The sequence below is a fragment of the Pinus tabuliformis genome, chromosome 3_1, assembly GCF_031772625.1.
Source record: "Pinus tabuliformis cultivar Carrire ecotype Pingquan chromosome 3_1, CPIR1, whole genome shotgun sequence".
NCBI lineage: Eukaryota > Viridiplantae > Streptophyta > Pinopsida > Pinales > Pinaceae > Pinus > Pinus tabuliformis.
Genome location: NC_142301.1, coordinates 689896675 through 690040853, shown reverse-complemented (window position 1 = coordinate 690040853; position 144179 = coordinate 689896675). Strand labels below are relative to the sequence as shown.

Below are 144179 nucleotides of genomic sequence, written 5' to 3'. Positions count from 1 at the left end.
TACTATCGCACAAATTCACCTCTCGTTCAATTATATGCACTTGTAGAAATAGTTCACACTTTTTAAAAAAACCTTTACACACTCCATGCATAATACAACATCGCGCTCCACAGACTCTACAATCACACGTGGCGTAACACCTGACCGCACTACTTTGGCACGAATTGTGTGGTATTGGAAAACAAATACCAAAAGTTTTCAATACTTTCGTATGAATCAAAAGTAAGGAACTAATATTATCCAACTCTTCAAAATCCTCACAAGAAACATAATAGATGCACCACCTCAACGTTGGTAAATATATGCAACAATTAGTATGTTCATGATCACACTATTTCACAAAGACTCCACGCAACAAATTTAGCGGCTTGATGCAAGCCTCCACACACAGATCTCCATGCAAATATCCACACGATTTTCCACGCACCACAACTCTTCCACCCTATCTCCACGCAAGCCCGCATGCTCAACAACCAATCAATGGTTTGACTATGCAAGACAACTCTGTGAGAAAGAATCAGAGGAGGAACCTCCTCCGAGGATCAACACAACCACAAAGCTTTTCACATTACAAGAAGTAGAGACAGGAATTAAGAAGTTGAAAATAGGAAAGGCAAAGGACTTGGTTGAACTTCAAGCAGAGTATCTAAAGGGGGGAATGAACATTCTTGCACCGCACATCATGGAAATATTCAATAGTGTCATTCGGCAAGGATTCCCAAGAGATTGGACAACTAGTCTAACAATATCCCTTTTTAAAAATGGAGACATTAATAATACTTCCAACTATAGAACCATTATGATCAATCTTTTGTTTGCAAAGCTCTTTAGCAGCATGGTGAAAAATAGAATTAGTAAGTGGGCGGAAGTCAAAGCAAAGAGGGCAAAAGGGAAAGCAGGTTTTAGGCGTAAACATTCTACAGTAGATCATGGTATCACGTTGAGACACATTATTGAAAAGGTTTGGGAGGGAAAAGAAGAAGTATTTTGTTGCTTTGTTGATTTCAAAAAGGCATTTGACACGATCCCTAGAGATAATTTGTGGAGTAGAATGGAAGAACTTGAAATTCCTTTGCATTATAAAGTTGTTGTCCATAGGCTTTATGAAGAGGTGAAAGTCAAAATTAGAACTTCAGCAAGAATTTCAAAAATCTTTAGAAGTGACATCGGAGTCGAACAAGATTTCCCGTTATCCCCTACTCTTTTTGGCTTATATATTGATAAATTGGAAGAGTGGCTAAATCTGAAAGGTGGGGATGGTGTTTAGTTGGGGGAGCTTGTGATAAAGCTTCTTTTATATGTGGATGACATTGTATTGATTGTTAAATCAACCTAGGGATTGTAGATAGACCTATATGCCCTTGAGCATTTTTGTAAAGAAATGGGGATGCAAGTCAATACCAACAAGACCAAAGTAATGATTTTCTCAAATAAAAAGAAGCAGAGACAACATACGTTCTTCTTTGAAGGCAACATTCTTGAAGAAGTAAATGAATACAAGTACCTTGGGATTGATTTCAACAAGAAGCTTAATTGAGAGCACTGCAAGAAGAAGAGAATCTTAGGAGGGTGGAAAGCATTATATGCTCTTCAAAACAGATGTAGAGAGGCAGAGTTATGGGATTGGAAAACAATTAAAGTACTTTTTGTTAGTTTTTGGTAGCATCAAAAGTGTTGTATCCTTGAAAATTGATGGAAAGGCTAAGGCACATAGTTCTAAAGAACCCAGAAACCATTTGGTGAAATTCCACCTGTATTGTATTTTATTAAAATAATTAATATTTTAATGGGGTTCCTAAGTCTAAACTTAGGGAAATTAAAATATTAATGGGTATTAATCAAAATATGGGTGAGAATGATCTAGAAGGCGGAGCAAGCCATGTTTTAATTTTAGTCGTTGATTAGAGACTTAATCTTGGTCGTTGAAGATTCAATAGGAAAAGTGTAAAATGGAGGCTTGGGGTTCATTTGGAAACACACACAGAGATTGAGGAAATCGATTTTCTGAGGTGAGAAGTTCTCACAAGGAAAATTGATTGGGGAGATCTTGCAGCTGAGGGGCAGAGAGAATACAAGAGAAAAAATTTCTGTAAAATACAGAACGGAGAGGCGGAGAGAGCTTGCAGAAAGGTAGCGTAGTGGTTGGGAGAATGCAAAATCCAGAACTGTTGGAACCGCTGGAAACTGTCAGGACAGCGCAAAATCCAGAACTGTTGGAACATTCGAAACTATCGGGAACTGTCGGAACAACTGGGAGAGCGCAGAATCCAAGACTGCCGAAACATCCAGGGGAGCGTAGAATCCAGAACTATTGGAATTGTCGGAATAGTCAGAACTGTTGAGAACTACTGAAACTGCCTAGAGAGCGCAAAATCCAAAACTGTTGGATTTTCTGAAACAATTTGGAGAGCGCAGAATCCATAACTGTCGAAATAGCTAGGAGAGCGCAGAATCCAAAATTGTCGGAACAATCAGAATTGCGGGGAACTGGCGGAAATGTCGAGAGAGCGCAGAATCCAGAACTGTTGGAACTGTCGAAATAGCCGAGAGAGTTGATGCATAGGGCAGAGAAGGTGACACAGGGCTGACGCAGAGCCAACGCAGAAATAGCTGGGGTTAGCCAGTCTTGTACCGGATAAGCCGGAATTCTACCGGGTTAAATGAGGTAAAACTCACTCAGATTTTCCGCTAGTATTTTCTCTACAAAGGATTGTTAAATGAGCATCCTAGATTGTATTCAGATATTTACTACCAATAATAAGAATCCTCAGATATGTTGCACCGGTTTTTCCACACTAGGTTTTTCCAGGGACGATTGTCCAAAAACACGTGTGTCAATGTGATTGTTCATATGCTTATGTTTCTCTTGCTGTTTAATTTTTAGTTCTAGTTTGTGAAGTCTGCAACTGAATTTATTTTAGTATTTACTGAAGTATTAACTTATCATTAATGAGTAGGATAAATAAATCAATTATTGCAGCGAATTTTCACATGGTATCAGAGCAAGGTTTAGGCAAGATGGAAGCAAAGAAAAAGGGCATAGGGAACAGGAGGGATCAGAATATTTCCGTATTAGCTTCTAGGTTGGAAGAGGAGTTTGCTTGCTTATCAAGTTTTGCATTAGCCGGGGACTGGTACATTGATAGCGGGCTTCAACTCATATGATTGGAGAAAGAGAATATTTCTCGAGCTATCAGGAGGAAGAGATGAACTTTCAAATCACAATGGGTAATAGGGCGAAGTGCACCCTAGTAGGAAAAGGAACCATTATATTTCAAACAACAGCAGGATATAGTCTTTGGGCCACGAATGTATAGTATGTGCCAGGTATGGGAATGAATTTGATTTTTGTCTCTCAATTACAAGATAAGGGATATGATGTATATTTCATTGGTAATAGAGTATATTTCAAGCATCCAAGATGGAAAAAGAGGGTCCAGATTGGAACTCGAAGCAACAGATTATACACGCTGCAACTCGAGTCTCCTATGGCACTCATAAGGAGTAATGTCGATGGAAAAAAGGAATTAAAAGAGTTTTGGCATAGGAGGATGGGACACTTACATCATGGGGCGTTACAAATGCTCAAGGAAATTGTTATGGGGGTTTCAGTGTTTACTACCAAGCATGGTGATACATGCAGAGGCTATGTGCTAGGTAAGTACGCCAAAGTAGCATATTCTAGAAGCAACAATAGAGCTAAGAGTGTATTGGCGTTAATACACTCAGACATTTGTAGTACGATGTCTACAAGGGCCATCAATGGCACTGAGTATTTTGTTACCTTCATAGATGAACATTCCAGGAAAACTTGGATCTATTTTTTGAGAACCAAGGATGAGGTCTTTGATCGGTTTAAAGAGTTTAAGGCTCTAGTGGAAAATCTGATAGGAAGGAAGATCAAGATATTGTGTTCAGAAAATGGTGGAGAATACACGGATAAGAACTTCATTGATTTATGTGCAAGAGAAAGGATCCGAAGAGAATGGAAAACACCCTATAATCCAAAACAAAATGGAGTCGCAGAAAGAAAGAACAGAACCATTGTTGGAGCAGCAAAGGCGATGTTATACGATCAGAATCTACCCAAATTTTTATGGGTAGAAGCATGCAGCATGGTTGTACACATTCAGAACAAGACTCCTCACAGGGCTTTAGGAAAGAAGACACCTGAGGGAGTTTTCACAGGCAAGAGGCTAGAAGTAAGTCACCTTAGGATATTCAAAAGTGTAGCTTATTGCCATATTCCAGAAGAGAAGCGGAGCAAGTTAGAGCAGATTGTCGAAGTTGGTATCTAGTAGGTTACAATGAGACTTCAAAGGCATATCAGATCTACATTCTGAGCAGTAGAAAGATTGTAGTAAGGTGGGATGCGAATTTCATGGAAGATAGAGCCTTCAATAAATCTCATGAGATACCATTTGAAGAACAGGATGAGGATGCTCCTCTAGTCCAGTAACAGGGATCATATATGGCAGGAAGACAAGTATTTGGTTAAAGCACTGTAACCAGTACTAGCAACTCCTCAAGAGAAGAGGAGCCAGGAGTGTCACAGCAGATATCGGAAGGTTAATAGATGGAACCTCCCACCACCAGTGAAAGAACTAGCCGAGAATTACGACAGACTTTGAGGGACGTAGAGGAATTCGTTGGAGCTCCTAGTGCCGAAAAAAGGCAGCGTAGACAAGCTGACAGGTACCAAGCATTGGTAGCTCAGGTCGAAGAACCCTCTAGTTTTCAAGAAGTCGTACAACACCAAGTAAGGGTGGATGCCATGGTAGAAGAGTATAGTTCTATCATGATAAATGATGTCTGGGAAATTGTACCAAGACCAGAGAACATATTAGTTGTATGTTCGAGATGGATCTACAAGATCAAGTATGCTGCAGATGGCAACGTAGATAAATACAAGGCTAGGTTTGTTGCAAAAGGATATGCGCAAAAGGAAGGAATAGACTATGAGGAAACCTTTGCCCCAGTAGCTCGATATACCCCTATCAAATCCATTATATCCCTTGCAGCACAGATGGGATGCGAGATTCACCAAATGGATGTCAAAACAACGTTTTTGAATGGGGTGATAGAAGAATAGGTATATGTTGATTTTGGATAGTATCGAATGTGATCTAGCCTTGAAATTTGGTGGAGAGGCTAAGGCACATGAGATCTCCAAGACCCAGAAATCGTTTGGGGAAATTCCACCCGGATGAGGCGTTATTAAAATAATTAATATTTTTAATGAGTTCATAAGTCTAAACTTAGGAAAATAAAAGTATTAATGGATATTAATAAAGATAAGGGTGAGAAGTTTCTAAGAGACAAGGATCAAGTTTGTTTTAATCTTAGCCGTTGATTAGAGACTTAATCTCGGTCGTTGATTCATCAACAGGAAAAGTGTAAGAAAAGACTTGAGGATCATTTGGAGATACACCGGCAAATACTTAGTATCTCAAGGAAAATCAATTCTCAAAGAGAAGGAGATCGATTTCAGAGGGAGAGTTGCAGGGTGGAGGAAGAGGAGGGCATCAGCAGCAGTCAGTGACTGAGGAGGAGGTGACACAAGGACATTGAGAGACAGTGCATAGGGAGACGTTGTCCAAGGGAGACGCAACCCTCATGCAGGCTAACGCGAAACCACGCAGAGTGAAGCAGAAGTGATGCAGAAGTGGGAGAAGGGTCTCCAAGGTGTCAGAGAGTTTCCAGGTGAAAGTCTCAGGTGTTTTCTCTCAATTTCTCTATAAAATCATTTTTTGTAAAGTGATTGTTGCTGAAGATTAATAAAACCCTCATCTGCTACACTGATTTACCCACATTGGGTTTTTCCGGGGACAATTGTCCAAAAACCACTGTGTTGATGTGATTGGATCTTGTGCATGTATTTTCTCTGTTGAAATAAATCAGTTGCTACAGTAGAATTTCAGGATAGAAATTTTCACATGCTATCAGAGCAAAGATCCGACAATAGGAGAGAAGAATCGGCTATGGGTCAGGGGCATGATGCAGAGGCATCAAATCAAAGGGACTCATGCATATTTCAAGAAGAAAGCACAAGGGACATGGATCACGATTATTCTATGTTAGCTTCCAGACTGGAAGAAGAAGTCGCTTGCCTAGCAAGCTCTGCCTCCTCTGAGGTTTGGTATATAGATAGTGGAGCTTCCTGGAATATGACAGGAATTCAAGAATGTTTTTCAAATTATCAGGAAGAAATGATGAATTTTCAGATCACCATGGGAAATAAGGCAAAGTGTACCCTCGTAGGAAGAGGTATTGTAGTCTTTCAAACCGAAGCAAGAGAGCGGTTTCGAGCAACCAATGTGTTGCATGTGCCAGGATTGGGGATGAACGTACTCTCCGTATCTCAGCTTCAAAACAAGGGCTATGATGTTTTATTCATTAAGGATAAAGTATATGTCAAACACCCGAGTTGGAAAAGGAAGGCCCAAATTGGTATCAGAAGTAACAGGCTGCATAGATTATAGCTAGAATCTCCAATGACATTGATAGGTAGCAATGGAGATAAAGATTTGAATGAACTATGGCACAAGAGGATGGGATACTTACACCATGGGGCTCTGAGAATTCTCAGGAAAACAGTATCAAGAGTTCCAGAATTAAGTATCAAACGAGATGATGTATGCAGAGGGTGCGCTTTAGGCAAGTATGCCAAAGCAGTATTTTCCAGAAGTAAAAATAGAGCTAAGAGTGTTCTAGGATTGATACACTCATACATCTGTGGACCTATGTCCACAAAAGCTCTTAGTGGTGTCGAATACTTCGTCACCTTCATCGATGACATTTTAGGAAGACTTGGATCTACTTTCTGAAAACCACGGATGAGGTTTTTGGTCGATTCAAAGAGTTCAAGGCTCTAGTGGAGAATATGACAGGAAAGAAGATAAAAGTGTTGCACTCAGACAATGGTGGAGAGTATGTTGATAAGGACTTCACCGATTTTTGTGCTAGGGAAGACATTAGAAGAGAGTGGACAACTCCCTACAATACAAAATAGAATGGAATAGCAGAAAGGAAAAACAACACTATTGTGGACGCAGCTAGGGCAATGATGTATGATCAGGATATGCCCAAATTCATGTGGGAAGAAGCATGCAGCATGGCAGTTGATGTCCAGAACAGGACTCCACATAGGGAATTGGGAAAAATCACTCCATAAAGGGTCTTCACCGAGAAGACACCTGAATTCAGTTATTTCATGATATTTGAGAGTCTGGTGTATTGTAGTATACCTAAAGAAAAGAGAAAGAAATTAGACCAAACTATTGAGAAAGGATATCTTGTGGGATATAGCGAGAATTCTAAGGCATATAGAGTCTATCTTCCAAGGGTAGGAAGGTAGTAGTTCGATGGGATGTAAAGTTCATGGAGGACAGAGCTTTCAGGAAATCCCGAGAAATACCTTCCAAGGAGCAGTCAAAGGACGATCCATTGGTCCAACCACTTCGACCAGCATAAACTAGTACCAACAATTCTCCTAAAGGCAAAGCTTCAGAACATTGGGAATCTCAGGAAGAAGAAGAGTTGATAGATGTACCCAATACTAATGGAAGAACGAGCCGAGAACTCCGATAGATTCTATGGGATGCAGAGGACTTCATTGGTGCACCCAAGAATTATAAAAGGAAGCAAAGACAACCAGATAGATAGCAGGCCCTAGTAGCTCATTTGGCAAACCCTCTAGTTTTTAGGAGGTTGTTCAACATCAAGTATAGGTAGATGCTATGGTGAATGAATACAGTTTTATAATGGTCAATGATGTCTGGAAAGTGTACCTAGGCCTCAGGACAGGTCAGTGGTAGGTTCGAGATGGATCTACAAAGTCAAGTATGTTGCAGATGGCAGTGTGGAGAAATGCAAAGCCAGGTTTCCTCAGGAAAAGGCTGAGTGGGTTCAGTGACGCAAATTGCGCTGGAAGTTCAGTATATCGGAAAAGTACAACTGGGTACTGTTTCAACATTGGATCAGGAATGACCCCATGGTGTAGTAGAAAACAGAAATTCGTGGTTCTGAGCTCAGCTGAAGCAGAATAGCTAGCACAACTTTGTGCGAAGCCATATAGCTTAGGAAATTGCTTGTGAATCTATCCAGAAGTAGGATGGAAGCGACCGGGATTTTGTTTGATAATCAGAGTTGCATCAAGCTCTCTGAGAATCGAGTATTTCATGATCGGTCAAACCACATTGATATCAGGTGTCACTTATGTCAGAGACTGTGTCCAACGAGGGGCAGTACAATTGAGGTACACTCCTACGAGAGAACAGGTGGTAGACATCCTCACCAAGGCTCTAGGAAGAACAAAGTTTGTTTATTTTAGGGAGAAGATGGGGATGGTGAAGAATCCATTCTAGTAACAGAAATGGATAAGTATCAGGAGTTGCAGTGCAACAGTTAGCAGTGGCAGTGCTATGGGCAACATGATGCAACATATTAAGAGGAGGCTGCAGTACAGATGTAGCAGTGGCAATGGCAGTGTCATGGGCAACAATACATGAAGCAACAGTGCAGTGGATGTGGGGTAGCAGGCCAAGCATCAGCACAGAGAACTAATGTGGAAGATCAGTGTGATGCTTATATGGTTAAGCATTGCTAGAGCACATTCCTCGCTAAGAGGGAGTGTTGATTTTGGATAACATCAGATGTGCTCTAGCCTTGAAATTTGGTGGAGAGGCTAAGGCAGATGAGATCTCCAAAGCCTATAAATCATTTGGAGAAATTCCACCCGGATGAGGAGGAATTAAAATAATTAATATTTTTAATGGGTTCCTAAGTCTAAACTTAGGAAAATAAAAATATTAATGGGTATTAATAAAGATAAGGGTGAAAAGCTTCTAAGAGATGATGATAAAGTCTGTTTTAATCTTAGCAGTTGATTAGAAACTTAATTTCGGCTGTTGATTCATCATCAGGAAAAGTATAAGAGAAGACTTGAGGATCATTTGGAGATACACTGGCAAATACTCAGTATCTCAAGGAAAATCGATTCTCGAAGAGAAGGAGATCGATTTCAAAGGGAGAGTTGTAGGGTGGAGGAAGATGAGGGCATCAGTAGCAGTGAATGACTGAGGAGGAGGTGACACAGGGACATTGAGAGACAGCGTAGAGGGAGACGCAGCCCTCACGCAAGCTGATGCAGAGAGACGCAGAACCACGCAAAGTGATGCAAAAGTGGGAGAAGGGTCTCCAAGGTGTTAGAGAGTTTCCAGGAGAAAGTCTCAGGTGTTTTCTCTCAATTTCTCTGTAAAATCATTCTTTGTAAAGCGATTGTTGTTGAAGATTAATAAAACCCTTATCTGCTGCACCAGTTTTTCCACATTAGGTTTTTCCGGGGACAATTGTCCAAAAACAATTGTATTGATGTCATTGGTTCTTGTACATGTATTTTCTGTGTAATTATGTGATAACTGCAGTAGAATTTATTTTAATGTTTGCTGAAGGGATTTCGTAAATAACTTATTGTGAAGAATAAGTAGGTGAAATAAATCAGTTGCTGCAATAAAATTTCGGGTTAGAAATTTTCACAGTATATATCGAACAACCAAAAGGTTTCGAAGCACATGAAAAGAGAACTCATGTGCAGATTGAAGAAAGCCTTGTACAAGTTAAAACAAGCACCCAGAGCTTGGTATGGTCGAATTGACAACTACTTACAACAGTTGAGATTCATTAAGAGCGATTTTGATCCCAATCTTTATTATCTGTTGGTAGAAGGTGAGCCGTTGATTTTGGTATTGTATGTGGATGATCTATTTTTGATAAGATCATCCAGACTCATAAAGGATTGTAAGAACCTGGAAACTGAGTTTGATATGAAGGATTTGGGGCTAATGCACTATTTTCTGGGATTGGAAGTTTGGCAGCAGGATGGTGAGATCTTCCTTGGCCAAGGAAGATATGCATCAGAAATTTTGAAAAGATTCAGAATGCAGGATTGTCGACCTATGGCTATGCCTATGATTACCAATTGGAAGAAAATAGATGCTTCGGGAGACAAGGAAGTGGACCCCACCTTATACAGACAACTCATTGGGTCACTTATGTATCTGGTCAACACCAGGCCAAACTTGTGTTATGCTGTCAACACCCTTAGTCAGTTCAAGGTGGAACCAAAAAGGGTGCACTGGGCAACAACAAAGCACATTCTCAAGTATGTGTGGGGAAAGGTAAATTTTGGATTAAGGTACACCCAGGGCAATGATATCGAATTGAGTGGATTCACTGATGTAGATTGGGCAGGAAGTTCATTGGATAAGAAAAGTACCACTGGGTGTTGCTTCGGTACTAGATCTGGGATGACCTCTTGGTGCAATAAGAAGCAGAAGTCTGTAGCTCTGAGCTCTGTTGAAGCTGAGTATATGGCAGCGAGCAAAGCAACATGTGAAGCGATATGGCTCAGGAAATTGCTTGTAATTCTATTCAGGAGAAGGATGGAAGCGACAAGGATCTTTTGTGATAATCAAAGTTGTATCAAGTTGTTTGAAAATCGAATATTTCATGATCGCTCCAAACACATCGATATTCAGTGTCACTTTATCAAAGGCTGTGTTCAGCCTGGAGCGGTACAATTGCAGTACACTCCCACAGGAAATCAGGTGGCAGAAATACTCACCAAGGCTCTAGGAAGAGCCAAGTTTGTTCAATTTTGGGAACAAATGGGTATGTTGGAAAATCTCTTTCAATAGAATGATGCAAAGTTTGAGAGGGAGTTGTAGTACAGATGCAGCAGTGGCAGTGGTAGTGTCATGGGCAACAATACAATAGCAGCAACAACACAATGTTGGTCGCAACAACAATGCATAAAAGAGTTGTAGTACAAAGCAGCGTGCAGTTGGACATTGTTGCAAGAGCACTTTCTTCGCTAAGAGAGAGTGTTAGTTTTTGGTAGCATTGGAAGTGCTCTAGCCTTGAAAATTGGTGGAGAGGCTAAGACACATGAGTTCTAAAGAACCCATAAACCGTTTGGTGAAATTCCATCCAGATTGTATTTTATTAAAATAAATAATATTTTAATGGGGTTCCTAAGTCTAAACTTAGCGAAATTAAAATATTAATGGGTATTAATCAAAATATGGGCGAGAATGATCTAGAAGATGGATCAAGTAATGTTTTAATCTTAGTCGTTGATTAGAGACTTAATCTCGGTCGTTGAAGACTCAATAGAAAAAAGTATAAAATTGATGCTTGGGGTTCATTTGGAAACACACAGAGATTGAAGAAATGGATTTTATGAGGTGCGAAGTTCTCATGAAGAAAATCGATTGGGGAGATCTTACAACTGAGGGGCAGAGAGAATCTGGGAGAAGGAATTTCCGGAAAATACAGAACAGAGAGGCGGAGAGAGCTTGCAGAGAGGCAGCACAGTAGTCGGGAGAGCACAAAATCCAAAACTGTCAGAACAACCGGAACTATTGGAACTGATGGGATCTGTCGGAACAGCTGGGAGAGCACAAAAACCATAACTGTCGGAACAGTTGGGAGAGCGCAGAATTCAGAACTGCTGAAACATCCGGGAGAGCGCAGAATCTAGCACTGTCAGAACCACCGAAATTTCCGAAACTACCAGAACAACCAGGAGAGTTGACACAGAGGGTAGAGAACTTGATGCAGGGCTGACGTAAAGCTAACACAACAATAACCGAGGTTAGCCAGTCTTGTGCCGGATTAGCCAGAATTCTGCCAGGTGAAGTGAGGTAAAACTCAAAATTTCTGCCGGTATTTTCTCTGTAAAGGATTGCTAAATGAGCATTCTAGATTGTATTCAGATATTTACTGCCAATAATAAGAATCCTCAGATCTACTGCACCGGTTTTCCTACATTGGGTTTTTCTAGAGATGATTGTCCAAAAACAAGTGTGTCAATGTGATTGTTCATAGGTTGATTGTTCTCTTGTTTAATTTTCAGTTCTAGTTTGTGAAGTCTGCAACTAAATTTATTTTGGTATTTACTGAAGTATTGGTAAATAACTTATCATATATAAGTAGGCGAAATAAATCAATTATTGCAGCAAATTTTAACATTTTTTGTGCTCCTAGTTTGTCCAATGATATTATATGGCTGTGAATTATGGGCTAGCAACATCCCTGTCTCAAAATGGAAGAAAATTGAGAAAATCCAAAAGCGCTTGATCATGAGCAAGTTTAAAATAAAAAGTTCAGTTTCTTATGAGATAACGCTGAGTGAAATGGGAGCAACTTCTGTCGAAGCAATTGCTATGGTGCGTCTCATAAGGTATCTTCAAAGAATTAAGCAAATGAGAGAAGGTTGATGCCCTAAAGTTATCTTCAATGAAGGAATGAGTGAAAGAAAGAAATCTTGGATGAGACAAAACAACAAATGGATATGAAAATGGAATATTTATATCGATGCATGTCCCACAAATAGAAAGGATTTGAAGAGTTGTGTTATGGAGAAGTTTCATAAGCATATATGGGGAAAAGAGCTAGGTAGAAAGAAGAAGTATTATGTTCAAGAATTCAACCCCATGTGTGATCTCCAACAAAAAAAGGACATTGGAGCTAGCATTCGAGCAGAGCAAAGATTCTTATTGCTCAATTAAGAACTAACTCGCATCAATTATGGTGCAAAACAGGTCGGTGGAAAAGACCTAAAGAAGCTTGCGAATAGCGGGTGTGTACTTTTTGCCCCTATGGGGTAGTGGAATCAGAAAAACATTTCATTTTGGAATGTGATGCTTTCAGAAACATTAGAGACAGTTACAACATTATGTTAACATCGATTTCTTGGCATCATCGTTTCAGTGAGGGGACTGTTAGTAGGTTGGGTCAGCACATCATTAATTTGAATAATAAGAGGATTGAATTGCAAAAGGCAAAAAGCAGGGAAGCTAGTGGTCCCATGGACTATAGCTAGTCTTGTGGACGTTAAAATTTCATTCATTCATTCATTCAACAAAGTGCACCACAACTTTTCCATGCAGTCCCAGTCCACATTGTGCCACAAAACAAATCCTCCACATGCAAATCCACTTCCACCTTGTCTCTACGCAAGTCTCCATGCTCAACAAAGTGCACCAAAACTTTTCCATGCAGTCTCAATCCACATTGTTCTAGACAACAAATCCTCTGCACGCAAATCCATGCAAGCTCTTCCACACTCAACGCGCAGATCCATCCACACTTTTCCATGCTCAACTTGCACATTCTATGCTAGTAGATATTTCAATACTTCTATACATGCCAACAGAGATTCCATGCTTCAACGCTTCTTCCACAGACAACTGAAAAACACCGTGAGCTCCTGAATATTGTTCACATAGTTTCAAAGTCACACATCAAAGATCAAAGTTTCACAAATTTTCTCGGCTTTAGCTCTGATACCATGTGAAGAATTCTTATAGCAACAAAATGGAGCAATGCACAAATTCAGCAATTATTAGACCAAATCATACAATTTGAACAAATATTTATACATCGCATGAGCAAATGCATGAATCAATCATTACCTATAATCTCTCACCCAATTTCTCAACAGCGACTTCACAAAACTCTCAACAATAATTCTCTATGTCAAACTAAACCTTCCAAACCTAACAAAAACTTGACAATAATTATTTCTGGAATATGGCAAATGGATCATTATTATATAATGATTTCGTCAAGCTTTTATGATTTTTTTTTTTTAACGTCAAAGGAATTACAACATCAAAGGAATTGATGTATCTTATAGGGAAAAATGACAATTGTTTTATTTTCAATGGAATGAGATTTATCTTATAAAAGCTTTAGCAGCAAAACATTTTCGATTAGTGAATATTGGAAAATGTATCAACAAATAACAACATTGCGATCATTGGCGACTAAGTTTTCCATTATACACAACTTGGATTTTCATAATTATGTCTTTCAATACTCCTATAGTTTTACTGTGCAACTTTCTTGCAAGAATTTCCCAACTTTCTACATTGCAATGGTGTTAAAATTGGCAACTAGGGCCAAACTCCATGTAAATCACCTTATTTATGTCTTCTGATATTTTTCCTAGATTCCTCTCATTGAGAGGTATAGGATTCATCTAAAGATCATCCGATTTCGATAAGTATTTATGCAGATATGAATTTATTTTGATTATGGACAAATTGTCAAGGTCGGCTGGCAAACTTATGTAGGGTCATAAGCCCAACAATCATGTTTATTCAACCTCAACGTTTGCATATAAATACAAGGAGCATTCTCCTCATTTGGACAATTCAATTCACTCATCTACTTTCTCTCTCTCTCTCCTACGCATAAAAAGAGTCTCTTTCACACGTGTGGATGGAAAGGAAGACGTCCTAAGGCAAAGAAGACGCAGAAAGAAGGATGCTAGGGCAGCAGGTCATCTCTTTGACTAGCGTTGACCAAGCGTTGACCTTCCAGAAGTGCAGATTGGGTGTGGTTGCCTCTCCTAGGCAAGCCGCAATTTTTGGCACAAAAATTGAGGCAATTTGACCTCTGGTTTGACCGATATTGACTGCCCTAGTTTAGGGCTACAGTTGACTTCAAAAATCTACAAATTGATTGAACTTTTGGAGCTGTTCAAGGGTTGTTTCTTCAGGTTGTTCGAGGACAAGTTGACCGGAAATTGACCAAGTATTTTAGAGGTCAATTTCAGCTAGTTTGACCAAGTTTGACTTTGCTGATCTAGGGTTTGTTGTTGCCGATATAAAATTACAAAATTCATATTTTGTACTATTTCTCTCTGTTGAACTATTGAAGATAAAAGAAGATTTGATCAAAGGGTTTCTCCACATTGGGGTTTGTCCCTGGCTAGCCACCACATCTTGTGTCCCTTGTCTTGGCTTGTTTTTTGTTGATCATTTAATGTTCTATCTGCACTTTACTTAATGTATATGTGATTGCTATTCTGTGGCTAGTAAGAAGAAAAATAAGTAAACTACTCTAAGCATAGAACATACCATAATTTAACATGGTATCAAAGCTGAGGTGAAGACAAAGCCCAAGCAAGAGCGAGAGCAAGAGCAATCACTGAAGAGAAGGTTGGCAAGGCTATCTTAAAAATAAATCATGGGGTCCTCAACACACTTCCCTGTTGAAGACAAACTCCGTGAGAAGTCTGACTATCACGGATGGAAGATGTCTTTCGATCTAACATTAAAAGAGCAGGAAGTGTTGGACCATGTGAGAGGTAGGGTTGTTGAGCCTCCATCAAATGCATCCGTCGCTGCTAGGAACAAATGGACCAAGGGAGAAGTCAAAGCAAGGAAGATCATCCGGGACTCTATCGACAAACGCTTGGTGGCCTATGTTTCCGAGCTGAACACCTCCAAGGAAATCTACGATAGACTGGTGAGTTTATTTAAAGTTAATGATGCAAATCAAGTCTTGTTTCTTAGAAATAAGTTGAAGGAAATTAAGAAGGGCAACGATGAGAGTATGCAAGCATATTTCTTAGGATCACCGAGATCAAGAACAATCTCCTATCTATTGGGGAAGTAATTCCTGACAGGGAAATGACACACAACTCTTGGAGCACTGTCATCTGAATGGTATATATTCAGGACTACTCTTCTCAACAATAACGTAATTCCTGAATTTGAGGAATTAATGGCCACATGCATTCAAGAAGAAACGAAGATGGAAGAGAAAAAAATTCCCATACTTAAAGGTCATCCCTCTGCGTTTTCTTCTCATACTAAAAGAAGAAACAATTTTGGGGCTAAATTCAAAAGAAACGTTGGACCAAAGGGTGGAAGAAAATGATGATGTTACAATTGCAATAAAACGGGTCACTATGCAAGGGAGTGCCCTGATAAAAGGGACTCACACCGAGACGATGATCAAAATCCCTCTCAAGGCAATCAAAGGAGTGGCAGGTCAAATGGCAGAGGTAAAAGAAGTGCCGAGAATCAAAGAAGAGGACAACCATTCAAGAAGGCAAGAAATTTCAGGTATGAATCTAACACTGTTAACAATAAGCAAGATGAATATTATCTACCAGCGGCTCTATCTACTACTGCTCCCCCAAGCTCGCTGGGAAATTGGCTTATTGATAGTGGTGCCTCAAGGCACTTCACTGATTACAAAGAAGCTCTCTATAATCTGATAGAGAAGGAAACCAACTTGGAAATTGTTCTTGGAGATGATTCAAAATATCCCATGAAAGGTGTAGGAAATGTCACTCTTCAATTGAATCAGGGTAATACCATCCACTTACAAGATGTATTATATGTACCTGATCTCAAAAAGAACCTGGTGTCCATTTCAGCAATGGAAGACAAAGGCTACAAGGTGGCTTTTAGCGATGGCAAGGTACGTGTATGGAAAATGAACTTTAAATATGCTTTTACTCTTGGGTTTCGAGTTGATTCATTATATCAGGTCGGTGGAAGTCCGCTAGGTGTCATGTCTTGTGACACATCTCTTCAGTCCGAACTATGGCATCGGAGGTTTGCTCACCTTCATTACAAAGCTCTACCCAATGTAAGAAAAATGGTGACTGAGATGTCCGAGTTCATATTAGAGCAAAAATGTGTATTAAATAGAGGAGGAATGACCTGTTATAGAGTTTTATGAATCCAACGTTTCGGACTACCAAGTGAGTCCATCATCAGGGGCTGCGACAATAGATATTCTAGAGATATTAATGATGTATCCATGAGCTATAATTAAGATTATATATATATATATATATAAAGTTATGAAAGAAATTAATCTAAGAAATTAGGTCAGCCAATCTCCAATTTTGTTAATATTCAAATTTTTTTTAATCAATTAATTTGTTTAATTAATTAATTAATTGTTAAATTAATTAATTAATTGTTTAATTAATTAATTAATTCCCTAATTAATTAATTAATTAGTTTGAGAAATTAATTAATTAAACCAATTAACTAATTAATTTGTTTAACTAATTAATTAATTTGTTTAATTGATTAACTAACTTGTTTAATTAATTCACTATAATTTCATATATAATTCCTATTGTTTATTTAAGGAATAAATTAATTCCTTAATTTTTGTGTAATTAATTAATTAAACCAATTAACTGATTAATTTGTTTAACTAATTAATTAATTTGTTTAATTGATTAACTAACCTGTTTAATTAATTCACTATAATTTCATATATAATTCCTATTGTTTATTTTCTAATTGTTTTAATATGAGACGACTATATGCTTAATTTAAATACAAGTGTTAACATGCTATTGTAATTAATAAGTTATGATTTTAATTTATTTTAATGTTATCAAATGATTAGTTATGAAATAACCAATTATTTGATTTATATGTTTATTTATGTTTATGTTTTATTGTTTAAGGAGGATGTTAGATAATGTTTCCTTGATGAATTGATTTATATTTAATTAATATTTTAATGAGAGAGGAGGGATTAAATTATTAAAAAGGATATGAGTTAATTATTGATTCTTTAAGATCTCAAGTAAGGGTTTCCAGGTGTTGCTTAGTTTTAATCCATCGTCTCGGTTCAAGTTGTTCTTCCTTTTTTCTATCTCAATGGCTTCTTTGATTTTCCTTTTAAGATAGTGGTCTTCTTTTCTAATTAGTTTGACTTCTTCCATGCAGATGTAATGAGAGGAAGAGTGAACATGTTCTGCTAAGGTTGATTTTGAGGTCCTTTCTCTTCTTAAGTCAGTAGTGTGTTCTTTAATTCTGATGTTAAGAGACCTACCCGTTTCACCTATGTATTCTTTTCCGCATGAGCAAAGAATAACATAAACACCTTTTTGAAGGTTAGGGTTTATGGGATCCTTGACTGAGTTGAATAATTGTCTGATGGTGTTGGCAGGGGTGAAGGCTACATTAATGTTGTGTTTATTAAGAATTTTAGTAATTTTATCAGTGGTGCCTTTTATGTATGGAAGGGAGACCTTAGGAGTTGATGAATTTTGATCTTTGATATCATTATTATTCTTGTTTAATGATAGGTGCATGGCTTTCTTAATTGTGTTCCTATTATAGCCATTTAATTCAAACACTTTGTGAAGATGGTTGAGTTCATCATTTAAATGGTCAGGATCAGATATTCTGGCCGCCCTAGTGGTTAAGGTCCTAATGATGCCAATCTTTTGTTTAGGGTGGTGATGAGAATTTGCATGAAAATATATTGCAGTTGGTTCACTCAGACATATCGGTATGATACCTATGAACTCCTTGGGAGGATATTTATATTACCTCACTTTTACAAATGATTATTCTCGCAAGACTTGGTTATATTTCTTGAAAAAGAAGGATGAAGTGTTCTCCTAGTTTCGGCACTTCAAAGCCTTGATCGAGAATGAAACTGAAAAAAAAAAGATTAAGATCTTAAGGACTGATAATGGCACTGAATATGAATCCAATGAGTTTCATGACTTTTGCAAAGAGGCTGGCATTAAAAGGGAGACTACTACACCATATACTCCTGAACAGAATGGTGTGGCGGAAAGGAAGAATCGTACAATTGTGGATGTTGTCTGTGTTATGCTCCATGATAAAAAACCTCCGAAGTTTCTATGGGCCGAAGCTGCAAATACCGCCGTATATGTACAAAACCGATGCACTCATCAAGCATTGGGTTCTAAGACTCCCAAAGAAATGTTCACCAGTAAGAAACCTGACGTATTTCATTTTAGAATTTTTGGAAGCCTTGTATATTTTCATGTGCCTAAAGAAAAAAGGAATAAATTGGGTGCATCTAAAAAGAAAGGAATCTTCGTGGACTATAGCGAAAATACTAAGGGCTATAGAATCTATGTCGCTGGTCAAAGAGAAGTCGAGATTAGTCATGATGTCACCTTTGACGAATATATGGCTCTTAGCAAGGTAGACAATCTTCCTACTTTAAGGGGATCTAAAGAAGTTGACATCGGGGAACCAAAGGAAAAAGAAGATGAGACGATGCCCAATGTGGAAGAACCTATGGATCCTATTGATCCTCCTTCGCAAGAGCCTTCCTCTTCTAGGAAAGAGGCCTTCATGGCTTAGGGGGACACTTGATGCTGAAGGACACATTGCACCCCGAGGAACCTTCCGTGAAAGTAAGAAGCCGAACAGGTATCAGGGATACCTGACCATCATGAGCACGATCATCCAAAATGAGCCTTCATCATTCACAGATGTCATCAAGCATCAAGTATGGAAGGATGCTATGACCAAGGAATGAGTCCATTATGAAAAACGATGCCTGGGATGTGGTCCCTAGACCACAGGACAAAGTAGTTGTCACTTCAAAATGGCTTTACAAGATAAAGCATGCAGTTGATGGAAGTGCGGAGAAGTATAAGGCTCGTTTTGTCACTTATGGCTTCTCCCAAAAGGAAGGTATAGACTATGACGAGATATTTGCACCTGTTGCCCGACATACCACCATCTGCTCGATCATACCACTTGCTGCTTTGTAAGGATGGAACCTACATCAGATGGATGTCAAGACCGCGTTCTTACATGGTTTGATCAAAGAGGAGGTCTATGTGGAGTAACCTGAAAGATTTGAGATTTATGATCGAGAATCTCATGTGTGCAAGTTGAAAAAGGCCCTCTATGGGCTAAAGCAAGCACCCCGAGCATGGTATGAAAGGATCGATAGCTACTTGATGAAGCTGGGATTCACTAGGAGTGAAGCTGACCCTAACCTTTACTTTAAGGTTATAGATGACAAGCCTCTCATACTGGTGTTATATGTTGACGACCTCTTTCTAACAAGTGCAAAGCCTCTCATTCATGAATGTAAGAGGGAGCTGGATTCTGAGTTCGAGATGAAAGACCTAGGACTTATGCATTATTTCCTAGGACTGGAAGTCTAGCAGAAACCAAGGGAGATTTTCCTATCTCAAGGAAAATATGTGGTGAAGATATTGGAAAGATTCGGCATGGTGGACAACAAGCCTGTAACTACCCTGATGGAGCTTGACTTCAAGAAGTTAAGCGATAGTGCTGTTGGACCTGTTTTACGAAATGCTACCGAGTATCGTCAACTTGTCGGTGCATTAATGTTCTTGGTGAACTTCCGTCTGGATATATGCTTTGCAGTCAACAAATGGTTGAGCCTCACCACTCACATTGGATCGGTGCTAAGAATCTGTTGAGATATCTTCGTGGCACAATCATTCATGGGTTGAGATACACTGCCGAAGATGTGAGATTATTTAGGTATACTGATGCTAATTGGGCAAGTAGTGTCGTGGACCAAAAGAGCACTTCTAGGTGTTGTTTCTATTTGGGATCTGCCTCGATATCCTGGATGAGCAAGAAGCAGAAGTCGATGGCTTTGAGCATCGCCGAGGCAGAATACATTACTGCTAGCATGGCCTCCTGTAAGGAAGCCTGGTTGCAAAAGCTCTTCAGTGAGCTGTTTGGATTTATATTGGATACCACCGTGATTTTGTGTAACAACCAGAGCGAGATCCGTTTATTAGAGAATCTCGTATTTCATAGTCACTCCAAACATATCGATATCAAGTACCACTATATTCGAGATATGGTGCAACGAGGAGCAATAAGGCTCCAACATATTGGTACAGATGAACAGGTCGCCGACATTTTGACAAAGACCCTCGGAAAGGTCAAATTCCTGACTTTTCGAGAACGACTTGGTGTCGTTCAGAGACCCTCTTATGAGGGTCGAGTATGATGTATTGAGCTCTAGGAGCTCTAGGGGCGCGCACGGTACTTCTTGGAGCGACATGTGACCACAAAGTGACTCACCATCCCCTGGTGGTGCACTATGTACAGGGTAAAGGTTCAACATTCCCCTGTGACACCTCGTGGCGACTGTGGAACAAGTTGATTAGTTCTCCTGTGGCCCAGGATGATTCGTTCTCCATGGTGACTGTGGAGCAGGATGATTAGTTCTCCAGTAGGCCAGGATGATTAGTTCTCCATGGCATCCACTAGACAGGATGATTCGTTCTCTTGTGGACAGGATGATTAGTTCTCCTGTCGAGGCATCCTACCCATGTAGTCTAGGACTCATGGGAAGTACCTCTCATCTAATCAATGAGCAGGGAAATGTGGATAGGGACCATAGTAGTACTATTGATGCACGCATCGTTGTATCTACCGTACTCCCTATGCTAGAATGACCTTCATTGATCTGGGATCAATGAGAGTGGTTCACAATTTGAGACTGACTTCGATCAGTGGAGGATGGTATGATACATCCTTGATCATTTCTTCTTCTTCATAGTTCAAGCAGAGCAGAGCAGAGTGGGGTCAAGCTGTACAGGGCAGTGTATTTGATGGATGGATAGCAACGACGGTCTGACGGATTGCAGATGAAGTTCTCCCTGGTTGAGAGGAAGTGTTAAAATTGGCAACTAGGGCTAAACTCCATGTGGATCACCTTATTTATGACTTCTGATATTTTTCCTAGATTCCTCTCATCGAGAGGTGTAGGATTGATCTAAAGATCATTCGATTTCGATAAGTATTTATTGAGATATGAATTTATTTTGATTATGTACAAATTGTCAAGGTCGGCCAGCAAACTTATGTAGGCTCAGAAGCCCAATAGTCATGTCTATTCAACCTCAACATTTGCATATAAATACAAGGAGCATTCTCCTCATTTGGACAATTCAATTCACTCATCTTCTCTCTCTCTCTCCTACGCATAAAAGGAGTCTCTCTCTCTCTCTCTCTCACATGTGGATGAAAAGGAAGACGTCCTAGGGCAAAAGAAGACACGGAAAGAAGGACGCTAGGGCAGCAAGTCATCTCTTTGACCAGCGTTGACCAAGCGTTGACCTTCCAGAAATGCAAATTGGGTGTGGTTGCCTCTCCTAGGCAGGCCGCAATTTTTGGCACAAAAATAGAGGCAATCTAACCTTTGGTTTGACCAGTATTGACTGCCCTAGTTTAACGCTGCAGTTGACTTCAGAAATCTGCAAATTCACTGAACTTTTGGGGTTGTTCAAGGGCTGTTTTTTCACGCTGTTTGAGGACAAGTTGATCGAAAATTGACCAAATATTTTAGAGGTCAATTTCAGCGAGTTTGACCAAGTTTGAATTCGTTGATCTAGGGTTTGCTGCTGCTGATATAAAATTACAGAATTCAGATTTTGTACTATTTCTCTCTGCTGAACTATTGAAGGTAAAAGAAGATTTGATCAAAGGGTTTCTTCGCATTGGGGTTTGTCCCTGGCTAGCCGCCACATCTTGTGTCTCTTGTCTTGGCTTGTTTTCTGTTGATCATTCAATGTTCTATCTGCACTTTACTTAATGTATATGTGATTGCTAATCTGTGGCTAATAAGAAGAAAAATAAGTGAACTGTTAGCATAGAACATACCATAATTTAACAAATGGCCTTTGTTAGGCTTCTACAGCAGGGTCCACAACTACTTGCAAGGCTTCCACAACTTTATGCCTGCGAGGTCCACAACACATTCACGATCTAAAGACTTTGTAACCCACTCCCTGCAGGATCCATAACGTATAATGATCTAAAGACTTTGTAACCTGCTCCCTGCAAGGTCCTCTCATCCACAACCCAGCAAGTGGTGAGTCTACAACTATGCCTATATCTTGTTCTTGCACTTGCAAGGCTTCCACAATCTTGCCCCTGCAAGGTAGGCAACATTCTGCATTGCAACATTTTTCTTCAGGATGTTATTGGCAAAACTAACAAAAAGATTGACAAAATGTTGGCATACTCAAAAATCATATAGTATTCAAAGGCCCAATGCATGTAAAGTTGAATAGACAAAAGTAGACCAAATAGAATCAAACTTGGCCAAACTTGATGATTATTTGTGAGTTTGTTCAAGTCTTGTACACCATGCCTCATGGGAAGGAAATAGGGGGGTTGAGCTCACTATGAACCTGCTCTCTCTAAACTTGTATCAGGGCTGAGCAACACTAACATGAAGCTCGCCAAGTATTGGTGAGCCCTATTATATAGCTTTCAGTCAATAATGTAATCTCTGCAAGCTTTGTTAATATGTAACTCGATGTTTGCAGAACTTGCAACATCAGAAGATTGCATGCAATGACCAGTCCACTATGTTTTTGATGTGGGACTTTTCTTAATCCTGTAGGCAAACTTGCGAAACCACAGCATTTTCACCACAATTTTCCTAACCTGTAACTTTTTCCAAGATGAAACATCTCCTCCACATTGATCTTTCACTCTTACACAAATGCATGAAATTTTAACTTAAATCACTCAAGCTATTTATTGCTCAAACTTCCTATCAGCATTTGTAGTTTTCTTGTCATTATTTATTCATGAACACAAATATAGACACAATACACAACTACATGACGCTCAATTATTTTACCATCACTGTAATCTCTAGCAATTCTGCTTGCTTTTCAATAAATGCAAGTTGAACAGGAAGATTGCATTGGTTTATCAACAAATAACATTCAAATTTTAAATTTCATTTCAGAACACCCAATATTTCAAATATATCAAATACAACTCCTGCATTCCAAAAGTTCAACCTTCAACATGCTTTTAAACAGTATAATTACTCCTAGAATAACACAATAATAAGAAATATAGTGATGCCCTAGTGCCACTACAGATGCAAAGGGAATCCCAGGTAATGTCTCTTATGTATGATCCAACAGCCACCATGGGCTTCCAGGATGTGTGGATAGTAATTAATACTGCCTGTAATCAAAACAAATAACCTAATTTGCCAAGAACAGTATGACCAAATACATGCTCCTAAATCATCTGTCCAATAATGCAAGACTGGTTACTCCAATTTTCCTATAATAGTGTTGTCAACCAAACAATACTTCCATTGGTTTTCAGAGTAATATTATAATTATGAAATCGATGAAATGCAACTAAGCATTTCATCAGATCGAAAAGTAAAAGTTGGTAGAATGGGAGGATCTGGAGCTTCCTAAACTTGATTTAGAAGGCATTTCCGAAAAATATTGTCTTTTACCCTCCCAATCTGCCAATATTAGACTTTTGCATGTACCATCTTCATACACAGACTCTTAATTGGCATCTAGAGAACTTTACTGACCCTATATGTTGTGGCTCACCCCATGAAGAGGAACATGCCACTTTGAGTTTTAAAGCATCGAAACTGTCAAATTAAAGGGCATCACAACTACACTCTCAGTATAATTACAGAACTGAAGGACAAAACCTATATCTTAGATCCATAACAAAAATTTTACTAAGGCAGCAAGAAACCTTTTATCAATAACTCCCCAAATGTAGCCACAGCACAACTCTTTCAAAACTCGAATAGCTGTGATGCAAACTTCAATATGCTAGGACTATATGGGAGCTAACTGTAGTGTTTTCTGCACCAATTCCCTCTGCTCTTGTACATGTACCTGGGAAAACCCAGTTGCTGATGCAGCAGATGGAGCTCGACCTACATACTTTATGTCATGATATGTGCCCCGATTTATTGCCCTCATTGCAGTTAGAAGACGGGGAGTGATGTAATGATATGCTCCCATATTCATGGGCTCCTCCTGGCACCAGAGAATTTCTGCATCTGTAGAATCATCCCCACAGGTAGATGATTCAGTGTCAAAAACTGAGTCCAATTGAAATTGACAGGCTTGCACCTTTACATTTCATGTGTAAGTATGCAAATTATTTAGCAAATTATCTAGCATAATGTACAAAAGTAAAAAAATTTACTTGGATATCGCTTGAGCTCTCTCTGAACTAGGTCATATGGGAATGGGCAGAGTTGTTCCACACGACAGATAGCAACATCCTTTCCATTCACTCTTTCCCTTTCTTCAACAAGCTCATAATATACCTGCAAGATAAAATTGCATGAACTAAATGCCAATAATTATTCCATAATCTTGATAAGAAACAAGCCTATAAAGGATGTTCCCAAGAACATAGTATGAAACCCTTCCTAAAAATTGTGACATGCAAACAACATAAACCATTAAAATTTAAATAAGATTGTTCACAATTGCTACCTTTCCAGAGCAAAGTATAAGACGCCGAATGCCCTCCTCCTGATCAGAGTGATCATTCTGATCCTTTATGAGACGTTTGAATTGAGTTCCCTGTTTGTCAAATCCAGGATGGCCTTGTACATCATCAAATTCAGAAAGACTTGACTTACAGGCCTGAAGACGAAGAAGATTCTTTGGAGCCATCAAAACTAAAGGTTTACGAAAATCACGATGTATCTGAAAAAGAGGAGCAAACTGACAATTATAAGTATAGGAAATACAATCCAAACCAAACCAAAAAAACAGTAAAAAAAATATTAGAAGAATTCCACAAGGATAAACACCAAACATTATGCCACGATGGATTATAATTTATAGCAATGTTTTAAAACTCCGACTCCGACACCAACTCGGCCAAGGGTTGACTCCGACTCCGTATTGACTTGGCCGGCTCGATTTCAATGACTCGGTCGTTGTAAAAAATACATTAAATATTTATTTTTTTTATAAAAAAAACATAATTTTAAAGATTTTCATTTATGTTTCCAAACACACAGCATTAGAATATAGATGGAAGACAACATATGATCAAAGTAGGCTCATGAATATATCCATTATATCAAAATGGCACCCAGTGCACTGTCCAATACATACATGATCAAGGATTCAAAACAAAAACACATAACCAACGAGGCTAGAAATGGCCTCTACAACAAAAGTAAATTGTGACCAGTACTACTGGCTAGTAGCTACTGCCAGAGGAGCCAAGATCATGTGGATCAATCTCTGGATCATCATCAAAGTCAGACAGGGGGCCCCATGGCTCCTCCTCATCATCATTTAACCGTTTTTTATCCAAACGGTTTCTCTTCTTTGTGTGAATCCTCTCAAAGACAGACCAATTGCGCTCACACCCAATAGCACTGCAAGTTTGACTCAAAATACAAATTGCAAACTTCTGCAATTCAAGACAACAACTACCAAAAGCCTCCCACCATTGTGTTGCAAAAAACATAAGAGTGTAATGAGTTAGCTCAACAAAATTACAAATTATATCCAACTTTCAAATTATAAACGATTTAACAAAATTTAAAAAAACTATTAAGAATTTGAAAATTGAAATTTTTGTTTACCTAGCTCATTTGCTTCTCTTGCAATCTTTGCTAGGTTTTTCCCAAAGGTACCCGAGGCATTGGTGAAGGTCGTGACCTATCGGTGTATCTCCAGCTGATCAAACTCCAATGGGATCATGCGATCAATGTAGTCAATCAGTCCATCTCTAACCTCCCCCCTCAAAGCTCCTGTCTCCTTAGCTTTATAATGATACCGTGGGTTCAAAAAATACCCAGCTGCATGTATAGGGCAATGGAGTTGATTGTTCCATCTTTCATCAATGATTGCCCAAATGGGTCCATACTTAGCCACTTTATCCTTGTATGCCCTCTTTATTTGCTTCTTTGCTTGATCCATAGCCTCATAAATGAAGCCCATAGCCAATCTTTCCCCATCCACCAACCGCAACACCTTAACCAGTGGCTCAGCAAGCTTCACAATCTCTGCTACTTTTCTCCAAAATATTTCTTCATTAACTTTATTTTTCAATTCTTTGCCTTCCAGTTTGTGAGACCACTGGCTTTGATTCCATTCATCACTGGAAAACAACTTTTGCAAGTTTCTATGTTGGGAAAACATAGATTGCAATGTCAAAAAATGAGTAGCAAATCTAATGATGGTAGGCCTAATAATATCCCTGCCCCCAGTGTGTTTCCTCATGAGGTTCAAAATCCATGAATGATTGTAGATAAATTTTGTTATGCTTTTGGCATGATCTACAATGTTTTTGACCCAATCTAATTTTCCAATATCCTCAAGCATGAAGTCTATGCAATGTGAAGCACATGGGGTCCAAAAGATGGTCTTGTGTTTTTCCTCTAACAGTTTACCAGCAGGAACATAGTTAGAGGCATTATCTGTGATGACTTGAACAACATTATCCACCCCCACCTCCTCAACAACCTCATCCAATAGCTGAAACAGCAATTGCCCATCTTTTACCTTATCATATGCATCAACTGATTTTAAAAACATGGTTCCCCGTGGGCAAAAGATAAGAAAGTTTATGATGGTACGGTTTCTTTGATCAGTCCATCCATCTGACATGATGGTACATCATGTTCTTGCCCATGAGTCTTTGAAATCATTCAAATACTCATTAATGGATGAAATTTCTTTCTGCAAACAATACCCCCTTAGCTCATGCATAGTAGGGCCTTTGAAGCCTTTTCCAGCAGCATGTATAACATCAAACATAGGCTCATAATATGGTGAACGGGAAGCATTGAAGGGGATATCAACATCATACCACCATCTAGCTATGTAATCACAAGCAATTTCCTTCAATTCTTTCTTCCAATGGTCATCTAAAGTGGGCTGCATTTGACTTCTACTAGCTTGAGGACCATGTGCATCTGATGGAGAGGAGGGAGTGAAATAACTTTTGATATTCATATCACCCTTTTTCATTCTACCCTTTCCATTTTCTTGAATAGACTCAAAAGAGGGAGGAACATATTGGAAGGGGTTGGATGCATCAATACAAGGGATAGAGGAAGAATCCTCAAAATCAAAGTAGGGGTTGGTAGCCATCATTTTTTGTATATTCCTCTTCCTCCCAATTTCAGCCTCTAACTCTTTTTGCCTAGCCTTATCTTCTTTAAACTTCTCAAAGCTGGCTACAATTCCTTCCTAATCTCCCCAATTTTTGGTGAGATACATGGAGTAATTTGGCCTCTAATCCCCACCAAGTGTTGTTTCAGCCTATTAATGCCCCCAGGACCTTCCTTAATTTTTCTACGGCAAAATTTGCAATGCATTTGACTTTCAACCATTTCAACATATGCCCAAGCAGCATCTTTCACTCTAGGTGCCATTTTTTGACTTGGAAATGAAAGCAAACAATCTAAAAAAGAAGAGAAACATAACAATAAAATTTATAACAAAAAAAAAACATTGATTCAATGTTCATTTCTTTCACAAAAAACACTCTTTAGGATTTCTAAATTTGCACTAAAATTTAATAAGCAAAAACTGATTTGTACAAGTGAAAAAAAAGTACCTCCAGGCACAAACTGCCTCCTCAAGCTTGCTCCAAGAAACCAACTCATCAATGCTACTCCAAATCGCTGCCCAAGAAGCTCCTCACTCCAGCTACAATGCTTGCCCAAGACTCCTCACTGCTACTCCAAAAACAATATCAACAACTCACAAACTCTCACTGAAATTCTCACTCAAATGCATGAGATGGCTGTGAGAGAATGAGAGGGGTTGAGTGGGTTAAATAGGGTTTGGGAGAGGGGAATGGACCCCAAAGACCAACAACACAAGAACTAAATTCATTTGGAGTCCCCCACACTTAGCAAATATTAAAAAAAATTAAAAAAATTACGTTTTTTCAAGGTACCAGGCCGCTGTACATATCTCGACCGGGTTGATACGGACTCGGTCGTGCCGGCGAAGTTAATACCGAGCCGACCGAGTTGTGTAACAACTCAGCCGGCCGAACCGGTTACTTGGCTAGGTCACAATTTTCAGGCCTAGCTCAGACCAACTCGACCGAGTCGGTTTCGAGCTGGCCGTTTTTTAAAACATTGATTTACAACATACGTTTTCACAAAGGATAATGGCACATATTACAAGAACTTCACAAGCATACTGCCTGCATTGAAAAGTCACAAGAGAAAGGACCAAAACCATATAACAGAAGGCAGGACAAATCAGGCATATTCTTAAAAGGTGAGGTCTAACTGTTCTATGTTGTTAACTTTTTCACTGTAGTCCAGCGATACAATTATTGGCGAGATTGGTATATGTCACTACTTGAAATGCATTTTTCAATGCATACAAGGATCCAGAACCCTAAAATACTCTGAGCACCCAATATGTACATATTTAACAACTCAAATCCACCATTCCAACAAATTTTGACAGGATTTCAGGTAAAACTCATTGGAAAATAGGCTGGAAAAGGAAAAAAATCATAGATTGTAAAATACTCGATCATTATATCAATTCACAAAATAGAAACTATTTCTACTAGAATCGATGTTACCAGAACCAAACTGGTGATCAAACTGGAAAACTCTTCGAATTGGGAACCGATCGGAACCGATAAAAAAACAAACCAAATAACCGGTCAACCAAAAACAAATAAAATATTCAAATTTTAAAGAAAAACATATATATCCATGTGAATCCAAACCATTTATGCACAAATAAGAGAAAGTACTAATTTATATAGCATGTAAGGATGCACATAACCAAAATAGCATCAAGTGCAATCCATCTTTGAACTGAAAATACATCAACAAATAGGCTCTAGATGGCCTCTAGCATCCAAAAAATATCATGTTACAACAAATGCCTACCTATCATCAAAATCATTGCCTATATTGGGATCTTCGTCATCAATATCACCCTCTACGCATCAAGATTTTGTTTGAGTACATTTTTAGTAAAGTCGTAGTAGAGGAATTCAACAACCAATGCCACTAACATCAAGGTACATAGAGGGCTCAGTGCTCTTGATTAAATACTAGTTCCATACCCTCGTGCATGACAAAATCCAATGGAAACGTTGCAATCCCCCCAATCCTAAAGTCCTGAAAAACTATCAAGTTCGCTGGATTTTGAGTAAGATCTAAAATTCTACTTTCTCCATATGAAATCTAATGAGTTCGAAACCACTCTCAAACATCCTGATTCATTTCATGGTAATGTTAATAATTTAAGTAAAAGGTCATTTTTACATTAAGAAATTAACATTACAATGAATTGCGTAGCAATATTAGAGCCATACGATTGAATATTAGGCCTCCCCGCTCATTTTTTTTAATTGCATTCGGAACATCTTTGGTCAAATTGTACAAAACCGGCCAAGTTCGGTACAAAATCTTCCAGTTCAGTGAAAAAAAAGGCCACTTTAAAACCAAACCGACCATTTCTGGTTCCAAACCTCAAACTGTACCAGTTTGACCCCCAAACCGGTTGGACCGACCAATTCCAATAAATCTGACTAAAATACCATAGTTGATATATCACATTTGAGAAAGCACGGATCTGAACTTATAGTGCCCTAAAAACACCATTCATTCGACCTTAAGGGTCTCCACCTTGGTTTCCTGATTTACGAAGGTTACAGACTTGTAATAAGTCCTATTATAAGATGATTAAGTACTGCCAATACCATGAAGTTTTGCCATGTCAAAAGTGTGGCTTATACTAGACTCAAATATGTCAACAGTCATTCACAAGTCCTCCATCTTTTACGCAGAAAAGACTACTTGAAAATTTATATGCAAATTAATCCTTACCTGAATTACAAAGTACATGTAATTTGACTTAATCATCAATTGAAACTATAGTCTTAGGACTTGGCAGGTAGACTCAAGTCAATTCCTACCCATGACACTAGACAAGTTAGTTTAACCTTGCACTTAGCCTGTCCTGCCTAAAACCACCAAACAGCCATAAGCGCACTGATTTCTAACGGGAAACAAAGTCAACACGTGACAGACTGAATCAATGTGCTTATAAAATCAAACTTTTGGCTTATTTTCATAGTTATTGCTCATTTCTCCTTGAGGTTTCACAGAAGGGTTTCTAACTAGATTTTGTAAATTTTACACAACATCTAGGGTTTTGACCAGCATTTAGAGTTTCAACTTTTGAACTCCTAGTGCCTTTCTAGAAGGATTTCAAGTTGGTTTCAAGTTTTAGACATCAAAGGTAAGTGTTCAACATCTTTTTATCTAGGGTTCAGTTTTAGGGATTTTACTTTTTAGCAATGTTGTGAACATCACGATTAGGGTTAAATCGGCGAGGGTCCGAAATCGGAAAAAATTGTAAGAATCGGGGAAAAAATCGGTAAAAATCGACAAATACAAAAATATTCAAATTTTTAATATCTAAAACATCCACAACATAAAATAAATGCATTGACACATAAACATGAAAAGAAAACTAAATAATAAGATGTGTAACATCATGCCTAGTGCTACATCACACATAACAGTAAATCATGTCCTGAATACTAAGTCCTGAGTCCCAATTCAACCTCAAAATATCAACAAAAAATATAACTAGTATAGATCTATCTTAACCACCGATCTACCAAGCACCGAGATGGATCAAATCTCATTATATGCATTTTTTAGAATGCAAAACTTGAAAAAGAATTTACACTTAAAGAGATTTAATACCTTTTAGTGCTTGGTATTCATTGATTAAATTGTATTTTTGAATATTTTATCGTTATTAAAATTTTATATTAAAAATTGAATGAGTTACACATTTTCCTCTTATTAAGAAGTAACTACATTATTTTACCTTTAATTACTTTTGTATAAAGTTATATTATTTAACATAGATATCAAAATATTTTATTTATTACCTTTTAGAGTGAAAGTTGAATGAAAGTGAAATATCAAAGAACTCGGTTAATTGTTGTGTTAATCGAATTTTAATTGTTTATTTATATGGTTATTTTTTAAATTTTTTGTTGTTTTGGCCGACATTAGTGAAAATTATTTTTATTATTTTTTGAAGACGTGACATACTTACACATGGCCTTCATACTGGATTGTAAAAAGATCTATCTTAACCACAGATCTACCAAGAGCCAAGAGGGATCAAATCTCATTAAATGCAAATCTTTTTTTAGAATGCAAAACTTGAAAAGAGATTTACGAGAGATTTAATACCTTTTAGTGCTTGGTATTCATTGATTAAATTGTATTTTTTAATATTTTGTCATTTTTAAGATTTTATATTAAAAATTGAATGAGTTACACATTTTCCTCTTATTAAGAAGTAACTACATTATTTTACCTTTAATTACTTTTTCCTGTCAAGTATTGAAATATTTAACTAAGGTAAACATTAATACATATATTAGAGAGATATTCCATACTAAAATATATTAGTTAATACAATTTATTTAAGTTTTATATTGAGATATTTATAAGAGAAATAGAAGCTTTTTTTAATTACTTTTGTAGAAAGTTATATTATTTAACATATATATCAAAATATTTTATTTATTACTCGAAGAGTGAAAGTCACATATCAACCAACCAAGTTGAATGAAAGTGAAATATCAATGAACTCAGTTAATTGTTGTGTTAATTGATTTTTAATTGTTTATTTATGTGGTTTTTTCTTTGGTGGACATTAGTGGAAATTATTTTTATTATTTTTTGAACATGTGACATACTTACACATGGCACTCATACTAGATTGTAGAAAGATGTATCTTAACCACAAATCTACTAAGAGGTGAGAGGGATCAAATCTCATTAAATGCAAATCTTTTTTTAGAATGAAAAACTTTAAAAAAGATTTACACGTAAAGAAATTTTATCCATTTTGCTTCATCTCGATTGTTTAAATTGTATTTTTGAATATTTTATTGTTCTTAATATTTTATCATTATTAATATAGAGAGAGATATCATACTAAAATATATTAGTTAATACAATTTATTTAAGTTTTATACTGAGATATTTATAAGAGAAATAGAAGTTTTTTTTTGTTTAATTACTTTTATATAAAATTATAACATGATATCAAAATATTTTATTTAATATTCGAAGAGTGAAAGTGAAATATCAACAAACCAAGCAAAATGAAAGTGAAATATCAACGAACTCGGTTAATTGTTGTGTTAATCGATTTTTAATTGTTTATTTATATGGTTATTTTTAATTATTTTTTTGGCTGACATTAGTGAATTTTTTTTTTATTATTTTTTGAAAATGTGACATATATACACATGGCCCTCAATACTAAATTGTATAATGAGCCTCTCAGCTCAATAATGCATCTCATATCATGATTCATAATGTCATATACAATGAAATGAACCAAATAACTAATACTAATGATTTCATTTGCCCCTCTTGCGAGAAATTGTAAGAACTTTCTCTCTAGATGAAAAAGGCGGTGGCGCTGACAGTGGACTCTGTTGTGCTCTAGACGCTAAAGAAATAGGAGCTATAGGAGGTAGACCACGTCCTCTACTGGAGACAAGGGTACATGGTGTCACCTCCTCCTCTACTCCCTCCACTACATCCTTCTCTAACCAATCAGGGTCGACTCCATGATAGGCCTCTCGGTCTCAACCCTTCATGTAGCAGTGGTGCCAATCCCATCCAATGAGATGGCCTCCACATCAGGTGTCCACCTAAGTTGCTTCACCCACAATCGAAGATTGTAGTAGATGTAGACTATGTCATTAAGTCGTTGGGATTCCAACCTGTATAAAGGTCATAAATTAATAAATAATAAATTAATAATAATAAAAATATATATTATTTAATTGGAATATTTCAAACTGTTGCACTTCTTGGTGTGTATTTTTTCAAATACACTCCAATTGCACTCACATCCCGAGGAGCTACATGTTTGGTTGAGCACTCGAATGTCAAGTCTTTAGAGATTGGGTACTCTACCATCGTAGCTTCTCCACCATGCATCTACAACAAATAAGATAACCATAAGAAAAAAAATGAAAGTTGAAAGTTGAAGCAAAGTACAAACTTGAAGAGACAATGAATTTTGAAACAAACTAAAACTTACCTAGCATTTTAGTCTTCCTCTCATGGACAGCCATGTCAAAGCTAAAGGTGCCATCTGTCATTCTGTATATCTCCATTTCTTTGGAGATTTATGCACGTTCTATTGGAGACGGCACCATCTTCTGAACACAAGTAAAGAATCCATCCATGACCTCAGCGTCAAATAAGAAACCACAGGAGTAAGAAAATGTGGGGTTCAAGTAGATCTCTGCAACATGAATGGGACAACGGAGTGTATTGTTCCATCGCTCATCAATCACTTCCCATATGAATTGTTGTTTCTCAAACCCCTCATCCCCCTTATCGTCATAGTAGTTGCAAATGGATTCTTTGGCCCTATCCATGGCCTCATACAAGTAGCCCATTGCGGGCTTATTTCCATCAATTAATCGAAGAACCTTTACCAAAAGTTCAGTAATGCTACACACCAATTGCACTACTGCCCAAAATCTTTCCTAGTATGAAACTAACCCACATATGACCTCTCCCTCTAGTTTGGGGCTATATGACAAAGTATGCCACTCCTCTAAAAGAAATTCTCTTTACATCCCACATAGAATTCAGGAGGGATTGAAGAGATATTAAACTAGTGGAAAACCCTGTAATGGAAGGGCGCACCAACTCCTTGTTGGTGAATGTTCTTATCAAATGAAGCACAGATGCATGATTATATATAAATTTTGTAATGTTTTTTGATGATTCAACAATATCCTTAACAAAAGGAATTTTTCCTATGTTCTCCAACATCAAATCAACGTAGTGTGTAGCACAATGTGTCCAAAATAAGTTAGGATGCCTCTCCATAAGCATCTTGCCAACAACAACATAATTTGCAGCATTGTCCGTTATGACTTGGACAACATGTTGTGGACCCACCTCCTGAATGAACACATCCAACAAATCACATAATAACCATGCATCTTTGATATGTGCAGATGCATCAACAAATTTCATAAACATTGTCCATTTGGGACAATTAACCAAGAAGTTAATAAGGTTTCTACCCTTTTGATCGGTCCAACCATTTGACATCACAGTGCATCTTGTGTGTGCCCATGATTCCCTCAACTCCTCCAATCTCTTAGTGCAGTCAACATTTTCATTTTGAAGAACGTGCCCTCTAAAGTCATCATATGAAGGGGCTTTGTACCCTGGGCCAACAATAGCAATAGCATCAATCGCGGGCTAGAAAAATGGATTGTTCCTAGCAATGCTGAAAGAAATATCAATACAAAGAAAAAACTTGCCCAACAACTTGTCAACTTCTTCCTTCTCTCTTTTTATAATAACTGACGAGATAGATGGTTTTGCACCAAGTGTAGTTCTAAGAACAAAAAATGATGAGGTAGCGATGGGGTTGGGTGTAGATGTTGATGGTGAAAAACCAGTACCAATTTCATAGTCACCTCTCAATCCTGACACTCCACCCCCTGCCATTTGACTCTTCAGAGCTGCCTTGTAAAGTTTGGTTGTCTCTATTTCTTCCAATGATTTGAAGGCTCTTCGAATGATTTCTGGATTTGTATTTGAGCAAGGCCCTACCTCATGTCCAGGAATTTGTGCATGCTGGTACTCCAATCTATCATATGATGCCCACATAACTTGCAAGTCAAATTTGATCTGTCAAACCCTCCATCAGGTTCACCAAATTCCCACAAAGGGTCCAATTTTCTTGGCATCTTTGTAACTTTGTTGAATCTTGAGTTTTAATGTAAGACCGAAGTTTGAAGTCTGAACCTAGGGCACAAGAAGAATTGCAAGTTAAACAAATGAAATTAAAATTTACATACAACATTATGAATTTTTGACCAAAAAAAACCTCAACTCAATGCAACAATAATGCAAAAAAATATGTATTCAAACTCAATAAAAAATCACGAAAAGAAACTATGGCACAAGAAGAAATTAAATGAATAAAACAAACAATCAAGATTTTGCATTTTTGACCGAAAAAAACCCTCCACTAAATGCAACAAAAATGACAAAAAAAAACACTCAAATCCAAACAAAAATCATGGAAAATAAATGGGTGATAGAAATCCAAGGAAAGACAAGAAAAAAACAACAAAAAAATGGCCAAATTTGATGCCCATACCTAAAAACCACGCTCTGTTGAAGAAACTTGGTCCAAACTTGAATTTTTTTTGCTTGGGATGCTAAATTCCTTCACTTTTCCCCTATCTTGCCCTTATAGATGAGTTATCCTCCTGAGCTCTCACTCTTGCTCTCTGTCTGCAAAATGAACCCAAAAAAAACCAAAATTTCCCTTTAAAAACGCATTGTTGCTGCTAACCACGATTTTTACCAAAAATTGCGATTTTTTCCCGATTTTTTCAACCTGAAGAAAAAATAAATAAAAAAAAAAAAATCACTGATGTTATCAGTCGATAAAATTGTCCCATTGAAAAAAGCGTGATTTTTTCAAATGATTGTGATAACATCGCGATGTTCGCAACACTGATTTTTAGGATTTTTAGCTTCTAGGGTTTTTCCCTTTCTGCATTTTTTTACACATTTAGCACTGGAATGGCACTAAAATAGTTCCTCATTTTTGTCACAGCCTGGGGAGAATTTCTTCCTTTAAATATTAGCATTGCAACAACTTTCGAGACCAAATGGAAAAAACAATGATTTTGAGGCATGTAACAACAAATTTCAGCCCTATTTTTCACCACCTTTTACAGGCTCAATGCCTAAGGCTTTGGATTTCACCTGGAACTACTACACATTGGCCAAAAGATGCACCGTCATCTGCAAAGTTTTTAGGGAAAAATGTAACGGGGGCATCAATTGGCTTGAGTATCATATTTAGCCATGTCCCCAGAGGCACTATGAGATTTTGTCCAAATGTGAATCAAGATGTTAAACACCAAGCAGTGCTAACCCTAGATACAACAGCGTCTACAAAAAATCAGCAATCCTTTTTTGATTATTATAAATTAAAGAGTATCAAGAAACCTCAGAACAAGCAGAATATGACGAAACTCAAACACTACAAGGCAGTGATACAAAAAGGTCAATAAAACATGCAGCAGGTGTACTAATACTACTGCCTAGTTCTCAACCCAACCCTTTTGCACTCCCAACAATGGTGGGGGAAATTTGCATGAAAAGTTAGGAAGGCAGTAAAATAAATTTCATACTATTCAACCATTCCATTCAACGTGGCGACGAGCACATACTAGCAAAGCATGGTCAATTCTATTGTCGCCATTGGCCTATACTTTAAAGCACCCATGTCTAACACCTTAAGAACTGCCCTGTTGTCTGAAGTAGTTCAAGGCGTGTAAGATGTCCTGCAAAGTATTCAGGATGCATTGCAGGAAACTGATTGCACCATCATGTTGGATTGATGGACTTATAAGAGAAATAAGGCCTTGCACAATTTCCTTGTCTCTTCCCCAAAAGACACAATGTTCATCAAATCTGTTCATGCATTTCATGAGGTACAAAATTTTAAATTCTTTGTGATTTGCTTGAATCAATTATTTTGGAAACGGTCATGGAAAATGTAGTAAAAGTAGTCACCAATAATGCAACCAACCATGTGGTCGTTGGTCAATTGTTAATGGAGAGAAACCCCTCCAATTTCTATACCTGGTGTGCCGCACAGTGCTTAGACCTAATTTCAAAGGCTACAAAGAAATTCTAGAGAAGCTTGAGTCCATCACAAAATGCATTGAAATTTTAGAGTAGGTTGAGTCCATCACAAAATACATTTATAATCATATAGGGGTACTCAACATGACAAGGACTCACACTGAAGGTTTGTCATCACTAGATTTTGCTATAAACTTCATAACCTTGCATTGCATTGCTATAGAAAGTTAGCTTTGAAAAGGATGTTTGTGGCCTATGACTAGATGCAATCCAAGCATTTCATGACTGCAAGAGTTCACAGATTACAATGTTTTGTTACAATGATTCCTTTTGGAAGGATGCCAAAGAAGTGGTCACATTTGTTAGCTTTTTAAGTTACTCCAAAAGTATTTTCACCTTGCTAAAAAAGCGCTTTATCTCCTAGCCCCTTGATAATGCTTCATGGACATATGGATGGCTTAGTTTAGGTGGCTATTTGACCTTAGTTGGAGTCATGGCATGATGCTCTTGAGTCTTACCCATAGTTCCACCAAGTTTTCGGGACATGGGGAAGGGAGAGCAGGGAAACGCTGGAGCAGTCTATGCAAAAGCTCCCCACCAATTTTTAGGAAACATGGGGGGACATCAGGGTCTTTAACACAAGGGACCCCAACAAAAATAGTAAAATACTAAAAAATTATAAATATATCATTGAAATTTTATAATTTAATTGTCTTTATCATTATATAACACTTACATCATGAAAGATAAATCGATGAATCATATAACTAAAACAAATTTAAAACAAAAAGCATGATACAATCATACATTTAACTGTAACATTGTACAATGAAAATAAAAGTTTAAAACATATTGAAGTTCCAACTATGAATACTAAATATTGAAATAAAAGTCAAGTTTGATACATCATGATTCAAGTTTTTATACAGTCGAGTCTAATATATCATATATCAAGATTTAAAACAAACTAAAGTCTACAATTGAAGTCAGAAACAGAAAAGTAGATAACATAAGAACATATCAAATGACAAATGAGCATAATTGCTCAATGTAATGCCCCACTAGTCTCTGCATCCAGTTGTTGCATGAATAAATTAGGTTCAACAATGTCACCCTCTGAATCAGAATCACTTGCATTCTCAAAAATGTTGAGTGGCATACCAACCAACCCCATTTTGTGTCTCATCAAGCCCCTCCTCCATATCTACCTATGCATCATCCTCTGGATTGCCATCCCATCATGTTGTTGGTCCCTTCAAAATATGAAATAACCAAAAAGAACACTTCCCCCCATCGATTTATAGTATATTTATAATATTTTATAAAAAAATTAGGGATTTGACCTCAATTTTTTTATGAAACACTGGAAAAGTTTCCTCTCTTAGGAGGAAACGTCCCCCCTCTGAGTTTCCTCGTGTTTCTATTTTTTGGGGACATAGGGAAACATCCCCCAGTGTTACACGTCATTTTGTCGCATTAGGCAAATGACCATCGGTTTGGATCTTTCGCTATCCATAAATGTGTCCCAAAGCATTCCCTTGCAAAGTTAGAATCCAAACTATCCCAAAGAAGGTGAAATTACTGGATCCCATGGTTCAAAACCCTATTTTTGGCTTCTTGCGCAGTTCCCTAGTCAATCTTTGTGCATACATAGAAGAGTCCATTAGAAATTACGCATAAGTGAACTCTATCTTACACTGTGACCTGTGCACATGACTTAACGAATGTAAAAATAAAAAGTAAAGTCTAGAAGCATTGTTAGTCGTATCTATTCCAACTAACAAGCTTCGAATGGGTGCCTATTCAGCCTTGATCCCTCCCATCATGGAGCTACTCCCTCTCTTTGTGGAACCCCTATCCCACCATTAGTGGATCTCATCCCTTGGAAAATGGATCCCAAACTTCCCCTCCTTGGCCTATAAAGCTAACACAGGCTTGAGGATTGGAGAGGACAGTTGGAAGTAAGCTTATGCTACTGGAACAAGGTTGGAAGGCTATTCATTCAAGGAGAGGGTCAGAGATTGTGGGAGGGGACTTGCGACATTCATGGTTGTAAGTCTATTCTCCATTTTATTAATATCAAGGCAACTGTTCTTTCTCAATTATATATTTGTTAATACAATTTGTAGGATTCCTTGATCACCTACATAGATTATGATAGCATATTGATCCATTTTAATATATGATTGAGTTAATTAGTTCATTTATCTCTTATACGATATATTGGATGCTTTGATCTCATGTATGTTTTTGTCTATGCAGATCTTCTTTAGGACATCTCGTAGAAGTTGTGGGAAGCAATGGGAAGATCTTTAAAGCATCGAGGAGAAGCGGATGGTCGAAAGCTCTGAATAGGACTTCATCGGGCATTTTGATTTAAACAGTAAGTGACTTTTATCATAGTATTTGTTTCAATGAATCGTAGTCTAGAGAAAGGTAACAGTGCCTAGTTGTTTCTTACCAGATTTCTCTGAGGTCTAAGGAGATCGCTCTTGTCCACAAGAGGGATAAGTCTGCAAGAGGGATTGGCAATTCCGCTGGGATTCGTATCACTCTCCATTATTTTCCTTGTTAGACCTTTTGAACTTTTTGTAAAAGCCCTCTATGAGTGTTTGGAAATCTTCAAAATCAAGATTGTGGGTTTTATTTGACTTGTTTTTTTATTTTTTCCAAAGTTTCCCGTTGTACGCACTTTAGCTTCAGGCACAGAACGCACTTTTCTTTCTGCAACAGTGCATATACGCATTGGTTTGCTCTATGACCTGCGCACATACCTGGAATTTTTTGAAAATTTCAGTTTTATCCTCATCAAGTCCAAAGTTTTTGGTTTTTCCTGTTTAGTTACACTTGTTTGTACCTTCTTTGAGTGTCTGTCAGTTTGGCTGAGTGCTATGAAAATATTTGCTTATGATTATCTTGTTTTTGCAAATTAGGGTAAAGTCTCATCTAGTGAATGGTTGATCTATCAAAAGAGAGATCAGTTGGTCTTGCTTTGTTGATTGTTTGTCTTTCTTCTTTCAGTCAGATCAGGTCTTGAGTTTAGTTTTCTCTTTTGCGAAAGATTGTTTTGTGTGTGAAAAACAATGATTTACAAGATTGGGTATTGTTTGTGAAAAATACTTACGTTAGTTTTGAAACGAAAAGTCATTTTTCTTTCTACTGCTGAAGTGTTTATTAACTGTACTCTTCACTGCAAGTGAATTTGTAGCATTCAATCAGAGAAAATTCATTTTAGTGTTCATTGGTTTCTTCTTGCATTTTGTGAATTTCCAAGTGATTGTATGTTTAAAGAAAAATTTCTTGATTTTTTGTGTTATTGGTCAAAGTGAAAATCTTGAAGTTAATTTCAATTTTTGGGTAATTCGAAATTGGATATCTGCATGGTAGGAAAAGGGATATTTTTGGGATTTAGAGTTTTTACATTTCCATTGGAAAAATTGAAAAACTCTTTCTTTACTTCAGATAGAAATTCATTGAAACGAAAAGATAATATTTTCATTTTTTATTGCATTAGGATTTGTATCAAATCACAATTCCATCATGTTTCATGTCCATTAACTTTGAGTAAATAACAACTCTTAAAATCAACGCTAATAAAATCAATCTAGAATTTTTTTATTTTTAGGGCTCTTTTCCACCTACAGTAGATCAGGTTGTAGGGATTTGGAATAGGGAAGTGAGTTAACTTTCCAAAGCTGTAAACAAACATTAACATCTTGTGATAGGGAGAAAAATCCATTTACTGCAATTTTGCTCTGGGAAGCTCCCCTTACAAAGGAGTTAAGCACGAGATCATATCGAACCTGGTAAAGTGATCTACCCCACTTCATTGGCTACAGTAGAGTGATTTACACATACTAAAAACGGTGCCAAAAGGTACTTGAGAGTCACTTGGAAGTAAACCTCAGATTAACCTTGTTAAGGAACTTCCAAGGGGATTGAGCTTTATTCCTCTTCCCTTCAAGTTAAAGAAAAGATCATGTCGGCCTAATCTTATTGAGTCACAATGATTCACATAGCTCATGTGGACTCATTTATGTAGACCAACCACTATATATACAAGGTAAAGGCACTTTGCATAAACATAGTACAAAACTTGGGTACCTCTGAGATTTTGGTGATAGTTACAATCAACTAGTTTAGATATTTTTTGATGAAGAGTACAGTGATGAATTCAGACTCCTAGCATGGTCACACAGTAGTTCCGATCTCTGTGTTAATGGACACTTTCGGGTGTCATATCACAATATACAGTTCAGACAAGAGAAGAGACGGCGAAGGTTTGTCTAGGAAACAGTTCGGATCTCCACAGTAAAGAAGCTTGAATATGTCTCTCTGTAATCTCGAGTAAACAATGACAATATGAAGTTCGTATCTTTGGGTAAAAGGTTTCATTGCTACAACAAAAAGATAAAGTGTGAATAAGAGTATCTATATCACAGCCAAATGAAGTATAGAAGCCACGGTTTGGTGATGTGAAAGAGTTGCCATTAAGAGAAGTATTACAATGTCTTGTTAATGTTGTAGTAAGGACAGTTTGGTGACAAAATAGTGATATGGTACAGTACCATCTCAAGTGTGTCAATTGTTCGTTGCTATCATATTATGCTCAGAAAGGAGATGATCTCAATACGTAAGAGGAACCAAAAGGAGGAAGGAGAAGACAATCAAGAGAGCTAGTGTCTTGATCTTGGAAGCAACTAATAGCTCAAGGGTCTCGGTCTTGGTATTCGTCAATTGGAATCTTTATAAGAAGAATTTGTGCGGATTTTCCTCTCAAAGAGTTAGAGGTTTTGGCCCTAGCTCATAGCCTACATGTTGTGTCTCTTGTCTATTTATGTTCATGCATTGGTTACTGTTTGATGAAGAAGAATACTAATAATCTAACATGAAGAAGATACTAATCTAATAAACAAGTAAAAAGCATTCACAAACAGTGACTAATCGAAGAGAAATCACCTAATGCTAATCTTAGGGCTTTTACTCGAGGTGACGACGGAGGGGAAGTCTCTGTTGTACCTGGAATAGTCGTTGGCTAGACTCACTTGGACCTTTTTGGAGGGTATTCTTCATTCGAGATGGGATAAATTAAGTTTACTTGCACCAGATCGTGTACACTGTACATTAAGCAGGTTGTCAGCGTAACTGGCTCCACCCACTCTATCTTTAGCCATTTTTCGCTTTTACTCGAGGTGACGACAGAGGGGAAATCTTTGTTGTACCTGGAATAGTCATTGGCTAGACTCACTTGGACCTTTTTGGAGGGTATTCTTCATTCGAGATGGGATAAATTAAGTTTACTTGCACCAAATCGTGTACACTGTACATTAAGCAGGTTGTTAGCATAACTGGCTCCACCCACTCTATCTTTAGCCATTTTTCACTTTGATCTCTACGACATTGGATTTCATCACCAACTAGTGATTTCGCCATGAAAAGCTTGTTTGCATGGTTTGGTTCCTTAGATTTACTAGCGCATGTTATTTGCTTGTTTTTAATTTTTACAGACCTTAGGTGTAAATTTATCTAAGTTGAATCTAATGGCAACAATGCCAGAAGTTACCGATAAAGACCTCCCTTTTAATGGGAACCCTAATCCTCTCCCTAATTTTGCAAATGTCGGTCCTCCTTATATGGCTACATTGTCACTTCCTGGATTCACGATAGCTTTACTAGTGTGGTTGTTTTCAACTTCTTTGATTCCTTAGATTTACTAGTGCATGTTATTTGCTTGCTTTTAATTTTTACAGACCTTAAGTGTAAATTTATCTAAGTTGAATCTAATGGCAACAATGTCGGAAGTTACTGATAAATACCTCCCTTTTAATGGGAACCCTAATCCTCTCCCTGATTTTGCAAATGTCGGTCCTCCTTATATGGCTACATTGTCACTTCCTAGATTCACGATAGGTTTACTAGTGTGGTTGTTTTCAACTTCTTTGATCCAAAATACCCAAACTATTCCACCTCAACTGAGTACATCATCTTAACATCACCAGCCTCTTGTTGACCCTTTACCTTCTTCACCCAACACGTCCTCCTCTCTTTCTTCTTCTTCACTTGGTAAAAGCCTTGATGCTAGTAACCGGGTGACTAAGAAGAAGAAGAAAGGGAAGAAGAAGAAGAAGCAAGATAAAAAATATGTCAACCAAGCAAATGGTCATAGCTAATGGAAATGTTGAAGAAACTTCTAGCATGCATCGCAAGCCTAGATACCCTTGCAAGCTTTGTAAGGGTGACCACTTCCTTATTGATTGTCCTGGTATTCCTAAGGTCTTGGAAGTATGGTCAAAAAATTCTTATCAACCTACTATTGATCCATCAACCAATGATTGTGAGGTTCATGAGAAAAAGGGTAAAGTTCGGTTTCCTGGTAGGTTATGCAAAGGGATTCATCATAGTCATCATTGCCCTCATATGGATGAAGCCTCAAAATTGTTGGAAAAACTTACTATTCTACAACAATTTCCAATTGGTTATCGTAAACATTCCCTCAACCTATCGTCAGTTGACAAAGTGATTGATCTAATTCCAAGTATAGTCAATCCCACTCTTCCATTAGAGTGAAACACATATCACTCAGGTTGATGGGTCATCAGTTGATCAAGTGGTCAACTTGATACCATCCTCAGTTAATCTCGCTCTCCCTTTAGAGAGTTGATCCCACTCAGGTTCTTCTTGTTACTTCAGATTCTTCTACACATGGGAGCATTTCCCCTGTTTTCATTGAGCCCCTCCAAGTAATGAGGCTATTTTCTTTGATCGGAGTAGATTGACATAACCTCGTCTTCCTTCTTCCACCCCTTTCCAAATCATTGTGAAAGCATATGGTAAGAATGTGCGTCGCACAAATGTGGATGAAGGTGCTTCTGTCAGTATTTTATCCTCATCTGCTTAGCAAAGCATTGGGTTCCCCTCAGTGCCTATTACACAAAATCTTTTGGCTTTTAACAGAACCATTAGCGAGCCTTTAGGGATCCTTCCTAAGTTACCTATTACTCTGGAAGGTAAAACTGTCTGTATTGATCTTATGGTAGTCCAAGGCCCCTTAGATTTCAATTTGCTCCTTGGGCGAGACTATGTCTATGCTATGAAAGTTGTCATATCGAAACTCTTTCATGTGATGTCTTTTCCTCACAATGGAAACATTGTGACTATTGACTAGCTTTCATTCGTTGATCTTGATTCGACTACCAACCATTCGAAATCCCTCAATGTTCCTTATATGCAAGTCGTATCCGCCTCGCCACGGGTTAATTATGTGGCCACCAGTCCCGTGTTTTCAATTACCGATGCAAGCGAGCCTCTCACTATTTGATCGACTTCTTATGACTTAGATCCAGTAATTGACATAGGGAATCTTATGGGGGAATTGAAATGGGTTTTCTTACCCCTTTTGATTCTCTTCAGATGGATTCCTTTCAGAGAGCTATTCTTCCTTCTGATGAAGATCTCTTGAAGGCCATGGTCAGGAATTATCCCTTGTCATGTGTTTCTTCCAAATGGAATCCATGATCCAAGTCACTATGAGGATCGTTCTTTTACTATGTCAAACTAGCTACAAAATGAAACAAATACCCAAGAGGACAGTGCTTTTATTGTGTCAACCTCATTAAAAAATGAAACAAATATTTGGAGCATAGTTCCTTTTCTTGTGTCAAGCTCATTAAAAAATGAAACAAGGTCCCATGAGCATAGTTCTTTTCCTGTGGCAAGCTCGTTAAAAAATGAAACAAATCCTCCCCTAATTTAAGTCGAGTCTTTGACTAGATCTCGTAAATATTGAGTCGACTCTTTCATCTGATCTCATAAATGAACCTTCATTTCATCCGCCTATTAGTAATCAGTAGTCTACTCAGGGGGATCAAACAAAGCTTGGGGGGCATGTACCTCTGCAGGTTATGCTTGGGGGACATTAAAACTTATCTCAAGCATAGTTTCCTCTCTATTTCAAGCTTGTTTAAAAATGAAACCACTCTCAAGCATAGTTTTTCTTTATTTCAAGCTTGTACAAAAATGAAACCTATCTCGAGTCCATTTTGGTTGTTATTTTCAAGACTCGTTAAACTCATGAAAATCTTCAAGGCTCGTTAAACTCATGAAAATCCCGAGCATCTTTTGCTATCTTTTCATGCTCGTAATACGTACATGAAAATGTCAAGTTCTTTCTGTCTTTTTCTGCTTGTTAATTAAATTGATAGTCGGTGATAACAAGTAAATTTTTATCACATTTTCGAACTCGTTAAAAACTTATGAAAAAGCAAAACAAGGAGTTCTCTTTATGCCCTTTCTAGACTCCCTAAACATGAAAAGATCGTCAAGTACTTGATTGCTCGAACTCATAAAAGTAAATGAACAACCGCCTATTCAGTGTAAGTTTACCCCTTTTACGGACTGAATTAGACTATTTACGAAAAAGGTATACGTTGACTAATCATGGTCATTAGAGTTCTCTGCTACATTATTTTACCCTTTTTTGGGCTTGGGGGACTCAATTTACAAAAAAGGACACTATGGAATTTACTTATGTTTTTCTCCCGACTCCCTAAAACTGAAAAACGTTGAGCTTTACTTTATCCGGACTCGTTAAAATTTATGTTGAAAGAGCTAAACAAGTTTTCTTTTGTCTTTTCAAAACTCTCTAAACATGAAAAAGACATCAAGTTACCCCTTCACTGGACTCGTAAAATTTAAACAGTTCAAGACTCGTTAAGCATGACAAGACCGAACCACTCCTTCCTAGGGTTCATTAAAAATACTTCGAAGGACTCATCCAAAGGATGAGCTTACAGGACAAGCATATGTTATCCTCCTCAAGCTTGTAAAAAATAAAGAGGTACTTGCTAATAATGGTGGGGAAAAGTGAGAAAGAACCTTTGTTTTTGTTTTATAAAAGGCAGTATGTCGCTCTTGAACATGACACTCCGTCACTTTTGTGTCTGGGTTGGGAAATCCATTTGCCTCTCAGTTGACCATACCTCATTGAAAGTCTTCAGTTGGTTTGGGTATTATTTTTTAGTCAAATGCTACCAAGTCATCATGTCGTGTCTCTGATATGTTCAAGAGAAGTCCAACCTCAGTCAAATTACTTTGTCAGTCATAGCCTTCACTTGCATCAACCAACCCCGAGTCAATCTTGGATTACTCTAAACTGATTGAACTTGACATGAGTTTCGTGTCATAGGCCCTCCTGCGACGAGTCACTTCCTATCGACTTCAACTCACTATCTAGGAAGTTGATCTAGAAACCTTCAGTACCTTGGAGCCTGCATGCCTTAATGGTAGGTTTCTCACCTTTGACAATAGGTTCTCATCATTGACCTTCGATCAAATGATTCTATGAGTGTTCGACATCAGCACATCGATTCACACTTCATAGATTGTATTGGAAGTACCTTGAGAACCATTGTCATTATTGGTGGTTTCTCTTGCGCTTGTTAATGGTTCACATCATTGACCAGTAATCAAGTCGTTTCTACCATGTTCGACTACGAGACATCTACTCACGTGGCTAGATTCGTACTACGAATCGAGAGATGGAGATCAAGACCCTGGATCTAGTTTCATCCATCCAAGCTATGTGGAGTTATTAAATATTCCTGATTGTAAACATAGATCCATTGATGGCTACGTCCATACTATGTCTTTTGTTGACATGGATCTTCACATGTATTTCCGTGCTGGTCCTTTGAGACATTTTACTCTGACTAAACAGGAAGGCCTACCTCAGCGATGATTATATATTGCATTGTAACATTTGATTGATTGTTTTAGGTCTTCGACTACAATCTCTAACCCAAACCTTGGCATGATAAAGTGCTTCAGTCATCAAACATCTCTTCTGACTTTGCACTTTATGGGGCAATCTGTTACACGTCATTTTGTCGCATTAGGCAAATGACCATCGGTTTGGATCTTTCGCTATCCATAAATGTGTCCCAAAGCATTCCCTTGCAAAGTTAGAATCCAAACTATTCCAAAGAAAGTGAAATTACTGAATCTCATTGTTCAAAACCCTGTTTTTGGCTTCCTACGTAGTTCCTTAGTCAATCTTTGCGCATGCGCAGGAGAGTCCATTAGAAACTGCGCACACTGTGACTTGCACACGTGACTTAAAAAATGTAAAAAAAAAAAGTAAGTCTAGAAGCATTATTACTTGTATCTATTCCAACTAACAAGCTTTGAATGTGTACCTGTTCAGCCTTGATCCCTCCCATCATGGAGATACTCCCTCTCTTTGTGGAACCCCTATCCCACCATTAGTGGATCTCGTCCCTTGGAAAATGGATCCCAAACTTCCCCTCCTTAGCCTATAAAGCTAACACAGGCCTGATATTGGAGGGGACGGTTGGAAGTAGGCTTATGCTACTGGAATAAGGTTGGAAGGTTATTTATTCAAGGAGTGGGTTGGAGATTGTGAGAGGGGACTTGCACCATCAAGGCTTCATGGTTGTAAGTCTATTCTCCATTTGGTTAATATAAAGGCAATTGTTCTTTCTCAATTATATATTTGTTGATACAATTTGTAGGATTCCTTGATCACCTACATTAGATTATGATTGCATATTGATCCATTTTGATATGTGCTTGAGTTAATTAGTTCATTTATCTCTTATGCTATATACTGGATGTTTTGAGCACTTGTATATTTCTGTATATGCAAATCTCCTTCAGGACATCTCAGAGAAGATGTGGGAAGCAATGGGAAGATCTTTAAAGCATCGAGGAGAAGCGGATGGTCGAAAGCTCTAAACAGGACTTCATCAGGCATTTCGATTTAAACAGTAAGTGACTTCTATCATAGTATTTGTTTCAATCAATCGTAGTCTAGAGAAAGGTAGCAGTTCCTGGTTGTTTATTACTAGATTTCTCTGAGCTCTAGGGAGATCACTCTTGTCTGCAAGAGGGATAAGTCCACATAACACCCAGATGTCCCCACGTCCCCGGAGCGCAAGGAAGCACGGGGGCATGTTTCCCAAGTGGGGGGACACAACCCCATAGAACACTGGGACTCTTACCTATGTCATATCCTATTCAACTTGATAACTATGCCATTGGGTGAACAAAATGGGGGAATTGATGGCTTGACTAGGAAGGTACCTACCTAGGAGGAGTGTTGGGCATGTGATATATCACTTGAAGGTTGGACACATAACTCAAGGAAACTTGGGTCAAGAAGCATACCTCACGGAGGTTGGTGATGGACCCAAACACATGTTGAGGAGCATTGGAGCCTAGTGACTATTACCCACCAAAAGTGGGTAACACCAAAGGAAAAGAAATTCTCCTACTTTGGACAACTAGCTAGCCAACAACCCTATGCATTGCTCAATATATGATGCTATGCCACATTTCTCTGCCATTTGCATCGATCAATCACCTCTTATCATCTCACATTCTTCTTGAAGGAAGGTGGGTCACCATTCGAGATGTACTTTAACCATTTTGTAATCATGTGCTTTAACTTAATGTTTTGGGCATTTTAACATGGATAAAGGCGTGATCTCGATGATTGACTGATATTGAATGTAACTTGTTCTCTCACCTTACTAGGGGGGTTAGTCTTTGGCCCTAGTCCAACGGGACCTCCTCTGAGGCCTTAAGGTTATAGGAGGGGTGTTACTTGGGAAACTTGGATTTAAATAATTTTTCCATGACAATTTCATACTTAACACTCTTCATAATTCCCTTGATTTCACATCCATCTATCGGGTTTGTTGTCATTAATTCATTGCGATTGGCACCCTCATATCGACATCCTTGAGTTACGGTCGGAAAACTTTGCCCTAGAGGTTGATGTAGTTAAAAGAAAATTTTGAGCATAAGATGGCCACAATGAAAGGAAAAGAAAAATTAAAATGAAAAAGATGGTCGAGACATTAATTAATGCATAAGCAAAATCCTAGCATGAGCTCTATGCCCCCTGCATTATCTATCACTCGGTTCTTGAGCACTAGATGCTCCATCACATAGTAAAGGAACCCTTGCATGTCCCAACCCTAATGAGACAGAAGCTAACTCATCATTAAGGGGTAAATCAATGCTACATCATTGAAAGAAAGCTTGGACACTTGAATTATTCTCCTTACCAAAGCATTATCAAAAAGAAGTAAAAGGCACACCAAAGGCATGGAAAAAGTAGGCCAAGGAATGGAGTAACTCATGCCTCCACGATTGCTCCCTCCATACATCTATACACTCAAGATCATGGGCCTCCATCAATTGGTCCCATGACCATGGCACTTAGCCATGAAACATTTCCCCTTCGTTGCCTCCACTATCACGAACACCTGTGAATTGAAGGGTCAATAGTAGTCAAAGATGCCCTAACGAATCAACGTTCAGCAATCAAAGTACCTCCAAATCAACTCGGTCAATAGTCAAGGAACTCGGCCTTCTTTGCTAGTCAAAACAACCCCAAAACAAGTCGGTCAAAGGAGAGAGAATTCACAGTCAAACTTAAAATCTCCTATGGTCAAACTATAGTCAAAGGTCTACGGTCAACCCCAGTCAAATAGCCCAAAAAAGTTCGCTTTCTTCACCAAAGATTTTTGCCTCCCAAAATTAAAACTTTCCAAGTCAAAGTTAGTTAACAGCGAGTTAAACTGTCCCCAATCAGAAAGTCAACGCAAATAATTTGGATTGCCAATCTTCCCTTTGCACGTGTGGAGTCAACCTACAATTTCAGTGGTATGAACCAATCATGTGAGGAGCTAAGTCACAGGACATGTCCTTAGGGGTCTCGTGTCTCGTATTTCGTGTGTCAGACACAATACGACCCATAAAACGTGTCCAACATGATTTTCAACGTGTCCTGAAATAAGGACACCTCTTTGCATCGTGTCGAACACATGCCCTAACATGCCCTGATTTGAGGACGTGTCACACTAAAATCCCAATGTAAAGTGTTGCATCTTGATTTTTTTTCATTTTTCTGTCAATTTCGTGTCCGTTCGTGAGGCATTCGCCAACATGGATCTTAATGACCCAGTGCTAAAGCTAGTGACTTGATAATGAGTCTCTTGAGGGGTCATCCTCCACACCAACAAATGCAACAAGAGATCTTGGATTGGAACGGGCACAGAGGAGGAGGATGGAGCAGGGTCAGATGGTAGTGGCAATGATGGTGATTATGACATGGAGGACCTGGACTATTGACAGGGTCATGACCAGTGCCACTGACGAGATATGATATTCCTACCTATTTTGTACCTATTGTATTTTGTATTTTCTAGTGGCATTCCCTTGGTATCCATGTAATACATTTTGATTTTGATGACTTAATGAAAAATCTGCAATTTATGGTTTTAATATCTAAGCTATGCTTCTAAATTTCTAATTTACATCATCAACCATGATATTTTTAAATTTCTAGTTTCTTATGTACTTGAACAATTGTTAATAACATGAATTGTGAACATCATTGATGTAGTAATTAATAAACTAGCTAGTTCTAATATTGTAAAACTGTAGATACTAAATTAGTAAAATACTAAATAGACAGCATCACAATTCATATTTGTAGATGTTCTAATTTCTAAAAAATATGGATTCAGGCATTATATTGCAGAATTTTTTAAATATATATATATATATATATATAACGTGTCCCTGTGTCCTGTTTCCGAGGTCGTTGTGTCTCGTGTTGAATAGTCGTATTTACGTGTCATGTGACTCAAGTGAGGAGAGAGAAGATATGATGTGCGAGTGATGCTCCAAAGTGATCTGACATGATGTGTATTTATATGCATTGGAGGAGACCCAATTTGTCCCTTAGGCCGACCTAAACTTTTGTGCACGTGGGTTTTTCATTAAAAGTAATATTTTTCCTTGACCAAATCAAATTCTTCCAAGGGCAATGAGGGTCTTCTATGGATGAGGAAGGTTGTCCAAAGGAGGGAATTTGTCCTTGATCTGCCAAATTAACAGTGGGAGTCTCTGCTACAACCTAGCTAGGCCCTACATCAATGCAGCCGGCCCATCACTGTAATAAAAAATTTAAAAGCTAAGCCTAAAGGCTAGAACTGTAAAAAAATATTGATATATGACTAGCTATCTCAATGGCCAAGAATAATTCTAGAAGAGCATTGGGGTAGATAGTAAAATTAAAAAACTGGATTATGACAGTTTAAAACCTTGAACAATGAATGATACATCCCTTTAGCTACGCAAACTATTGGAATTTTCACACACCCCGGGTCTGGTCTATGCCTTAGCTAGGAACATAAACACACTGAAGATGCCCAACTTTAAACAACTTTGCACAGCGGAATATAACAGCAATGAGATCAATAACAGTACACAGTATTTATGGGCCAAAACACATTCCTTATTAGTCCTTCAATAAGAAAACCTCAGGGCTCCCATACCAGGGATCATGGCCCTTTACAAACCCAGTACAATGCTAATACACAGTCAGTCCTTTGACTGATAAGTCAGGACTAAGGCCAATTCCTTTAGGTCCTCATCTGCCCACAATACAGATGCATCTACAACTATCAAATCACACAGCTGTAGCACTACTTAGGGCTTAACCAGCCCACCATAAATCATCAAACAACAAACTAGTACTACTTACCTAGGGATGCTCCTTTATCCCACAGTCCTCTTGTTGTCCACAGGGTCTACTCCTTTAGACCTTTGTTCCACTTGTTATTCTTGCTATCAGCCTTACAAGTCCTTTGGTAGGCCTCCTTAGCAGCCCAGCCTCCAAACCAGCCTCTGCCAGCCCTTGCTCAGACCTCAGCCAGCTCCCCCTTGCTGCTATAGCCTTCTAACAACTCAACCAGCCCTTTTCCTCCTTGATCAACCCTGCGGCCAGCCACGAGACTGCCCTCCGCCTCCTCCTTAACTTATGTCTAGTTGATCTGGGCACTTCTAAGCCTCAGCTGTCCTGTTGTAGGCCTCAGCCTACCCTCAACAGCCCTCAGCATCCTCTGTTTACAATTCCTGAGGCTCTCGGCCTACTCTTCTAGATCTCGGTGCCCTACTTCAACCTGCAGCCAGACTTATCCACCTCAGCCCAGCTTCCTTCTTGCTGTGGTCTATTCTGCTAGCCTACATCAGCTCCTTAGCCTCCCAGTTTTGGCATTACACAGGCCTGCAACTTCTCACTAGGCCTTCAGCTGCCTCTCCTTCTACAGCATCCAACTCGGCCTCCTTTATGGCACGTCTGAACTGTTTCAGACTCCTGGCCAATCCCTTTCCCTGTCTGTGATAGGCTCTCGGCCTTCTCCCTACTTCAGCAGATCCACGGCCCTCTTTGACTAGACCCTTGCTGCCATCACAGGCCTTAACCAGGCCTCTACGAGGTGTTTCTAGGCCTGTGGCACTTCCTTGCAAAGCTTCAGCCCTAATTCAGCCAGTGAATGCCCTAAACCTCACAGAGCTCTGCCCTCCTTGGCTTGCTGTGGCTCCTTTTGCTTTCCAGCAGCTACATCCTTTTAGCCTCCTCCACACAAGTGAAGTCCTTCTAACTTGATGTGATCTCTAGCCTATCCTTTGGCTTCTATTTATATTTTCCATTTGGTGACTTAGGAGGCCTCTTTGTCCTCCAAGAGACCCCACTACAGTATTTTTGTATTTTGGGCCATTAATTCTTGTATACTGTTATTGATTTCACTGCTGTTATATTCCGCTGTGCAAAGTTGTTTAAAGTGTAAATCTTCAGTGTGTTTATATTCCTAGCTATAAGGCATAGACCACACCTGGGGTGCATGGAATTTCCAACACAAACACAGGCCACCCCTTCTTTGTTGTGCAAATTCTGGGAAGTGAAATCATTTTAGCCTGTGCAAATTCATGAGTACTGGTCCCCTCTCTTTGCATCAAAGGTTGTACCAGGTATTGGTAATGGTAAGAATGGTTGTCGTGTTCATAAGAGGAATTAGCATTTGCAGATAAGAGAAATGCAAGTGAAGGAAATACAAACAGGCAAGTAATATGAGGTGGTTTGAGTTTAGGTAAGCTCCCTGTGGACCCTTCTTCACTTGAACCATATATGTTTCCCTTTTCTTAAGTCACTTCAGGAATCATTTCACATGGATACCATATATGTTTCCGTTTTCTGAAGTCATTTCAGGAATCGTTTCACATGGATTGAAAAGGTTCCCAGCCTTAGGCAACCGTTTCCTTCCATAGGATACAATCCTAGGCAATTCTGTTCACTCAATCCACATCCATTCAGACTAGAAACAGATCCATAAATCAGAAACAGATCCAACAAAAAAATCATCAAACTTCCCGGAATTTGATCCTGACTGGTGATTCAGTGGTTCCATGCGATTCAGGTGCAGGTGAGAGTATGCCTAGGGGTAATTCTGGTAACTTTGCTGTGAACACTATGTTCCTATTCATTTACAATCCACATAGACCGCAATATCATGAAACTTTAATACACACCAAATTAAGACATACTGGTTTGTTTAGAAATATTAGTGAACATTAATGATAAAAACTTAAAACCATCCAAAAGCAACCTTTAATACGAATATTGGTAGGCAGAATCAGATACAAAAACACATTCAGTTTCCAATATTGACCACTAAAACAGCAGTTAAAAGGCAACAAAATAACAATAACATAGAACAATACATTCTCATTTGCACACACTTAATTATAGAATTGCAGGAAAGCTTCCGTACCTGCAACATTAGAAAATCCTCTTGTTTAGGAATATTATAAGGCTTCAACAAAAATAAGCTACAAGGAAAAAATGGGGAAGGAATATCTATTATATCCTAAGTTAAGAATACTTAACAATAATTCTACTATTTTCATTGATGTTCAACTTAGTAAGGCAAATTTCAACAGTCATTCCCATGTACTCCAGCAAATGTCAATAGCCATTCCCATGGTTAGAAATGGCTTAACAGCTTATAAATTAATTGAAGAAAGCAGCAAAAATCAACAAAACAGTTCCCAAATAATATGTCAGAAGTTAACAAATTCTAGTATTGCATGGAATGATTGGCTAAACTATAAAAGTAAAATTCGTTACACAATGCAGAAAATTTACAACTTGAACAGTTTCTTATGCTTATCATATGGGCCATGAAGTGTATTGGACATCAATATGCTTGTATGATCTCTCTTTTAGGAGTTTCTTATACATTTCATTGAAGTTTGGCACTAAAGAAAGGCCATTACAACCTACTAAATATTAAAAAAAACACTAAACAGAACAGGACAATTTCAAATTTAGATTTAACAATGTCAAGAGGAACAATAAAATAACTTCTCTATCGTGCTACATTCAAACTCAACAATTACGAAGCAACAGGTCAAAGATGGGCCAAAATAACTGTAAAAGGTGATAGATGTGGGGCCATGACTTCTTCAAAAGCAAAAGGACTACAGGATCTATTATCATTCATAAAAACAGAGATCATGGCAAGCTTAGAAGAACAATAACAAAGGTACCTTTAACAACGACAACAGACTTTACTAACAGTATCAATGCAACGGAAAAGTGAAAAGATTCTGAAAATGTGAGGACCTAGTCCAGGGAAAATGAAGTATGGATACTAGGATGGTCAAACTTTATCAAGACAAGTACATTAGAATGGCTTTGGATTATCCAACACAGTACTAATAACCAAAAAATAAGAGTATGAATGTTTGTTGCGTATTTCCATTTGTATTAAGAAGCATAAAACCAAAATGTCAGGATTTTTGAAAATTCTAATCTTAGGGATACTATTGAAAAGGACTGACTTTTTGAGGAATGAAATTCATTGCATAAGAGTACAGGGAACTTTATAAAAGGCATAGGAAATGAGAATGTTCTAGAGCACAAGCAGTTTCTAAAGTCCCAGATCTGCATGTTGACTTTCATCGGTTGAACATAAATTTCTAAATAACATGAAATATTTTGTTGCCATCGATATATATTTTGTAGAAAAAGACAATTGGGGATATCATGGGTGGTTGGGCAGAATGACTGTTATCTTCCCCACCCAGGTCCAAATCCTCCCTAGTGACATGATGAGCTATAATGCCTTGATGAATATTCTTGTATTGGCTTTGAGCCATATGAACTCTTAAGTGATTATACCTATGGGCTGGCCCGGTACCAGAAACCTCACTCTAGCCCTCAGGCTGAGAGGGAGGCTGATTTATTTCCTCGGTTTAATATATATATATATATATATATATATATATAAAAGCACTGCCATTACATTGTTTGAGAATAGTGAGTCAGAATAAGAGTGCATGGAGGCTCAAGCACATTTCCATTTTAACAATTAGAAAACGTGATTAATCGCACTTCTGGCATTTCAATTTTCTAGCCAGTGCTTCCACCAAACAACAAAATCAACAAAATAGAAAAAAGGAATTAGCCATCCAACAAACCAGTAAATATTGTTGAAATTGGAGGCTGATTTCATAATTGCTATGTCATCTGCTTTTAATAATAATTCTATATTATCGAATAAAAAGAAAAAAATCAGCTTAAATACCAGCCAAGCAATATTCTGACATTAGACAAGAAAAGCAATAACAAACTGACATCACAAGGATAACCAGATACAATACATATACATTAGCTTACTCAAAGAAGATTATAATTACTAAAACAATCTCTAAATATTTTAAAATGTAAATGCATGACCTATGATAATACAGAAGGAAGTGTGTAACCCAAGGGGTTGGCAAAACCAGTTGTTCCCAATGTTGTTGGGGATTTGGTTATTTCCATGTCTGCAGGTGCTGAGTTCAAACCCCTCTGGGTGAGGCACACTACTCTATGCCAAAACAGTTTTAATAGATAAGACACCCACAAATGTGGGAACATCCCTTGGGTTTTCCCACAGTTTTTCCTTGAAACCAAAAGAAAAAAGAAATATATGAACAAGAAGCAAATAAAATACAAGATACAATCTCCTAAGAACAGTTGTGATACCAAATTATAAACCCAATTAAATATCCAATTTTCCCACAAGAAAATGATCCCAATATTTAGAGAATAGATATGAATTATTGATGAGTAGGAAAAATAAAACGATTTACATAAAGCAACCAAAAACTTAGAATTCAAGAGCCAAGACGAACATCTACATAGTGTGAGAAACAAGCTCAATACAACTCAGTACTTACCTGACGACGAAGAACGTGGAAATAATTGGCAGGGGTTGTCACATTTACAACTTGCAAATTGCACTCCTGAATTTGCTTGCTTAATGTAGGATCCATCTCAGGAATAACAAATGGATTGTCGTCACTCATCTGAAACACAAATTAGTAATTAAGTACATTTTGAGGATATGAAATTAGTTACATAAGGATGACTTAAAAGAGCATTATGTTACTTGAAATAAAATAAGAAGTTTTCCGGCTGTGCAAACAAAACGAGGCTATTCATAGATCAAAAGCATATATTTAAAAATCTACCACAACAAATTTACAATTTTTTGGAATTATTACATCTTATATTTCATTAAATTACAAAGAAAAGATACATTATTCGGTGTTACGTTACTGGATCAAGGAAAAATCCTGAGAGATTCTCATTCCAACAATGGAGTGAAAGGGCTAACATGTTGCAACTTGCAATAGAGTCCAACACTTTTCCAAAACTGCCTATACTAGCATGCTGCTGAATGTTTAAAATTTTAGATACTATTATTGTTGCTAATTCACCCAAGAAAATCATAGTATCATCTCCATTAACAGTTTCCTAACAACACCTTTTCCACAGGAAGGAGATGCATGTTAATCATATGGTGATGCATATACACTTTCCTCCTGGTCTAATCATCCATTTGTCTCCAAAGATTCTCCCTTGCCACTGGAGGGGGGAACAAAAGGCATGGTGTACCTTTTGTCCCTTGCCCAGAATCTTCATCCTACCTTGCAATCCCACAATGCATGCTCAACAATTTCAGGCTTCTGGAAAATCATAGAATAGCCATTTGTGAAACCAGGGTGATGGAGTCTATCCTCGAGCACAAGATATTGTTGAGAGCTATCTAAACAACACCGTGGACTTAAAAGATGAATGAGCTCACCATATATAATTGTACCTTCATATCCAGCTGACCTCACTGTCCTCGACAGCCAATCTTACCTTAAGCCTAAAAGTGCATGAGGAGGAATCTTGAGATAAAATTCCTTGGATTGATAATTTAAAAGGGACTTCCCATAGGGACACTTCCAATCCTTCAATATGGGCCCCACAGCTTGTAAACATTTTTGAACAAGTATCCAAGATGACATTATGCTGAGCTAAGAAGACCTCCTTGTCAGCTGAAGTAATCATTGACCTCACCTATCTGTTCTCCAAGGCAGTCAATAGCCAGAACTTTTATTACACAAACCCACCAAGTGCGAAATATCTTTTCTTTCCAGCAAATTTAAAAGCATATTACTTCCACTGGGTGTGTATGTGATTAGAAGGGAAGCCATGAACCTCATTCAAGCTCTACAGACATATGACATTCTGCTTTCAAGATTGAAAGCCGTGATAAAAAACTATTATGATTAATATATAACATGCCAGAAAACACAACTTTAAACAACTGAGAGATACAGAATTGAACTAGCAGTTATAAATGAAATTTAGTATTTATTAACTACTGGTCACATGTTCATCAGTTACACACACCACACTAAGTATGCCCTGGCATTGAAAACTACTTTTGAATACCTTCTTGGATTTGATCTAGGGTTGCCGGGGGTTGATCCAATTTCAAAATTATCACTTACAAAGTTACAATTTCCGGGAAGAACCTACTCAAAAATACTATTATTTCAGAAAGTCATCTTCAATTGTTGCTTTTTCTTTACAGAGTCATGTTCATTTTTAAAACAATTGTGATAGCTATTGATCTGATTCCAAGATGCGAATCAGACAACAACCTAAACAATATTGAGCTGATTAAGAGCATGGAGGCAGTAATAAAACGAAGCAACATACTGAATGCACAAAGAAAAATTAGAACAAAATAGTGTTTTTATTACTGTGTATATTTTGTATAATGCTCTATTAAAGAAAGTGATAAAAAGAAAATATGTTCTATTACTATATTGGGTATCAAACATAATATACATAGGAATTATATGCATTTACAACAATGCTCATTCAGTTGCCAAAAATAGATGAACTTCAAAACTACCAATGACTATCCATATCCTAGTGTACCACGGATTGTTATCTCTGAGTTAGGGCCTGGAAACTTTGGCCTAAGACGTGATGCAGCCAAAAGAAAGATAAAAACATATGAAGCCACAAACAAAAGAACATGAAAATGCAAAAGATGGTTGGGATATGTAATACGCATGTAGAAAAAAGCCTACCATGAGCTCTACCCCCCTCATTAGCAATCACCTAGTTCTTTAGCACTTCATGTTCTATCTAAATCAAGGAACTTATGAATGCCCTGTTAACCACTAGAGTGACGTCTGATGATTATCCACACCCTGCGGGGAATTGTAATAAGTGATATTCATAATGATGAGTTTTGAGTCTGTAACAGGCCTAGGATGTTGGGACTCGATCAGCAAACAAATACATCTTGAAGTGTTTTTTTATCTAGTCAATTATCCTTTCTTTTTCACAGGCGAATAATTTTCTGGGGTTTTTCACTCACGTTTTACCCCAAAGTCAGGGTGACGGTTTGAAGGTTGAGCCCCTAACACATCTTAATGTCTAGAATCGATGTATATTACCATACTAGATCACAGGAAAAAAAAATTGTGGAATTTGGTTAGGTCTAGGTAGTTATTTTTTAATTTTTCAAATTTTTCGCACTGTGGAAATTGCTAATAAAATTATACTTGTAATGTAATAAGTGATGTCTAGAGAAATTGTATGGGGTTTGAGTAATGAAATTTGCATCTCTCACCCTCAACTTTCTAATATGACACACTTTCATGAGTTAAAAATGTGTTTTGAACCCTCAAAACCCACTTTTTCTAAGTTTAGTGGGAAATCTGGCAATTAATTAAGCCAAAATTAAATAAATGGAGTAAAATAAATATCCACACATGCTAAATGTTGTGGAAATGAGGTGGAAAATTATGGGGGAGTTAAAGTGAAGTGGACTACTAAAATCAAGGAAAGGACATGTGCTCAAATAAAATCGAATTTCTAGCATTAAAGGAGAAAGTTGTTGACTTGGAAATTCGAATTTGTGAAGTTAATGCACATATGGGAGGATTTGGGAGAATACTTGGTGGAGATTTTTGTGGGAAATTGTCCCCGCATGGGTTACCACCCATATACACTTGTCATTTTATCATAAAATTCGAATTTGGCATATAACAGAAGAAGAAAATGATGTCCACTTGCCAGAATTCGATTTTTACACTTGGAATTGGAGCTCCATTCAACAAATTCGAATTTCCCCTTGGGATTGTCACCTCATGCCACTTGTTTAATCACTTTTGCATTGGGATTGGCTCCAATGCCATTTTTCATTGTCATTCTTCATTGGGATTTGCTCCCAACTCTCTATATAATAAAGCCATGGGCTTTCATATTGTATCATGTAATAAGCAATTGGGCTTGAGGAAACTGTACCATTTTGTATTTGCATACTTTCTTAATATAATCAAGACTTTGGGGCTATCTGGTTGGTGTTTTCTTGGCATTATGAGGTGATGCCCTTTCATACTACTATTATTGTGTTTAATTTCTTTCGCATATTGAATTAATATTAGTTTATGCTTGTCATTATGCTTGGATTGAAGTGTGCAAGCTATCTTGCACATATCATTGATTTAGAGTAGTATTTTAGGGATAAGCTTGTCAATTCATTTTAGGAGGAACGTTTGGTTTATCTTATTCATTATATTGCTCTAATCTTGTACAAACTAATACGTGTTCAAGTGTCTAAGAAAGATCTTTTGTATTGTGTGTAGGAATCCATCTAAAAGTAGGAGAAATTTCAATTAGATCAACTCACTCCTAGAGTCACAGCGATCCAAGACTCGGCCATTTTTTCGCTCCAAATTTTCCATCCAACGAAGAGCAAAAGGGAGTTTTCTTAGTCTATAGCTACTTGATCATCCATTTAAAATTCAAAATACTTCTTTGGTTCTAGTTCTTTCAAAGTTATATCTCCTATTCAAGAGTCATTTCTAAAGTTAGGCAAGTATGGGGGTTCACTCCCATTACTTGAGCTAGTACTTCGTAAATTGAATTCTAAGTTTAGTTTTGGTTTCTTTTTCCCAATTTCACACTGAATTGGTATTTTTTTTGTGTTTTGCAGCCCATAGGCTTTAGCATTGGGCAACAAAGTGCTTTAGGAGAAGTTTTGGAAAACTACTCACTCGTGTGTATGCAAGACCCCCTCATGCTAGGGCCTGGAGTATGCCCTAAAACTGCTTCTGCTTGGCTAAGAGCTCGTCTTCCTCGGACGTAAGGAAACAGGTTAACGGCCCAAGACCCAGAGGCATCTGGCAAGAGTGAAAGCCTGCTCCCTTACGGACCACCAGCGGGTTATTTCAGGTGGCGTGGTTTTCCTTGATAACAGTGATGTGTCAACTGACATTCGCGGATAGCAGCCAGAGATGGCTGTCCTCACTGTTGGTTTGACAAACTGAGTTTGATAGGTTTTTCCACCTTTTGGAAAAAAAAAAAAAAAGACCCCCTCATGCTGTCCAAAGACTGATTTCTAGGGAGGCCATAAGCACTTGGGAGAGAGTTGCAAACTCATCTAGGCCGTGGGCTTTTTGAGCCTTGTGAATCTCTTTTGGAGAGTTTTTTCCATCTTCAAGTTTGCTATTGTTATATTTTTTGGGGAGAGAGTCTAGCTTTGTTAGAGTCTCATCTTTGTAAATATCTCTCTCGTATTGTGGGTTGCCCTCTTATAGGCATTTTTATCCGCTTTAAGCGCTAATAAAAGATAAAAAACAATGTTGGAGGAAGCTTGGGATTTTTCCCATGGCATCCCCCTTCCTCATTTAGAGGGGGGATTCTTGTGGGTGGTCTAATCTTGCTTTTAGTTTTTCTTAGCTTTCTAGCTTTTAAATTTCATATTGTGCATGCTTAAAATCAACACATTTCACTCCACATACAAATTTTTGCTAATCTTGTATTTAAATTCCCACATGCATACACTCTCAAGTTTTGCAAACTATTTCTCTCTGAAGCATTTGCATGCAACATTAGTTTAATTTGGGGAATTAACACAATTTGTATTTCATCTAGGCATTTTAGTAAGGAAGGCCCCAAGCCTCATTAAAACTTACCTCCAACTTAAGTTGGTTGAACAGATTTTTAGGGACCCTCTACCTCTATTGACTCCTCATTGTGAGATCCAAACATTTGGGCGAGGATGATGTCTGAGGACTAGAGTTCAATTGTAACTTTGTCTTAGCACTAATTAATAAAATATACCAAGAACTCATTTCATCATTTTTTTTTTGTTTGCAAAGTTCTTAAATTTCTTGCTATCTTGATGGTTTAAAGTCTCGCATGCAAATCTTATTTCAAGAGGCTCTTTGGATGCAAGCATTGTAATTCCTTTTAATTTTGTAACAAGTTTAATTTTTCTTGTACTTGAAAATTGACTCATCTTGTGGTTTAACTATTGTCATAAATGGTTGATTTCACTTTCAAGTACTATTATTTTGGGTTGCAAACTTAATTGCGTGTTGTCATCTTGGTCTAACATTTGAGTTATTTTTGTATCATTTTGAGCAAGATAGTTTCCATGCTTTGATTTGTAGACTTATTCATCTTGAAAGCATTTATACCCTGATGGAGCCCCCTGAGTTAGAGTTCAGCACATCTCAATAAATAAAGGTGAGCATGCAACATTAAAAGATATGAAGTTCTAATAGAAAAAGAATGCAATGGTGAGATCAAGCTCTTCCCGTTTCTCTTTCTGAAAAGTATTGTCCATTGGACCAAGTGCCATTGTCTTTCTTTTTGCTGCTTGTGCCCCATCAAAACTCTCAAATGGAAATTTGTTGATGTTTTTCCTCAAGAATGGAAGGGTATTATCATTCTTGTTTTTTTTAGATGTTGTTGCCACCTTTGCCATACCAGCATTGGCCTCTTTTTTCATTTCTTTCCTCTTAGCTAAAGGCACCTATGGACATGTTGCAATTTCACAACCTGGTAAAGCCAACAAATAAGATTTCACAAGGTAATATGTGCTTGTGAAATTATTGCTGCAATAGATGCATTTCCAAGCAACATTGCCTCCTCCCTTCAACTTGTTGCCCGACCCTTGCTCTCTTGTGACATACTTCCACAAGGGATCTTTGTTATCTTGAGCATGTTCTCTTCCCTCAACATTTGAAGTTGTTGTTGTAGCTCCACTTCCAATAGAGGGAACACTTGCAAACCCTGATGAAATTGGAAAAGGAGGGGCATCTCCAATGGGAACATTCTTCCCCTTCCTTTGCCCCTTCCCTTGCCCCTTCCCTACTACCCTTGATTGAGCCATGAATGTCGTAAAAAAATAAAGAAAAAAAAACACAAATTTGTAAAACAAATGCACAAGCAAACCGTTGTAAAAAATGCAAAAAAAATGGAGACAAAATGCACTTACCTGTTGTTTGAATCACCTCCAAAATGCTCCCACACCCTTTGTTATTTGTTCCCACACATCCACAACAAACTCATAGCAAGAGAGAAAGTCAAATGTGAAGTCAAAATAGGCCAAAACAACCCTTTATGGGCCGCGCGGCACTCAAAAGAGCAGACACGTGTCCCAGAATAAGGACACGATCTAGAGGACACGTGTCCCACCGAATCATGTCTGATTCGACTGATTCGAGATACGGGGGGGGGCGGGCTGAGGAACAAATCTAGTTTCTTAGCTAAGTGCTTATCGCTTCTAAGTTTTTTTAGAAACACCCCTCTAATTCTCATTTTGGCACCTTTCCAAGGATATAACTTCTTCATACTAATTCCTCTCTATTTTCTTTTTTCTCGAGTGTATATTTTTCGAGAACTACACATTAGCATCAACACATGCTATATTTGATGTCATTTGTAGTGGTTTCACATTAAATTGCACTTTGGGCCCATTGTTGTCTTTTGGCCTCTTCGTTTTTTTACCATATGATTTCATATATTGACATTTTTTTTAGTTCTATACAAGGTATCGGGGGAGCGGCTCCCCCCCCCCCAAAGCTGCTCCCGAGGCGCACTCCCTTTGGGAGTGACCCTTGGAGCGCACTCCCGAAATCGCTCCCAATTTTGGGAGCGCACTCCCTAAAAAAATTCGCTCCCTAGCCTTTTTTGCAAATTTTTTTGCAAAAACATTCCAAAAGCAATTTTTTTCAAAGAAACAATAAACTTTGAGTGGGGCAAACTAATGATCAAGCCTATGGCCCTAGTATTGATATGTGATTCATGGTAATGTTAAATTTTTAAAGTAAAAGTGACATTCTCAATAATCTTCATTTTCATCCTTTCACTTAAATTTTTAGCATTACCATGAAATTACTCAGGATGTTTGAGAGTGGTTCTGACCTCATTGGATTTCATATGGAGAAAGTAGAATTTTAGATCTCATTCAAAATCCAACAGACTTATCAATTTTTCAGGATTTCAGGATTGGGGGGATTGCAATGTTTCCATTGGGGTATGGAACTTGTATTTAATCAGGAGCACTAATCCCACTATGCACCTTGATGTTAGTGACATTGATTGTCGAACTCCTCTATCATGACCCTACTAAAAATGTACCCATCACTCAAACAAAATCTTGACTTGACAGACTACGTTTTTTCTATCTTATGTTAATGCTTAGAGGGTGATATTAATGACAAAGATCCCTATACAGATCCAGAGGTAATGACAAATATACCTTTGGATATTAATGCTTACAGGGTGATATTAATGACAAAGATCCTGATTTTCAACAAGATTTAGAAATTAGACATTTCTCGTGGCCGAGAGAGGCCCAAGCATTAGCAATAGATAATAGATTTACTTGTCTTTTCTAGTTTCTAGTAGTTTTTATAATTGTTGACTCTTTCATATTTATTATGATATTTTTTGTAAACAATATATGACAATTTAAGTCTGAAGTTTGAAGTTGGCAATTATAACTCATTGGTAATAAATTATGAATATGATGCTTCGTGAAAGTTGAAAGTTGTTTCATTTCATTTCGGTTTATAACATTTCATTTCATGTTAGAATTTTTATATAATTTTGGTGATCAATGACGATAAATGTTATGTATTGAATTTTGAAAGCTTGAAACTTTAAGATTGATGAATCATGAGACTCGATATGTTGTATGTTACTAATTTGTGGACGTGGTTGATGAAGATTATAACTTCTAGATGATTGATGTTATATGGTTCAAACCATGTTTTTATGCTTTTTATATCTAATTCATCATTCTACATGCTTTTGTTGACATATATCTGTGTTGCATGGGTACCCGCACCCGGGGGTGGGGTTCTCGAACCTGTCCCGGGTTCCCGCACCCAAGTACCGGATTCAGGTACGGGTTCTTCCCAGACGAACCCAGAAGAACCGGGTTCTTCAAAAAAAAAAATTGGGTTCTTTTCCTTTAACGGGTTCTTGGGTTCTTCGGGTGCTTGGGTTCTTGAGTTCTTCGGGTTCTTCGGGTTGGGTTCTTTGGGTTCTTCGGGTTCTTCATAAAAAAACTATATTAAAAATTTAATTTTCAAATAATTTTTTTTTATTGAAATTTAAAAAATAACTTATAACAAAGGTAAAACTTATAACAAAACCTAAAAAACCCTAAATCAATTCTTGTAAATCAATTTGGAATGAAACATTCTTCCACGGTCCTTACCATCAAAACCTGTGTTGCACGGGTACCCGCACCCGGTTTTTTAAGTTTTTTACAAGTCTTGTTTTTTAAGAATTCTTGTAAATCAATTTGGAATGAAACATTCATTCCCTAGCCAAATAACCATCAAATTATAAACTGTAAATGCACACATACAGGTTCAGACATTTTTGGTCAAATAGAAAGTAGGATTGAGACTAGCCATAAGCTGTAATCAGCTGATGTTGTTAAATGGCGAATGGCTATTTTGGACAATGGCTAAATTAAGTATCAAAATCTCCCAATTTCTCACAGCATTCTGATAACATCATGTTAAGATTAAAACTAGGAAAATATGCCTAAATCATATATGGTCTCTACACACTTGTACACCAAGTAATCTCTAAAAACTGCGAAGATGTTTTATGTTTAAATAATTAATATTCAGGCAGAGCTTCGCACTCAAAGACACACTATCCCTCAAGCCATCAGATGGCTGTTGTGCATTTTATTGGGAAACAAAGGCTGATAAGCGTGTTTTGTGGAAGGGTAAGGCTGCCACTGTTTTTGGGATTGCTTTACCACAGAGTACACCATGCATGGGGCAGGTGGATGATTAGACATCAAGAAAATTCTAGACCACTATCAGGTTGAGAAGAATCTCCTATGAAAAAATTGTGTTTTTATATGGGAGAGACTAAACATTCAAAGCAAAGTTACAAGCTCAAGCTCCAGCCAGAATGAGCAATTTCAATAAGGAGAGAAGCTGTCTTGAAATTAGAGCAGGAGGCAGAAATGCTAACACTCCTTGGCTGTGTAGGAGGAAGGGTCTGTACAACCACAGCCTGATTCATTGATAGGCATCCTTGCAAATGAACCTAAGCTGCATAGTTATTTTAAAGCCTGTGTGTGACAAAATTTGTCCCAAGTTTCACCAAAATCGCTGAGTCTAGCATTTATCCTAGTATGCATTTTGAATTTTCAGTTTTAGTAGTAGCCTTGAGCTCTCTCACATAGCTGTCACAGTGTCATGGTTACACGGAAAAGATTCCAAAGAACAGTTTTTTGGTGATAAATTTTGAAATTTCAATGTCAATGTTGAATGTTCAATGATGTGCATGTTTAAATGATTATCATTAAAGTTTTCTTGTTTAAAGTTGAAAAAATATACAAATTCAAATTTCATATATATTATTAATTATAAATTTATAATTTATAAAATTTAATTATTAAAATTTAATATTATTATATTACCCGACGAACCCACGCACCCTGTTTCCAAAAATGTCGTCCCCGTCCCCGTTCCCGCACCCATGTTTCCTGGCAACATAGACATATATGCATCAAAATATATAAAAATATATATTATATAAAAATTCGCTCCTGATTCGCTCCTGAACCAAAAGCTTTTGAAAATGTCGCTCCCCGCTCCCAAGTAACCTTGGTTCTATAGGAAAACAAAAATTGCAAGCAAACATGTTGTATAATGAAATGTCCTCACTTCAATCAAACATTGTATCCTCCATAAGGAAATCAAGGCCTGAAAGCCTAATAATTGTTGAAGGAAATGTAACTAGGTTCGGTCTTCATAAATGTACTTTTGATATTTGTATTTATTCAATAAAAGAATTATTATTTTTATAATATATGTCAATAAGTTTCTTGCTCATTGAAATAGGTCTAGCACATGTTCGAGTGTTATAGGTGAGTCAAAGAGTCAAAAGAATTATGTTGAAGACCTTAAAGGCATGTTACTATAGGTATACTTATGTATTAGAGTCAAAGAAGACACCTCCAAGCAAAGTGAAGTCTCCTCCAACCATGTGGCACCATCAAAAGAAGCTATCTGAAGCAAAGAAGTCAAGTCGTCCTACAAACAGCAACTCAGCCTAAAGGAGGGACAATCCTCTATATATAGAGGTTGTCCACTCCATCATAACGTCAAGCTTTCATCTCTGAAATCAGCGAAGGTAGGAAGTCGAGAAAAGGGTGAACAAAGGACGAAGAAAGGGTCTCCAAGGGTAGCGAAGAAAAAGCATACACAATCAAGCCCAAGAGGACTATTTCTAGGGCAAGTTGCAGTCATGCGTGCGACGATAAATAGGGTATCTTTGTTGTCATAGCAGCCTTCCACCGCAGTCATACATATCTTATTGGTTGGGCTAGAAAACTAGGCCTAAAGGGCCTCCCACTCAAGCAAAGAAACAAGGAAGAAAAGAGAAGTTAATAGGGTTGTTCTAAAGCCTATTAAAGTCACACTTGCGAAGAGAAGGAGGTTGTCTCTACTGTCATAACAGCCCTCCCATTACAGTCATACAAGTTTGTTGGTTCGTGAAGAGAAGGAATGGATCATCATAAGGAAAGGGTCTCATCAAAGGTATCTCTTTTAGAGCAAGTGCAACAAGATCTAACAACAGTTGGAAGGGGTCTAGGGTTTGGCATTGATCAATAAGAAGCTTCAATAAGAGAAATTTACCTAAGGGTTTTCCTCTCAAGAGAAGAGAGGTTTTGGCCCTAGCAGAGAGCCAACATCTTTTGTTCTTGTTCTTATGTTTTTGGTAGCAGTTTGATGAAGTACACACACAAGCTTTAATAAAAAAAAGAAGATTAAGATAACAAGAAAAAGTAAAAAGACTCCACAAATTGTTATCAAGTCAAGAAGAATCACACTACACCTAATTGCCCTTGATTCTTCAACATGGTATCAGAGCTATGGTGACAAATCAAGGAAAGGGCATCTCAAGAACACTCATCAAGAAAGGACATGTACAAAAGTTGAAGCATCAAGCCAAGAAGTCTCAATCACTCATCAAGGAAGACTACCAAAGCAAGAAGAAGAGCCTTACATAAAGGCACCTACAAGAAAAGCAAAACAAAGAAGGACCTACATCAAGATCATCAAGCAAGTCCACTTGAAGAAAGCAACTTGAAGAACATCAAGATCTAAGGAAGGCAAGCCATCAAGTCTTCAAGGAGAAAGAAAGTCCACTACATCTCAAAATCTATCAAGTAAGTATATGTCCCCTTCTGAATATACATCAATGTCGTTTTGCATGGAAAGCAACAAATTGGTAGGTACCAATAACTTTCTTGCATGGAAGAAGAGGAGTGATTTACTTCTCAAGGAGAATGAGCTTCTAGAACACATCAAAGGGAATATCACTATTCCTTCTAAGGAACAAACTCAAGCCTTAGTCAAGTGCAATAAGGATGAGACAAGAACTCAAAGGATTCTAATAGAATCTATCAAGGACTCTCTCATTCCTTATGTCTCCAAACTTGAAACATCAAAAGAAATCTATGATAAACTAGTAGAGCTATTCTTGGTAAGCACAGTTGGAGAAGTGATATCTCTACGAAATGAATTGTACAAAATGAAGTTATCAAAGGAAGAAATAGCTCCCTACATCATGAAGATCTATGGGACAAGGGATCAACTTCAAGAGCTAGGGTAAGTCATGTCTGACAGAGAAATGACAACAATAGTACTCAATGCTCTACCTGAGGATTGGGGCAACTTCTCATCAAGCATATATGCCAAGAAGGAGGCCACCCCATTAAGTGAAATGTGGTCTCTATGCAAGATAGAGGAAACAAGACTCAAAGCAAAAGAAGGAAGATCCTTCAGATCTATACTATGACTAAGTCTATTCCTTTACTTAAATTCTTCTTTCAAAGTTTTTAGTATAGGAGCATGTAGGAATAAGAATAAAATTGCATGGCTAGAAACATCTTATAGAATCTAGAAGCATGATGTACATAGAGTTCAAAATACTCATGTAGAAGGAGCATTTATAAATAAAACAAAATGCATGGTTAGAAATATCTTCTAGAATATAGGAGCATGGTAGATATAGCTCAAGATATTCATGTAGAAGGAGCATACCTAGTATAGGACCTCATCCACAATGAAATAAAATTGATCATGATTAAGAATCTTAGAAGACCTCCATCATCAAAAGAAAGAAACATTTGCAGGGTAAGGGTCTTCAAGATCCTTTGATGGAATCTTCAAAAGAAGATTCATAAACAAAAGCAGATGTCTCATTGGGAGTCCCATTCATGGGATTCAAGAAAAGGATGATATGTAGGCAAGCTAAGATGAAGCGAGAAGGGCCACACCATGGACAATCAATTGAAGATAAGATGATCAAAGGAGAATCAAGATGAGGTATGTATGCATCAAATTTTAGTCATGTTATCATATGTATATTATTGAGTCATGGGAATGGTTTTATAACATGATCAAGTAGGAAAGAATCTCTTTCACCAATGACATGCTCGAAGGCATGTACTACAATGCAATGAAGGTCAACAAAAGGAAAAACTCACATAAGGAGTATAAGATTGTTGACTAAGAAGCAAGTGAAGAAGGAATGCTGACAAGTCATAGAAGCAAGCAATGAAGAAGTGCTCCCACAAGGAGCATAAGGTGGTTGACAAATCTATCCAAGAAGAAGCAAATGAAGAAAGAGATCAAGCATGTGAAGAACACCATGATCACAAAGAATCACTATCTGACAAGATTCATTGAAGACATCTCCCGAAAGAAGGCCAAACCACTCTGATAAAGGAAGGAAAAAGATAAAAGGACCCTTGACACCTATGAAGGCCTTGGAGATATGAAAGGTGCAGATAACTGATTCTACTCTACAAAGATGTCATGATGAAGAAGCCATCCAGCAAAAGCACCATTTAATGTTAAAGCAATATCAGGATGAAGTCGTGAAGGGCTACTAAATCAAAGCATGGGAGCAAGCAAGTACAACAAAGCATCCATGTGAAAAGTAGTCCAAAGCATTAACATATACAAGATGACAAAGGAGTAGACAGATGACAAGAGAACCTGATATATGTCAAGAACGACACTTTCCACGAAGGAAGCAATGACATGACGAACCAAGAAGGAAAGTGATCAATGGATGGTGTCCTACCAAGAAGAAGATTCGAACAAAGACTTCATGACATCAAAGGAAGGAAGGAGATCAAGCAGTTGGAGGACCCACGAAGAAGAAGTTGTTGATGAATGGACAAGTCCCTAGCTAAGAGGGAGTTATAACAAGTTCCTAATTACAAAGAAACTTGGACAAGTACCTTGTCAGAGGATACTTGGGCATGTCTTCCTCAATTGAGAGGAAGAGATAGACACAACATTCTTCTCTTCACTTGGGAAGAAAGAATGGGAGGATTGGGTAATCATCTAGCGTCTGATACTTTTTGAGGATGTGTAGGGCATCCAAGACAAGAGTAGGCAAGAGGACCGATATTCTTTGAGGGTTGGGAACCCAAGATAAGAATAGTCCTAGAAGTCATACTCAGTGAACACCCGGATGGGTATGTACCTTGAGAGACAATGACTAAGGTGTCTATAAGTCATTGGTCTCGCCAACATTGTGCTCTGATCTATTGAGAGATGGAGTTTTCATTCAAGGCCTTGCTGTGGAAACAATGTTGGTTACTATGATGCTATAACAAATGGATTTCCATTCTGGTTTCTCTTATCTGAATTCTTCAAAATTGAAACATAGCCAAACACCTTGTAATGTTGTATGAATACCTCCCTAATTAAGAGGGGGTGTTGAAGGAAATGTAACTAGGTTCGGTCTTCATAAATGTACTTTTGATATTTGTATTTATTCAAGAAAAGAAATATTATTTTTATAACATATGTTAATGAGTTTCTTGCTCATTGAAATAGGTCTAGCACATGTTAAAGTGCTATAGGTGAGTCAAAGAGTCAAAAGAATTATGTTGAAGACCTTAATGTCATGTTACTATAGGTATACTCAAGTATTAGAGACAAAGAAGACACCTCCAAGCAAAGTCAAGTCTCCTCCAACCATGTGGCACCATCAAAAGAAGGCATCTGAAGCAAAGAAGTCAAGTCGGCCTACAAACAGCAAGTTGGCCTTCAAGTCGACCTAAAGGAGGGACAGTGCTCTATATATAGAGGTTGTCCACTCCATCATAACGTCAAGCTTTTATCTTTGAAATCAGCGAAGGTAGGAAGCCAAGAAAAGAGTGAACAAAGGACGACGAAAGGGTCTCCAAGTGCAGCGAAGAAGAAGGGTGCACAACCGAGCCTAAGAGGATTGTTTCTAGGGCAAGCTGCAGTCACATGTGCGAAGATAAAGAGGGTATCTCTACTGTCATAGCAACCCTCCACCACAGTCATACATATCTCATTGGTTGGGCTAGAAAAGTAGGCCTATAGGGTCTCCCACTCAAGTGAAGAAACAAGGAAGAAAAGTGAAGTTAATAGGGTTGTTCTAAAGCCTATTATAGTCACATGTGCGAAGAGGAGGAGGTTGTCTCTACTGTCATAACAACCCTCCCATTACAGTCATACAAGTTCATTGGTTGGTGAAGAGAAGGAAAGGATCATCACAAGGAAAGGGCCTCATCAAAGGTATCTCTTCTAGAGCAAGTACAACAAGATCTAACAACAGTTGGAAGGAGGATGAAGTGTCGGGAAACAAAGTGCTGAAAGAAGGAAGACAAAGTGCTAGGGAACAAAATGCAGAAAGGAGGAAGGACTTGACTTGTGCTTCGAGGACATTCTAGTCAGGGGTATAGGGTTTGGCATTGATTAATAAGAAGCTTCAATAAGAGAAATTTACCGAAGGGTTTTCCTCTCAAGAGAAGAGAGGTTTTGGCCCTGGCAAAGAGCCAACACCTTGGGTTCTTGTTCTTATGTTTTTGGTAGCAATTAGATGAAGTACACACACATGCTTTGATAAGAAGAAGAAGAAGATTAAGCTAACGAGAAAGAGTAGAAAGACTCCACAAATTGTTATCAAGTAAAGAAGAATCACACTACACCTAATTGCCCTTGATTCTTCAACAAAAATATCCTCCTCTATCAAAAGAAAAATCATAAGGACACTACTTCAAATTTTGCAAACTAAAGTGTGCATAATTTCGATAAAACTTATTTAGATGTGGAATCCATTGTATTTACTTAATATCCAAGCGATGTGACATCTAGTAAATCATGTACTAATCCATCGAATGAACTCTCATAGAATGATCTTATTGTATCTACTTTTGTTTCTAATGATTTTGTATTGATGTACATGAATTTGTTATTTGTGAGCAACACAAAACAATAATTGTTATAAGTTACTCTACAAAAAGGGTTATATAAGCAGAGGTCTTGGAAAGCATTGCCAATGAATTGTAAAACCCATTGAACTGGTTTTTTAACCATTTCAAAAAGGTCTTTGATATTCTAAGAATATTGTCTCACCTACTTCTCCATCCTTTGTGGCACCAATTTTCCAGTGTTCTACAACATTAGTGTCTCCTTAACCTTTAGAAGATAGAAAGAAATTTCACCCTTTTGCAAGGGGGCATTCTCTTTTGCTCGCTCATTCTTGGGATTGACTTTGTCACTAAACTTCTTGGCACTATAATACCCCTTTCCTTAGATACTTTGTAAAAAAACAAGGAGCAGGAAAAGCTCAATTCAACTCCCACTATCCATATTTCTTTTGGATGGATTGATGATAAATCATTGTAGCACCTTTAGCATTGTTTAATTGATACAACTTGTACATATGTTTCTTCCACAATTCAAATGCATGATCTACATAACAGTTGTTGTACATAGTCACATTTTTTACTCTTTTGGAGTTTTGTCCTACTAATGGAGCATCTTGATGATAGATTGGTGTTTGCCTTTTTTCACAAAGCACTTGTCTCGCATTTCTTTTACATTGGTACCATATTCCTCTTGGAGCATTTAAGTTGATTGTTAACAAGGCTTTTGCTTTCATGCTTTTGCATCAAATCTTCTTTGACTTTAGGATACTCAACCATCCTAATACCAGTGGTGTTTGCTTCCAACTTCATGCACTACCATCACTTTTCTTCTATAGCACTTGATGATCACTGTCAATGTTTCCCCCTTGTACCTCTATGACAATCCTCTTCAACTCTAGAATACCACAATGGCAAATTTGATTGTTTCTTGTCCACATATATTTTGGTTCATGTACTATTTCAAGCAATTTAGAAGCTTTCTTACTCTTTTTGCTTGAGAGGTAAGTCATTTGTTGCTTGAATCCTTCTTGTTAACCATCCACAATTTTTTTCCTTTACAACATCTAACTTGACATTTTCCTTCCAACACTTTGGTTTCCTCCATGTGTACATCTTTGTGTTGAAAAGTATAACTAGGTTTGGTCTTCATAATGACATATGTAATTATGATTTTATGTAATTGATGTAAAGAAGAAAATAAAATTATTATTTTTTGTAACGCTTGTCTCATGGGTTTCATGGGCAAGGAATTTTATTTTAGTTAAGGCTCCCATTGTCAGCCTTTGGGGTTAGTCATCAAGTCATAAAGTTCATTGAGTCAATGTCAGTTTGGAGACCCTTATTGGGCATGTTACATATGTAAATGAGTCATTAAGAAACCCTCCAAGACCAAGCTCAAGCACCTCCTTCAAGTCGACCTAAAGATATCTCTAAAGGCATGTCTGCCCTTGTCACTAGGAGATGTTGGCTTATTTCTCATGGGAAAACCACTATATATAGGCAGCTAGGCCTACACTTGTGAGATAGATTTTCGGTAAAGTAATCTGAAGCTAGAAGAAGTGTGAAGAGGTCAAGGAAGATAGCCTCACAGCCATTGAGAAGAAGAAAGGGAAGAGAGCAGTTGTTTGGGTCTGTTTTAGGGTTGATATCCATCACACGTGCGAGGAGAAGTATCATCTGCTGCAAGAAGAAGTATCATCTGCTGCAAGAAAGGCCGAAATTATCACAGTCATCTTAAGAAGGCAGATTTGGGAAGCAATCAAGTAATCCTCAAGTGAGTTGAGGAAGGTTAGTCTCCCTCTCAAGCGAAGAATGTTGAAGGTCAAAGTTTCTCAAGGACAGAATTTAGGGCTTCTAAAGTAGGACCAAAAAGTTGCAGGTCTGATTCAAGAAGTCGATAAGAGGAAGCTGAGATCTGAAGGGTAACCAAGGAAGAAGGAAGAAGCAAGCAGTGACCATCGTTGACTCAAGTAAGAAGAAGAGGTCAAAATAAGAAGCTTGGTGACTTGGTCTTGGAAAGGACAAATAGGTCAAGGGTCTTGGTCTTGGTATTCGTCAATTGAAGTCTTTATAAGAAGAAGAATTCGTTTTGGGTTTTCCTCTCAAGTTGGAGAGGTTTTGCCCTGGCTGATCGCCTACATTTTGTGCCTCTTGTCTCTTCATTGTTTATGCATTGGTAGTTGTTTGATGAAACACACAATAATAATGTAAGTAAAGAGAAGATCCTAATCTAAAGAAGTAAAAAGTATTCACAAGCAGATATCATTAGAAGAGAAATCACCTAATCCTGATGCCCAAGATTTCTCAACATGGTATCAGAGCTAAGGTAACAAAGTCAAGGAAGGGCATCTTATCAAGGGACACTCAAGGATCAAATCTCGAGAAAGACATCAAAGCAAATCTAAGAAGATCATCTTGGAGTCAAGATCTACAAAGAAGTATCAAAACCCTAGTTGCATAAGAAGTCTACACCAGCAGAAATCTTGGGATCCTCAAGTCATCATCAAAAGACCTCTAAGGCCCTACTCAAGTTGAAGACATTTACAAATCAAAGTCACTTGAAGATAATTCATCCTAAGAGAAGAAAAATCAAGGAAGTTGTCATCATCATCAAAAGGCAATCTTCCTCTCATTGAAGCAAGGTCCTTAGCATTGAAGAAGATCATCCAAGAAGCGTCAAGACATCATCTAGAAGTCATCATTGATAATCATCAACAAGGACATCACCATCAAAGGATCTAAAGTGATCTCCTTCGTTGTGGAGTCAAAGATCACTCTCGAAGAGATCTCTCTTCATCAAGGAGAGGTTCTTTATCATCTATATTTTCCTCAAATTCAAGGAGGCAGCAAGTGGAAGAAGCATCTTCTCAAGTAAGTAAATTTATGTCTAAATCTGTCAAAATGTCTTTTTGCAAGGAAAGCAGCAAATTGGTTGGGGCTTCAAACTATCTTGCATGGAAGAAGAGGACAGATCTGAATCTCATTGAAAATGAGGTGATGGATCATGTAAAAGGCTCTATCACCAAACCATCGAAGGAAGATGTTCAAGAACTTGCAAAGTTTATGAAAGGGGAAGTGAGGGCTCAAAGGATTCTCATAGAATCCATCAAAGATCCCCTCATTCCATATGTATCTAAACTTGAAACCTCAAAAGAAATATATGACAAATTGATAAAGTTGTTTTATGTAAGCACTGCAAGAGAAGTTATCTCTCTAAGGTAAGAAATCTATAAGCTAAGGATATCAAAAGAAGAAGGAATAGCCTCACACTTTATGAGGATATCTGAAATAAGGGATCAACTTCAAAATCTGGGAGAGATAATGTCTGACAAGGAGATGACCCTGTAGTACTAAATGCACTACCAAAGTTATGGGGTAATTTTAATTCAAGTATTTAAGGGAAGAATGAAGCTACTCATTTCCAAGATTTATGGTCACTATGCAAGATTGAAGAAATCAGGCTAAAGGCTAAAACTGATGTGCGATCAAGTGAGTAAAATCAAGCATATGCTACTATGGCAAAGAGAAGAGGAAAGTCTAGAAATTTTGGTCCACAGAAAAAGAAGAAGAACCTGGCTAATGTTCAATGTTATGGATGTCAAGAATATGGGCATTACTAAAGAGATTCTCCTAAGCTCAAGAAGGACAATAACAAAAGAGGTAGAGAAGAAGCCCATATCACCAAAGAAGTAGAGGAAGCTGAAAAGAAGAAGTCCAAGAAAGAGGAAGTAAGAGATCTCTACTATGATTGAGATAGTTTTCCTCGCCTAGTTCTTTTCAAGTTCCTATTTTCAAGTTTTCTGTTGTAAGATATGGCTATCATTAATCACTAAGGAAAATGATAGGATGCATCATGACATCATGGAAGCATTAAAAGCAAGAGCTCATGATCATAGAGAAAAATAGCAGAAAAAGAAGTATATGTCAGTCACCTATGGAAGCATATAGCTCTTGGTAACCTCATTAGAAGCATGAGTGGCACTTATGGGAAAAAGAAGAAAAAGTCATCTAGCACAAAGGTCATCATATATTAGTTAAAAAGGGAACATTTGTTGGATAAGGATACTCAAGATCCTCTATTGGAATCTTCATTGGAAGGTTCACCAATTAAAAGGAAGAAAGGGTTTCATCAATAATTCCATCTTATGGAAATTCATGGGACGGTGGTATGATGACAAAAGAAGTGAAGCAAATCAAGGGATTGAAGTTCTTTCAATATCAATGAGCAATTGTAGATAGAACAGTAAATGAAATGAACAATAGAAGACAACCCAGAACAAATAACAAGAGACACAAGATTTGGTCAAAGACCAGGGAAAAACCCCACAAGGGGGAAAACCCTTTCAAAATTCTTCTTCTATTAGATTGTCATCAAATGTTCAGCAGAGAGATACAATGTTCCAATTCAACAATAAAGAGTCAAAGTCAATTCTTTGAATTATCCAACAATCCACTAACCAATATCCAAGAGATGTGCCCAAAAGTCAAATATGATCAACAAGTCTAATTTGGTCAAAGGAAACAACAGTCAATAGCATCAAATGTGCCCTAACCAGTCAACGTTCAGTAGTCAAATCATATCGGTCAACACTCAAAATATTTGGCCTTCCTAGCTAGTCAAAATCAAGTCAAAACAGTGCCAAAAAGGCTCAGTCAAAGGAGAGAGAAAGCTATGGTCAAACCTCAAATTCCTGCGGTGAAAACTTCTGTCAACATACCTGTGGTCAACCCTAGTCAACTTGCCCAGAAAATTTTGATTCCTTCACCAAGAAATTTGGCCTCCAAAAATCGGAGTTTTGCAAGTCAAAGTAAGTCAAAATGCCAAGTCAAAGGCGGCCAACCGCTGCCCAAACAAAAGTGAATGCAAAAAAAAAAATCAGATCTAGGCTTCTTTGCTTCGCACTTGTGAACTCAGACTCCTTGTTTCAAACCTATACAAACCAATCACAAGAAGAGAAAGAAGATGTGTTGAGTTGATGTGATGTCCAAATGAGGTGATCTTGATCTGTATTTATATATGACTTTGGAGACCCAATTTTTGACTTTACGTCGACCTGAACTTTTGTGTACTCATGGGTTTTCCATTAAAATAGTCGTGTTCCTTGACCAAATTATATTCTTCCGAGGGCAAAGAGGGTCTTCTTTGGATGAGGAAGGTTGTCCAAAGGAGGGAATTTGTCCCTGAGCTGCCAAATTAAGACAGAGGAGGTCGCAAGGTTTGTTATCATAACAGAATTTAGGGTCGAATGTTCTTGACCATCAGTGCAGGAAGATACCTAAGGTCGAGACCTTTTAGTGACCCCAAAACTGTGTTGGAACGCTGGATTGTGGTAGCCACAAGAGATATGGGTCTGAGTTGTAATGGGGCGGTAAGTTGGTACAGGGGCCGAGAATCCCAAGGGTTGCGTTGAACAAAACAAAGGAGGATGCAAGGTATGCATGTATTGTTTTATGTTGATGAATGCTAACGTGGATAGGTTTGTCCAGAGGATTTGGACAATAGTTTAATATGCCCTAGTTAGGGCTTCTTCCTATGACGCGTGCAAACCCTAAGGTCAAGACCTTCTAGTGACCCAGAACTATGTTGGAAAGTTGGACTGTGGCAACCACAGGAGATATGGGTCTGAGTTGTAATGGAGCGGTAAGTTGGTACAGTGGCTGAGAATCCCAAGGGTTGCGTTGAATAGAACAAAGGAGGATGCAAGGTATGCATGTATTGTTTTATGTTGATGAATGCTAACATGGATAGGTATGCCCAGAGGATTTGGAAAACAGTTTAATATGCCCTAGTTAGGGCTTCTTCCTATGACGCGTGCCAACCCTAAGGACTATCTAGATCTATGTTGAATGCAACCTAGTCCTGAGTATGGTGAAGGGGTTGTGACCCTAAGTAGAGGGATCTTTGTAGTAGGCAGAACTGTGAGGAGAGTGACAGTGTGTAGGGTTGACTTGGAGCAGGAAGAGGAGGGTTGTTCATAGGTGATGAACAACAGTGCATGCCAACCCAAAATTCAGTCACTTTACAGTGGGTTAAAGGATTGATGGAGGGTTGGTTGGATGCCCTAAGGATTGGCTTTTAAGTAGTCAAAAGATCAATCAAGAGGGTTAATGTAACAATCCCTAGTATAGAGAGCAAGTAGGCAGACTTGTTGTTATTAGTGGGCAGATTTTGTTGTTCCCTTAGAAGTAGTCTTTCAAAGCAGTTGAAAGGGTGTTTATAGGGTTGATTGTGTAAGCCCTAAGTAAAGCGTCTCAGTGAAGCAAAAGGTCTATAAGTGAGCCGAGTTAAAAACCTCATGTATAGTGTTGTTAGGAGGCAAATTTGTGTGCCCTAGTTCAGTGGGTTGCAAGAGGGCAAACTAGTGATAAGACGACAGTTTGACAAAGACCCTAAGAATGTGATCCTTTGGAGCAGCAGAGGACATTGCTAATGGGCAGCGTAGAAGTCCCTAAGAGTTGACAATCTTGAAGGAGCAGGAGAGCAGATAGTGGGCAGTTTCAGTAGCCTATGTTCAGTATTCTTGGAGTAACCAAGAGAGATTGATAGTGTCACATTTGATTGCTGGAGATGCCAGCATTCTGAAGTAGTAGCAAAAGATATATTGATCAGCAGAAGAGGCAGCAAAGTACTTACCAAATGTGATTCAGGTGTTTTCTTCCACATGACCAGTGACAAGAAGAGTTTCAGCCACCTGAAGGAGAAGGACATGCAGTTTCAGATTGAGCTAGGAGATGATGGTCAGTATGCAACCAAGGCAGTTGTTATGCCAGCTTTGAGAGGGAGTTTGGGAGCACTCTCCATCTCAGAGATGTTCCCTATGTTCCAAGGCTAAAGAAGAACTTGGTTTCAACAGCAACCCTTGAGGACAAGGGATATGATATCATCTTCAGCAGAGGTAAGGCGTACCTCCAAGACTTAGCTTATGGATGTGAGAAGAAGATAGGTGTGAGGGTGAAGAATCTCTACAAGTTGTAGGTAGAGACAAACGCAGCCTTGAGAAACAAGGCAGGGAGAGCTCAGAGTAGAGAAGTGGTGGTAGACCAAGAGCAGATTAGAGTCCCTGAGAAGAAGCTACCTAAGATGGAGCCTCAACCAGTACCTCAGTTTGAGTATAAGTGAGTTGGCAGTTGTGTTGACTAGCAAAATTATGAGGACTATAGCCTAGGGAGAGTGGAGGCACCCACTCAGTAAGAGACTCCCAGTATAGGGAGAGTTTGAGCCAAGTGGGTAGAGGATTTGTTTAAGCGAGATCAGAAGAGAGTTGAATCTTCCAGTATCACTTCTAGACAGAGGAAGCAGCCATAGAGGTACACAAGGTGCGTGGCACTTATGAATGAGGTGATGGACTTGTAGAACATGGTGGGAAAGAACAGGTCCTCATATCAGGTTCCACGGAGGAAAGCAGGGAAGTCTTCTAGTTCAAAGGGAGTAGTTGCATTAGTGGAGAACATGGTAGTATTGGACACAGATCGAGGTGGACAAGGTTCTTCCAGAAGCACATTCCTTGCTAGGAGGGAGTGTTGAAAGTAGTAGCGAGAAAGGTCTTTTCTTTAACTTGTGCCTTAGTCAAAGAGACCAAGAAGTAATTTTCCTTAGCATGCACGAGTTCCTAAAAGTTAGGACGAGTTCCTAAAATTTAGGAAGAATTCCTAAAAATTAGCGCAAGTTCCTATAAGTTAGGACAGTTCATGAAGTAGTTTGACTTATGCGTGGAAATATAAGACTTAATTTGTTGTCTTCTAGTGCAAGTTATTTTTGGGAAAAAGCGAACCAGTGAGTCTCAACTTCTAATTTGAGGCAGGACGAGTTGCATGAGTTAGTCAACTCAGCAATCACTAATTTGAGCTCCAAAAATAGAACTTGCCAGAATTAGTTGATTCGAAGTGCTTATAAGGAGATTGAAAGGCACAATTGTATCCATTGTCTTGTGACCACGAGTTGGTGAGACAAGGCAGTAGAGAACACAAATTTGTGTTTGTGTGCGTGAACTTGTGAGAGGATCAATGTACCAAGAGAGGCTTGTGCGCAGATTCATAAGAGAATTTCCTTGGGATTTGTGCAAGGAAATAGGGAAGCACGGATTAGAGTCTTGTAGGAGTTTCGGCTTAGGACAAGCAAAGAAAACCAGATTGGTATCCAGTGAAACAAAGTTGTATTGTAAGAGATATGTTGCTCGTTTTCTATCAATAAAATTCTCAATAAGGCAGAGGGTTTTCCCAGTTAGGTTCCCTAGAAAAAATATTGTGTGACTATGTTATTTTTGTTCCTATTCCACTGCAAAATTAGTAGATAAATTTTGTGTCTTGTGAATAGAAACTAGTTTTCAAAATTTCAAGGAAATTCTACACATTCTAGTTATCGCATTCCATGAAGCATGTCTTTGAAGGATCGTTTTCACTCTCTAAAATACCATAGCCAGGTTAAACAAACTGATGTTTATTATCCTTTGCCTATAAAGAATTTTCAGAACCTAATACCGAAGAGGGGGTCTGCTTCATTTCTTTTCCTTTCATCCTCTCACTTATTTCTTTGCCAATTAATTCATCTACAGCATTACCTAAATTCTAAACTATGAGACCTTTTGAGTGGTATGGAATATTTTCATTTTGTTTCTCCCTTGCTTGATTTTTGTGGGAACCCGTTCGATTCTTATGAGGAGGGCATAGCCATGTAAAATGACCTAGGTGTGCCTTCGCACATGCTTCTACTCGCCCTATCCTTCTTGCTAGATTATTGTTATGCTCTTCGCACCTCTACCAAAACTCTACGTACTCCTTCCCCAAGGGGAAAACAAATTCTAGCTGCTCCATTTTTCAAATACACCCTCCAGGCTGGCAAGAGAGCCAACTCTTATACCATTGGTAATATCCCTAGAGAATCTTTACCCTTAGGGTTATAAGAACATGTTGTAGTACTCAACAACTCCCCATTTAGTTTTATTTTAGCTATATAATAAATAATGGGGACCCTTTTGAATTTTAATAAAACTCTTTAAGTTCTAATAAAGATAAGACATATTTTTTAATTTTTTGTAAATAACCCTCTTTCATAAAGGTTACATATATCAGAACTTACATATTGGAGGATTCAAAACCTTACAAGTGTCACGAAAACCCGATAGGCCTTTTGTTATCTAAAATAATGCATTATCGGGGAAATTATATCAGATCATTCAAATATCGTAACATTCCTTATAGGAAAGTTACGATAAAACATTCCCTAATCAAACTTTCCCGATATATAAACATAACATGGGCGCTTCCTTTTATAATTGAATACTTTAAAGAACCACCAGTGCCACAATATTGCCACTTGGCATACCGGAACTCCCGAATATCATAACTTTTAACAAGTGCCATCTCAAAAAACTCTGATACTTCAAACCTCTGATATTCGATATCCTTAATACCTAGCACTTCTACTATTTCAAGAACTCCCGATATCATAATGTTCTGATACCTCACACTCTTGATACCCGATATCTCCAATACTCCTCCCTTCTGATATCTCAAGTTCTCAACCCTCCGGTATTCCCGTCTCTGCCCATATCAAGACTTTTCATATCGGATGTCACACTTTGAAAACCCTGATATTCCAATCGCCAATATGAATCCTTTGGTATATCTGCCCGCCTATATTTATAGTCGTTAGATTTTTAAACAGCACATATCGGAAGCCTCATATATCGTAACTTTTAGAATGCAACCATGGGATTTCTCTGGTAAAATTTCTCTAATATGCTGATGTGTCCATCACCCACGTGAATCCACGTTTTTCATTTAATTTCCAAGAGTGGCGAATTTATGGTTTTCGAAGTTCTAAAACAGATTTATTCATTGCAAATTAATATTATCATGATTCTCCCTTTAAGATAGAAATCATTATGAAAATTTGTTATTTGCGTTAAGAGATTTTTGGCAAAAGAATTATCACTTAGTCTTGTGTTTTCCATTGCAGGCCAGTCCCAATAAACACAATTCAGAAGATATGTCTAGGGTAACTAAAGCAAGAAAGAAACCAGTTGCTCAGCAGCAGCCGATTGCTCCGCCAGCTGAAAATCTTGACACACCAAGGTTGTTTTCAGATACAATTTGTTCTTTAGACGCTGGTAGTACCTCATGGGAATCTATTTACCAGTTATTCGAAGAAGAGGGACCAAGGGTTACTCAAAGAATGGTTACAATAGAGGATTCTTCTCCGGTTTCTAATACCACCTACAACAATGTCGCAAATTCATTTTTACACAAAATTGCTGCTCAGCCCAAGCTCCTGCCCTATACAGATATGATTCGATGGGTCGTGGAGCACATGAACATTGCAGATAGAAAATTCATGACAAAGAATGACACAGTCATTGGCTCTTTCACTGGCAGTGATTTTAGTGCGATGTACCATTTTCCACCTCCGCAGTATAAATATGACAAACAGTTCGTGGAGAAATTCATGAGCAACATTGATCATGCATCAAAACCCATCAAGGATTGGAGGAGAGATCCCAATAAGCACAAGCGTGAGGAAAAGGGCATATATTCAATAGACTCTCTTGCAGGACCTTATTGCCAAATTGCTGCCATGGTATGTAGATTATCCTAATACTAAAAAATTCCCAGATCAATGGACTCCAATGATTGATGCTGCTTCAGAGGGATTTATACTAGACTAGGGAAATATCTTATCTGATAACTTAGCCACTCACATTTTGAATTTTAGAAGAAAGCATATAGTTTCAGAGAATATAATTCCTCCTTTTTATATGAGTGCTTATGTTATGGACTCCCTGTGCTACAGTATGGATTTTGCCTCCATGGGATGGAAATGGACCTTAGCGGACCCAACTCTGATTCATATATACCATAATATCCTCTGGGATTCTAAGTACCAACCCCATTTCTATAAAATCTGCCAAGGTGTCATGTTGCCTATTCATCAAATTATTTTTAATAAGAGAGCCCCTAGGATTTCCCCAGAAGCAGAGGCAGACTTGCTCAGGGTTGGGAATTGGTTTGGCGAAGAATTGTTTACCTACATTCGGGTCTTTGGTAGTCTGGCTAATCCACATGTTTTGCCCCTGTATGTCCCTGATAAACTACTTGCTCGTGAGATAGCTTACCAAATTGTGGGTAATGGAATTTCTAAAATATTGAAGGAATCCAATAAGAAAGTATGGCCTACCTTTCCTTTCCATTGTGGTATGTTTACATTAGATAATTTCAAACATGCAGCCATTGAAGTGAACTCTATTTTAGAGTTGAAGTTTCCTACTATCCCTAACAGGCAGTATGATCCTCATGGAACTACTAAAAAGGTTACTGCTCAATCAAGTGTAAGGCAATTATCTCATGAACCTGATCAGTTTGATGATGTCTTTGAAAAAGCTGCCACCCATTCAATATTGGCCAAACATATTTCAAAGCGAATAACTCCATAGGAAATCAATCAATTTGCCCAATACAGGGAAATGAGGTTATCCCGTTTACCCTTGGATTCATTAAAACTTTTACAGGAAAACATAGCTCAAGAGAAGGTCATAGAGATTTCTTCTACACAAGTTATTGATATCCCTAACCCAAAAGATACAGGGGCATCTTCTTCCACTCAGATTGAGGGACAGTTTCCAAGTTCTAAACTTGAAGAAATCTGGGAACAATGTAGCCAGGTCTTGAAAGGAAATAAACCTGAGGTTTCAAAGACTACCTCACAAGAAAAAGTCTTAGACATTTTTGAAACTTTTGAGAAGACTCTGATTACAACAGGGACTACAGATCAACCTTTAGAGGTTGAAGATATTGAAATTATACCACCATTTTTGACCTCTGAGGTCATGTTAAGAGTCGAAGAGATTCCTCCTCTTGACATATTCTACAATCCCCAGCATAAGGTCGTGGTGAAAAGACAAAGAAAGAAAAGGAAGATTGACCAATCCCAGGCCTTAGTCCCTGGAAATCCTTCTTTTGAAATACTATGGAAAGGTTCGCAGTCCACTCCTGCAGAGGAACTCAGAAGACTCACAGGAGCTTATGCTTCTGCGACTATGGACAAAGCCACCGAGATACAACAGCTTTTGAAAGAAAAAGAGGACATGATTATGCAGTTGGAACAAGGCCTTGAGAATGAGAAGCAAAGGATTGCCAATCATTGGCAAGAACAACTTGTTGAACTCCAAAACAATTTCAACGCCCTTAAAGTTCAACATAACTCTGATTTAAAGGTCCAAGATGCTCAGATTCAAGAATTACAACAAAAGATTGAACAGTTGAAAGTCAATCCCGAAATGGCAGAGTTTAAAAAGGAAGCAAGAGAATTAAATACTCTCCTTGCTCAATAGCAAGTCATTTTCTATCAAAAATTAGCTATCATTCACGATTTGTGTCAAATAGCCAATACATTGGTAGACCAATTGTCCGACCTAAGGACATATTTTGATGATATTGAGGAGAAGATTGCAGGCTACATAACATGGCAAGATAGTGCTGAAGGGATGTTAGCCGATCTCCCAAGGATAGAGGAATCGCATAAGGATATAGTCTTCAGAGAATGGGAAATTCGCCTTAAACATACAAAAACAACAGTATTCAATGCAAGGGACATCTCCAATGACCTCATTGAAGCTATCAGTGATAATTTGTTTCAGGCAAATCTTATTTCAAACTGCCCCGAAGGAACTCTACCCAATATCAAGTTGTTGACCAAAACATGGCAGGAATTGTCCAAGAAAAAGGCCGAGAAGATTGAAAAGTTATCTAAGATTGACTTAGAATGCCATTGGCATTTCTTAGTCAAGCCTCACAGCCAATGGCTAATGCTTAGATGTTTATCTAACACAACCACTCATATGCTGCCAACACTCAAGGATGCTATATTTACCAGCCAAATGCAAATTCAGCCATGGTCTCCACCTGAATTGAAGCCCATGACAGATATTTACGAACTACGACAATGTATGGGAGGGCAGTCTTCTTCACAGTCTTAGCTGGGTTGTTACAACAAAGTCTAAAATTGTCTTATGGTTTTATTTTAAGCGTTGTTTGTTAAAACTGCTTCAGACTTTTATTCTGCTTTGCTATATTTGTATATTTTTTGAAAACTATAAATCCCCTTCATTTTAATGAAGAAGGGGTTCTGAATTTTGGAGAGAAAGCTTTTGTTTGCACTACTGTAACTTAAGTTATCTTAATAGAAAGTTGAACCACTACTGTTTTCTCATGAGCAGAGTTACAATATATCGGGTACTATTATCTGTCTATTTTTCTTTGCTTAAGAGTTAAATGGTTATTTGATTATGTTTATCATATGTGTGTTGCAAGCAATCATACATCTTTCACTATTGATATGTGTGATTGGAATCATATATTATATGCATAAACAATGAAATCTTATATGTGTAACGAGTTCATCAACTAATTTAATTAACTATTTAATTAAATTAGTTATCATAATTTTCTTTAACCTCATATTAACTTGATAATCTATATTGTCATGTTGTATGTGAGATCTTTTTAAATCACATATATAGATAAGCTTTCCTAGGATAGATAGATATATAGATAAATAGTTAGTTTAAATACTTTTTATTCTCAGTTCAATTACATCATAAGTCTCACATCTATATACTTCACCCATTTTCTTATTTTATATCAAGGGAAACTGGTCCCACAAATTCCAGTCGGAGCCACCATCCCAAACGGAAAAGGATCTACTCTAAGGTCCCGAACGGGTGGTTTTCCCTGATGTTGAAGAAAACATTTCGAGCCTTCAACAGAACACAAGATAAACTGTATCGATTTCACAATATTTCTTTCAATTCCACAACAATGTAAACAAGTAGTAGATTTCACAATGCGCCAATAGCTCACATCATATTTCAATTTAACAATTGCTCCTAGGGTTATTACACCAACATCCCTAGTTGTATAGCATCCATAACGGTGGTAGTCCCTCTACTTCAAACACTAGCAATTTATATATGATTACAATAGACAAGTACTCCTAGAAACAAGTCTGACTCATTAACCAACTTATAGAATCGTTTGTATCCTTGCAGTCTCAAAAGACAACTTGACATGGACCTTTACAAACTTTGCTAGTGACGCCCTAACAATCCTTATTATCTTGCTATCGCCTTCAACTATATGTTCAGCTACTCCAAAATCCTTGTTTGGATGCTCTAGCTGGTGCTAATCTAGACCTTGTTACTCCATTGAACCTCGTTGTTCAAGGGATTATGCTACACCCTGAATCTTCTTCGTTGCCTTAGGATTGTTCCGCTATCCAAACAAAGCCTCAAGAGGAAGGTTGCAACATCCTTTAATGCCCTAGAATGTGGTTGTTGCTACAAGTGATCTCTTGAGACTCACCCTGCCACAGAAGGGTGGCCTGCTATCCAAATTTACCTTCAAAACTCTATGTTGTCCCAAGCTAATGCTTGGGAAGTGTCGTTGTCTCAAATGGTGGACTTGGGAGGGTATTCGTTGCTTTTGAAGAGTGGTCTACAACACTGAAAGAGACCTCAGGAACCCTTGTGGCAACAATTAATCTTCAAGACCTTGCGCTAACAGACCCATCTTGGACTACGCAAGATGCCATTACTTCTCAATTTGTAAACAAGAGACTCAAAGCTCAAATCATGTTCAAGGTTCAAGAGGTGTTACTTGTGTAATCATGAACTTCCTCCATGGCAAAGTCGTCATGGTGGCATTAGCTGAATATGCTAGATTCATGTCGATCTAGGTTCACAATTTGCCACCCCTCCCTCAAGACATCTTCATTGTGTCCTACTACATCGCTCCTATGTCTTCAATATTTACCATCCATATGGATTATGATAGGGATCCTTGCCAAGATTCATATATGTATATTGCTCAATGCTCAATATTGGGGGACATTATTATTTTAATGGACTTCAATGCCTACACCAATGCTTATCCAATCCCTCTTCAGGATATGTCTAACGCTTCTTTCTTCCTACACAAGATTGACCCAAATTAAGTGGACCTCCATAGGTCCTTTAACAATGCCTTGGGAACTCTCACAACTTACAACATGCATCTTTTGCACCTTAGAGAGTCTCAAGAGCTACTAACCCTAAATGGCCTCCCTTACCTCCAAAATTCTAACAAGTTCATGTTTCTTCCCTTGTAGTGGGGAGGTTAGCATGGTCAACTATGTCCTAGCGAAATAAGGCCCCCTCCCCTATATCCACCAATTCTCTATCACCCCAATTCTTGTGGTAGACCATTCCCTCTTATCCTTTTCCCTTAAAGCAAGCCATCTCCCAATTATTTTATTCTTGTCTCCCTCGCATCACTTTCTTGTTTGATCACAAAAACTTAGTCACCTTTCTTAGCAACTCCCTAACCTCTCCAACTTCTCCTCCCTTGAATTAGATTCCTCCAAATATGATGATCTCTCATATACCATTAGGATGTGACTCTTAGTTCTAACCCCCATGTTAACATCCTACCATCTCACCCACAAGCCAAATATCGAACCTTGTGAATCAGAAATATGACAATCACTACAAAACTCATTATAAATAGCTATATCATGCTCCTCTATAATCCCACCTAATACTCCATCCTCAGCCAATCTTATCACAATCTTCAACACTGCAATAAATATCTCTTCATCTCGTAGAGGAGATGTTAACTACATGCAACCTTGCATTCTTCCCCTAAAAGCTTCTGACATATTGTCTTTCTTCGCCACTCCATACTCCCCTCCAATTTCGATCCCCATTCCATGTTCACCCATACGACTGCCATCTATGATGTGCCTAGGTCGCTTTCTGTTCTAACCACCTCCCCAGTGTTGTCACCCCTCCCACTCAGACCTCGTAACGTGTGTGAAATTCCTCAATAGGAATCGCTACTGCAGCAACTGATGATATTACTCCTATTTGTTAAATACCTTTATACAAATTACTTGCAGTTTCCTACGGAAAATATCGTAATACATACACTACAGCCTTCACTTAATTAAATTATATGCGGAAACAAGAGACTGAGCAAGAAAGAAAATACAACACAATAGAAACCATTATTTTTGGACAAATGTCCCCACAAAAACCCAACGCTGGAAAACCGGTGCAGCAGCTCTGAGGGTTTTATATTATTAAGCAGTAGTTTCTAAATACAACTCTAGATGCCCTCCCGACAATCCAACTATAGAGAAATACAACTGGAAGAGAAGAATTGTGAGATTACCTCACTCTACCCGGCAAATCCCGGCTGTTCCGGCAGTTGAATCAACTATCCCTAGCTACAACTACGCTGCCCCTGCACCTATATGGGACTGCGTGGAGCTCTCTGAGGCTCTGCGTCGGCTCAACTACGAAACGTATTACCTTCTAGAGCAGTTTCCATCCCTCCCGGCTCAGAAATGTCAGCTCCTTTGCAAAACTCAGACTTCTGCGTGGGTGACTGAGCTGCCTCTACATGAGCCCTTCTAGCTCAACGTCAAGCTCTGCGTGGGCCCTTCTGGCTCAACGTCAACCCCTCTAGTGTCTCTCTGCCTCTCTTTGCTGCGTATCCTGGGCTCTGGAGAAGATACTCCAACCCAACTATCCTTGCCCCTCAACTGCAAGAAATCTACTCAATTAGAATTTCCTCCTGAGAACTTCTCACTTCAGAAATTCAATCTCTTAATCTCTCGGTGTATTTTCCAAATGACCCTCAAGCTTCCTTAAATAATCTTCTCATTGACATTCAACAGCCCAAATTAAAAACTAATCAATGGCTAAGATCATTTTAACTTAATCCTCGTCTTCTTCTAGAAGTTACACCCACAATTAGATTAATACCCATTAATATTTTTAATTTCCAAGTTTAGACTTAGGGTACCATTAAAAAAATATTAATTATTTTAATAAAATTGTTTTTAGGTGGAATTTCCTAGAACGCCTTCTGGGTTCTTTGGAATACATGTGCCCAAGCCTCCTTGCAATATTTGAGGCCTGGAGCACATCCAACGCTACCCCAAATCAACAACGTGCCCTTTTACAAAGACATCTATGAGACCATCTCGAAGATGGACACTAGCAAATAAACGAATGAGGAGAGTTTCCTAGTGGAGTTCTTCAAGTATGATAGACCAACACTTCTTAATTTCAACAATGATTTGTTCATATTTCTAAATTTTATGATCCTATCTTGATTTTCAACAACATTCTTAAGCTTGTTTCTCGATATGGTGACGAGGTTGTAATATTGCTTTTGAAATTTATTTGTTTCCACCATTATTTATTTCATATGGCTATTGTTTTTTTACTAGAAAAATTTAATTTTGTATTGAAAGAGTGTTGTGGCCTCACTCGTAAGCGTGATAATACAAAAAGAAGGGTTGCTTGCAAGCCAATTGTCCACAAAAATCCAAAAATTACTAAGTTTATTGATGGAAATATTGTTTTTTCCTTCAAGATATGCCAGAAACAATTAATTTGTATAGAACCTATAAAACTATCCTAAACTCAAAAGGATTTTGTAATACATAATAAAATGTAAGATTGAGGAAAGAAATTACCATTATGCACTTCATTCTAGTTCTCCAATCGTGGCTTGGCTTCTTTTTCTATACATCCCATGTCCATTTTCCTAGGATTTGGATACATTGATTCGGATAACATTTGTGGAAGCACTTTGCACTCCACTTGAAGCTTCTTTATTAAACAATTTTGTTGTGTTACAAATTCAAGAATTTGTGCACAATAATGATTATGAGCTTCCTCCTAATAAAACATTCTTACGGTTGCATTGAAGACTGATGTTTGATTATCAAACAAAAGACTCGCACACCTCCTCAATACATAAGGAATGCCATAATTTCACAAATAGGGAAGTGCCCAAAATGATTATGGCTTTCGATTCTCCCTAATTCCAATTTTGTAAGAGCAAATTGAAAAGAATACACCTCTCCAAGTTGCCACGGTTTCTCCCACATTCTTTCCACAAATTACTTGTATACACTGGTGAATGTTTCTAAATCCTCGTAGACCCAAGTGGATACCTCTAGTTCATTGCACACACAAATGATCACCTCTAAATTCTTCAACAATTGACATTGAACAACCTTTAGAACATTGCCAACACAAATGTAAACCTTCCCTAAGTCATCTAGTCTATCCCACAGTGAAAGTTACAATGATTCAAATATGAATCCGCCAACTTTTTAAAAAGCTAAGATCAAGATACAATAAGGAAACAATGGTTACAAAATATTTTTTTATAAATTTTTAAAATAAAAATAAAATTTATTAAAATTAAAATATATGAAAAATTTTAAATTTATAACTTTTATATAAATTTGTAACATATCATATTTATATAAAATAATTAATATAAAATACTTTTAAATAATAATTAATCTGATCCATTAATTGTTTTATATAATTTAAATTACAAATTTATTATATATAAAATTCATAACTTATAAAGTTATATACTTAATACACCAAAGTTTATACATTGTTGCATTAATTAAAGATTAATATATTAAAGTTCTATCCATTAAAATATATCAACACAAAAATATAAGTTAATAAAATAAAGATTATGATGATATAACTTAAAGTTAATAAATTAAATTTTTCCAATTCTCGTTTTCTGACTGCAAGGGGCCATATGCCAATTCAACTCGCCTTCTCGATCTCAACAATAAGCCGCCATTTGCAATCTCTTCCCATTCGTGACGTCTTCTTGATCTCGACAACAAGGCACCATCGACTTTCAAGCAGTGAGTGAATGATAGGATCGAGCAATTGGATAGTTGCAAGGGACACAATGGAACGACACATTTTGTTGGCAATAGTCATGAGATATTTCATTTGTAGGGATCCGTTTTTGGAGAGGATCCAAGTATCTGGATCCAATTTAGGGATTCGCAAATCCATCACCCCAAGGTCAATGGATCTGGCAACACAGCCTGTATTTCCTAAGGAGGGAGATACACTGCACAGTTCAAGTCATAATTCAAGCCAAGGGATGGAACAACCAAGGTTGCCTCCAAAATTATCCCACCTATGTCCATTTTCAGTAAACAAATGGCATATGAGATTGCACCGCTATCAAGTTCAGATTGTGGGAACATACCAAGCAGTCAACGCACCCTATCTCTCATACTTCCATATTAAATTTGTGAAGCCACTTGGCAATGATCATTAAATGCATGTCAAACTTTGGTCATCCTATATAATTGGCTCAGCCATATAAATCAAATGGCTAGTAAATGCTCATAGGCATCAAAACACAAATCTCACATTGCCAAATAAATAAATAAAATTATGAAAATTAACTAAATTACAAAGGCAGAAAGGGTATAACTACTTTCAGGATAAATCTCAACCTTCGATTTGTGACTGCTACTAAGAATATTCTAGAATATTATGTGGAGGTTAAATCCCTACCATCCACCTAATAAATATTGATAATTAAATTCCAAAGCAGACATGCATATTGGTGTAATTAAAGGATAAATGATCATTAACGATAAATAATGAAATTATCCCACATTTTAGCCTTAGTTTCAAAGCCTTGATTTGAGATGCTTCATTAGCTAACTTATGTGCTCGATGATTTCTAGCTCTTCAGACAGTAAAATTCAATCCAATCAAACGACCTTACCTCTCCTTGGATTCTAGAGAATAACCTTGCCAATTTACAATCGAATGGAATCAAATGTAGTTGAAAAGCCACAGATATACCTTATGATGATTGTGGAATTTTCAATAACTACCAATTTCCTAATCCACCTTGATCTAAAAGCTCAAGTGCCTGGTAAAGAGCAAGTGCTTCAACATGATTATTTGTTGCTTCTCCAAATCCCTACTCAAAGTTGAGTTCTCTTTGTCCAACAGGATCTCTTAGGATCCCCACTCAACCCTGCCTTGCACCTGCCAATCATGTGGATGTGGATATTGCTACTAAGCAATACAAGCATGCTCATATTAGTTCAACCTCAATGTCCATGATGTCATTATTTAATTAATGAAGCCAATTCCAACAAAAAATAAAAAGAAATGACCCAAACATAAAATTCCAGGCTTATATTGGCCCTTTTTTCAAGCCTTGCTGATTTTTGGTGACATTTTTCGAAAAAAGATCACCATTTTCAGTAAACATCTCAATGTCAAAATTTGTACCAAATATCGTGATCTGAGTGAAATATCGTTTGGGTTTGACATCATGATTTTTCACGACATTGCCTATTCTTCGGCAGATTTTTCATCTATGGTTTCTTTTGTTTACTAAAAACCATGTTCTGGTATATATTCATACAAGGATGCTCCACGGCAGACCAACTTACTTCCAGCATACCAGGGGATTACAGAGGCCATCTGGATCTTTTTCTCTATCATAGGATCAGGACGCAACACCAAAGATATTGAGTCCAGAAAAAAAGCAAAAGAAAAGAATTAGTGAATGCAAACAGGTTTCAGGCCCAGTTAATTGTCATGCATGCTATTGCTTCTCTGAAAATATTAGAAAGGATTCAAGAGTCAGTATGTTTAAATTTAAAAAGACAGGTGCTTGAAATTGAGAAACATATGAAATTAGGCCAAAACAGGCACCACTTTAAGTTCTAACTAATAAAATGTTAATCCTGTATTATTTTTCTCAAGACTTTCATTACTATGATTATATAAAGACAGAAAAGATATAACCATGTAGCAGCGATGTAATAAAGAATAGAGAAGGGCCTCTAAGAGCATTTTGCGCATCAACTTATACAATTACTTGAGTTCATGCTTTAATGTTAAGCAAAGATTTGCTTGCTACAATTAAATAAAATGTGCCCTATGCTGACCCAAATTGCCAATTGTAACAAAAAGAATATACAGAAATCTTTGACAAAGCTAGTTACCTGAAGAAACCGTTCCAATCTTGCACTAGAATGTTCTGGACCCTGCCCATCATAACCATGAGGAAGAAGAACAACAAGTCCGCTTTGGCGAAGCCATTTGGCTTCTCCACTGCTTAGAAACTGATCGAAGATAACTTGTGCACCATTAGCAAAATCACCAAATTGAGCCTCCCAAAGGACCAATGAATTTGGATTTTCTGAAGAATAACCCATCTCAAAGCCTAAAACACCAAATTCTGACAAAGAGCTGCAAACATACACAAGAAGATAACAATTTGGAAAGGCATGAATGTAATGACTATAAGTTCAAGAAAACACGGGCAATATAATTCATATTATGAATTATAATAAATGTACTTTACAGCTGCAGGGCAAATGTTCTGTAAATACAGCAATGTTATCAGAACCAGACTTGTCATCAAACCGGTCAACCCCCAGACATGTGAACTGGACTGGAAACGGGAAAAAACAGATAAAAACCAGACCAGAAACAGTCAACCAAAAAATTACATAAAATATTCAAATTTTCAACAAAATAAACAACATATAAATTCATGTGCATCCATATGAATCTGAACCATTTATACACAAGTATGCAAAGCTTCTCATTATATAGCAAGAGTGCATATAAACAAAATAACACCAGGTGCAGTACATCTATGAACCAAAAGACATCAACAAAGAGGATCTAAATGACCTCTAGAGCCATGAGTAACTAAAGTGGGATAATCTAGAATCTACACTCTACAATCTGATCATATGGTACTAGTGTCTGGCCATGGTTGCATTGATAGTTGAACTCTTCACTCAAGCGATGGAAACACTGAGGCCATGACAAAGGGGTTCAATAATCAATGCAACCAACATCAAGGTATATAGAGGGCTTGGTGCTCTTGATTAAATACCTGTTCCATACCTTCAAACATGATAGAATCCAATGGAAATGTTGCAATTCTACTGATCTTGAAATCCTAAAAACTGTTAAATCCACTGAATATTGAATGGGATCTAAAATTCTAGTTTCTCCATATGAATTTGAATGAGGCTGGAACCACTCTCAAACATGTTGAAACAATTAATGGTAATGTTAAAATTTTAAAAACAGAAAAGGAAAGATTAGGAAACTGTAAAATTTCAATATTATCATTAATTATTAGGGTTAGGTTTTGTAGGGCCCTATGGGTTAGATGTTTTTCTTTCCTCTTCAGTATTTTTTCTATTTTTATTATACAAAAAAACAGATTTGGTGGTCTCTAGCCATGTTGTACAGCATTGTGCCAAACTGACCAGTTCAGTGCTTCAAGGCTGGACCCGTACTAAACAAGTTAGGTTTTACATTTTATTACTAGGATAAGATTTTTCAAGGCTCTAGGGTTAGATATTTTGATTTCCTTTCAAGTAATTATTTTATATAAAAAAAATTAAGATTTTGTGGTCTCTAACCATGTCATACAGTGCCGTACTGAAACAACTAACTTAGTGCTTCAAGGTTAGTTCTGTACAAAGCTAGCCTTGACCAGTCCGAAACATCAAACCGGAATGGTATAGCACAGAAACTAGTCAATTGGTCGGTTTTGATAACATCGATATATAGTACCCATTGTTTCTTAAAGAGGACATAACTAATGCTCACTAGTCAAGTGCAATGAGTTTGATCCAGGGGAAACAATAGGAATATGTTAAGATTGATATATTGAGTTACAGTACAAAAATAACAAACTGAAAAAAAAATAGGAACTAGGAATAGTCCACAACAAGTTGATGCAAATCTATAAAACAAGTAGAGTATTCCCAAATATCTGCAATCATGTAAACAAGTTGTGACCCCTTTTTGTAACACAATCATGTTAAAGAGTTGGGTGTTAGTGTTTAACCACTATAAACAATTACTAGGGAGCAGAGCCAATAATCCATCTTTGGGGGCCTACAAAACTATATTAGACAATGTGATGTTCTAGCTGCAGATAACGCGATGTGGTCAAAGCAACATGATTTTGGAGCACAGAAAATGAATCGAACTTTCAACACTTAGTTAATTTCTCAACAAGTGTCTTCAACAATGCAGCAGAATAAACATCAAGTTAACTTCTTCAATTATATTTCATCATCATTATGCAGCGGAAATCAATAATCATACAAGTATAACACATTTATACTTGGGAGGGGCAACACCCGTAAAGTCTGCTCGTGTCAATAATAATACAACTTCAATAATTTACAAGTGTACAATATTTTACAGCTAAGTCGTGCAGCCAACCATCGGCATACACACTTTGACAATTTTCCAAAACCTGTGTCACAGTCGTGCAACTTATCACTGCCTCTACCCACACCTGCACATTTGGAAACCCCAAGTTTAGTTTTGGCATAGCTCATTCTACCCATGTTCAGCCTCACCCAAAATCTGCACACTCCACCGGTCCATCGTGCCACTTGTGCAGAGCCCGTGCTGTCACACCCTGCCTACACGCCACATTGTCAAACTGTCGTGTTACCCGTTCAGGCCTCCATCGAACTGCCTGCAATAAGTTGTGCCCATTCACCTAAGTTTGCCGCAACACAAGTTCTACCTGCCTGTCGGCACAGGCGCATGTCCTGCACGCAGTGCGGTCGCCCGACCCAACCCAACTGCTGCTACCTACACTGCAAACCCAACCCAGTTCTACCCGTTGTAACTTCGACCCGTCCCAGCCACCTGTTATCTATGGTTCCTTCGCTTCTCTTGCTCGGCCCTTCGCACTTCGCTTGTTTCTACGATATCACCCAAGCCGAGTTCGATGTACAAATGGATCGAACTTTCCTTCAATATATACGAGTGCCCCACGCCATGGAAACTCCAAAGGACGCGACCTTTCACCTCCGTTCAAGTCGGCCCATCCACCAATTAACACGTCGGCCTACCCACTTCATAAGCATCGGCCCAACTCCAAATTCCATGTCGACCCGTCATATAAGTGCTGCTCGGTCGGCCCATCCAACCGCACGCTCAACTCCTCACTTCAGTCGCACATACTTCCCCGCACTCAGTCGTATCGGTTAACTTGAGCGTGCACCCACTTGGGCGCCCAACTAGGGTTGCCTAACGCGACCCTCGCCCAACACACCATCTCATCGCACATCCGCCCGTCGCACGTCTCTTGTTGGTTGCACGCTCATCGCACTTCTCCAATCGGTCACACGTCACGATGGGCGGGCGCACCCGCTATAGTGCGTTCACTCATCGCACTTAACCAAAAGTCATGTCAAGTCGCCTCCACCACGCGCTCTCCACCCGAGTTGGTCAACACGGGTGCCCATACATTGCCGCCCCCGTTACAACTCGATCACACATCTACCTGATTCGGGGCCCTGTCATCCTCCCCCACTCTAAATAAGCTTGTCGTCCTCGACAACACCGTCAAACATCACAAAGTATTGCTGGCTCCAACATCCAATGTCCATGATGCCCAACTCTGCTCATCATCGCATAAACCTCCATCAAGGCTCATGACTCCATGAAACGGGAAAGTCTCCTTTATCCATGGTCTTCAACCACATCTGTGGCAATCTCTACATGCTGCCCCGCCATGGAAGGTTGGTCCCTCCAACTCAAGCTACATGCTCTTACTGCAACACATATCGTGTCGACTCACCATGTATCGTCATCATGTGAACTGCTGCCATGATACTCCAACTCAACTCAAGCATATCTCAATACACTGTTAGGCCTCATGACTCGAACTAGTTGGGTAGCTAATCCAACCATCACGTCCAAACCATGAGAATGCACATCCTCATGTCATCGTCAGTTGTTTCCCTTAGCGTCCTGTAACAACATCAACTTGATCAAGAATCCATCCCATCACCATCAAAGTGTAAAGTACACCATGCCCAGGTCCATGAAGTGGTATTCATCTCATCCACACCATGTTATCCATCAAGTATCGAATAAACCATATTCAGGTCCATGAAATAGTCTCCATCATATCTACAATATGTTGTCCATGATGCTGGTGACCATGTGCTACCTATCAATCAGTCATCATCCATGTGTGAGAGGTTCATCTCCTCAAATCAATCAATAACTCCTCCCATCAATCCACTCTCAATGTGCCATATCCAAGTCCATGAAGAAACCTCCATCTCATCTGCAATATGCCAACCATCAAATCTGTCAAAGGGGCAAGTCTACCCCTGCCTCATCACCTCATCCATGTGCCACCTATTGTCATAGACCAATCAGCGATCATGTCTATCAAAGCGGTCAAGTCTCATTGACTCAACCCATGCCTTTGTGCTGCCACCAAGGCATTCCCCCATCGCTACAAGTCCATCAACTCCAAAGTGTCTCATCTCTATTATCTCCATCAAGTCACTCCTCACGAACACACCCCATAAATGTGCCCAAGGTATGCATCCCATACTGCATCAAAGTCAAGTACACCTCTAACCTCAGCTCCTCAACGAACCAGATACTCCAAGACCACCATAATATGAAGTCTCCATCAGCTGTAACTCTCTCAAGTCATCATGAGCTCCCATGAATCATCTCCATCCAACATCTCAGCAAACATACTTGACTCGGTCTCAAGTGCCACTGCAAGACGCCTTTGCACTCCATGTTGTTGAAGTTTCTAAGTTTACTTAGTTAGAAACTCTCCATGTACTTTATCTGATTTATTCCTATCTACTTGTTATTTTCCTTAACAAGTTATTTACAATGTAAATACTGAAAATAAACACTAGTGCATGTTCAACATATTACAGATCAGTAACTAAAAGAAACAAGAACAAACACACCATATGACACCATTAATTTTGGACTAATGTCCCTAGAAAAACCCAATGCGGGAAAACTAGTGCAGCTATCTGAGGGTTTTCTTATTAAGCAATATCAGAGCACAATCTGAGTGTCGAAACTGGCCTACCCAACAGAGAATTTCCTTGGCAGTAATACCTCTTAGTTTCTGACAAATCTATTGGCTGAAACCCTGGATAATCCTTCCGGCAGCTACTCAACACCAATCTGCCCCAGAAACCCCAGTGTTGGCCCTGTGTCAACCCCAGGAGGCCCTGCGTCAGCTCTCTGAGCCTCTGCATCAGCTACGCTGGCCCCTCTGGTGCTCTACGCAACACTTAGCTGCCTCTGTGTGGCCTTGCGTGAGCACTGGCTGCTCCTACGTCTCTCTCTCTCTCTGCTTTGTTGCTCTCCCGGCATTATCTCTGTCTCTCTGTCTCTTTGTACTCAACTCCCCTCAGCTGCTCTCCGATCACTGATTCTATCTCTCTTAGCAAACCTCGCTCTAGAGAATAGAATGACTGATCACTCTAGTGTATTCTCCAAATGACCCTCAAGCCTCCTCTTATACTTGTCCTGTTGACATATCAACGGCCGAGATTAAGTCCCTAATCAACAACTAAGATTAGATCTAGCTTGATCCATGTCTTTTGGACGATTCTAACACAAATTCATATTAATACACATTAATATTTTATTTTCCCTATGTTTAGACTTAGGGACTCCATTAAAAATATTAATTATTTTAATATCTCCTGATCTGTTTAGAATCTGCCCAAACCCTTTCTAGGTATTGGAGATCTCATGTGCCCCAACCTCTCCACCAAATTTCGTGGCTAGAGCACATCTGATGCTACCCCAAATCAACACGTGGTATGAATACTCTCATAGGCTGCTCATAAAACAACCATGGCCTTGTTGTACCAATGTGCACAACATCCCCTTTGGCTCAACTGTAAAATGTCTCCATGTCGCATCAGCGAGTCCATCCACACAACATCCCTGTCTTGGCACTCCTCCCAGGATGCCCATAAGTGACATCTCTATAAGTGCTCCTGCATAATGTCCCTGCACGAAGTCTGCCATGCTCCATCTATCCAACTCGATGTCCATGACTTCAGTTGCCCATGTTGTCCATCTTAGTGGACCCATCACAACTTCGATCATCACATCCTCGTTCTCAACCAAAGTTTAGTGCCCTCGGTCACTCAAACTTCATATCACATCATATCATATCATGTCACAGGTTCCTCCCATCACCGTTGCCTCCCCCACTAAAGGTCCACCAAGACTGCCTCTTGGTCTCAATTGTGAAGAAGTCCACCCAAGTATCATATCATCATAACTCTGGTGTGCCCTTCCTCCAATCTGTCCATGAGTCATGTCGGGCACTTAGCCAATTCTCCATATGGCTAAGCATGACTCATCCATCGCAAAGTTCATCATGTTCCTCCCTTGTCACGAGCATTTGCACCTTCTGCCATAAGGTCACAAATTGCCTCAACAAGTTTCGCAACAATCCATGTTCCTTACCTCAATGCACAAGGTCTCATCGTAGTCATCCATGGTAAGGTAGCTCATCGCATTGGCAAACTCCCTTTGCCCATCCTTGCATATGGCCCATCCTCCAAAAGCTCCAATGAAACACAAGTAATACCAATACTTACTTCATCATGAGGCTCCTCCATGTGAGTGCCTTCATCCATCAATGAGACCAAGAGGCAGTCTTGGTGGACCTTTATTGGGGGAGGTAGCGATGATGGAAGGGACCTATGACATGATGTGATATGAGGTTTGAATGACAGAGGGCACTAAACCTGGTCGAGGACGAGGATGTGATGACCGAAGTTGTGATGGGTCCACTAAGATGGACAACATGGGCAGCTGAAGTCATTGACATCGAGATGGATAAATGGAGCATGGCAGACTTCGTGCAGGGACATTATGCAAGAGCATTTATAGAGATGTCACTTATGGGCATCCAATGAGGAGTGTCAAGGGAAGGATGTTGTGTAGATGGACTTGTTGATGCAACATGGAGATACTTTACAATTGAGCCGTTGGGGATGTTGTGCACCTTTGTACAACAAGACCATGGTTGTTTTATGAGCAGCCTATGAGAGTATTCATACCACATGGTGTGCAATGGCATTTGAGACCGAGACAGGTATGCTTGCAGAGATGTTGGATGGAGATGATTCATGGGAGCTCATGATAACTTGAGAGAGTTGCAAGTGATGGAGACTTCATATTATGGTGGTCTTAGAGTATCTGGTTCATTGAGGAGTTGAGCTCAGAGGTGTACTTGACTTTGATGCAGTATGGGATGCATACCTTGGGCACATTTATGCGGTGTGTTCATGAGAAGTGACTTGATGGATATGATAGAGACGAGACACTTTAGAGTTGATGGAGTTGCAGTGATAGAGATGCCTTGGTGGTAGCACTTGGGCATGGGTTGAGTTGATGAGACTTACCACTTTTGATAGACATGGTAGCTGGGTCTATGACCGTGAGCAGCACATGGATGAGGTGACGAGGTAGGTGTATACTTGCCCCTTTGACAGATTTGGTGGATGGTGTTAATCTAGGTTGTCATTGATGTCAATATAGCAGTGTTTGTGATGGAAAATTCTTGTGACATGTGTGGTTTCCCATTGATGCCCTTTGATCATAACACTGCTCATGGAGGATCCAAGGATTGAATACAGACATAATAGAAACAATGGAACCGAGGAGTAAAGAAGAAAACAACGGAGGAGCATAAACAGAGTTATCGGAGAAATCGTATCAGCAGTATATAATATCGAGAAGGTCAAAGAAATGAAGTGACGATGAACGGGAACTGTCGGATCCTTGAGATCGGTGGATATTAATGGCAGAAGAAAATGGCGGAGGAATAGATCTGGACCATTAGATCGACAGTGATCAGCAACTGCGGGAGGTAGGAGTGTATGGATTTCCTGATCGTGGTTGAAGCCCCGCGTTCACTCTTAGCCGTCGATCTCATTTTCAAACTTTTCGGTCACAGTCAACTGCGGGGGGATAAGCCATTGTTAATCTGCGTGCTGGCTGGAGTCCCGCGAGTCGTAGATTTGATGGCCTCTTATATCCAATGGATATCGGGTCATAAAGTGATCGGGCTTTAATTCACTAAGTTGCGGACCCGATGGTCCTATTACAACACGCCCTAAAGAAATATCGCATCCGCTCCGTTGGTAGTAGGGGAATCAGCTATGTTATGTGCAAACCTCCGAAAGTTGCGATTCGCCCATCCGAGCGTGGGCCAGCCCCAAGTTCTATCTATATAGTTCCCCAGGCAAGACATCCAGAGAAGGTGGTTGGGTTAGTGAGTTAGGCCAACCGAGGGATGAAAGCTGTAAGGGAGGGATGAAAGCTGTAAGGGAGTTCCATCCTTCAGGCAGGTTGAGGCTTGATTCCATCCTCGTGACTTCCGGCTAGGACTACTTTTATATAAGAACCTATGTGTTTCAGTAAAAGGAACAACAGTCGATTCAAAGAAAGACCGCTTGCCTCCTTGGTGGTTGTGGTGGTGACTATCAATATGGTACTGACTATCAATATGGTACCTTTTCTTTATAACACGTGCCCTGTTACTGAGCGAGCGAGCGAGTCAGTGAGTCAATGAAGGGACTGATAGCCAGTGATAAGGATCGGGATTAAAGGTGATGACGTGGCATGTGGGACCTCCATGTGGGTATAGCAGCTCTTATATGGTTTCCGTGAAAAATCAAGTCTATGGATAAAAGACTCTCTGATATATAATTTTAATAGACAAGTCGGCCCCTTCACCTTTTGAACGAGTCGTTTCGATTCATTGGCAAAACTCATACATATATACATATATATATATATATATATATATACAAGTTGAAACGATTCATTTAAGCGAGGCGTATCAGGCATCTATCACAGAGAATAAGGAAAGTTCACAACTTGTGAACTAGAAGAAACAGAGGAAGCCGATGGTCTGGCAGATGCAGAAGGTGCAGTAGAAGCTGAAGGTCTGGTAGACACAGAAGGTGCAGTAGAAGCTGAAGGCCGAGCGAAGAAGGAAGCTGAAGACAGAGTGGGAGGACAATCTTTTTGACCTGATTCATCTTGAAAGATAGGGTCGGAGCCCTTGGGGTTGATACCTCAGAATTGGAAGGATTGGTGTCCTTGGAGTTGGTGCTCCTAAATCCAAGGTTGGTGCCTTGATAAGATAGGGTCGAAGCCCTAGAGGTCAGAGCCTCATCAAAACCAAGTTGGAGCTTGGAACACATTTATATTGTATTTATTATTTTATTCAATAAAATTATACTTATACATTTCTCTATTTAAATTGTGAAGAATTAAACTGGTAATAATAACAATTGAAAGAAAATACTGATTCACCCCCCCCCCCCCCCGCCTCAGTATTTCCAACAGATGGCATATTGCATATTGAGATTTCTTCATGGACCTGGATATGGCACATTGAGAGTCGGATTGATGGGAGGAGCTCTTGTTCGATTTGAGGAGAGGAACCTCTCACACATAGATGATGATGCTTAGATGGATGTGATTGGCTAGTACATTACCACCACACATGGACATTAGCACCGATGATAGCATGTTGCAAATGAGATGGGGACTACTTCATGGACCTGGGCATGGCTTGCTTTACATTTGGATAGAGATGGGATGGATTCTTGATCGAGTTGATATTGTGACAAGATGCTAGAGAAATGACCGATGATGGCATGAGGAGGTGCATTCTCATGGTTTGAGCGTGACAGTTGAACTGGCCATCTAACTATAGTTTGAGTCATGGGGGCTATAGCAGTGTACTAAGATATGTTTGAGTTGGTTAGGAGTATCATAACAATGATAGCATGTAGCTTGAGTTGGAGGGACCAGCCTTCCACGATGGGGCAGCATCTGGAGATTGCGACGGATGTGGTTGATTGCGACGGATGTGGTTGATGATCATGGATTGAGGAGACTTTCCCATTCATGGAGTCATGAGCCTTGATGGAGGTTTGTGCGATGGAGAGCAAAGTTGGGCAGCATGGACATTGGATGTTGGAGCTAGCAACACTTTGCGACGTTCTGATGATGATGGTGTTGTCAAGGACGACAACCTTATTTAGAGTAGGGGAGGATGTCAGGTCCCCGAGTCGGGTAGACGTGTGATCGAGTTGTAACAAGTGCGCCCATGTGCAACTGATGCTCGTGTTGACCAACTCAGGTGGAGAGCGCGCAATGGAGACAGACATGACTTTCCGTTAAATGCAATGGGTGAATGCACTTATAGCACGCGCGCCTATATTGGGCGAGTGCCCGCCCATCGCGACGATGGACCAGTTGGAGAAGTGCGACGAGCGTGTGACGGGCAGATGTGCGACGAGATAGTGTGTTAGGCGATGGGTTTATCGGGCGACCCAAGTTGGGCGCACGGGTGGGCACGCGCCCAAGTTAACTGACAGGGTCGAGTGTGGAGAAGTATATGTGACCGAAGTGTGGAGTTGAGCGTCGGCCTGCCCACTTCATAAGCATCGGCCCAACTCCAAATTCCATGTCGACCTGTCGTATAAGTGCTGCTCGGTCGGCCCATCCAACCGCACGCTCAACTCCTCACTTCGGTTGCACATACTTCCCCGCACTCGGTCGTATCGATTAACTCGAGCGTGCACCCACTTGGGCGCCCAACTAGGGTTGCCTAACGCGACCCTCGCCCAACACACCATCTCATCGCACATCCGCCCGTCGCACGTCTCTTGTTGGTTGCATGCTCATCGCACTTCTCCAACCGGTCACACGTCACGATGGGCGGGCACACCCGCTATAGTGCATTCACTCATCGCACTTAACCAAAAGTCATGTCAAGTCGCCTCCACCACGCGCTCTCCACCCGAGTTGGTCAACACGGGTGCCCATACATTGCCGCCCCCGTTACAACTCGATCGCACATCTACCTGATTCAGGGCCCTGACATCCTTCCCCACTCTAAATAAGCTTGTCGTCCTCGACAACACCATCAAACATCGCAAAGTATCGCTAGCTCCAACATCCAATGTCCATGATGCCCAACTCTGCTCATCATCACATAAACCTCCATCAAGGCTCATGACTCCATGAAACGGGAAAGTCTCCTCTATCCATGGTCTTCAACCACATCTGTGGCAATCTCCACATGCTGCCCCGCCATGGAAGGTTGGTCCCTCCAACTCAAGCTACATGCTCTTACTGCAACACATATCGTGTCGACTCACCATGTATCGTCATCATGTGAACTGCTGCCATGATACTCCAACTCAACTCAAGCATATCTCAAGTGGATGGGCTATTCTATGGTTGAGATCTTTGCTTACTCTTCATCTGTCACTATCACCATTACTGTTGTTCTACCATATTAGCTTTGGGGTCATCCTAAGTGGCCCTTACCACTGGACACAAGTCCTTTGGGTGCCTAATAATGGTAGCCCTAAGTCCTAACGACAGATCAATTCACCTGTTAAAGGAGTTGATTCTACTCAACAACGTTGACTTTACTGATTGCAAGAACAATAGTCCCACTAAAGGCCCCAGAAAAGTTTGTAACAATGGTATTTAACAAAGTAATAATCTAACCTATAATGAAAATATGTTGACATCTCCTTTGATAAATAAGCTAAATTCTGTGATGAAATATGAAGCACACACTACTCGGTTATGTCATGGGCCATCTTCTTTCAGAAGCCATAATTTGGACCCAAGTTAAGGAGGTTTGGAGCCACATGAATGGCAGTGCCCTAACAAAGGGCTTTTTTCTTCTACCTTTTAAAAAGTTGTTCACTGTAATTGCTTCTTTTATCTTGGTTGTGTTAAAATGCCATGGTAACTCTAACAGCTTTGGTTGAAAACTTCTCCACTAAGCAACGTGCTCAATTTTGTCGTCTAATGTGGGTTGAGTTCCCTAGGCTACATATGCAGTTTTGGAGGTCCAAGGCCATATATTTGCACCCCTTAGTGGAAATAATCATATGCCTAGCTAGTTATTTAACCCTATGACCCCAAATGAGAGTTTGCTTAAAGGTTAATCTATCAAAAACACTTAAGGAATGTGTTTACAATGTACATATGGGTTGAGGACAAGGTATCCTAATAGCCCTTGAGGTATATAACCACCTAAATAATTGTTTTTTTTCTTTTGTGAAAGTCCTAGCGATAGAATCCAAAATTGACCCTTATGACCATGCAAGATGCCCTTGTTGCTCTTGTCAGCTTGATCCCTTGATCTCAAGAACCAAATGCCTATCAAGCCAATAGCACAAATGGTTAGGTTCAAGTGATTCAAAAGGACTCTCAAAATTGATCATAGTCCCCAAGTCTCAAGCTACTAAGCAAACTACAACTCCAAGGCCAATAAAGAATAAACACACAACCACAGGAATCGAGAAGGAGAATGTGCACCACACTCCAAACACTCTCTCAAGGAGTGAGTCAAAGGATGCACTATTTGCCCCCCTCCTGAATTCTTAGGCTACCCCAGACAATGAGGATGCATTGAAGTCAATCAAGGTCTAAACCATGGATGACAAAATTGAAACCACTAAGCTCAAAATCCTAGTTTCAAATCCATTTAGTTAATTTCTCATAATGAATGATCACATAGAAGAAGAGAGGGATGTAACCTTCTAATGATAGCGGCTTCACCCATGTTTAAAATCCATGGTTTGAAATATTAGAACTTTAATTTCTTGTTTAAATACTCGTGTTTGCAAGAAGTTAAAATTGCTCTTTTTATTCTTAAAATGACCTCGAATGTTGTCTGGAAAAATGATTATGCATTTTTCTCTAAAGGCTAAGAGGATGTTGTCATGCTCATATCCCCCATCTTTTCTTTTATTGCCAAAGATAGGGATATCAACCCCATATAGTGCTTGGTTTGGGTTTCATTTAACTTACATGGTCTAATCTTAGGCTTGGCCAAATTTATATTGTCCAATGAGGCAAAGGAGAGAGTTGCCTTTCGAGACTAGCTAATTTAAGAACAATTTGAGACTCATTGGTTCCTCCATGATTATTTAAATATGGTTGAAACACAATATCACAAGGAGGATATACCATTGGCTCGAGTTCCCTAAGGGGAAAAGGTTTCCTAAAACACCCTCAACACTAGACTTGGCCTCTAAAGACTAAACCAATTTAGAAGAAAGGATCACATGTTTAGGGGATGCCATATCTTGACTTACATTCTTCTTGAGAGGATATGAAGGCAAATTATCTTCAATTAGGTGTAAACATCATTAAGCAGTTAATGTTGAACTAGAACAACTTAGTCAAAAGTTGTGGCTCATCTCATTCAATAAAGAGCTTCAGGCCAATGTCACCAAAATCAAAAACATTTCTTTGAAGGTGGATCAGATCTAGGGACTGACAAACAAAGGTCTTCTTTAAAGCCTCAGCCTCCAAAGAAGTAGTTGAAGACATTTGTGCTCAAAATGGAAAAGGGGAATAAAAGGACATTGAGAAGGAATTTGTGCGCCACTACAAATTGGAGTTCCAATCCCAAGCACCTGTGAAGGAGCCTAATGTTGTTATGCAAACTTGTTTCGATACGGCCTCACATCAATGTGCCAAGGGACAAGTAAGATTTGGGAAGCAAGCCTTGATAGGGTTAATTGAAAACCGCCTTGATGGCAACAGGGAACTACAAGTCTTCTGGACCAAGTAGATTTCCATGTGAATTTTACAATGCCAACTAGGAATTTTGCAAGCAAGAGCTCTTATAAGTGTATATGGAAACAATCATAAACCAATCACTACGATCTCTCATCTAAAGAAGGTCTCATCAAATTTATCTCTAAGTTGAGTGACATTGAGCAAATAATAAGTAGGAAAACCATTATTCTCTTAAACATCTCCTATAAAAATCTAGCCAAGGATGGCAAAGATATTACTTTTATCAAGCACCACTTCATCCCGAACATTGTTATTATTTTCCAAGACACATTTTCTTGAACCTTTGACCTCTCTCTCCATCAACAAAAGTTAGTCATGTTAGATTTTATCAAACCTAACATCGGTAAATTATTAACATAGCAAAAGCGAGATCTATTGAAAAACTTACACAGCTAGGTTCTTGGCTTAGTTAGCGAAAGCAAAAAATAGAATAACCAATCTCACAAAACACGACACACAGAATCTACCTTATCAAAGTTTTTCATTAATAGTCCAAACTTACTTGGGTTCTCATCCTGGGATAATGGCCCAACTGAGGAATAACTTACAACCTTGGATCAGATTCGGTTGATCAACCCTCCTTGGCTAATCTCGATCTCCTCGTTGCCCTTCCTCAAACCCAACAACCCCTCTCAATATTTTGTTGTTGTAGTGTGTCTTCTCTCTCTCCCTAGCTTTTCTTTTATAACTTTACATTGAGCTAAATCCCTAACCCTAATCTCCAAAGTGATTGACGGCCAAGATTAAATCTCACTTCACTTGAGATCAAAGGCTAAAAGATTAAAACTTGTTCACTAAAGTAATTTACTTTACTTTTCCTAAGTTTACTTTAGCTCAATAAGTCAACATAATAATATGTGCTTTTACCTAAGTTAGACCTAGGTTAAGTTACATTAGCAACTTGCTCACACTAGAGCAAGTACTTAAGGAGACTGTGGCCGACTTTTGCACGCCTAGACACATATGCCTGTGTAGAAGTACCTGCCCAAGGTACAAACATCAACAAGTCCCCATCAACAAAGGTAAGTCCAAGAAGGTTGTCCACTCAACACCACTTTATATGCCACACTAGTAAAATATCTAGGCTACCTTATCCATAGTAGAATGGTTGGGTGGTTAATGGCACTCCCTTGATGTGTCCTTCATGATTGTTCTCAAAGATCAAGCTTCTATAGAAAACACCATGCATTGTCTCCATATGTTTTGTGAGGCCTCTTTTCTACAACCAAATGAGCCAAATCCTAAAGCTTTAGACAAACTTCCACCTTGGTTGGCCATCCAAGATTGGTCATAGATTCAACCTAGGCAATTTTTCAAATTACTAGTGATTCCAATTGCATCTTAGGCCTCTCTTGAAGAATTTTGTGATGTGGTTGTGTACAAGTGGAGAAAAATCTATAAATGGATATAACCAACCCCACAATTTTTGTTGCTAAAGTTGAAATTTGCACTAAAGTACTTACGACAACTCATGTCCATTACTCTTCTTATTCAACTACTTCTATTGTTTCTTACCAAAGATTAGAAAAGATTCTTCTAATCTTTTCTAAGTTGGATGGGTCATTGAAATTCCTTGCATGGAAAAGGAGGATAGACATAGTCTTCTAAGAAGGTGAATTCATTGAACATAGTAAAAGGTCTCCTTGCAAACATGAAGGCATTTTACCAAATACAATTATCTTACCAAAGTATAGAAAAGATTCTTCTTAATTTTCTATGGTCTAATGGTAAGGGATTTCACAAGGTAAACTAGAACACACTTTGCATGTTGAGGGAAATTGGAATAGTGAGGTGTGGGCATTATCAATATTCATACCTAGACTCGAGCTATGTCTAGAAAGTTTTGCTCAAAAATTATATTTTAATGATGCCCATTTGGAAAAAAAATCTCCGAAGGGCCTCAACTTCATACACTTATAACTACTTTGGCACAAGTTCAAATGCACCTATGTAGGTTAGAGTGTTTACAAGTCTTGGGGGCTAAGTTGCAAATGTATGGGCACATGGGTACGAGTATGAATACAAGTGCAACACTTTTTGAAACAGGGGATGGGGGGGCATCATAATACACATATCAAATATTTATATAGAAATATCAAAAAATAATAATAATAATAATAAAACATCTCAAATTAATGTAAAGTTGTTAATCAATAATTATTCAAATTCATTTTAGTTTCAAACCATTCTAGTCTCAAACAATCCATTCATTGATTTTCATTCAACAATGAACAATGCATCCAAAACCAAAAAAAAAAAAAAAAAGAGAAAACTTAAACATTGATCATTCTCATAGTTAACTGATAGAAAAGTGGTGGACTAATACTATTGTGTCTTAATTTTGGAACCATGTACATATAAAAATTGACCAATGACATTCATACAAAATTGAAAAACAACATAATTTTGTATTAGTAGTCAAGATTCCATATTCTCTACAACTTCAGCATCATCCTCAGACAACAAGTTGTCTAAGTAATCATTGTTCTCAAGCATAGAGTTTTCTTTTAGAACTATAGCTAGAAGTTAAGACCTTTTTTGGGGAATTTCATAAAATGGGCTCTAACACTTGTATATGTGCAATTTTTATGCATATGAAAACGTGCACCTTATCATTTATGCCTCCCCTACACCTTTTTACCTCTTCATTCTCTCATAGTATTTCTACAACATATATTGAGCATTAAAATTCCTTCCCTATACAAACATGGTGTGGAAATGACAAACATAAAATTCAACAAGTTGAAATTATTGAGAAATCAATGCTAGTAGGATTAGGGTTAGATTTCTCTTTCTTGATAAATTACTTGTGAATTATGTTGGCTTCTTTTACTTATTTGTTATATTATCTTTCATCAAGCAATTACCAAATTATGTGTGCATGAAGATCACAAAAAGACAATACATAAGATGTAGGCACTCTGCCAGGGCAAAATCCCTATCTAGGGGAAAACCCAGTCAAAATCTCTTCCTTCAATAGTTTTCCTCTAGACTCTTCAATCTAGACAAAGACCTCCACAACAAGCCAACCTCTCCTTATTTGATCCAACCTTCGACTTAGTATTGGCACTTTAACCCTAGCAACTTTGATTTGGCAGCTTCCGACATTAGTAACAGCTTTGACTTGGTAGCTTCCGGCATCAGTAGCAGCTTCGACTTGGCAACTTCCAGCATTAGCAGCAGCTTCGACTTTTACAAGGAGACTTCGATCCCCTAAACTAGCCCACACGAAAGAGAAAGAGAAAGACACCAACACTTCGATTTTTTTCTTCCCTTCCTCCTTGACCAAACTCGCACTCCTTTTAGACTCTTCCTTCAACTTCGCACTTTTTCCCAGCTTCCAACTTCCAAATATCAAACTATGTGTGAGAGAGATGAGATGCTCAAATGAAGTTGAACTGCCTTGTATATATAACCTTCCAATGAGGTCAAATTGCCTTCCTTGAGGCCAACTTAATCTTCTTGAGGCCGACTTGGTGTGGAGGTTACATAATTCATTTTTGACTCAAAAATAATTCCTTTTACATCGTTCGAAAGCCCAAGAAGGGTCTCATAAAATATACAATGACTCTAACGACTCTTTCTTAATCCTAGGAGTTCACAATGGGGACTTTGACAAATAAAATAATGACCCAAGCATGAAAACCATGCTTTAAAAAGTCATTGTAACAATAATAAAAATTATTTTGACAAATACATTTTATGAAGACCGAACCTAGTTACATTTTTCAACACTCCCTTTGAACTAGGAAGGTATTCATACGGAAGATCTCAAACTATATGAACTATGAAGAGTTTAGGCACCGCAATGCCATGGACTAGATTCCTGACCAGGAAAATCTATCCAAGGTCTCTCAAAAGTTTAGGCATCGCAATGCCACGGAATAGATTCCTGACCAAAGCAATCTATCCAAGTGGGACTTGTTACCCACCACTTTGCAGGTAATATCCCTAGGAGAGAAGTTTTTTCCCCAAGATGGTCCTCAGCCAGCAACCCCTTGTAGCCACCAACCCCTTGCAGCCACCAGCTAACTCATTGTGTCATTTCTCCGCCACCTGAGCCAACCATGTGGTCCCTCGCCCATCTGCCATGATCCTATGTTTGAAGGTGGGCCTCCCGAACTTAAAGGTATGCCTTATCATTTGGAAATTGAGTATTGTAGTTTGTTTATCATGGACACTTCTGGGTGTGGATTAATGAGGGGATTCGACGGAAAGAATGGACTAGGTTTGTGTTCTTGTCCCCTTTTAGGTATTAAACTTGGATTCTAGTCCCATGGGATCTCTTTTACTGACCATTTGGATCTAGGGATGGTATTTCATGGGAAACCCTGATTTTTGTTGCGTACTCCTACTCCCTTATCCTCTTATATTACCCTCTTTCCATTCATTACTACCCCATTCATCATTTCTCCCACCTGGGTCCACATAGGGTTAGCTTGCCCCTTGCCCACACCTTGGGTCATGGCCTGGAATGAAGCCCGGAGGTTGATGCAGCTAAAAAGAAAGATAAAAACATATTTGGCCACACTCAACAGGAAAACGTACCACAAAATGCAAAATATGGTTGGGACAAATACATTTAGCATGTGGGCAAAAGCCAATACATGAGCTCTACTCCATCCTCATGGCCATCACCTTGGTTCCTACAGGTTCTATGAACCTCCTTCATCATATAGGAACCCATGATTGTGCCAACCCCTGGTGGGCAACAAACCGCCCTACCTTTAAAGGGGGTATTCATTGCTATATCTTAAACATCATGCTCTTACCCCTTGAGCCCCGAGCAGTTAATCAAAAGAAATCATAAAAATGCAAAAAGAATATAAAGAAGGGTGGAAAAATCAAGGCCGAGGCACCTCATGTACCACGATTTCTCCCTCCTATACATTATAAACCCAAGTGAGGGCTTCCCTCTTATTAGCTACCCTTGTACCTCAGCATGTGACCCAGCGCTGCCCCTTCTCATCCCCTACTTCATTCACCTATCTATCACATGCCACCAACTTTTGAAGGATGTACATTGAATATATTATCACCTTTAGAAGTAGAAACCACCTAATAGGATTTTTGGTCAACCCCATTTGGAGTTTAGGAGACATTGGCACATCCCGTAGCCCATTATGGAAGGGCGGGCCATTATGAAGTCCCCACTTGTGGTCCATGATCGGTAAGCTCATTTACTTGATTTCTCTAATGACTTGTTGTACTGGAAGGCTAGGGGATGCATTGGATCTTATGCAGGATTGCAAACAGTCTCCATCTTGGGTTTGGTCTTCCTATATGGGGTCCTAATCCTCCAGAGGGTTACATTGGCACATGTAGGGTGTGCGTTGAGAACCATGGGCCTCCACAACAGCAGACATCACTCCATGGATCCCCGCGACCATTCAGAGATTGCTCGTGGTTCACTAAAGCAACAAAACTTATGGCTTGTTCACTTTAATGTAAAAATACGCAAAAGGTATTTGTAATAATTTATTTATATATATATATAATGTACAAGGATGCTTGAATGCTACAATGAGGACCCGTTTATATACTTAGGCAAGTGTCCTTTCATGATTGGGCATGTCTTTTAGACATGCCTTTTCACTTAATTAATAACTATTTAACATAATCATTACTTGATTATTTATTTTCACATTTATTTATATTTATTGTTATTTTATATAATTTATATTTGTAACATTGCCCCTTCCTTCAAAAGTTGTCCTCAAAGCTTTAATGCTGGCAATTTTCTTCACTTGTGTTTGTCATCTCGATAGATATAATTCGTCAATCGTCTCGACATGTAGCTCATCAGTGATATTCCCTTGGATTTCCCCTTCTTCTTTTTTTATTAATAAATAATAATAATAATTTAATTAATTAAATTAATTATATATATCCTGTAACTTTTATATATATATATATATATATAGTTGTTATTCACAAAAGCTCGAACTAATCAACGGTTCCCACTGTTTGACTACCAACATGAGTCTTGACCCGGTGGTCACCAAATGGCGGCAGAGACATGTTTCGGGCAGCAAATTGGACAACATCTCAGCAGCGTATTGGGCAATACCAGGATCACTGCACAACCATGTATTCGTACTAGAATACAGCGTAGTAGAACAAGACGACAGCGGCAGGGTAGTCAATTGAACAGTCGACCACACAGTCAATGACAGGAACAAAATAGGGATGGCGTGGACGGCCATGACCAACAACCAGTGGTCACTCTCTACATTCTCTCGCTCTGCTAACCAAGCCCTCTCAAGAAATAATAGGACCGACGTCGATTTTTCTAGCAGGGGTATTGCTCGTCATCCACCTCCATGGATTCAACCCCAACTTGAGGATCATCATCAACTTGAGTGTCATTAATTCAGGGGTCTCTAGATGGCTCGGAGTTCGAACCCTCGCCATTCGAAGCTAGCTTAACGACCATAGAAACGCATAAGTTTTTCATAAACTTTGGATTTTTCTCTTCCTCTCGGCCCCGATTAGAGTTCTTCATGTTATCCACGAGGTGAAAACCATCAGCATTGAGTATGTAAAAGATCAATTCGCCCCCCACGATGTTGAGAGTTTGCAGAGGATCCTGCTGTGAACCATGAAAGCTCATCCTTCTTATTCTTGTTAAGAGAAAGATTAGATGAGGGCGGAATTTAGGAAATTTTATTAGCAACGGTATCCTTTAAAGACTGCAGACTACAATTCGATAGAAGGTTGAGTCTCAGAGTCTCCCTCCCATTAACTGATCACGCTATATCACCTAGAAGATTAGGGATGATCTCCCCCCCTCGTCGGAGCGCTAGCCTTTTTGACCTACATAGCATGGTGTTGGATTCCCTCAGTCAATAAATACATGTATGAGTGGAGCTCTCGTGATTAGACAGAACATCTAGCTTTACCATGTTGTTCAGTTTTCTTTTCGACTAATCTGGTAGATCAAATGTTTGCACACTTCTTTTCTCAAGATCATAACTGAACTCTCCTAGCAGATCCATTTGCTCGGTTTTTGCAATAGAATTGTCCTCATCTTGCCTGAGCAACCCAAATATATGAAAATCCTTTGGAGCACTTGATTTGTCATAAGAAACACTCTTGGCAACATGTTCTAAGGTAATAGCGTATGGTAAAATTGAAGTCCTTATAGCGATATCAACAAACATGGAGCTCCCTTGCAAAGGCAAACACTAACTAGGCTCCCCAAAACTAGGTTTTAGTATTTTATCTGCATCGCGATGAAGACCATCAAAATTCATCTTCCACTTATCCGAAGCTCCTCTGCCCCAACTCCATCCATTGCCAACATGATACCCTTCAGAGTGTCCAACAACCTTGCCACTCTCCTGCTCCAAGTGCATAATCAACTCTCCCTAAGCCATCCGCAGAATGCTTATCTATCTCCGCCTCAACAATTTGCTTCGTGACAACTCGAACATCATCCAAACTCAACACCTGCCCATCTCCTTCTGCAACATGCATTTTTACCACAGAAGTCACTAGTGCCATTACATCATCATCAGGATCATTCGAAGGTTGAGCCCAAGCAACCTTAATAGTTTTATCCTCCCTGAAAGTTCTATTCTTTTGCAATGTTCTATATGCAACTAGAGCATCTTTATGAGTTTTTAGTTCTATAAATGCAAAGCCACGGTTAACTCCTACATTGCTAGGGTCTTCAACCACACTAACATCATTTATATTTTCAATTCCCAGCTCCTTCAACTTGTTGAAAACATCATCTTTGGTCCAATTCTTGTCAAAGTTTCCAATGAAGACAGTGTCCTTTCCCGCAAGGGGAGATACTCCACACTTCTTCCCTCAAATCTCTACTTTAGCAAGCTCATTCACAGCACACTTTGCTTTGATCAGAGTGGCATAGCGCACAAAAGCATAGCCTTTATTCTTCCCAATTTGAGGGTCTTTCATCAGCCACAATTCGGTAATCTCTCCCATTTCCTCAAAAATTTGCCTAAGGTCATCCTCTGTTGCTTTCTTGTCAAGCCCTCCAATGAAGACCTCTAGTTTCTTGCCCTTTCGCCGCTCTAATGTCAACACCGAGTTCTGCAATTCAAAATATTCATCCACCGCATTAGCATCGGCAACCTCTACTTCATTCCCAGCATCCTCCTTATCTTCATCCTCTCCAAACTTTGCATCGACATTGTGATCAATGTTTCCTTCTAAATTTTCAACGCTTTCTTTCTCTTCTTCTTGATCCCATTCCGTTGTTTTTTCTTCTAAATCTCTAGGGCTTTGTTCTTCCATCTTGACCTTCGCCACAGCTGCAACATCTTTGACCTTACCTCCTGAAATTTCGGCTTGAGAATCTTCTACAACATTCTCATCTTCAACATTATAATCAGTTACTGCTAAACCTTTTTTCGTTTCTTCACTATCGCTATTATCTTCCTTATTATCGACTTCCTTTAGACGTGCTTTAACTTTTGCATATGATTTTTCCCATTGTTGAAGCTTTTCTTGAATTTTACTAAACTGCTCAATGCATTCAGGACGTAAACGTAATGGCATATTGTGCGGCGAACAATGTTCAAAAACTCGCATGGTTATATTGTGCAGCGGATAACTTTCAAAGACTCGCATGGATCTGATACCACTGAAGCAACAAAACTTATGGCTTGTTGACTTTAATGTAAAAATACACAAAAGGTATTTGTAATAATTTATGAATATATAGATAAAATGTACAAGGATGCTTGAGAATGTTACAATGTGGACCCGCTTATATACGTAGGCAGGTGTCCTTTCATGATTATTTACTAATGACTATTTAACATAATCATTACTTGATTATTTATTTTTACATTTATTTATAGTTATTGTTATTTTATATAATTTATATTCTTAACATTCACTCATTGGATGAGGAAGATGCACCTGATCCATCATGCCCAACTAGCCCCAGATTTGCAGCATACACTTGACAAATGATCCAGGACTTGCACGATGATGTGGCATCACCTACACCATCATCCTAGCCCTTGTGGGCAATCTTCAAGTATCTTTGATTTGTTTGGAGACCCATGAGGACACTTGTGTGGCCCTACATGTCATTTGGAGCACCACAGGTTATTTCAAGGGGTCAACCCCTTCTCCACTGCTTTTGAGGGTCTTATTCTTCATTATGGCACCCATGGACCTCATTAGGCCTCTTAGAGGGCCCTACAACATGCAAAGATTATTATTTGACTTCTTCAAAGGCTTACTCTTTCATTTATGAGCTAGTTTGGTGGACTTGTCACCAAAAGTTGAATTATTAGAAAATTATTTTATTTTTGGGGCTGATGTAGCCCAAGGAGGCTAATTCGAACTCCTAATTTGTGTATAAATACAAGTGAGATGAGCTCATTTTATCATCATCACTTCGGATTGGATCTTTTCTCTCTCTTGAGAATTTTGCACTTTTTCTAGTGAATGAATTAGAGCTTTATGGATGAATTTTGATGTGTGAATATTGGTCTATCATATCTTGGAGCTTCTATTTTGTCAATTGTGGATGGTTGGATATACTCTGTTACATGTAAGTACATGCTTTTAATGTTATTCTTATTTTACTTTTGTCATATACATTGGACTGGGATTTTCGCTATTTATAGGGCTAATTGTTGCATGCATTTACTGCTTAAAATTGTGGAATTTTGTTTCTATTATATCATCTCTCAATGTACAGGCCATGTAATGTGAACGAAATCTCCTAGGGGTAATTCTATCAAAGAATTTGACCTTGATAAGCCATCTCCTTTGCACATCGAAGTATAAAAGCTGCAAGATTGCTTCTCCTTCACCTAGAAGGCTAGCGAAGTGATCCTGAGGCCTCCTTGACTAAGAATCAAGAATCCTACTCATTATTTCCCAAGACTAAGGCAATAATCTACCAAGAGGTGGTCACCAAAAATCACATCCTTTCACCTTCATTCATGTCTAGCCAATTTGGGGTACCAAAGGCATCAATTAGCCCTCCAAAATGTTCGATCTCCTAGGGTCTCCTGCGTTGGTGTTTCCTAAAGGTCTCCTCCAATTTTGAAGCCATTCCAACAATGGAGATGGGAGAAAATCCAAGCCCCAACTCAAGGATCAAACTTTTCCTTGGCATCCCCAAGGCTAGCACCTCATAGGATCAAATCAACACTTTCAAGTGAAAATTCTTTCTTTGATCATTTCCCCACCTTGTATAGGGTAAGAACATCATTGGTTTCCATACTCATTCCTCCTACCCTAGACCGGGTCCACTTGGTCCAGTGTCGTCCCGTTCCTTTGAAAAGACAATTCTTCAAGAACCATCAGGGATACCAATCACACTAAGGATTTTAGGGATTGGGAAGTTCCTTCATAACTCATATCTCATAAACCTAACCCTTAAATCCTCTCTTCCTTTCCCTAGATGACATTGTACCTTGCTTGGAAAGCAAGCAAGCGTTATCTTTCTAACTCTTCTAGGAAAAGAGATGATTAGGGTCACCCCATCATCTCATTAACTTATCCTTCATCGGTGACTCCATAATATACCTGATCTCCTCCCACCGGTGAAAGTACGTAAATAGAAGGAAGCCTTAGCCAAGGTGACAGTGGGCTATGTCTCCATTTGATGCCCTTGGTCTAGCATCTGCCTTTAGGGATCCCCTTTAGGTCCCCTGCTAGTTTGAGCAGTAATAGGACTAGGATGGCCTAAAGCTTTCAGCCTCTCTAGGTAGCATAGGGCTTACTTACTAACCATCAACCCAGGGATCTAGGTGTGCATCCGAGGTTAAGGCTCTACGACCAACACCACCCTCCCTACTTTGGGAACTAGACATCAACACATAGCGCCGGCCAAATATCCTCCCAGGCAATGTCTCACACAAAGCCTCAACTTCTTGATTATTCCAATCGGTAACAAATCCTCCCCGATCAAACAGATCGGCACCAAATCTCTCCCAATCAAACTGATTGACAACTCTAGGCATGTAAATCCTGCTATAAAACTTCCAAGAGATTTACCTGTATAAACACAACCCCAATTAGTTTCAAACTTTCAAACGTACATAAATAGATACAAATCTTTGGGGTCTTCCAGACAACTCGATGTTGCCTCTCAACTTTTCATAGTAAGACTTAGAGCTTTCCCAATGAATCTTGACAAAAGATTCCTCATCCATATAGCTTCCTTTCCTACTTCTCATGCAACAACATATTCCATACATCGATCTGGGTTTTCTTATCTCAACAGCCCTTCAAAATACATTCTCCAATTTTCTTCTCTCACTCATGGCCTTCACTAAAACTTACGGTTGTTGATCTTGGTCTAGTGCATGACACATGAAGTAGAGAACCATATCCATCACTCCCTCTTAACCAAAGAGGATCTAACCATTCCTATACAAGGAATATACCTGAGCTCCCTCTTAACCTAGGGAAATTTCTTTCATTCAAGCTCCTTCTTAACTTAGGGGGCTCAACTTCTACGACATCGGAGAATCTTTCATGGCTTCCATCCTTCTCATCAAAGTTATCATGACCATCCTTATTCACATCATGCTTATCGCATCAACTTTACTTTACGAACATCTCCACCATCTTGAAGATTGTACCTGCACAACTTAGATAGCAAGTACAACCAAATCTATAGAAGCATGAAGTTAACCATATCAAAATCACGGAAGCATTCACCTTTATATATCAGATGCCCAAACTTAATTACAAACAAGAGACACATACTCTTCCACTTCTTGCTAAGGTTTTTGTCATAAACCTTAGACTAATTTATCAAGACTTTGAGCATTTTATTACAACTTTCATTACATCTAGGGTTTCAATGTTTCTTCCAAAGGTATGACATACCCTACTACATCACATTGCAAACCTTAAAAACAATTCAGACAAATATAGATCTACAATGTATCTAACAGCATTTAAAATTCATATGTTAGACTTCCTACTAGGATTTCATACAAACCCTAGATTTCATACATGAGATTCAACCATCAAAACCAATCACAGCTCAATCAACAACATGACTAACTTCCACTAGGGTTTGTTGCAAACCTTAGATTTTCTCAATCAAACATCAATCACAACTAAAACTCAAATTTCAACAATCTTACACAAATCTCAAATTATCACATTGCCATCATATATCAGAGATTGGGTCTTCTACTAATGTTTGTTTACAAAACCCTAGAATTTACAAATATTATCATCCTAGAGAATCAAACTTCGACTAGGGCTTAGTTCCAAGCCCTAGGACTCATGACCATCAAATATTAGGTCAACTTATATATCTAGGATACAATCATCATGCACAAGCATAACATAACATGTTTTAGTCAAACCCATTGACACAAATATCAATCAGAATTAGACATATAACAAACTTGATCAGACACACACACACACCAAGAATTTCATTTCTAGGACATTATAAGGGTCTGGCTTATACACTCTACCAAACCCTAATGATCTAGGGTGTCAATACAAAACATAGAAAATCCTAGATTACCAATACTTTAAAGGTTCGGGATTTCAGACATTACCATTCAACCTTAACAAGTTAGGGTTTCCATAACCATACCAAAACCCCGAACATGACTTCATCAAAACATCACATATTTTCTTTTAACAATATCCCTAAGTAGATTAGGGTTTCACAAATAATCATCAAGATACCCTTAAGTTAGGGTTTTCATAATGAACCTTTCTAGGGTTCCACAAGAGTAATCAAAGATATGAGGAGGGTAGATTTATCTAATGATGAATCATCCAATCAAGAATCTTTAAGATTCATGGAAGCTAGACAAAAAGATGTTAGTAATAGTTTATCAAGAATGAATATGGAGAGAGCAAAACTTGTAATTCAAAACATACCTCTTATTTCTTAACAAACCTTGTAATTCCAATACTTTTATCTTGTGAAGCCTTCTTCCATGTTCCTTGAGTATTCAGCAAGTCTTTTCTAAACAAAAAAATGACTAGAAATATGATTAGTATTTAATATAAACAAACTTAAATAAGTAAGGGAAACCAAATATAAAAGACAATACAAGGAGTAGGATACTTATCTTTGGAAGTTGGTAAGGGCTCCTTTTAAGCTTGAGGGATGCAAGGAATAGAGTCCCTAAGAGTTCCTAGCAAATAGGTCTTTGACTTCGGGTCCTTCCATCATGTTCTTCTTTGGTGAAACTTCTTTGGCAAAGTTTGCTTGATCCTTGTCCCTTCTTTCTTGGCCCTTTAGAATTCTTGATTTCTTTGTAGACTTCTTCACTTTTCCTTTTACTAGATCCAAGACTTTATTCTTTTCAAGGATGAGATCTATCCTCTTCTTCCAAGCATTGTAATCGAATGATTCTTCTAATTTGTTCTCTTCCTTTATTGTGTTAAACGTCGTCCTTGAAGATAGTAAGCTTGTTTCCTTATAAGGTCTCCTTATATGATCCTTTGATCAAATTTTTGAGGTTTCTTAAATTACTTTCAATAGATCCTTAAACTATCTTTTCCTCCTTCTTCATCTTAGCTCCATTCTTCAGCTTTAATGAGGTTGATCCAAGGCCTCTAATAGCCTTTGTTATCACCCAATTCTGTTGTAAGTAGTAGAAGATCTTTTTGATACAGCTTCCTGGAGTATTCAATCCAATTCATAGAGGGAGTAGTTATTTACTTGAGAATTATGTTGGCTTCTTTTACTTATTTGTTATATTATCTTTCATCAAGCAATTACCAAATTATGTGTGCATGAAAATCACAAAAACACAAGACAGAATTTGTAGGCACTCTACCAGGGCAAAAACCCCTATCTAGGGGAAAACCCAGTGAAAATCTCTTTTTTCAATAGTTTTCCTTGATAAGTTGATACTCTTCAACCTAGACAAAGACCTCCTCCACACCAAGCCAGCCTCTACTTCTTTAATCCAACCTTCGACCTAGTAGCAGCACTTCAACCCTAGCAACTTCGATTTGGCAACTTCCAGCATCAGCAGCAGCAGCTTCGACTTGGTAGCTTCCGGCATCAGCAATAACTTCGACTTGGCAGCTTCCGGCATCAGCAACAGCATCGACTTTGACAAGGAGACTTCGATCTCCTGAACTAGCCCACAGGAAAGAGAGAGAGAGATACCAAAACTTTGATTTTTTTCTTCCCTTCCTTCTTGACCAAACTCGCACTCCTTTTAGTAGTGTTCCACGGAGACACGTCCCCCAGGGTCAAGTGCACGCACCCCACGCACTCGAGACGGGAAGTCTACTGGGGGTGTGTTTCCCCACGCACCATTTTTGGGGAGTCTTGGGGAGACGCAAGGGGGTGCGTTTCCTTGGTGTGGGGGGTGAGACTCCCCAAAAAGGGTGCGTCTGGGCGTCCCCCCTCAAAACTTCAATATCTAGTATATAGTAATATACTAGTATGTTTTGCTTTCAATTTAGATTCTAGAATGATGAATGATGAATTTAATTTTTAAATCAATGTAGATTGTAGAATGATGAATGATATGGATCAATGTATTTGAATATTTCATTATTGAATTTTTTTATTGAATCTCATGGTATGGATGAATAATGAGTATGTCATATGAATGATGTATGTATCAAAATGAATGATGAGGATGGATCAATGTATGTCATTATTTAATTCAATTATGAATTTAAATTTTATGTGTGGATCAAATTTCAATTTTTAATGTATTGGTATCCATATTACTATTAGTCTATTTAATATGTTAAATTATGGTATGTTCTATGCTTATAGCAATTTACTTAATTTTTTTCTTATTAGCCACAGATTGGCAATCACATATACATTAAGTAAAGTGCAGATAGAACATTAAATGATCAACAGAAAACAAGCCAAAACAAGAGACACAAGATGTGGCGGCTAGCCAGGGACAAACCCCAATGCGGGGAAACCCTTTGATCAAATCTTCTTTTATCTTCAATAGTTCAACAGAGAGAAATAGTTCAAAATCTGAATTCTGTAATTTTATATCAACAATAGCAAACCCTAGATCAGCAAAATCAAACTTGGTCAAACTAGTTGAAATTGACTTCTAAAATACTTGGTCAATTTCCAGTCAACTTGTCCTCGAACAGCCTGAAGAATTCTAGTATGTTTTGCTTTCAATTTAGATTCTAGAATGATGAATGATGAATTTAATTTTTAAATCAATGTAGATTGTAGAATGATGAATGATATGGATCAATGTATTTGAATATTTCATTATTGAATTTTTTTTATTGAATCTCATGGTATGGATGAATAATGAGTACAACCTAACACCCAAAATTGTGTTGGTGGAAAGGCATGACACCATTGCAAAGGTTGTATCAAGCTTGGCAATCAGTTTGTCCATGCCTAAACCTTCTACACTTCTTGCAAATTACTTATGTTGCTACAATACAAGTGCAACCCAACTAGAAGATGAACTAAAGCAAGCATTCCCTCCCATGAGAACTGCACCCTCTTTCTATACTGGAGACTTAACCATGTAAGTGCCACAGTGCATGCAATCAGAAATTGAACTAAACTGAAAGTTGAATTGAAGCAAACTGGAAATTGCTAAATCTGGAACAGCAGTGAACTGAATTTAACTTAAGGTGCCAAAACAGGAAATATGCTAATGCTGAAGGCATGCATTTTCACTTTGCATTCCTACATAATTGTGCCTCCCTCACACTGCGATGTGCATAAGAACCAATGCAAACCACTTCCATCTGCTGCTATATGGACCTGCAACAATAAGAGCACCTGCTAGATGAGTGTGCCCCAATTCTGTGGTCAACCCTATCAGAGCTAAACCAAGTAAAAATCTGACACCATTGACTAAGATCAACTATTGTAGGATTTCACGAAATATGTGTGTCAATGTATGCAAGGAGCCAACAAGACTGCTGCCAATCCAATAATTGTAACAAACATTTTACTTATAGTAAAATGTGATACTGTCAAGCCTAGGTCTATGCTAATGTTTGATGTTGCAAAATGCTAACATCAAGATGTAATTGCAAGAGTTATAAAAATAGACATCAAAACAAGCATCTCTCCATGGGGATTGATAATCCCACTTATATGGATAAGGAAGCACAATAAACAACCAAAAAGTAGGTCAATGGGACTAAGAAGTACAATTATTGATACCAATATGTAGGAGGGCCAAACGCTACCCCAAAAGCATAAAACAAAATAAAATATGAAATTCATGAACTAAATTATTACATTAGAGAAGTAGATAGAAGAAAGAGTGTCAGAGATCAACTAAATTTCTATTAGACAAGATACGGAGTTTAATGTGAGGTGGAAGAAGTATCTGTCACAGAATCAATCATTGAGAAGGATTCAATGCACTATCTAATGATACTATCTAGAGAGTATCTAGTGCTGAGAGGACCCAGTTAGGTAATCCTAGGAGTTATACAGGATCCAAAGGCAATTTTTCCCTTCGCACTTGAGGTTGAATAAAATAAACTCCCTAGTCCAGAGTTTGTTGACAATCTGAATGTGTGCAAATAACAAATACCACTAACTCTCATGCAGAAGACTCAACCAACCTAGGTGAAACAATGTAGGTGGTCAGTAACCTAGTCCTTGTTGAGTCATTCATACAAAAAATACGCCTATTGCTTAGCAGCAGCAAGTGTCGAAGATGGCCGAAAAAAGGAGGCAATCAATCTAACAAGGAAATGTCAAAAAGAAGCCTACTAGTTTTGCTTATTAAAGAGAGTTGCAATCATTAAAGCTACTAAATTGGTTTTCCTTCTTGACTTTTATCATAAAGCACTTACCATCTTTCACAAATTTGATCTTTGTTTGAACTGTGCATGTTGATTCCTTATAAGCCCCCCCCCCCCCCCCACCAAAACATAACCCAATAGCCTTCGATGGACCAACATCATAGACAACTCCGCTTATATATTTGGGTTTGATTGAGAACCAATTGCATTAGTGACAGACAACTCGACATCTTTGTATAGCCATCCAAAAAAGTATAGATTCTCTTGCACTGTTGTTTTGAAACATTTGTTTGATGTAGGTTTCCACAGCCAGATTCTTTTGACTTCTGAGGTCAACCACTATCAATATTGACATCTTCATATTATTTTTTATCTCACACAACTATTCCCTCGTATTTGTCGCTACTTACTTGATGGGTCAATTTGTTTTTGCAACCGATAGTGTCTCATCAAAGTTGAGAAGTATCAAGATCTCAATTGGTTTTTTGACTATTTGTGACTACTAGGATTCTATTGCTTTCTACTTTGAATGATAGCAACAACATTTTTTCACTGTCATATCTTCTTACAGTCGTTGAATGAGTCAACTTGTTGACAGAAGTCAAAATGCTTGTACATCTAGGTCTTTGCTTATGTAGAAACCTATTTATCTTTCCAATTGAATGGCTCTTCTCTTCCAAGTTCTTCACGGTTTTGATAGCCATTGCTTTGTTATGAGCATCTTCCAACGTTCAAAGGTCAAATAGTTCAAGCTCTCTTTGTATGGGGTGTCAAGACTCGAGTTTACTGATCTACTTCAGTGCAACCTACTCTTCCTCTTCAGGAACTTTCAATTCTATGATCTATTGAACAACTTCTTACAAAGAACAAAAGAAGCAATCAAACAAGCACAACAATTTGAAACAAATTGCAGTGCAACCTCTATTATAAAATTTCTAACAGCAATAAAATAATGACAATATCAAAGACGGATATGCTCACCTGTTACTCACTGTAAACATCTCCTTGGGCTGGTTGTCACAACAATTTGAAACAAATTGCAGTGCAACCTCTATTATAAAATTTCTAACAGCAATAAAATAATGACAATATCAAAGACGGATATGCTCACCTGTTACTCACTGTAAACATCTCCTTGGGCTGGTTGTCAATAACATTCTCCAGAGGGCAATATCTTTCTCCTGTTTCTTGATCATGAACCACAGAATGTCGGTGACTGAATGTCCCCCGCTCAACATCCTGCCCACTCAGCCGCACATGATTTCCTTCTATGAGCAATGTTGCAAAAGCAAGTGCTTCAGCACTAGCCCAGTCAACCCCCTCTCCTGCTTCAATCATTTGAGCTCGTTGATCATAGATTCTCTTGATGGCTCTATGAGGCTTAAATGTCTCTGGAAGAGTGGTTATGGTTTTTCCAACACGCTTTAATATCTCTGGTTTGACTCTGCAGCAATATTAAAAATAATTAGCCAGCATATTTTCATTTGTCAATTATCCTTAAAATAAATTTACATGAGGTAAGTTTCTTACCCTGTATTACGAACTCCAGATATTTGCTCTGGCGACTTGAAGCCTGACCAAAAGGCTCCAAGCCAATCTCGTGTTTTTGGAACATAATCTTTGCTGTTTACAAACTCTTCATTCAAAATTGACAAAACCTTTATACGCATTTTGTCAATTTCTTCTTTTGACAACTCCCCTGATTCTATGAGCTTCTTTTCATACAGATCTAGTGCTGGTGGATGGCTTCTAATAACCTGCCAACATACAAAAACATAAAAGCAGTGGGTACCCTTTTTCTTTTGAAGATATTTTAAATCAGTTCTACATTTTTTTCCTTTCTTTTGATAGGTGCTTCTGGTCAACACCTGCAAGTGGCAATTTCCAATGTGGCTTATTACAATGAAACGGATATGTCTTACAACTCATGGAAGCTAGGTTTCCACTAAGCTGTCGCGACTTGGGAGTATTCATTCCATCAAATTGGCCCAGGATTTGCACCTGGCTCCCACTGCATGAAACAGCCCACTTATAGAGGCAAGACAGCACACAATTGACAAGCATCTCTCTACGTGGATTTGAACCTTGATTGTAATGTCCTCTTCAAATTAAGAATTTTGGAGAGACGAAGTAGCCTATTGAACCCATAGGTTATAGTCCTCAATAAAGGGGAAAACCCCAAAGTACCCAATGTCTGGGTGTGTTTTGGGGTAGCTGGGCAAAGAAACCCAAAATTGGGGTTTGAAGTAAAATTTACTCAATCAATTACGAAGAAGAGACCCCTCTAGGAAATCTACAAATACGAAAGGGTTGAATTCATTTTGGAGCATCATTGTGGATCATCTCATTTGTTTCTTGAGCATTAGCTCTGAGGGTTTTAAGACACAACTTTTCTTCTTGTCAATTTCGGTGGTGAAAGATTCCACCCTAGTTGACATCCTTCTTTGACTCCTCTCTGTTTTGGCACAAGTTTCCTATCTGGGCAGCGAGTTCTGTGGGTAGTGGTCTTTGTTATGGTACAGGAAACATCTGAAAGGCAGCGACGTTTTGGTTGATTCCGCACTTAGTGGCAGCAAAGTCCTGTGTTTGACTAAGATCCTTGTTCTAGGGTTTCATCAAAGGCAGTGAGGTCTCTGTTTCATCCTAAACTGATGTTCTGGCACAGCAAAGGGTTTAATCTTCTGAGGTAGACATATCCTGGATGAAAGCTGGATTCCAGAGCGAAGCAGGAAGGGAAGACAAGACTGCGGCTAACCTCGCATTGATTTAGGATTCCCTGTGACGAAATTCCGCAGCTCTGTGACTAAGGTGCGGACTTCTGTGGTTGACATCCGACATCAGGAACCTGAACACGATCTCTCTATGGATGCTTGCAGATTCCAGGGCTTGCTGTGGACCTGGTGGCTTAATACAGAGAGGGATTTCCGAGCTGGAGTTTGTGCCATTCAAGAAACTCTGAGGATGAATATCAGCATATTAACCCTCCGGTGGTACCTTGTAAAAGCCCTCACAGGTTCGGGCCTCTGTAGCTGACGTGAGGCAGAACAGTGATGAAAAGGAAGGGAATTGTGGCTCCTATATCAGCAGATCCTGAGCAAAGAAGGAGCTAAAGGATAGTTCCAGATCTATAGTAATTTCTGTAGCAACTTTGGTTACAAATTTCTGGTTAGGGCTTCTGGATTGATTTCAGTTCTGTAGAATTCATTTTATGATTAAAATCTGCCCTGAAGTTAACTCCGAACAAGCTTACACTCTTGATTTTTGGTTAATCTGTACATACATTGTTCCGTCAAGCTCAGGTTTTGAAGATTGGATTGTATGAATTACTGTATATTGAATTGGATTATTCGTTCTGCTCACTACAGTGTTACCATTATTGACACTGTGTACCAGAAAATACATTGTTTCCATCAGATATGATGATTGTTAGCTGTTAAGAAACCCCTGCCTTAAACCCTAATCATTGCGAAATACTAGAGCAGAAATTAACCTAGTCCATTACATTGATTGGGGGGGAATAACAACATCCCCATTTTACCAAGCAACCAATATATATCTCATAACACATGGAAGCTACATTTAAACTAAGCTGTAGCAACCACTCTGGGGGAAATTGAACCTTGACGGGGGGGATAAAAACATCCTCATTTTACCAACCAACCAATCCCATTGATGCTATTATATTATTTTGTTTCACAAGTCTTCATAAATACACCTCTAATGGACAATTGTGGGGTTTATGGGGCTGGTCAAAGCAGACAACTCTATGTGATATACTATAAATCCTGTCAAGATATGATATAAGAAGCTAACAAAAACCCATCTCAAAATGAATGCTTTTATTTTCGGACACAGTTCCTATCTTTTTAGAGCATTACTGAAAAAATTTATGAACTCCCCCTCAGCATAATCCACAGTTACAAATTACAAGTTTCACTTCATAAACTACATAAGCATAGAATTTTCTACTTTTAAAATTAAATTTAAATCATAATGTCAACCAGTAATCAAAACCAGCCACTGTGACTGCAAAAAAGTACACTGATATAAGTGAAATATTAGGAGTACTTAGAGAATTTCACAAAAACCAAATAAGTGCTAAAATACAATGCACATCAGTAGTGCCAAAACCATCTCCAAGAAAAGTAGGAGAAGAGAATGAAATGAAAAGAAAGCCTTATAAAAGATAGAATGAGACACAAGGCCTGGAAGAGTAAAGATGGGCAAGGATCCAAAGGACAACAAGGTAGCAATAAAAGAATAAGATTATCTTATTGCCAGCAAAAATCCAATGTATCTTACTGCCTTACCTGAAGCGTATGCTCTACAGTTAAGGCTTTGCCACAGGTTCAAATCCTTTAGTATGTTCATACAAACCATTTACACACATAAAATAGACCCCTATCAAAATATAGGCAATCAAATTCAATAGGAAGAAACTCAATAACTACAAAAGAGCTTAACATAGTAACATCTACAAACAAAGCTTGTACCTTCATTATCCAATCTAGAAGTGGTCTAGAATTCATTCGACTGTGAGAGAATTTCTAACTAACTTAACGAGACAGTGTACCAATGTAACATAACATTTACAAACACAGATTGTACCTTAATTACCCAATCTAGAAGTGGTGTAAGAAACATTCAACTGTGAGAGAACTTGTAACTAACTTAAAGCAACAGAGCATACCAATGTCTTTTCAAGTATTCTGTGCCTCTAAGAAAAGAAGAGAGAAAAAAGCATAGGATAAGGAGGAGGCTTGACAAAAGATGCACTGAGCTACAAGAAAGCCCAGAAGAGTAAACATGGCAAAGGATCCAAAGGAGGGTGTCAATGTAGCAGTAAAAGTGTCAGATTATCTGACTGCCAACAAAAAATAGCACATCTTCCTTCCTTACCTGAGGTGTCTGCTCTACATTTAGACCTCTGATGCAGATTCAAATCCTTTAGTATAATGATACAAACCATTTAAACAGGTAAATTAGGGCCCCATCAAAATATAGACAACATCATTTAGTATAATGAGACAAATCATTTATACAGGTGAATTTGATCCCCGTCAAAATATAGAGAACCAAATTTGATATATGGAAACTGAACCTCAAAAACAAAACTAAACATGGTACCTTTTATTGTCATGATACAAGTCATTTACATGATAGACAACCAAATTCAGCAGGTGAAAACTAAACACCTAAAATACAGAAGTTAACATAGCAATATCCATTAACACAGGCTCTACCTCAGTTATCCGATCTGGAAGTGGGCCAGGATAAGTTCAACTGTGAGTAGTTCCTGCTAATTGAAATCAACAGAGTATAACAAATTACCAATGTGTTTTTATGTGTCGTACACCTAACATCAAGCAATGTTGGATTTAACTTCATCCTAACTTCTGGAGATGAGCTTGTGGGCTAACAACTGATGTGCAGTGCACCTCCAAATATCAACCAATGTTGCTTTTATCCTCAACCTAATTTTTGGATGTAAGGTTGCAGTTTAAGGGCAAGGGGAGATTGTAGTCTTACTGTAAAGTGATATAAATGACATATCAATATCTCTGTGGTACCTCTTCTCAACTTCAAGTTCCATTTTAGATAGTTATATAAATAAATGTGTTTTTACTCTATTGCCTTTGAACATCAAGTAATCTTGCCTTTGACATCACCCTAACCTTTTGAATACGAGCTTCTGGTCTATTAGCAAAGCACGGAATTTATGCAGATCTTAAATTCCTTTTGCAATAGTGATATAAATACCAATGTACTTTTGCATGTAATGCCTTAACCAATGTTACCAGAACCGAACTGGAACCAGTAACCACCAAGGCAGACTGATTTTGGGAGGTTTCCAGTCGGAACCAGCCTCCCAAACCAGAATTGACCAATTTTGGTTCAAACTGGTCCTCAACCAGTCTAAGCCAGCCAGTTTGACAAGTTTTGTATCAGCACACACCCTTCCCCACAAAAAACCAAAAATAGAGGCAAAAAACTAAAACCCTACAACTATCCTAAAACATAATTTTGATCTAGTTAATGATGCCCCCCTACTATTGTGAGTGGAGTTATCCTGGATGATTTGCAGCCACTTCCACCACTACAAGTTACGGACATTGATGATTGATGAAGGGCATTCAGTCAAGATGTCAAGCATTCCCATGCAAAGCATGTAGAGGATCTAGATTGGATGAATATGTAGTTTGAATCAAGATCACCCCCTTCCCCACAAAAAACCAAAAATAGATGCAAAAAACTAAAACCCTACAACTACCCTAAAACATAATTTTGATCTAGTTAATGATGTCCCCCTACTATTGTGAGTGGAGACTGGAGTTATCCTGGATGATTTGCGGCCACTTCCACCACTACAAGTTATGGACATTGATGATTGATGAAGGGCATTCAGTCAAGATGCCAAGCATTCCCATGCAAAGAATGTCGAGGATTTAGATTGGATGATTATGTAGTTCGAATCAAGATCCCAAGCATTCCTATGCAAAGAATGTAGAGGATCTAGATTGGATGATTATGTAGTTTGATTTGATTGTAAGCTATTGTATGGTTATTAACTTGTTTCTGGATTCTCCAGGCCATTTAGAGACCCAATATTAATGTTTTTTGGTTCAGATATGTATTCACCCAGTGCCATTTTGCTATATTCACCCTTAAAAGACTATACACATGAAGAAACTTTGGTCAACCACTTTTGTGTGTTCAGTATTTTTAATGACTATGATTCACTTCCAGTTTTTTTATGTCAACTGGTTCAGTCCTTATAACATTGGTCTTTTAACTGAGCAGATCTCAAGTTCCAATCCTGCCACTTGCAATTACACTTCTCCTTGCTAGTGATAATGACAGTTTTCTTGGGGTAGCTTATTGTTCTGGTGTGGTAGCTAGAAACTGCATTTTGTTGTACTTTGTGCCAAGCAAAAAATAAAAAATTATCATCTTCGAAGCCAAAATAGATTCATCCTAAATTATTCCAATTGAAGCGTGTGCGGATCAGCTGTTTTGCTTCGTTCAGAAAAATTCTCGAAATAAAGAATCAGAGAATGGATATACACACCTGATACATCTTCGGTTGAGTGAAAGATGGTTCATCAATCTCATTATGCCCAAACCTGCGATAACAAACAAGATCTACAACGACATCAGACTGGAAGGTCTGCCGCCATTCTGCGGCAAGTTCACATGCATGCACGACAGCTTCAACATCATCGCCATTCACATGGAAAATGGGCACACTCAAAGCCTTTGCGGCATCAGTACAATACTGCGAGGATCTGCCAGATTCAGGATCAGTAGTGAAAGCAACCTGATTATTAATCACAATATGAATGGTCCCGCCAGTAGTGTAGTTTGGCAAAGCACTGAGATGCAAAGTCTCGTAAACCACCCCTTGTCCGGCAAAACTTCCGTCTCCATGAATCAAAATCCCCATATTCTTTATCCGATCCGTGTCGGTAGAATAATACTGCTTTGCCCTAGTTTTTCCTATAACGACAGGATCCACTGCCTCGAGATGGCTGGGGTTGGCAACCAGAGAGAGATGAATATGCTTACCACCACGCGTCGGCCGGTCATATGAAGTCCCAAGGTGGTATTTCACATCCCCGGAGCCAGTATACCACCCGGTTTCGGCACCGGCTGGCTTAATCCCGCCGCTAAATTCACTGAAAATCTGCCGCAAGGGTTTCCTTACCACATTCCCCAGTACATTCAACCTTCCTCTGTGAGACATACCGATAACTATACTTTCAACACCCAAATCCGCCGATCTGTCAATCATCTCCTTCATACTTGGAATCAAAGTTTCTGCCCCCTCGAGACCAAACCGTTTTGCGGCGGTCCATTTAGTGGCCAGAAAGTTCTCAAACTGTGCACTCCAAATCAGCCTATCCAAAATAACCCGCCGCCGGCTTGCACTGTACGTACCGGGAACCAGCCGCTCGATTCTATCCTGCAACCAGTAACATTTACCGCGGTCCGATATGTGCATGTACTCGTACCCTATGGTACCGCAGTAAGCCTGCTCAAGGCGGTTTATTATGGCCCTCAGTGTTTGAACGGGACGATTTTCTGACAGGAACCCAGCCATCGGCCAGACACCGAGGAAGAACTCACGGTCCAGATCAGCCTCTGTGAAGCCATAAAGCGCGGGATCCAGGTCCGCCGGTAGAGGCCGAGAGGACAACCCAAGAGGATCAAGGTTCGCCTTGAAGTGCCCATTGACCTACAAATTCACAAATCATTGCCATTATAATTGTCTCCCAAGACATTCCATCTCATGAAAATTAAAAGGAACCAAAAAATCCCATAACCGAGCTGTTCATTCACATAAATTTTAAAGGTATACAGTGTATTTCATAACGGAGCTGTTTATTGGCATAAACGATACGGATTTACAGTTTAGTTCATAACTGAGCTGCTGACTCGTGGACATTTTAAAACTTCGACAGTTTACTTCATAACTAACCTGCTACTCGCAGAACTTTTGAAGAATTGAGTGTATTTCAAAACAGAGCTGCTCACTGGTAGAAATTTTAAAGATTTGACACTGTATTTCATTATTGATTTAACCGAGCAGATTTTTAATTATTTCACCGTTTATTTCATAACAGAGTTGCTCACTCCTCGAAATCTATCTAGACATTAAAACAGCAAAACTTTTAATGCTTTGACAGTTTCTTTTATGACAGAGCCGCTCACTGGCCAAAATTTTCAAGATTTAACACTTTATTTCATTAAAACGGATTAAAACGAATCAGTTATGAAATAAAGTGCGAAAACATGAACATTTCTGCCAGTTAGTAGCTCTGTTATGAAATAAGATACATAGTAAAGTTGCTCGTTCTTAGATTTTGACTCAGAAAAAGGGACTAGATAGATCACAAAGTCCCTGAAGGGATATTAAAACGTGAACATACCTGGTAAGCCTTGACGAGGAGTAGTAATCTCATGCTTTCCTGGATAGTTTGGCCGGATAAGGCAGGCGAAAGGCCAGCCGACTGGGCGGACATATTGCGGAAGAAGTTGTCCCATGACTCGTCCACGCTCTGCGGATCGGCTTCCCATGCCTTCTGTAGCTCCTCGATGTAGACGTTCGACGTGTTGGCCAGAAAGTTGTCTGTAAAGCGTTGTGCAGCAGCGGCTTGCTGCGGCCTTCTGGCGGTAGTGTGGATGAAACGGGCACTTAAGGGAGGTTTGGCCAGCCGAATTCTAAGAGCTGCCCGGGCCGCTGCCGCCGAGATTCGAAACCAGGCCATTCCAGACATTAAAGATTTCTCTAATCCTTGAAAGTTTCTGTCTGATCGCGTAACCCGCAGAACCGAGAACTCGGCGGTGCGGCGAAATATTTGCTTTTATTACCAGTAGACGGGCAGCCGCGTCTCTGTGGGGCTTTAAGAATTGGAAAAAATAGAACGACAGCGAGCGTTTGATCCGCCGCAGGATGTCGCAATTGCGTTCTTTTCGCCTTCTAATAAAATAAAATGCAAGATACCACTTTGTCTGCGTGGAGACTGGGCAAAGATGGCCGTCAATATTGGATTCATTACTTTGTCACGATTCACGAAAGATATCACTTTGTCTGGGTGGAGACTCGACAACGATGGCCGTCAATATTGGATTCCTTACTTTGTCACGATTCACGAAGACTCGCGCGTTTGTGTATTAAATCTCTTGGTTCGAAAACATTAATACGTAGCCTTACGATGTGGCTGACATTTATGATAATAGGTATACCGTTGCATAACGCTTTCTTTATCAAGCATTTTAAAATGGATTGCGGTTTATCAAGCATATTAAATTAATCTTATAAATATTTAAGTCTGTAATTAAGTTTTTAATGTTTAAAATATAAAAAAAAAATTAAAATATATGTTCTTAATCATTAGGTTCATTCATTGTATTAATATATATATATTTGGTTGACCATGAAAAGGAAATTACATTAATATATTAAAATATATGTATATTTTATATATATCCGATTAAGAATTAAAAAAATTTCACAATATTGTTTATTTTTTATTGTAATATTTAAAAAGATCAATACTTATATCATAATATTGTAGATTTATCTTTATCTAAAACAAGATAGGTTACGAAGCAGCAAGTGCATGCCAAGCCAATGAGCCACGGTAGTCCTCCAACATCAGATTGACTTGCTCTTTCCAAAATAGAGCTAGTGCACAGATTATGTGGGTTCTTTGACTACGTTTGACAAGTTGAGAAAGTGAAAAGCAACTGATTTTAAGTCTGCTGCTATACCTGAATATCTCGACAACAACAATTAAGAATGGCACGGCAAAGTCAGGGTTCCTACTCTTGCAATGACAGTAGTTTGGCTCTGTTGTCATTGAAGTCCACAAATCAGTGGATTTAAAGTATTGTTATTCAATTAGATGCAATTACATGATTTTTTTTAATATATATATATATATATATCTCACAAGAATAGAGATAGTTTGATGGGCACAATGTGAAACCTACCTCATAGCATGAATTTTCATGGAAATATTTTCCCTCTTTTAATAAATATGGGAGAGCTTAATGGATATTTTTTTTTTGTTTTTAGCAAATATGGAACATTTTTTTTCCACCCAAATATTTTTTCTCTAGTTTTCACAATAAAATTTTGTTCAGAAGGTTGCTTTATTGTTTATTTTTATAAGTCTGAAGATTGTAGAAAGATCAAGAGAACCTTATAAATTCTATTTATATAAATATAATAGAAGACACATCCATTTTAAGTTTTATGACAGACTTTGTCTTATATTTAAATTGATTTTTGGATTAATCCATTGCTCATTGGATTAATCAGTTTGTTATGGTTAATAACTTTATTGGTTATAAATATGATTTATACTAACTGAACTCCAGCAATCACAGAGGAACCATGGTTTGGGGCAGAATTGACATCATTTAAAAACCAGAGTTCAATAAATTAAATCCATCCCTAACCCCAATTTCGCTAAGATCGCAAACCTCCCCCTTATAGTGGGAAAAGGGAACATTCCAAGAAATCAGTTATACTTTGGGTAAAATCATGAAGTCCGATCTAAGTCTTAATCCCAAGTTCCAATCAATCTGCAACGTTGTTTGAGCATTTTAGTAATATGAATAGAATTCAATGCATGCCTTAGACATGGCAGACTAGCTTAAATTAATTTTCATTTTTTATATGTTTAAAATGGAAAACAACAAATATCAAAATCATCTTACTAAAAACTAAGATAATAGATCAATAGTCATTGTGTTTAGCTAACATTTCCTTGAATTTTTAAATGGCTCAAGTTCCATAACATAAATAAAATATTCTAAATTTTTAAATAGCTCAAGTTCCATAACATAAATAAAATATTCCATGCACGGATCATAAAGGTTGACAAGTTTTCTTAAATTTCTCAGAAGATGATACCGGTTGACATGTTTCTTTCTTGCCCTCGAGAAAAGGCAGTAGGACACGATAATATTTACATTGCATGGTGGCTACTTGTGGTTTCTCCTATGCTTCTACAGTTTTCAGCCTGTGTGCGGTTCTACATTTTTCTTACCTTTGTTTCAGGAGGCATGACTGCTGCAAAACATACAAACATCCACCAAAACACCCATTATCATTAGATAGTTAATCACAAGTAAAGCATATGCTAAAAAGAAAACCTTACTCGTGGGAATACTCATTCGCACAGACGTCTTATTATTGCTTTCATTCTGGGCAAAACATACTGCAAGGGAAAAACACACTGCAAGGTAAAGGGACTTTACTGTTGGGAAATTTGCAGCATGAGTATGGCACTTGAATGGTCAAGCCAAACGCAAACGCTACAAGAAATCATGACTCATATTGGAGGAAATGAGGTCAAGCAATCTGAGCAGTCGCGAGCCATATTTAGGGCTTCGCAGAGGTAATCGACATATTGTTGGTGGGTAGTCATCCACATCAGATACGGTTTTGTTCAAACGGAGGAAAAGAATCACACGCTAAAGGGCATTGGCCAAATGGGTATGCCAAGGTAAGAAAAAACGATGGGATTAGTTTATACTTTTAACCTTGAAATTTTCATTCTTTATTTCTATATTATTATTTGCACTTTGCCTAATGGAATTTGGCGAGTATAATTATTTTAGATCTAGTCTAGAAGCCTCTTTCATATACAAAGTAACTATTATAATAGTTCTAAAGGTAAATGAATCAGACTTTTTTTCTACTTCTCTGCTTTCATAGACAAATAATTGTGTACAATGGAGAAAAATACAATAACGAATTGCTCCAGCAACAAGAGAGAAACTGGGAAAGTTACTCTTCAATTCCAACACTCATGTTTTAATAGCCAAACCATTCTGTATAGTGAAAGAAAGGTAATGGCAAATTACCTCAACATTGAGTGAAAATATGGCAAATTCCCCTACTGGCACATGGATGTTTCATTGTCCATCATGTTCAATGAGAGATGCATTGTGGCACAGTGTTAATGGAATAGTTGCTAAGAGGACTTCTTCTTTCAAGCTCAAAGGTCACACATTGGATCAAAGAGGAGACGACAGGGTAAATGATAAAGTACATCAAGTGGAAAAGGCCAAGAAGGAATGATAACCAACACCAAGAGACCTAGAAGGATTAAGTATACATTTAACCCACAACACAGTTTGGTGCACTTGAAAGAACATTATTAAACTGGGTGTAAAACAGATGCTTCTGCTGAAGGTAAGGGACACATACTTTTCATGTGATAATTTGTTCACTGCACATGCACAGGTTCAATTTGTTGAGCATGGACATTTTGTTGGTATGATCTGACTTGTTTCTTGCTTTGTGGGAGGACAAACAAGATTTGAGCAGAAAGGAGAACAAAGAAAATCAATATATTTCCTTTTCCTTGTATTTGTTTCATTTCGTTTAGCTAGTAAAGCAGGTAGTTTTGATGGCTATTAGTGCAGCTGGGCTGATAGCAAGGTAAGGTCCAAGAAGTGTATTGTAGGGTAACCAAGGTTGATAAATAAAATTGAATGACCTACAAGTGAAAGATGTCAACGAATTGAAAGAAACAAGCAAGTAATATTCTATCTTTTCATCCTAAAAGCTAGCAAAAATATAGTTATTTAGATCATTTATTTGTGAGGTTTCTAGATTTTTGAGATAAAACAATTCATAAATAAATGCTAAAACAATTCATAAATAAACTTAACAGTTATTTATTTAAAACTGAATTTATTTACTTTTATTTTGATTAAAAGAGTATTTATAATGTTCTCTCGCTTGTTTGTAGTGTTTCTACTCTTCTAATAATTTTGGAGCTCAACATAAATCAATATTGACGATGAATACACTAGACTCCACCACCATCAATTGTATCTGTTTAGCAACTATATCTACAGACAACATCTTCTTGCAGTTAATCCACTGTTGCAAAGCAGTTTCCTACACAACAAAAAATTAAATTAATGTAAATACAAGATACTCAAATGCAGCTTGCAGACTCTAAAATGGAGATAAAGCCCATTGTTTCATTTTGGGAAGCTATTGCTAGGGAATTGTTGTCTTTGCCAAATTTTTCGTTATGATGAAAGTTGCAGGAGGAGCAAAATTGGGAGCAACATTGCATAGTTCGGGAACTAGACTAACTGCTTCTAGCAATATGCATACCTTTAAGTAAAGGATGCACGCCTTCAAGTAAAGGATATTGAAGCACGACATGAAAACCAGAGGTAAGACCTGGACCTTTTGGATGAGCATTTCCAGGTCGAAAGCTTCAAGAACAATTTCAAGGGACAACAAAGAAATAGAAATATTTGCTCTGCACAATTTCAAAAGTGAGCAAAGAAATAGACTTGTTGGCTTTGCACTTGCTGGGTTTGCGCGTCGAACTTTCATGAAAAAAACCCTTGGATGGGAAGCCATGGCTATGACTAGAGTTGAAAGGATAAAGAACATTGATTAGATCCAAAGATCTGCAACATGCAAGGGACAACATGAGCTATGACCAGATTTGAAAGATTAAAGAACATTGATTAGAACTAAAGATCTGTAACATGCAAGGGACAACATGAACCATTAGAACCAAAGATCTGTAACATGCAAGGGACAACATGAACCATTAGAACCAAAGATCTGTAACATGCAAGGGACAACATGAGCCAAGCTAGAATGGTGACACATATCAGCCATGCAAAAGTGTTTTACAATGTTGAAATGTATGGAGAACATATGTTTAAGCGTTTACACAACTAGAATAGTAACTTTATGAGTCTTATTGAAAATATTCAGTGAACATAAAATGCCAGGAAATCACTAAGTAGCATTCATTCGTTTGAACTGGAAATTCTATATCACTTATACTCATCCTAAGTTTTGCCTCAGTACGAAGCCAAATAAGACCTAAGGTTCATAAAAACACCTTGTCTATATTTAAATATTATTGAGTTGTATTTGTATGAGTAGGGATCCATTAGCTATGGTAAGATATCTTTTTTGGGTCAAAGAGTCGGTGGAATATATATATTAGTCTTCGCCATAAGGCAAGCACGATTGTAATCGATCTGTCTTGAAGACATATGAGTTCAAAGATCTAAGTCTTGAAGATTAAATTCAAAGTTTCTTGTAAATATTATAATTCACAAGAAGAATTATAATATTTACAAGAAGACTTTGAACTTCAAGACTTACGATGATCAACAACTCATATGTCTTCAAGACAGATCGATTACAATCGTGCTTGCCTTATGGCGAAGACTAATATATATATTCCACCGACTCTTTGACCCAAAAAAGATATCTTACCATAGCTAATGGATCCCTACTCATACAAATACAACTCAATAATATTTAATAAAAAAAATTAAAAAACTACGTTATATGATTTTCGTCACTATGTGAATATTTGCATCATCGATATAAATATTTATGAGTACAACTCAATAATATTTAATAAAACAAAAGTGAAATGGATCCCTACTCATACAGGTACGACTCAATAATATTTAATAAAAAAAGTGAAGAGAAATTTTTAGTTATTAATAAATTTAAAAATTATGTTATATGATGTGTATAAATATTTGAAATAATTAAAAAAAAAAAAAAAATGTTTAGGGATGGTTAAGTTTTATTTTTTTTTAATATTGGAAAAGTTATTATAATTTAGTTGTAAAATTAATATAAGGATAATTATTTTTCGTTGTTATTCGTGAATGCAGGCTCAAGGTCACTCATCACCATTAAAAACCATTTTATTTAGAATGATCAATTAGTGATTCGTAATGGGGCAGACAACTCATTCGTCACCATTATTCAAGGAAAATCATGCTACATAAAATGATCAAATAGTGGTTAATAATGGGACAGGTTCACTCATCACCGTTATTCAAGGAAAACCATGCTAAATAGAATGATCAACTAGTGGTTAGTAATGGGGCAGGTGTGAAGATTAGTGATTCGTAATGGGGCAGACAACTCATTCGTCACCATTATTCAAGGAAAATCATGCTACATAAAATGATCAAATAGTGGTTAATAATGGGGCAGGTTCACTCATCACCGTTATTCAAGGAAAACCATGCTAAATAGAATGATCAACTAGTGGTTAGTAATGGGGCAGGTTTTCAAACCTACCAGATACCTTGCGGTCTTGGGACGTTAATATGTTTCCTTACGTCTAAAGAAGACAAGCTCTTAGCCAAGTAGAAGCAGTTACAGAGCATAAGTTGTAATCTATAATATCATATAAAAAAAATATTTTAAATTATAATTTTTTTTAGATAATATATATTTTAAATTTTATTTTTAAACAAGTTAAAAGTTAATTATATTAAAAGGTGCTTTCAAATCAATATGATAAAGATGTTGTAATATAATGTTTTATTTAACATCTTGACTCAGTGAAAATACATTAAAATAAAAAATACAACAAAATAAAAACATAAAATTAATAATTAAATCAATATAGATTCATGTAAACTCTTAATTTACCAAGTGTTATCAAATAACAAACCAGAGGCTTATGGATTGTATCATAAAGATGTTGTGATGTAATGTTCTATTTAAGATTTTGACTAGGTTTGATTACACAAAAGTAAAAATAAAATAAAAACATAAAATTAATAATTATAGTTATAATCCTAACTTTGGATCTACCAAATGCCATCAAATAACCAACCAAAGGCTTATAGATTGGATCAAGGTTTGCTTTGGTTCTTCTCACTCAATGTTCACAAAATTTCTATATTTTAATTTATCATCTAAAGTTTGGTTCAAGTCTTGAAGTTACCAGATTCAACATTCTTCTTTAAAGCATCCAAATTTTATTGTCCTTCGAAGAGTATATGGTTTTTCATGTCCTCAAACACAATCATGTTAAAACAAATAAACTTATAAATTGTGGTGCAACATTGAAATAAAGGAGCTCTTCATCAAAACAAACCCAAATTATTTCCCAATCCCTTAATGATGAGTGTCATGTTTAATCCACCCACCTGAGTGCTTATCTCTTGTGATGAGAGCATTTTGAAATGGTGCCATCATTTTATACAAAGGGCAAGGCGCTCTGATGTTTCAAAGTTTGTCCGCAGAAACTTTCCCATAAAATTGAAATCTAAATTTCAAGATATGGGTATGATTTACTTGTAGAAGGACTATTTATTATCACACGATCCATTGGTATAAGTGACAAGGAGGATGGTGTCAGTTAGTACCAAAATTTATGTTGATGTTAGGTCTGTAATCTATGGAGTTAAGTGGTGAATGACAATGGAATTCTCTCCCTTGTGGGGAGGAGGCTTACCAAACCACATCTTATACAGTTATATAGGGTCGATTAAGATGTGGATCATGGGAAGTCGCTTCAACAAAATAACTTTGCCAAGGGAGATGATATCATTGTGTGTTCTTAGGTGTCGCAATGATGATCAATTGGGATTTTGCACTATGGGGTGTAAGTGCCTTTGTGCATCACTTCATTGAATCACCCTTCCCTTGTGCATATTTTTGAATTCTTCTATGTAATTTGTATTATGTGGGCTTTTGAAGGAATATTCAATTTTCTAAAAGAACTCAGGAGTTACATCCTCGATCTGCAGTCCCACTAGTGGGTGTATTTATCAAGACATAACTTTTGGTTTGCAAGTGTGCTAGCGCATGTGCTTACAGTGTCATTGTTGGAGCTCCTTAACAAGCTGCATGTGGGTCATTTCAAGATACAAGAAGGAGGAGAAGAGATTTCTAAAGAGATTATACTACTCAAGCATTGATAAAATCAATTAAGCTCTACCTTGCATGTAGCAATGGAGCAAATTATTAAACAAAAAAAAAAAGAAATGAATAAGATGGAAGATGAACCGAGGTTAATTAGAAACCAAATGAAAAAAAACCAATTACAAATTGCATAGGGGTGCCAAAAACTTTTTCACTTTGTGAGCTCAATGATTATGGAGGACACAGGACTCCATACTTCAATGAGCCACAACAAGTCAAGCAAAGGGCCCAAAGACCCCAACATCTAATTCAAATTTACTCTTTACTTATGGATGTGTATATAGGTAAATTGTGAAATGGTTGGCTCAACATAAATTTGAAGAGACCGTAGAGCATTTTGCTTTTATGATATATTGTTGCATATCTCATGCATATTTTTAATATAAATTGCATAGTTGATTTAAAACAAAAATTATATGTATATAATACTAGAATTTTAGCATGCACAAATATATATATATATATATATATATATATATATATATATATATATATATGTAATCTTAGCCCTTTTAACATTTTCAACTCGGACGCGGGAATTATAATAATTGATTTGCTCTTAGCGCTGCTCCTCGGCCCTGCTCGACCCCTGCTCAGCCTTTCTTGAGCCCGCTCCCTGCACAGCCTGCAGACTGCGTGTGAGCCCGCATCCACCGCGGGTCTGTCCGTGCGAGGCCCCTCTCAGCCCTGCGGTCGGCCTGGCCATGGCTAATTGCTTTGCCCAAGAGCTCTGACAAGCTTGGATCTGCGTACATGGAGGTGCTGGGCACCCCCCATGCCCCTTCTTCTCCTCCTTCGTCGACAATCTCCTCAGCTGAGGCGTTCAACAGGCTTCTGGAAGGGCTCCCTAAGAAGAAAAATGTGGAAGCGGCGAAATTCGTTAAGAAACTCGATGATATCCCAAAGATCTCTCTTCCTCCAGAAACTCTGATTCAGGTTGCTTTATCCTTGTCCGAGCGAGCCCTCATTGGCCAGTTCACGGGTCTATGGCCATCCCCCAAATCCACAGAGAGCTAGGTCAAAAGAAATTGGTCGCCACTGATCAAAGAAAACGTGACCTCATACTTTCTGGGGCGAGGATTCTTCCTCTTTGAATTCACCTCCAAAGACGACAAAGACCTGATTTTCCGAAATGGTCCTTATTTCATGGGCCCCCAGGGTTTGTATCTGAATAAATGGACTCCTGACTTCGATCCAGCAGTAGATGTACCGAAAGCTGTCCCGGTGTGGGTTAGGCTTCCAAATCTCCCAATTCATTGCTGGAACTGGGATTCTTTGATGCACATCGGAAACGCCTTGGGGAAATTTATAGATCGAGCGAACAGTGTAGAAATTTTGAATAATTTAACACATATTCAACAGAGATTATCCTGATCATGTACTATTGCGGAATACATACACAATACATAAGCTCCTCTACGTTGATCAACAATATAGCAGCATCAATAACAATAAACATTAAGAGCATTCACACATTAACACAGTATGTATCCCGGGGAAAGCATCTCGCTAAAAACCCCAACTATCTGTATATTAATGATTGAGTCATGTAACATTACACAGCATAATACTTCTCACAAGTATCTCCACCTCTGTTACACACAATACAGCTCAGATCTGATCTCCAAATCTCTTCCACTGCTTGCCTGCCTCCACTGCTCAATACCTGCTCAAGCACTGATGAGAATGGCTCACCAAACTCGTTTTTCACCTGCAAAATAGTCACTCACTCTTTGTTGGACGTGAGCACAAGCTATAATGTGGGCAAATACGTGGGCAAACTCATTGGCATACTCAATCCCTTGATTGTGCAAGATCTGGTGCACAACTATAGTCACAACTGATAGCAATCTGATTCTCTACCACCTGTCCCTGTTGAACTGAACATGCACTGACATGCAACTGAGTTAACTGATGTATTCTATATTATGAGTTAATAACTTGTGAATTAATTAATAACTAATTCACCCAACTCATCTCTAGTCTATTTGTCAGTTAGACTAAATACAACCAGTTTAACAAAGCTAAACTGAACACAACTCCATCAACTCCACAATCAACTCCACCAAACTCAACTGATTGAGTTCTAACTGAAGTCATGCATGCAACAACTCAACTGAATCATAAGAAAAGCGTATTTCCTTCTGACAGCTGCATGTGCCACCTCTGTAGCTCAAACTGAAGTGCTCCAAGAGAATAAGATTAAGTTTATAGTCCAAATATTATTATGAGATAATAATATTTGACTTTTCTATTTTTGACTTTGATCACTCACACTGTGATCACTCACACTTTCATCAAAAATAGAAGTCCATCTATTTTTTCCCAACTTGATCAATCATCCATAAACAGCAACCTGCAATCCATAGACATGATCCATATGTCTAAAAATAGACATAGTCTAAAAATAGACTTGCGCCAAAAATAGCCTGCGGGCCCACTTAGTGAAGGCGACTCTTTTCACTAAGCTCCATCATCTTGTTTCAATCTCAACACTCCCTCTCAACAAGATATGGATTATCAGCAACCCCTATCCTGCCTCGGTGGTACTCGAATTTGCTCCTGGTGAGAGCCTTCGTCAGAATATCAACATCCTGATCCTCCGTTGGAATGTACGAAAGTAACATGATCCTCCGCTGCACACAATCTCTGATATGATGGTACCTGATGTCAATATGTTTAGATTTATCATGAAATACAGGATTAGCCGAGAGTTTAATGCAACTCTGGTTATCACAGTAAATCACAGTAGGATCCAAATGAGAACCAAACAAACCAACCAGGATCTTCCTCATCCATATAGCCTCGCATGCAGCCAAACTTGCTGCCATATACTCGGCCTCCGCTGAACTGAGTGCCACGGATCTCTGTTTCCTGCTGTACCAAGAAACTGCTGTCGATCCAATACTGAAGACCCCTCCTGATGTGCTCTTTCTGTCTGTTGGGCTCCCTGCCCAATCTGCATCCGTGAAGCCACATAGCTTCACCTCATCCTCCTGTCTGTACCACAAACCATATCCCGATGTGCCTCTCAAGTAGCGCAATACATGCTTGCCCGCCTTCCAGAAGAGCTTGGTAGGCTTAACCATAGCTTGTGAAAGCTGGTTAACTGCATAGCATATATCAGGTCGTGTATTGACCAAATACATCAGCGACCCCACCAACTGTCGATAAACAGTGGCATCCTCCTTCCTCCAACCTCCAGGAAGAGGAGTATCAACAAGCTTGCAGCCATGCATGTTGAACTTCTCCAGTATCTCCCGAGCATACTTGCCCTGAGAAACAAACAGTCCACCACTGCGCTGCCATATTTCCAATCCCAGGAAATAGTGAAGGAGGCCCAAATCCTTCATCTCAAACTTTGTAGCAAGATCCTTCTTGCATGACAGTATCAACAACTCATCACCCGTTAGAATCAAATCATCAACATACAGTACAATGATAAGCAACTTACCCTCCACCACAATCTGGTATAGGTTAGGATCCGCCTCGCTCTTGGAGAATCCAAGTCCTGTGAAATAGTTGTCTATCCGTGTGTACCAAGCACGTGGTGCTTGCTTCAACCCATACAGCGCTCTCTTGAGCCTGCACACATGCGACTCGCTGCTGAAGACTTCAAAGCCTTCGGGTTGCTCAATGTACACCTCCTCCTCAATGACTCCGTTGAGGAACGCAGTCTTCACATCCATCTGATGAATGTGCCATCCCATCTGCGCTGAGAGAGCAAGAATCGTCCGTATGGAAGAATACCTTGCGACAGGTGCAAAGGTCTCCTCATAATCGATCCCCTCAATCTGTGAAAAGCCTCGGGCAACAAATCTTGCCTTGTACTTCTCCACACTCCCGTCAGCTGCCTGCTTAACTTTGTAAATCCATCTCGAACCCACCACTGATTTCCCTTCCGGTCTAGGAACAATCTCCCATGCACTGTTTCTGACAATAGAATCATACTCTTCCACCATGGCGTCTACCCATGCGGGATCCTCCACAGCTTCCTCGAAAGAGGATGGCTCAGTC

At 38.4% G+C, this 144179-nt stretch overlaps 1 protein-coding gene across 1 annotated transcript; it reads right to left on the bottom strand.

Annotated features, from left to right (window-relative positions):
* Positions 1–23705: 23705 nt before the first annotated feature.
* Positions 23706–132444, bottom strand: LOC149189005 (uncharacterized). The gene is made up of 9 exons (XM_089411746.1): positions 131842–132444; positions 129981–131147; positions 124442–124668; positions 124023–124355; positions 92719–92965; positions 56206–56334; positions 24896–25111; positions 24600–24723; positions 23706–24450 (listed from the first exon to the last, which is right to left on the bottom strand). Exons 1-9 carry the CDS (start codon positions 132187–132189, stop codon positions 24224–24226), a joined length of 3018 nt encoding a protein of 1005 aa, XP_089267872.1. The 5' UTR covers positions 132190–132444; the 3' UTR covers positions 23706–24223.
* Positions 132445–144179: the final 11735 nt, after the last annotated feature.

Bases quoted from the DNA above. Each gene is read 5' to 3' on its own strand.
- LOC149189005 (XM_089411746.1), bottom strand. From the start codon at position 132,189: ATGTCTGGAATGGCCTGGTTTCGAATCTCGGCGGCAGCGGCCCGGGCA. The intron at 92,966-124,022 runs GTGAGCATATCC...GTATGTTTGCAG, and splicing joins ATGTTTACAGTGAGTAACAG to CTCTTTGTCAGAATTTGGTG. The intron at 25,112-56,205 runs GTAAGTACTGAG...CCTCTTTTTCAG, and splicing joins TCCACGTTCTTCGTCGTCAG to ATACATCGTGATTTTCGTAA.